This window comes from Nyctereutes procyonoides, unplaced genomic scaffold (genome assembly GCF_905146905.1).
Source record: "Nyctereutes procyonoides isolate TBG_1078 unplaced genomic scaffold, NYPRO_anot_genome, whole genome shotgun sequence".
Lineage (NCBI taxonomy): Eukaryota > Metazoa > Chordata > Mammalia > Carnivora > Canidae > Nyctereutes > Nyctereutes procyonoides.
The window spans coordinates 24,008,787-24,130,682 of NW_026575024.1; the positions used below are offsets into that span (position 1 = coordinate 24,008,787).

The window sequence follows — 121,896 nt, forward strand, 5'->3', positions numbered from 1 at the left end:
CCTTGTCCATTATTTTAAAAGCCAGGAGTAGATATAATCCAATGTAGACAGGTTTCCATCTTAATTGGTTATGTTTTGGTTCTTTAAAGGGATTTCTTAATTTATAAATCCCTCAATTATGATAGATAAAGGAAGCCTTTCTGCATTCGCTGATAGTAAGTCAGGGAAATGGGAGGGATGCCTTCTTGGGGAGAGCTTGTCCCTCCTCTGGGATACTTGGCCTGTGTCTTTCCCCTGTGCCAGCCCCCATCCCTGGCTTGGGGCTCTGCAGAGTTCAGCCCAGCCCCCCCCTTCCAGTGACCTGGTCTCCTCTCTCCCTCGCCTGCCCGCCTTGCCCAGCCTGGGCTCTTGGTGGGGGTCCCCGGAATGGTGAAGGGGCTACATGAAGCTCACCAGCTCTATGGCAGGTAAAGACCTTCCCCCTGGGGGCCAGGGGCCCCTGCCTGCATCTCTCCTTGGGTGGCCCTCTCCTACCTTCCTGGATTTTTTCCTTCCCAACTCCCCCACCTAATATCCCCTTCCCTTGCCAGGACTCACCTTCCCAGGACCCCCCTTTCCCCCAGGACCCCTCCTCCTCCCCCCAGGATCTCCTCCACCCCTGCTCTCCGGCCCCCCCAGGCTGCCATGGTCCCAAGTCCTGGCCTTCGCAGCAGCTGTGGCCCAAGATGGCTTCAACGTGACCCATGATCTAGGTCAGTGGGGCCTGGGGGTGGGGAAAAAGGCATGAAATTGATGGGAAGGGAAGAGGGAACTTCAGAGATTTGGGGCCCAAGCCAGAAAGTATCTCTCTTCTATTTGCTCCCTTAGCTCCCTCCCCACCCATCCTACCCTCATAGGGATTAAGCTTCAAATGAGGGGATCTGGGAAGGGCCCATATATACCCCCTACCTCCCCCATAACAGGCTTGGGGGGCCAGAGCTCTTAGGGCCAGCCACCCAGCCACCCACCTATTACGCATCTCAGCCTCCTGCCCAACCTCTTGTCCCTACTTGCAGCCCGTGCCCTGGCCGAACAGCCTCCGCCCAATGCATCTGAGCGTTTCCGTGAGACATTTCTGCCGTTGGGCCACCCGCCACTACCTGGCTCACTGCTGCGTCGGCCTGACCTGGCTGCAGTGCTGGATGTGCTGGGCACCTCCGGCCCTGCCGCCTTCTATGCAGGAGGTAATCTCACACTGGAGATGGTGGCCGAGGTGAGCACTTGGGGAGCCCTCTGCCCTGAAGGTTCCTGCAGGGACATCTTCTTCCCTTTCCTTCCTTTTCTGTCTTTCTTTCTACATAAATTTACTGGTGATTCCATTTACTTAGGATTCTATAATAGACAAAACTAACTTCTGGTGGTAGGAATTAGATCAGTGGTTGTTTGGGGTGGGAGCAGCTGATGGGATGCAGCACAAAGAACCCCCTGGGATGATGGAACTGTGAGAGATGCCCTTGGGCCCCCTAGGGCTAGTGCCAACCTGTACAGGGTCTTGACCTGTCCCTCCCAAGCCTGGCAGAGACCTAGGATCAGCCTCAGCTTTCCTGAGCCCGCAATCCCATCCTGCTCTTGGGTTTTGTAGGGACTAAGGGAAACCCCTCCTTCACTGGTGACTGTCAGGCCTGGGGATATTGACACAAGGGCTTACCAACCAACTGGAAAGACTTAGTCTGAGGTAGTAATGGGTTCTGAGAACTGTTGTCAGTAATTCAAAACCCCTAATAGAAAATTATGTTCAAGATAAGGATACATAGACCAACTCTGTGATTCTCTCATCAGTATCTTGGGGTGATTATACGTATCTCTACCATTCAGTTGTAGGAATTAAATTGGTCTGCCATTCATTCTACATTCACAGAGTCCCTGTTCGGTGTCAGACCCTGTGCTGGGCACTGGAGTTATGGCTATGAGATAGACACCAATCTCAAATGGACTTAACTGGGAAGTCCAGCAGAGTACTGGCTGTAGGTCTCCTGGATCCACAGCTCCATCCACTTTGCTAGGCAATGGTCTCTCTGTCTCTCTTTCTGCCATGACTCTACTTTCTTCTGTTTGAATTCACTGTCAGATCTCTTCCTCTCCTGCTCTGCACTGGCCATCTTTCTAGCAAATTATCCCAGAGAAAGAGCATGCCTCATTACAATAGTTACAGTAAAAGCCTCCAGGTTATATCTTATCAGCCTGTCAGAGGTCTTATGACTATCCCCAAACCAGTCCCTGGTTTGGAAAAGGAATGCTCTGATTAGCCACACCTGGATCTTCTGGAGAAGGAAATGGAGGAGACTCTGACAAAGACTATCTGAGCTTTAAAAGAAAAAAACCCAAAGTTAAATTTATAAACTTGACCAACAAAGGAACGCATACCATCCAAGAAATTCGGTGTGTAGTTCACTGAGGGTGGATTAGAAGTCAGAGGTTTCAAGTACTAAAAAACACAAAGAGAATGAGAGAGAGGATTCCTAGTATTTATGCTAATTTAGGAATGAAAATCAACCCTGCTGGAAAGGATGGAAAGAGCCCAAGGGTTTGTACAAAATTGGTTCATTGATAATAGAGTGTTTGGTTACATGCAATGAGAGTCATTCCTACCAGGATATCCAGAGTTCACAGTTTTGGAGTAGCTTCAGTTAATTGTAGTGAAATAAAGAATTTGATTTCGATATCTTATAGGCAAATTATGCTGTAAATTGAAATGTTCCTTTTTTTTTTTAAGTAATCTCTACACCTGTGGGGTTTGAACTCAGGACCCCAAAATGCTCAGAGTTGCATGCTCTATGGACTGAGCCAGCCAGGTGCCCCAGAAAACATTCCTTTACGTAGACAGAGAATGTAGTATGTTCAAGGCATGGAGTCATGAGTTCAGAAACTGTAGGTCACTCTTGGCGGCTGTATAGAGCTCACTGGGGAATAGTAAGACATGAGGTGGGAGAGGTGGGCAGGGGCCAGATCACAAAGGGTCTTGGATGCCAATCTAAGGAGATCATTCATAGAATGTCTGATACATAGCAGGTGCTCAGTGCTAGTGGTTTTTCCCCTTCCTTTTTTCTGGGGTACCCAGGGCTAATGGGGTCCCTAAAGGCCATGATGGAAATTTCGTAAGGCACAAAAGTTATGAACATCTAATCTGTCTTTGATTCAAACATATACCATAGGCCAAGCCCATATGCTCACTGTGTAGTGTATGGCTCACAGCTGTGGTGGGGTCATTCTCTCCCCTGCAGGCCCAGCATGCAGGGGGTGTCATAACTGAGGAGGACTTCAGCAACTACAGTGCCCTCGTGGAGAATCCTGTGTGTGGCGTGTACAGAGGTGACCTCTCTCCCAGCTCTCAGGGTCCCTGCTCAGGGGAAGCCTCCCAGTCCATGGCTACTTCCTTTTGGCCTAGAGACTCCCCCCCCATTTTTCAGGAGAGAAACTGAGGCAGTGAGCTGCCTGGGCAGCCAACTGTTGAAGCAAGCCCAGCCAGTCCACCTTCTGAAGTAGTCATGGAGTCAGTTACCCCAAGTATTTAGGATATGGGAAGGGAGGTCTGGTCAGAGGGCCAGGCCTAGAAGTTGGGGTTATGGCCATTGACTTTCTTGTTGGGCTCTATGTTGCCTCAGCCCCACTCCCACTGCCCTGTACTTCCTAAGAAGAATTTATAAGACCAGAGTCCATCTAGCTTTGTATTGAACAAACTTTTCAAAACAATTATAGACCTGTCCCCCCATTGTGTCAAAAGGAAACTGAGGCCCAGTGATGGAATGAAACTTAACCTACCAAATTCAAACTAGCAAGGAGCCTGGAAAACCAAGCTTATGACATGGGTGAAGTCCATGTTTGCTGAACCCAAAGTGGTGGGTTCCTAGGTCCCTCAGAAAGTTCTCGGGTTCTTTCCTCTCTAGGAGGTCTGGATCACCTCAAGCCCCAGGACAGGTCACCTCTGAGTTCAGGTTTCCAGGCCTCACCCTCTACCCTGATTCTTCTACTAGAGGTGATGGTATATAGAGCAGAGGAAGAGCATAGCTTTGGAACCAGGAAGACCTGGGTTTGAGTATTAGCTGTGCCATTCACCTTGAACAAATCACTTCCAACTCTGAACCATGGTTCCCTCCTGAAAATGGAGATAATAGTAGTGCTTACCTCTCAGAGTCCCCATGAAGATTTGAGATGATGCAGTCCTGATCAGAGTGGATACTGAATGCTTATTTGATTTTATATTTCTCCTCCCCAGCCTGGGTCCTCTTGGCAAAGCCAGTACCTTGAGTGCTCTGGGTTTCCCTTGTCTCCTGTAAACAGGACCAGCTGCCTCTCTGTGCCTCAGTTTGTTCACCTATAAAATGAGGATAATGACATTACCCATCGTGAGGATTAAATGAGTTAATCAGTTAATGTTAATGTTATGTGTCACATATTATCATTATTCCTTCAATGTCCAAGCATCTAATAACAGGGGCCTCAAATAGGATGAGGAGGTTGCTGCTCGCACAAAGTTTTGGGGGTGGCCCTGAATAGTATCCTGCCCTGTGGGAGGAGCTAAAAGGAGACACATGGTTGTTCAGGACTCTGGACATCTGGACACCTGCTCTGCACACCTCATGACTCTGGGCAGACTACAGACCTCTTAGACCTTAGTTTCCTTGTGAAGAGGAAACTGAAGACCAGTGTTCTGGGTTGAAGTCCTGGCCCTGCCCTTTACTTGCCATGTGAACTTATGTGGGTTCCTTTGCCTCTCAGTGCTTTGCCTCTCAATGCAGTTTCCCTGTCTGATGAGGGGTCAGTGCAGTAGTCTCAGCCTATGTGATGGTGGAATGTGGAGATGCTTTGACCCCTTCCCTGCCACCTGGTCATTTCTTTTTTCTTCTTTTTTTTCCAGGCCACCTGGTTCTCAGTCCCCCACCCCCACATACAGGTCCTGCCCTCATCAGTGCTCTCAACATCCTTGAAGGCTTCAATCTCACCACACTGGTGTCCCGGGAACAGGCTCTTCACTGGGTGGCAGAGGCAAGGCCAACCCCTCTACCCTGCCCTGGGTCTTGGTACACTGGGAGATGGGTCGGGGTGGGGGGTGCTGCCATGAGGCAGGACTAACCTTCAAGTTTTCTCACATGAGGATCGTTAGTGTGGGTACTGGGAGGAGCCTGGCAGCCTCTTCCACACCCCATTACATTTTCAGACCCTGAAGATCGCATTAGCCCTGGCCAGCAGACTGGGAGATCCTGTCTACGATTCTACCATCACTGAGAGCATGGATGACATGCTCAGGTGGGTCCCAGGGCAGGACCCTCAAGGCACAGAAGTGGTGGTGGGTGTGAGGAAAGGATCAGGTGAAAAGCAGCTAGTAAAGCAATAAGACCTGGAGTCCCAAGTCAGTTTCAGCTCAGCTCCTGCTCAAACTAGTTGCCTCTCCCAGAACCTACCTCAGTTTCCCCATTTGTATGATGAGTTAGCCTGTGTCATTTGGCTCTCAAAGCTTTCTGACCCTAGCAGGGCACATATCTGGGCCCACCTGTGCCCCCTTTTTAGTGGAAAAAGAAAGCCTACGAACAATAAAAAGTCTTCAAGCAAATACCTGAGGCAATGGGGATTTTGATTATACTGTATCTACACTCGCAGCGTAACATCCTATTAAGACTGTGGGCTCTGGTCAGACTGCCTCAGTTCAAATCCCAGCCTCACCACTCACTAGCTTTGTACATTGGGCAAGTCATTTAAATTCTGTCTCAGTTTCTACCAGGGTGTCTGACAATCATGGTGCCAAACTCATGAGATTGTGATAAGGACTATTTAAGGTCATATATGCTGAGTGCTTAGCACGTTGTCTGGCACAAAATAAATATCCAACAAATAGTAGTATTTATGGGCAATAGGGGTGAGTAAGAATGGTTGCTATTTAATTGCTACTCTGATGGACTGAAAGGCTAGCTTAAGGAAAAGTCAGAAACCAAAAATATAGTTAGCATAAATTTGTAGTATTACTCAAACAACTCTATGAACTAAGTTGAAAACAATGAGACAAGACAAATAGCTTATAATTAAAAAGCAAAAGGAACAGCAACCAAAAACAATAAGCAGCTCAAGGCCACAAGGATGGGGGCTAAAAACAAAGCCCCTGTCCACCCATGCAATCCACTTGAAACAAAGCCCTCTGTTCCTCTTTCTGTGTGGCCTCCAGCCTCTATGGTCGAAATGGGAATGAGAGTCTTCGGTAATCCCTGGTAACTTGTCATTCTCTAATCAACTAGAATCACCACACTGACAGTTATTCAGTAAGGAACTCTCAGCCAAACTTTAAAAAGTCTGGAGAACTGCATGTTGTTTTCAATTTAGCTCTAAAACACACACACACACACACACACACACACACACACACACCTATATTAAATTCATTCAAGTAATTCTTCCAATAAGTAGTTTTTAAGGACTTACTGTGTACCAAGTCTTCCTGTGCCTTGAAAAAAATTCTTTTTTTTAATAAAGATTTTATTTATTTATTCATGAGAGACACAAAAAGAGGCAGAGACATAGGCAGAGGGAGAAGCAAGCTCCCTGTGAAGAGCCTGATACGGGACTTGATCCCAGGATCCCGGGATCACAACTTGGGCCAAAGGCAACCACTGAGCCACTGAGGCATTCCAAAAAATTCTAATAGTAACCAAAGATCCCTGTATACAAAACTCTTCTCTAACTAAACTCTTTTTTTTTTTTTTTTAAGATTTACTTATTTATTCATGAGAAGGAGAGGCAGAGACACAGGCAGAGGGAGAAGCAGGCTTCTCGCAGGGAGCTGGATGCGGGACTTGATCCTGGGTCCTGGGATCACAACCTGAGCCGAAGGCAGGCGCCCAACTGCTGAGCCACCCAGGCGTCCCTCTGACTAAACTCTTAATAAAACTTCAGTTAACTACAAATATTAGGTTAAATGAATTGTTTGTTCATTCAAAATCAGTATTATCTGAACATCCACTATGCCCCAGGTATTTTCAAAAAGAAGATTGAGTAAATAAAGTTGCATAACTAAAAGACTCTTGATTCAAGCATGAAATAAAAGTTGGCTCTAAAAGGGAATCTGGGGGGATGCCTGGGTGGCTCAGAGTGGGGATGCTCAGCTGAGCATCTGCCTTTGGCTCAGGGCATCGTCCTAGAGTCCCGGGATTAAGCCCCACATCAGTCTCCCTGCATGGAGCCTGCTTCTCCCTCTGCCTATGTCTCTGCCTCCCTCTTTCTGTGTCTCTCATGAATAAATAAATAAAATCTTAAAAAAAAATAAAATAAAAGGGAATCTGGGGATACCTGGGTGGCTCAGTGGTTGAGCATCTGCCTTTGGCTCAGGGTATGATCCCAGAGTCCGGGGATTGAATCCCGCATTGGGCACCCTGTGGGGAGCTTGCTTCTCCATCTACCTATGTCTCTGCCTCTGTGTGTGTGTCTTTCATAAATAAATAAATAAATAAATAAATAAATAAATCTTTAAAAGGGAATCTGGATAACACCTAAATGAACTCAAGTCAGTTCAACAACGATTTCCTGGATATTTCCCATATGCTCAGAATGAGAGATTGCTCTTATAGACCTAATAGTCCAGTGGAAGAGAGAGACATTAATCAAATAATTGCACAAACAGGCACCACAGTGTGGTAGGTGGCGTGTAATGAGAGCCTGCTGTGTATTAATCTTCTACCCCTTGTCTTTTCAGCAAGGTAGAAGCCGCTTACCTCCGGGGCCACATCAATGACTCCCAGGCGGCCCCTGCCCCACTTCTGCCTGTCTATGAGCTGGATGGGGCCCCCACAGCTGCTCAGGTGCTGATCATGGGCCCTGATGACTTCATTGTGGCCATGGTCAGGTATGCCAGCTCAGACATAGAACCTGGCAGTGGGGATTATCTGGATCAGGAAGAGGTGGGGGCTAGATGGGAATGAGAGTAGCCTCAGGGCTCACCTGGCCCTAACCTCTATCTCCAGCTCCCTGAATCGGCCTTTTGGAAGTGGCCTCATCACTCCATCGGGGATTCTGCTCAACAGCCAGATGCTAGACTTCTCCTGGCCCAACAGGACTGCTAATCACTCTGCACCCAGCCTGGTAGGGCCTTGCTTCCCTCCTCTCATGGGGACCTTGAGGCTAGGTCTCAGCAATGTGGCTAGAGGTACAGCAATGTGGCTAGAGGTACAGCAATGTGGCTGCCCCTTCCTCTCTACTTCTTCTAGGAACTTCTAGTATAAAGAAAAGGAGCCTAAACAAGGTGTTCACTTCATCCCCAGCCCAAGTCTAGGGCTTGGAGCCTGGTGGGCCTGAAGAAACCTCATCCCACTCTGTCCCTGTCTCACTATGTGACCTGGGGAAAGTCTTGCCTCCTCTGTTGGCCTCAGTTCCTTCACCTGTACCATAAGGATATTAACCCCCATTTGATGCTTTGGCAGTTTTCAGCACAATGGTCTATGACTGTGTGATGCTGAGCTGATGGGGCTCAGCTTCTTGTTGGTCAAAGGAAGAAGGAGATAGAAATTATGGTCTAGTCGGAGGCCAGTAATCTTCTCCCCTGCATACTGGGTCCCTGGCAGGACAACAAGAGATAGAGATGACCAGGGTGGAGATTGTTTTGTTCTCCCCTTTAGCTATCTGTCTTGGCTTGGCCCCCTCCCCAACCACCCATGGTAGCCTCATAGCAAGTCAGTGGGCCCACTATCCACCCTGGTTATCCAGGGACCCTGCCCATTTCAGAGACAGCAAGCTATTACCTGAAAATTTCCCCTACCTGTTATCCCCTGTGGACTTGGTCCTCTGACAACAGGAGAATTCGGTGCAGCCAGGGAAGCGACCACTGTCTTTCTTGCTGCCCACTGTGGTCCGGCCAGCGGAGGGACTGTGTGGGACCTACCTCGCCCTAGGGGCCAATGGAGCTGCCCGGGGCCTCAGCGGCCTGACCCAGGTGAGGTTTTCTCCATGGTAGGCCCTTTGTGGCCAGCAGCCAGGGTGTGGCCTGAACTGTAATGTCTTTGTGTCTCTGGCTTGTTCTCATCCCTAGCTCAACCAACATAGGCTGAGGCTACCTTGTGACAGGCCCATCCTGGGCGCTGGGGACATAGGCTGTGCTGAGTTTCTTAGCCAAAATGGAGCCCTAAAGCTCCCTGTCCTCCAAGTTGCATGGAAAATCATGGGTCAGTGAAACTGAGAGGTAATATAGAATCTAGGTTGCCTAGGTCTGTCAAAGAAACCTCAAGTCCTATGATACCTCTACTCAGGATCTGAGTATACAAGCAGGCCTCTTTAGGGTCTGAGTTTGAAAGGAATTGCCTATTCTCCAGAATGTCTCACAACAGTTATACAAATGTTTTGAACATTTGATGTATGTGCCAGGCACTTAATTTAGCAGATGGTGAGTTAAGTAGCCTGAACTTTGGAATCAGACAGCCCTGGGACCCGGCCCAAGTGCTACCAACTTCCAACTGTGTGATTTTGGGGAATTCACTTAACCTCTCTGAACCTCAGTTTCCTCATCTGTAAAATGGAGACAGTAACAACAGCTAGCCTCTATGGAGTTCTACTAAACACCAGGCATGGTGTTACATGTGCTTGCTCTTTTAGTCTTCCCAACATTTGGAGGAATCCTTATTTCCACTTTGTATATGAGGAAACCAAAGCACAAAGAGGTTATGAAGTTAGGTCCAGTGGATAAGAATGGGAAGGCACTTTGGTTTGAGAGCCTACACATACTCCTAACCATTAAGCTAAAAATCCCCCACTTTGTGCCCTAGATGACCTGGGCTATTAACCCTGTCCTGGCCAGGGAAAAGGGAGGAGAGCTCCAGACCAGATTATAAGAGACTGCCAGTGGTACCTCTTCTTTGGCTCTCTCTAACTCTGGAGCGAATTACTTTCCCTTTCTGGACCTTGGATTCCACCTCTATGAAATGGGGACAGTCATTACAAGCCTACCTGGTCTTCTAAAACTATTCAGATAATACCCCGAGTGTAAGGGTTCCAAAGAGTAAGAAGTCTGGCCCAAGGGTGAGACCTGGGGAGTTCTGAATCCCCATTTCTGGGGCAGCCCTGACTTTTACCTCTTGCCCACGCACAGGTTTTACTGAATGTCCTGACCTTGAACCGAAACCTGAGTGACAGCCTGGCCCATGGCCGTCTGCATCCAGACCTGCAGTCCAACCTTCTGCAGGTGGACAGTGAGTGCAGAGCAGAGATCCCCATGGGGTGGACAAAAGGCCGGTGGAGAAAGGGGCTCCTCCCCAGGGTGTCCCTGCCTCCATCAGTACAACTCCTGCCAGTGAAAGTTTGGTTACTTTCAACTACTCCTTTGGAACAGTGAAAGATGTGGGGCTTGGAACCAGTTCTGTCATTTCCTGGCTGTGTGGCCTTGGGAAATTCATGTCTCCACTCTGAGCCTCAGTTTTCTAATTTGTAAAATAAGATATAGTTGCTCATTCTACAAACCATTCATTCAACAGTTTGTATTGAATACCTACTGTGTGCCAGGCATTATCCTAGGTGCTGGGGATACAGCATTTACAGGCAAACAGGAAAATAAGTAATCCAAGAAATATAAAAAAGTGAAATAGATGCTCTGCAGACTGACGTATAGGACTGACTTGATGACTAGGGAAGGCTTCTCTTTGGTGACATTTAAGCGGAGATCTGAAGAGTAAGAGGGAGCCCACCATACAAAGAACTGGGACAGATTTTGTAGACTAAGGGAATGTATGCAAAGAATTCAGGGCAGAAATGGGCTTGGCATGTTTTAAACGTAGAAAAAAGGCCAGGGTGAGAGTGAGATGAGGTCAGAGAGGCAGGCAGGGGCCAGATCATGGACCTTGTAGATTACAGTAAGAAAATGGACTTTCCTCTAAGAAGTATGGGTGCTTAATTTTAGACACAACTTAATTTTGTAAATGGGAAAGTATGTGCAGCTTTGAAGAATTTTTATTACAACAGATGTATCGATGTATTATTATGCAAGTCCAAAGGGGATAGAACATTGAATGAGACATAGTCTTTGCCTACTTGGTATTATCATCCCCATTTTATAGATTAAAGAAACTGATGCCCATGGAATAAGTGGTAGAATTGAGATTGGAACATACACCTAGCTGATACCAAAGACTCGGTTCTTTATAGCGTATCTCCTAGACTGAACCACTTTAAAAGTCACAGACCTAAGTCCTTAGCAGTCACACCCTGTGGTTTGGCTGGTAACACTCTGGATCCTGGATAATGATAATAACTTCTGGACTTTGCTGAATGTGAAGCTCTATGCTAAGTTACTTAGTGGGAGGGAGGGGGCTTTGATTCATCCTAGCCCACCTTAAGGAACTCACAGTCTGAGACAGGAGCATGAGGAGTAGAGGCTTGGCAAAGAGAAATTTCATCCACTGAGGGCTCTGGGAGGCTTTATGAAGGAGGTGACAACCGGCTGGGCCTTGAAGCCTGAGCAGGTATTTGGCATGTCCAGAACCTAGAACGTTCTGGAAAAATGGACAAAAATCAGAAAAAATAGCTCAGAGAGCAGCCAGGGGCCTGCTAGACTAAAGACATTATTTCCTAAACTTTAGAATTTATCCAACACCTTCATGAATTTTTCCCCATTTTTATACCATCTGAACCATTATTTACATATATGCATCTATAAATGGATTTCCTTTTCAAAATAAGTGTATTTTAAGGGTAAATATTATATCATAATCACAAATGGAAAAGTAGCATCATTTGCCACAAATAAAACTAAATCACTATAAAAAATCAACTATTTGTAGGTTTTAGGTGGATATTGTTTCCTCAGAAGGTTCTGGGGCCTGCTTTCTCTGTTGAAGAAGGAGGTTAGAAATGTTAGAGGCCAGACTAAAACTTAGTCCTTGCCATTATCCAAAGGATTGAAAGTGAAATACATTTCTGACTTGGTTATTCATTGCTATTCAGTGTTTTATCTTTACCTCAAGAACTACCCTAAATTATCTCACCTGAAGAAAGGAGAAGACCAGATCTTTATTGAGGAATAGTAGGAGGTGAGGTTACAGGGCTTATCATGGAGGTCCATGTTAAGAAGCACGGGCTTTATCCACTTGAGTGGAGGTGGAATAGACCTGAAAGGTTTTATGTAGGGGAAATGGATTAAACAGGATGGGGAGGTGGTTAAGTTGGGGAAACAGCAACTCTGTTGGGCCAGGCAAGAAATGGCAAGGACCTGAACTTACATAAGAAGGTAGGGATTTTTTCATTCATCCATGTAAAGGCACTGAGGATCAATAGTAAACAAGACATCCTTGCCTTTCAAAAGCTTATAATCTAATGGAGAGAGACATAGTAAATGAATAAATAAACAGGTAACATTAAGTACTTTGGAAGAAAATAAAGTGAGGTAAAGATGACAGGGCTGCCGTTTTAGATAGCGGTCAGGGAAGTTCTCCCTGAAGACTGGAATGAAGTAATGAAGCCGGTTTTGTGACTATCTAGGAGGAGAGCATTCCAGACAAATAGAACAGCAAGTGCAAAGCCCTGAGGCAGGAGCATATTTGGCCTACCTGAGGGACAGCAAGGAGGCTAACGCAGAGTTAATTAAGGGAGAGAGTGGAAGGAAGTGAGGAGTTTAGAGAGGTAGTAAGGTCCCAGGTAATATTGTTGTATGTTAGAGTCCTTGGTAAGGACTTTGGATTTTCTTCTAAGAGTCATCAAAGCTGTTGGAAAGTTTTGAGAAGGGGAAGTGAGTGGTCTGACTAATGGCTTAAAAGGATCCCTTTGGCTCTCTGTGAATTGGCTGTAAGGAAGCAGGACTGGAACCAGAAAGACCAGTCAGTGGGCTATGCCGTAATGACTGCGACCTGGCTATCCTGACAAGTAATGATGGTAGCTTGGCCTAGGCAGGTGGAGATGAAGAGCCCACAGCCCTTTTTTGCAATATTAGGAATGACCATATATTATTTATCATGCACTATATGCAAGGTTCTAAACTCAGTGCTTTCTATGTATTATCTCCTTTAATCCCTATCACAGCTACATGGGGTAGTTTCTCATATAATCCCCATTTTATGCATAAGGAGGCTGAGGCTCAGAGAGGTAAGGCAGTTTGCCCAAGGTCATGCAGTTCTTCAGTGGGCATCCAGGACCAGGACTCAGATCTGACCATAGGACTCCTAAGCCAGTGCTCTAAACACTGAATATGTACATGTTGGGGCATGGTTTTCAGGTGAGTTCACAGAGGAAGAGATTGAGTTCCTGGAAGCCAGGGGTCACCATGTGGAGAAGGTAGATGTCTTATCCTGGGTCCATGGCAGCCGAAGAACCAACAACTTCATCATTGGTGTGAAGGACCCTCGGAGCCCAGATGCAGCTGGAGCCACCATCCTGTAGAACAGCGGGGTGGGGCAGGGGTCTCTGCTCCCCCCCTTTGCATGTTCCTAGAGTCCCTCCTCCTCCCAGGTTTGGTCTCAGGGGGAACCCCAGGGATGCCCTAGATCATGGGCCAGAGAGGGGATGCTTAACAAACCCTATCCCAGAGTAACTGGAAAATTCTCTATCCAGAGGCCTGTGGTGGTGGTAATGATAGTGGTGATGGTGGTGGTGGTGGTGGTGGTAAGTGTCAGTGTTCACAACCAGGCAGGCAGGACCTTGTCAGGCTGTCTATCTCTTTCCCTCAGCCATGCTGGTCCTGAGCTTCAGGATGTGCTTGCAAACCCTTCTCAAGGGTCCTCACAAACCCATCTCCAGTCTGGCCTGACCTGGAACTTGTCTTCCAGCTCCCTTCTCCTGTCCCCAGCCTCATTTCTTAAATGACTAGGATTTTTTTAATGGACCATCCTGCGGAGAGGGTGCTCCTCTCTTCCTCCCACCAAGTTGAGGTGGCGTCTTGCATCTGGGGGACCCCACATTGTGGGTAGGGGTGGGGGTCGGGACCAGCTCAGGGGCTTCCATTTGCAAAGGGGAATTAAAGAAAGACTATTGCTTAACCATGGCTCCGGATTGATTTATGTTTGGCTCTGTTGGGAATGGGAGCAAGTAAGGTGGTGCAAAAGCAGCCACAGCCATTTGTTTCTTATATTAGATATTTTGGGTATTTCTTTTTCATATCTTGGTTAAAATATGAAGCTTCCTGATTTAAAAACTTACTGCAGGAGTGCCTGGCTGTCTCAGTCGGTACAGCATGTAACTCTATCTTGGGGTCATGAGTTCAAGCCACACATTGGGCCTAGAACCTACTTATGAATGAATGAATGAATGAATGAATGAATGAATAAATAAATAAATAAATAAATAAATAAATAAATAAATATTTTTTAAAAGGTGAAAAAATTTTAATATACTACAAAGTTACAGTAATCAAGACAGTTTGGCACTGGCATGAGGCTGAACATACTGATGGAATAGAATTGAGAGTCTAGAAATAAACCTATATATCTATGATCAATTGATTTTTGATAAGGGTGCCAAAGTCATTCAATGGAGAAAGAATAGTCTTTTCAACAGACAGTGCTGGTACAATTGAATATTCACATACAAAAGAATGAAGGCTGACCTTTATCCCGTATCACATGCAAATGCTAACAATGGATCAAAGACATAGGAAGGGGCACTTGACGGGATAAGCACTGGGTGTTATTCTGTATGTTGGCAAATTGAACATCAATAAAAAATAAATTTATTATTAAAAAAAAAGAAAGGAAACATAGGAGGAAATCCTCATGACTTGGATTTGGCATTGGCTCTTAGATGTGACACCAAAAGCACAAACAACAAAGTAAAAAATAAATTGAATTGCAACTAAACTAAAAACTTTTGAGCATTAAAGGACACTATCAAGAGGATGAAAAGACAACCCCCAAAATGAGAGAAATATTTGAAATCATATATCTGATAAGGTCTAGTACCCAGAACATATAAAGCACACTCAGTTCAACAACCCAGTTAAAATTTGGGCAAAGAACTTAATTACACATTTCTCTAAAGAAAATATTCAAATGACCAAAAAGTCCATGATAGGATGCTCAATATCATAAGTCACTAGGGAAATTCAGATCAAAACTACAATGAAATAAGTAACGCTTCACACTCACTAGGTTGGCTATAATATTTTTTAAATTATTTTTTAAAGGGAAGTATGTGTTGATGAGGATATGAAGAAATTGGAACCTTCACATATTGCTAGTGGAAATGTAGAGATGCTGCTGCTGTGGAAAACAGTCTGACATTTAATAAGAATTACCATATGACCCAGCAATTCCACTCCCAGCTATATATCCCTAAAGACTTGGAAAGAGGTGTTCAAACAAAAAACTTGTACATGAGTGGTTCCTAGCAGCACTATTCACAAGAGACAAAAGGTGAAAACAACCCAAATGTCCATCAGTGGAGAGTGGATAAGCAAAATGTGGTATGTTCATACTATGGGTTGTTATTCAACTATAAAAAGGAAAGAAGTACTGATACATGTTACGACATGAGTGAACAAACTGAAAACGTGATGCTAAGCGAAAGCAGCCAGACACAGTAGGTCACATATTGTATACCATTTACATGAAATATTCAAAATACACGATATTGTAGAGGCAGAAGGCAAATTAGTGGTTGTTTAGGGATAAGGGAATGGTAGTCAATATCTAAAGGGTGTACAGATTTTCTTTCTGAGGCGATAAAAATGTTCTAAAAAATGGACTGTGGTGATAGTTGCACCTGTGATTGTACTAAAAAAGTATTGAACTGTATACTTTAAATGAGTGAATTGTATGGTATGTGAATTCTATCTCAATAAAGCTGTTTTTAAAAGACAGGATTTGGGGACTCCCGGGTGGCTCAGTGAGTTGGCATCTGCCTTCAGCTCAGGTCGGGATTCCAGGGTCCTGGGATGGGCTGAGTCTGGCTCCCTGCTCAGCCTGCTTTTCCCTCTCCCTCTGCCTCTCCCTCTGCTTGTGTGTTCTCTCTATCTCTCAAATAAATAAATAATCTTAAAAAAAAAAAAGGCAAGGTTTGGCAATATCTACTAGAGCTGAACACATACAAATTCTATGACCCACCAATCCTAGTCCTACAATATATCCAGTAGAAAATTGTACAGATGTTCATCTAAAGACATACAAGAACACTCATTGTAGCACTTTAAAATATTGGTCTAAAGTGGAAATTCACCATCAGTAGAATGGATAAATTGCGATATATTCAAATAATAAAATGTTATGCAGCTATGAAAAGTACAAACTACGACTATTATGTAACAATATAGATGAATCTCAAAAACATAAAATTTAGCAAAATAAGCCAGACTCAAAAGAATACACTCTATGTGGGATCCCTGGGTGGTGCAGTGGTTTGGCGCCTGCCTTTGGCTCAGGGTGCGATCCTGGAGACCCGGGATCGAATCCCACGTCGGGCTCCTGGTACATGGAGCCTGCTTCTCCCACTGCCTATGTCTCTGCCTCTCTCTCTGTGTGTGTGTGTGACTATCATAAATAAATAAAAATTAAAAAAAAAGAATACACTCTATGTGGTTCCATTTATATAAAGTTTAACACCTGGCATGCCTAATCTATGGAGTAAGAAATCAGAATATTGTTTACCTTCAGGAGCATGAGTAATGACTTTTGAAAAAGGAACACTGGGGATCCCTGGGTGGCGCAGCGGTTTAGCGCCTGCCTTTGGCCCAGGGCGTGATCCTGGAGACCTGAGATCGAATCCCACGTCGGGCTCCCGGTGCATGGAGCCTGCTTCTCCCTCTGCCTGTGTCTCTGCCTCTCTCTCTCTCTCTCTCTCTCTCTGACTATCGTAAAGAAAAAAAAAATTTAAGAAAAAGGAACACTAAGGGACATTTGTGGAGCTGCCAATGTTCTTTCTATTTTTCGATTTAGTTGTTGGGTAGATAAGTGTTCACTTTTGAAAATTCATCAGGATTTTCACTTAGGACCTGTGAATTTTTATGTCTTTATGTTATACACTAATAAAATGGCTTAAAATTTCAGAATATTTTTGAAAGCAGGTTTTTAAATCCTAAGAATATTTCTTTCTCTCTCTCTTTTGTCACTTCTTAATACTCTTCGATTTTTTTCAATTGTGTATTTATTGCTCTATTTCTATTTCTCAATCTTTTTTTCCTAATACAAGATATTGCTTGCCCAGATAAAGCCTTTATACAAAGTAGAAGTGACTCCTCTTTAGGGCACCTTTGTTTCCTGTTGTCTGAAATTGAGCTGATTTTGTAATAACAGGGCATTTTACTGCCATCTACTGGTAAAATTATCACAATAAAGTGTTTACCAGTGAAGAGTGCCCGCTTAAATGTGATGTCCTCTTTCTTGCAAGACACAACTTGCCCAACTAAATGTGGTAAACTTGTTGTTTGGTACGGTTGTCATGAACCCCACAGAGAGTAGAACATTGAGACTTTTTAGATGGTTTTGTTCTTTCTTTTTATTCCTGTGATATTGTTCTTAAAGACATGGTTGAAGTATTCACTACAAGAGCTTAAGCTCATTTGAACTAACATGTGAAAGCAAAAGTTCAATAAATGCTAATCAATGGGTTTGTATCAAAGAACAATTGATTTGCTTTTTCTTTACCCAAGTCTGAATCCAGAACAACCCTGGTTATCTTAGAATTGCTTTTCTTGCTCAAAACATACTGTGAAACAGCCTTATACCCTTTTTGGAGGCCTCTGGGAACCTGGCATTGCTGAAGCTATCAAAAGTGCCAGGTACTCTTCTAAACATTTAATATCTATTAATTCATTAAACTTCTATTCTTTATCTGTAAGATGCCCTTATTACCCACATCTTACAGATGAAGCACAAAAAAGTTCATTTATATTACAAGTGATGATATTACAAAAATAGTTTCTTTGGGGGAGCTTACAGTCTATTAGGGACACAAAACAAAATAAAAACCATCTAAGAAAAAAAAACATCTAAGATTTAAGAAACAAAGGGGAAAATTCTTTGGACCCTGTTCGAAAAGTCATTTTTCTCCTTTTGGTCCCGGTTTCCTGACCTGTATAGCAAGAAGGTTGAATTTTCCCAAGCTCACTTAGCTAATAAATGGCAGAGCTAAAAACTGAATTTGAGTATTTTTATTTCAGAGCCCAAACTTGTGATCTATGCTATATTTAGTGCCAGTTCATGGCCTGTTTCTGTCCCTTTGCTGACTTCCTGTAGGCAACAAATATTTATGTTGCCTATGTTTCTGCTATTTTCACTTACAGGATGTGTAGGTGCCCAAGTGGGTCTCTGGATCCTACCTCCTTGCATCCTTGCTAATCCCAGAAAAACTTATGACCCTCAGCTTAAGGACATGGGTAACAAATTAAAGATGAAGATGGTGGCTCAGGTTCTGGCATGTTTGTGGTGTTTCTCTTTTTTCATTGTCATAAAACACATAACTAATTTCACCATTTTAACTATTTTTAAGTGTACAGCTTTGTAGCATTAGATACATTCATTGTTGTGCAACCATCACCATCTTCCAACTTTAGAACTCTTTCATCTTCCCCAATTGAAACTCTGTACCCTTTCCTGCTAGCCCTTGACAATTCTTTCTTTTCTGTTCTTTCAATTCTACATTATTCTTTCTGTCTCCATGAATTTGACCACCTAGAAACCTCCTAGAAGAGGAATCATATAACGTCTTTCTTTTTGTGACTAGTTTATTTCACCTAGCAAAAGTCTTCAAGGTTCATCTATTATGTAGCATACGTCAAAATTTCCTTCCTTTTTAAGGCTGAATGATATTCCATTGTATGTTGTATATACCACATTTTGTTTATCATTCATCTGATAGACATTTGGGTTGCTTCTACTTTTTGGCTCTGGTGAATAATGCTGCTATGAACATGAGTGTACAAAATCTGCTCAAGTCTCTGCTTCTACTTTTTTTGGGGGGGGGGGCGTGGGGGGTAAATATCCAGAAGTGGAATTGCTGAATCAATGGTAATTCTGTGTTTAACTTTTGAGGAACCTCCAAATTGTTTTCCACAGCTGCTGCATCATTTACATTCACACCAGCAATACATAAGTGTTCCAATTTTTCCATATCTTCACTTGAAATTTTCTGGTGTGTGTGTGTGTGTGTGTGTGTGTGTGTGTGTGTGTTTCTTTTATAATGGCAATTCTACTGGGTGTAAAATGGTCTTGTGGTTTTGATTTGCCCTAATGACTAGTGATATGGAATGTCTTCCCGTGCTTATAGACCATTTGTATGTCTTCTTTGGAGAAATGTCTATTCAACTCCTTTGCCCATTTTTAAATTGGATTTTTGCTGATGTTGTTGTTGAGTTCCTCAAATCTTTCAGAGTTTTCTTACCTCTAGAAATTGTTGTGAAACTTGGAGGTTTGTGGATGATGTCATTTGTCTTTAGGCTGGCTTTTGGCAGGAGCTTTATCTAACTTGTTTCTCATGAAGTCTTTTGGATTAATTCGTTAATCAAGTAACTAATTAATTTTATCATTATCCAAAGAGTCACTCTTTGGGTATGTCAGATTTCAAGGCTAACATAAAAGAATATTTGCATATATGTTTAAATGCAAGAATTGTCAAACTTGATCTAAGGTGCTAGAAATCAAAATAGTGATGCCTCTGGGAGAGCAGGTCTTGACTGAGAGGGGACATATAGGAGGAGATAAAAAGGAACTTTCTGGGTTGATAGTTCTTGATCTGGGTGGTGGCAATGCAACAACACAGGTAAAAATTTATTATACATATACTTAAGATGTTTGCATTTTGCTGTATGTAAATTATACCTCACTTTTTAAAAGTCAAAAGAAAAAGCTTAAAAAACTTTTTTCCAGGATTTTAAAAAAGATTTTATTTATTCATGGGAGATACAGAGAGAGAGAGAGAGAGAGAGAGAGACATAGGCAGAGGGAGAAGCAGACTCCAAGCAGGGAGCCACATGCAGGACTCAATCCTGGATTCCAGGATCACACCCTGAGCTGAAGGCAGACACTCAACCACTGAGCCACTCAGGCATCCCTTTTCCAGGATCTTGTAAGTCCTTTTGGTATTAATTTCCTAGGCTCAAGGGCCTAAGATGCCTTCTTGCGGCAATCTGTGCTTCTCTTTTTCTTTGTCCTCTTGGTTCCATCACCTAGCATAGTGTTCAGGATGCACAAATACAGCAAATATTTATTAGCACCTCCTGTGTCAGGCACTGTGCTATATGCTGAGGAAATGGTAGTAAACAAGATGGATAAAGTCTCCCTCCTTATGGAGTCCACAGTCTAATGGTGAAGACAAGGAATAAACAACCTAGTGTGTCTTACTGAGGACGAAAGAACCTGTCTGGGGAATGGTCAGGGAAGGAGACCTTGAGGTAGTGATGTTTGAGCTGGGATCTGAAGGCTGATGAGTTATCAAAGTAAGGAGAGTATTTCAGGCACAAGGATCGGCACGTTCAAGGGTCCTGAGAAGGAAGAAAGTATAATGTGTGAAGATCACTGTAATCACAGCCGAGAGAGAAAAGAAGAGCTCCCTAAGATAAGTCTGGAGATGTGGCAAGGGCAACAGTAAGACATCTATTTGGCCTTTATCTTAAGAGCAATATGGACCACCAAATAGTTTTAAATAGAGGGGAGACATGATAAAATTTCTGACTTAGAAACATTACTCTGACAGCAGGGTGGAGAAAAGATTAAAGGGGAGCCAGGGAAGATGTGAAAAGGCCTTGGATCACTATTGCACCAGTTCAAGCCCACAGTGTGTGCTCAATGGATGAAAGGACTCCAGTCTCCTTTTCTGAGATGAGATCAGTATGCCTGACCAGTTGTTTACAACCCACCGGCTCATCTTCTCTCTTCTGTGATGCTCATGACAGACTCTTAGCTCCCATTTCACAGATGAATAAGCCGAGATTCAGAGGCAAAGAAAGTCACATAGCTATCAAGAGTGAAAGCCAGTTCTGAATCCAGGCCTGTACGACAGACATCAATTCCAGTGCTGGACATTTGGGGAGAGGGAAGGAGCCACATTCTCTTGCACCTACTGAGCTTACCAGCATGATGGTGATGGGAAAAAGCAGAAAGGGACTTATAGGCAAATAATAAAGGCTAAAGGTTATCTTTATCACCATTAACGTTATTGGACACTATGCGTCAGGCATTGTGCCAAGTGCTTTCCTTGTCTTCATTTCCTCTTTGCAAGCACTAGTATTATCCCCTTATTTCAGATATGTAAACTGAGGCTTGGAGCGCTGACTTGCCCAAGCACACTCAGCCAGAGGGCTCCTATAAGGCTGTGCACTACTCTGAAATGGAGCCAAGAGCCACTGATGATATTAAGGCTCCAGGAGACAGAAACTCTCCCGACCCGGGCACTAAGCTCTGCACGCAAGTAAGCGGGCGCGCGCTCCGCCTCGCGCTCTCGGGGACGTTTGGCCACGTGACCAGGGCCCGCCCCCGCCCGCCCCGCCCCCTCCCGCGCTCCCACCCTCTCTCCCTCCCTCCCCCTCCCTCCCCAGCCCGGTCCGGCCCATCCCCCTCCCCGCCGGCTCCCTGAGGCCCTGCCGGGTCGGGCTGCGGGCGGCCGGGCGCCGACGGCCGGACAGACGGACGCACGCGAGGACGGACTGACGGACACACGGAGGGCGGCGGGCGCGCACGGCCCGGGCCGGTGCTCCGAGGCCCGCCCGGGAGGGCTGGGGCCGCGCTCAGGTGAGGTGACGGCGACGCGGGCCCGTAAGGGGTGGGCCCGCCGGGCGTCTGGGGTCCCGGTCCCGCTGGCTCCGCGGGAAAGGAGGCGCCGCCCGGGCCCGGCGCGGGAAAATGGCGCCGGCCGGCAGTGGAACACGGCTCCTGTGCGGGCCCGGCCCGGAGCCGCCCCGCCCGCCGCGCTCGTGTCCCCGTCGCCATGTTGGGGAGCGGGCCCCGGGCCTGCGGGCGGGGGTGCTGGGGGGAGCGGGGGCCGGCCGGGGTTGGGGAGGGTGCGCGACGCGGGGTCTAGGGCGCTGAGGAAGTGCAGGGCCGGCCGGGGTCTGCACGGGGTGGCGCTCCAGGCCAGAGGAACTGGCGGGAGCCGAACGTGGGGTCGTGGCTGGGGGTCGAGAAGGGACACTGAGTCCAAACGGAACTGGGGCCGGGGTCCTTGAGGCTGGAGGCCAGGACCGGAGTTTAGTCAGGCTATTCACGTTCGGGACCTCGGGGCCGGCAGGACCCAAAGGGGCGTGGGGTCCACGCTCAGGCTGTCAGAGCCGGGACAGTTCTTTGTGGAGGCGCGGAGGGTGGAGGGGGGAGGCTGTGATTAGAAATATTAGAAATGGGGGCCCTTTGGATACAGGCGCGAGTATGAGATTGGAGCGGTTCTCTGAGTCGCGGGGCCGAATTGCAAGTCGTCCAACTCGCGAGAGACTGAGGACATATGTTCCCCTAGCGTGTTCCACTCCCAAATAGGAAGAGCAATGGAAAATAGGAAGACTGATGAGAAGAGAGAAAAGGGAGACTGCGGTTCGGGTGCAGGAGCTGGCCAGCATAGGGTGGAACTGGTTGGCAAGAAGAAAGAACCTCCATCAACTTAGGGAGTTTGTGTGCGTCTTTAAAAGGAGGGACCGGGCTGTTTGTGGGCGGTGACCCAAGGTGTCTTCCCAGGAAGGGGACAGCCCACTGTTTTAAGAGCAGGGTCACCTGGGGAGGTCATCACAAAGGCTTTTTTTGAAGCCGGTAAGAATGGTTTAGAAAAACGAATGTGTGAATGAAAACTACAAGGGTCTTAGAGATCATAGAACAACTTCAGAACGTGTTAGGGATTTTAGCTGAGCAAGATAAAGTTGACTCCTCAAGATCTCACAAGTTCCTGGCTCGGGAGGTCCACCGCCTTAGTGGAATTTGTTAGCTCTGAGAAAATTGTTAAGGAGAGCTATAGCAGCAAAGAACGGTTACTCTGTTTTTGTTTTGGTAATTAGTTTGTCAGTAGAAAGACTGAAGAGGAATACAAAAAAAGTACTGGTAACCAGCTATTTGATCATTTCCAGCCTACCTGCATTTGTGCAAAGAAGTTATCTTCAGAACCCTTTGACTTCTAACTTTTTAGAGTTTTAAGAAATGCTCCTTCTGTTCTAGGGGTTTACAGCAAAGGGACACCGAAAAGTGAAAAAAGATAACAGTGAACAATGGTACACACCCAGGATTTCTATCTTGATCAAACTTTAATTGAAGTTTGATCAAGATAGAGAAGAGTTCAGAGTTCATATGGGTTATGGAAGAATTCTGAGGGAAACTATGAAATATTATGAAATAGTAGTTACAGGCTCCCATAAAATCAAAAAGGACTTTCAACAAAAAGGTTATGAAAATGTACATAGCAAGTAAGATTTTCAGTATATATCCAGTGCGTTTATACTATATATGTATATATATATATGCCCCCCACACACACACAGCATCAAGATTCATTTGTTCTGGATTATTTATTTATTTATTTATTTATTTATTTATTTATTTATTTATTTTGAGAGAGAGCGCGTGGGTGCTCATGAGAGTGGGGTGAGGGGCAGAAGGAGAAGCAGACTCCCCGCTGAGCAGGGAGCCCAATGTAGGGCTCCATGCTGGAATTGCGAGATCATGACCTGTGCTGCAGACAGAGGGTTAATCAACTGAGCCACTCAAGCATCCCTATCCTGGATCTTTCTAATGCAAGAAAGCCTGACTCTGTGCAGTAGACCCCTCTGCCATCTAGTAAAGCTGCTCAGAATGATAATAACCCCTCTCAGAATAATATTTTTAATTGAGTAAAACAAAATACACTGTATTATAGAGAAAACCATTATATTGAAATACCAAAATACACAAATTATAAAATAGTGATATAGATATACTTTATCAATACATTAAGAAATCAGATCTAGTGATGGGTGTGATAATTACAATTTTAACACATGGTGAACATAAATAATATTTTGAGATATCAGCAACAATTGTAAAGATATCTGTGGTAACTATGACACAGTTACTGTCACAGATACTGCTAATATTAGAGTGGTTTGTTGCCTACAATTTATATTTGAAGAAAATGGTAACTTTCAGTTAGAGGTTAGTGAAAATAAATAGGTGGGTTTTTTTTTTCCTATCCAAGTTCACAGACCCCTCTGAATTCTGTCTGTGGATTCCCATCTGTGAACCCCAGGTTAAGAAACCCTACTCCTACCACCAGGCATATCTTCTATTCAGCAGACATTTACTGTGCACTGAGATATTCTAAGCATTATGCCAGTCTCTAAGGATTCAAAGGTCTTTAAGGAGGGGTCTTTTCACTTTAGATATTCAATCTTATGAGAGAAATGAACATATAAACAATGATAGTTCAAGATGGTGAATGCCAAAGCAGTGTCAAAGGTTGTAAAAACATAGAGGTGGGCAATGTCTCAGCTCTAGGAGTCAGGGAAGGTTTTGTGAAGGGGTGATCCTAAAAGGTGAAAGAGTTTGCCAGATAGAGTTGGGAGAAAAGAGCTTCCCAGGTAAAGGCATGCATGTTCAGGGAATATAGTTGAATGTGGCTAGAGCATAATATATGTGTAGAAAAGTGGTCAGAGATGAGATGAACGTTTGTTTGGAACCTGGCTTCTTCTTAGCAAAAGGACTTTGCTAAGAAGTTTGGACTGAATCTTTAGCTGATAGGGAAGCATTCATGGATTCCAGGGAGTAGAGTATGTGATTTGGTTTAGTTTTAGGTGATAAATGGATGTTCTTTGTTTTTGTTTTTAATTTTTTTTTTATTATTCATTTATGATAGTCACACAGAGAGAGAGAGAGAGGCAGAGACACAGGCAGAGGGAGAAGCAGGCTCCATGCACCCGGAGCCCGGCGTGGGATTCGATCCCGGGTCTCCAGGATCACGCTCTGGGCCAAAGGCAGGCGCTAAACCGCTGTGCCACCCAGGGATCCCAATGGATGTTCTTTGAATGGAGAGTAGATTGGAGAGCACGGAAGAAATAACGAGGGCCTAGTCAAGGCAGAGGCTGTGAGCTTTGAACAAAGTTAGAATTTTCAGGTATTGATAATTGCCATTGCACATGGTAAAAGAAAAGGAATATTTTAGATTTTTGGTTTGGGATGATGGCTGTCAAAGAGGTTATAAAAAGGGTGAAAGGAAAAGGAAGCAACAATTTTCACAGATATTAAGGGAGAAGTTTTTTGGGGTAGAGTAATAGATTGGGAAACCATTGTGAAGCTATCAAGTGTGGTGTAGTTTTTGCTTAAGGAAATCAGAGGTAAGTGTCAGCAGACATAAAAGCAGGGAAAGTATTCCTAGAATGTAGGAAAATCACAACCATCTATATCAGGGTCAAGAAACTATGGGCCATGTCAGATTTGGCCCACCACCTATTCAGGTAAATAAAGTTTTATTGCAACACAAGCACAGTTATTTATGTATTGCCTTTAGCTCCTTTCACCCTACCAATGGCAGAGTTGAGTAGTTTCACGGGGAAGATACAGTTCACAAAGCTGAAAATATTTACTGTCTGGATTTTTACTAAAGATGCTTGCCAATCTGATCAGCATTTGAAGATTGGATGTTCAACTTCTGGTTTGCCATCTAGTTCCCATATAATGGAGAATAACCATCTTGGCTTTGTCCTTCTGGCTGGGTCCCCTATGTTCCTGTGTATCTGCAGTATGATGTAGATCCCTCGATATTTTATATTGGTCAGTGATGCCAAGGTCTGTTCTGGGGTCTGCTGTGTGGCAACTGTGGTTGTGACAGGTTTTCACAGCTTAGACCATGCTGAGGTTTGTTGTGCCATTTTTCTTTTGAGTTGTATTTTTCAAAAGATTTCCTTATATTTTCTGATTAGTAACCTTTGTTGGTTATGTGTATTACAGATACAGATAATTTCTGAGTTTGTTGCCAATTTTTAAAATCTCTTTTTCTTTTGTTAAAAGAAGTTGTTAATTTTCACAAATCTATCAATCTTTCCTCCCCCCAAGATTTCGGAATTGTTCTTTATGCTATCTTCTTGAATCTCCACTATTTTGTCTTTGATGTTTAGATCTCTAATCTATCTGGAATTGACTGTTGATGTGTGATGTGAGGTAGGGTCCAGTTTCATTTTTTCTCGAATGTATACCCAATTATCCCAGCACCATTTATTGAATGACATTTTGTTTGCAAATTGTGTGCTCTTTTGGTGGAGTCTAAGGTCCTAATTCTAGCTCTGTTGCTTGCTTATTGTGTGACCTTGGACAGGTTGGGTAACTTCTTTGTGCCTCAGTTTCTTTAGCTCTTATGTGTTGTATGTATATATGAATATATGTATATATGTATGTAGCTAGATAGTTAGCCAGTCAGCCCAACGTGGGACTTGAATTCACTACTGCAAGATCAAGAGTCTCATGTTCTACCTACTGAGCCAGCCAGATGTCCCAAGTTTCAACAGCTTTTAAAATAAGGATAATAAATAGTATTTATCTCATAGGGTGGTGAGGATTAAGTGAGTTAATTCAGGTAACATGTGGAATGGTGTGGCACCTAGGAAATGCTCAATAATGTTAGATGATATTTAGCACTGTTGTTCATTTCTGATTTCCAGCACCTGGCACAGAGTAGGGGCTCAATGTACTCAACACAATTGTCTGTTTAATTTGGTTTTGTCAAAACAGAATGGTTGAGAGGTAGGCTGAGTGTTATAGGAGATGCTTTTAGTTGCTGCAGTTTTAGCTGCTACCTCAGACTTTGCTGGGATGGAACTTCTCTCACCCCATCACTTCTTTTGCAGAGAACTTCTGTAACAGGATGCAAACCAGGAGTCTGTGATTGGATTTCACCTGCCAACATGTTCCATTTGGCTCAAATTTACACAGATTTCTGACTTACCTTGAAAATTTGAAATATCTGTCAATAAACTCATATTCTCTCATAGCAAACTCATATTCTCTCATAGCAACGGAGTAAAAGCTAAAGCTTTTAGATATGATGTGTGTTTGTTTTCTAGTCCCCTTCAGTCTTCATTTCTCCCTTATTTTGCTCATTTACTTTTACTGCCCTGTAGGCATTTGATTTTCTAGTTCGTACTTCACTGAGGTTTTAAATATTATGTTTCCTGAACCAGTAAATGATATGTTGGGGTAAGGGTCAGGATGGTCAGAAATTGACAGATGAGTTTGTGGGCAGGTAAAAACCAGTCTTTTTCTAAGGATGAGCCATTCTTAATCATAATGAATAAAATGATAATTGAAATTAAGAGATGAGATGAAATTAATTTCAAATCACTGAATAGGCATCTACTGTGTGCTGGGTACATTAGAAATTACCACATTGATGGTAGAAAAGAAAACTAGCTGGCTAGCTTTTATGAAACAAGAGATCCTTTTTTTTTTTTTTTTTACATTTTATTTATTTATTCATGAGAGACACACAGAGAGAGGGGCAGAGACACAGGCAGAGGGAGAAGCAGGCTCCATGCAGGGAGCCTGATGTGGGATTCGATCCCGGGACTTCAGGATCACGCCCTGGGCTGAAGGCGGGCGCTAAACCGTTGAACCACCCAGGGATCCCAGAAGAGATCTTTTTAATTGTTATGTGGAGCTGTTTTCCAATAGCTTGGTTGGGTGAGACAAAGAAAAAACAGGAATTCATTCATTTGCCAAACAGTATTTATTTATTTATTTATTCATTCATTCATTCATTCATTCATTTATTTATGATAGACATAGAGAGACAGAGGCAGAGACACAGGCAGAGGGAGAAGCAGGCTCCATGCGGGGAGCCCGATGCGGGACTCGATCCCGGGACTCCAGGATCACGCCCCCGGCCAAAGGCAGGCGTGAAACCGCTGAGCCACCCAGGGATCCCCGCCAAACATTTATTGAGCCCTACCTGGTAGCCCTTCTACCAGGCTAGAAGTCTGCAGGATACAAAGGTGATTCTAGTCAGGTTTTTTGTTTTTTGTTTTTTGTTTTTAATTCTAGTCAGTTTAAGTGTCATGTATGATATAGGTAATGTGTTATGAAGCTAGAATATCAGAGAATGGTACCTGAAAGAGGTAGCCTTTGAGTGGAGCTACCAAGATGGTGTAGCAATATGTATTTAGGAGATAGTAAAGAGTACAGTTTGGCTGGAGAACAGGATTGTTATAGGGCTATGGTTGGAGTTCAGGCTGGAAATGGAGATTGAACAACAATAGCAGTAATAATAGTAGTGGCTCATATTTTTTTGCATGTGTACTATTTACCAGATAACTTACCAAGCATTTATTAAGTAGTATTTCTTTTAATCCTCACAACAACTCAGTGAGATAGGGCACTAATTTTTATACCTTTTTACAGATAAACTGAAGAAAAGAGCTAACAGTTATTAGGGAGAGAATCTGAGTCCAGGCAGTCTAATTACAAGGCCTATGTTAGTCTCTGTATACTATAAAAGTAAATCAGGGAAGCCTTTTATACTTTTCAGTTCCAGACTGGGAAATTCGGACTTGATTGACTAAGTAATGAGGAATCATCAAAAGTTTTTATCCATATGGTAACATAATGAAATCTGTACCTTAGGAAAGTAAGCCTGTTAGTGAAGTGTAGGAACAACATGAGGAGAAAGAAATATGGAGCTTGTTTACTCTCTTTCTCATCACTAGATCAGTGCTCCTTCAGAGCTGACCCAGTGTCTATTTGTCCCTTCCTTCAGCTCTACTGTCTACCTATTGTGTTGTCTGGTACGTGTATTTTTTAAAAATCTAATCTTTTTTCTACATTACTTTATTCTAAAAAGGACCTGAGGTTGTTGCCTAGGAGCTCAATAATCATTTGCTGAGTTAATTAATAAATGACTAGAGGTAGAGGTAGATGTATACATAAAGGGAGTAGTATGGCTTTGTTGGAGTAATGCAGCCCTAGAATTTGGTGATATGCTATATTTTATATATAAGCCTTATAAAGCAAAAGCCTGGAACCACATCTTTAAAACATTTTTTAAAATTTTTATTTATTTATCATAGTCACAGAGAGAGAGAGAGAGAGAGAGGCAGAGACATAGGCAGAGGGAGAAGCAGGCTCCATGCACCGGGAGCCTGATGTGGGATTCGATCCCGGGTCTCCAGGATCGCGCCCTGGGCCAAAGGCAGGAGCTAAACCGCTGCACCACCCAGGGTTCCCGGAACCACATCTTTAACTTGTGAAGAATTGTAGTCTATTAATGATGAGTTAATATTAACTATGTCAGTTAAAAGGCTAAGCTCATAGAAACAGGATGGTGGTTGCCAGGGCCCGTGGGTAGGGGAAATGGAAATATGTTGGTCAAGGTATATAAACTTCCAGTTTTAAGATGAGTAAATTCTGAGGATCTAGGGTACAGCATGGTGGGTATAGTTAACAATAATGTATTATATACTTGAAAGTTGTGAGAGAGTAGATCTTAAATGTTCTTGCCACACTGGAAAAAAAAAGGTAATTATGTGAAGTGATGGATGTGTTAACTAACTTTATTGTGGTAATTTTGCAGTGTATATGTGTATCAATCTCATTGACATTTGAACACAATGCTATAAGTTGATTATATCTCAATAAAGCTGGGGTGAAAAATCTTTGTTAATATTATCACCAAATTCAGAGGGTATTCATACCTTATTTTTTTTTAAAGATTTTATTTGGGATCCCTGGGTGGCGCAGCGGTTTAGCTCCTGCCTTTGGCCCAGGGCACGATCCTGGAGACCCGGGATCGAATCCCACATCAGGCTCCCGGTACATGGAGCCTGCTTCTCCCTCTGTCTATGTCTCTGCCTCTCTCTCTCTCTCTCTGACTATCATAAATAAATAAAATAAAAAAAAATAAAGATTTTATTTATTTATTCATGAGAGACACAGAGAGGCAGAGACACAGGCAGAGGGAGAAGCAGGCTCGCGGCAGGGAGCCCAGTGCAGGACTTGATCCTGGATAGGACCAGGATCACGCCGGGTCTAAGGCAGATGCTCAACCACGGAGCCACCCAGGCGTCCTGCATTCATACTTTAAATAGATATTTAGGGGGCCGCCTGGGTGGCTCAGCGGTTTAGCACCTGCCTTCGGCCCAGGGTGTGATCCTGGGGTCCCAGGATCAAATCCTGCATCGGGCTCCTTGCTTGGAGCCTGCTTCTCCCTCGGCCTTTGTCTTTGCCTCTCTGTGTATCCCTCATGAATATATAAACAAAATCTTTAAAAGATAATAAAAATTTAAAAATAAAGATAAATATTTAGGTTTGTATTTAACATTAACCAGCTACAACCACCACCACCCCTCCCCCCCAATCCAATGCACACAAAAAAGCAACAAAAGCTCCCATTAACTGGCACCTTTACCAATATTGAACCTGTTGGGGCAGCCCCAGTGGCTTAGTGGTTTAGCCCCAGCCCGGGGTGTGATCGTGGAGTCCCGGGATCGAGTCCCACGTCAGGCTCCCTGCATGGAGCTTGCTTCTCCCTCTGCCTGTGTCTCTGCCGCTCTCTCTCTCTGTGTGTCTCTCATGAATAAATAAAATCTTTAAAAAAAAATTGAACCTGTTGGATATTAGTTCTATAGTACCATTTGTGTATATTTTCTAAAGACCAGAAAACAGCAGTTTATCACAGGAAAAAATAGTTGCAAATTTGTGAATCAGATTCCTATTTTGGATTTTACATAGGAGTATTGTTCATTAGGTTAAGTCCCTGGTCATAATTTTAAATAGTATATGAAAGTAAGACTGTGTCCCTTCTATAAAATACAGACTTAAAAAGTTCAAACACTTAGAGAAATCAAAGACATTGTGATTTACCATCAAATGCTAATATAAGTAAGAAGATTTTAGGTAAACCAGCATCTGACTAGACTTAATAAGAGACCGATCAATAAACCCAAATAATGGACTTGTTAAATATTCTTTCCCATTGTGAATATTAATAGCAGTATTTGCATATACATATATGCACATATCCATGTAAAATATATTGATATAATTGATATAAATCTGAATCTGGCACTTTCCTAAAAAAGATGAGCCTTCAGCTGAGTTCTTTTAGATTATGTTCAACTCTTTAGTGTGTGTGGAAATGACTCAGAAGCATTGTAATCAGAATAATTGTGGAGGAAAATGTGATTGTGATAGTATATATTGACTGCCTACCAGTGTTAAGAGGTATATCCAGTTGGTGAATAATCAGTTTCTGCCTTCCAGGAAACTAATTCATCTGGGAAAGTGATGTGAACATATAAAAGGAGGGGGAGCATAAATGTTTTAAATGAGACTATAAGTGCTATGGAAATTCTATGGAAATTCAGGAGAGGGAGAGAGTACTACTACCAATTGGAAGATCAGAGAAGACTTTATAGAAAAGGTGGTATATTTCCTAGGGCTGCTGTAACAAACTACCATAAGCTGGGTGGCTTAAAACAACAAAGATTTATTCTCTTTTGGTTCTTGACACTAGAACCTGAAGTTAAGGTGTCATTAGAGCCATCTTTTCTCTGGGACTTAGGGTGGAATCCTTCCTTGCCTCTTCCTGGCTTCCATCAGTTCTTGATGTTTGGTTTTTTTGTTTGTTTGTTTGTTTTCTTTTTTTTTTTTTAAGATTTTCATTTATTTGAGAGAGAGAGAGAGAGAGAGAGAACGAGTTGGGGGAGGGGCAGAGGGACAAGTGATGGGGCTCAGTCCCAGGACCCCAGGAGATCATGACCTGAGCCAAAGTCAGTTGCCTAACTGACTGAGCCACCCAGGTTCCCCAGTTGTTGGTGTTTCTTGATTTGCAGCTATATCATCACAATACTCTCCGTATCTCTGTGTCCAAATTTACCCCTTATAAAGAACCAGTCAGGGGCATCTGGATGGCTCAGTTGGTTAAGCATCTGCCTTCAGCTCAGGTCATGATTCCAGGGTCCTGGGATCGGCTCCATGTTGGCTCTCTGCTCAGCAGGGAGCCTACTTCTCCCTCTCCCTCTGCCTGCTGCTCCCCCTGCTTGTGCTCTCTCTGTCAAATAAATAAATAAATAAAATCTTAAAAAAAAAGACACTAGTCATTGGATTAAGGGCCTACTCTACTCTACTCTGACCTCATATTAACGAATTATATCTGCAGTGATCCTATTTCCAAATCAGGTTATATTCTGTGATCCTAGAGGTTAGGACTTTAATAAATCTTTTTGTGGGATACAGTTTAACTCGTAGCAGTTGGCATGATACAGAGGTGCTACAGAGGCATTAAATTAAAATTTATTAAATAAGTAGAAGGGTAAGATTGCAATGAGTTAAGGAGAGAGGAACCAAGGGTATGAGGGACATAGGAAAGCAAACATGAAATGGTGAGAAGTCTGTTTTGTTGGTGTGTTGAAGAGTTGTGGGGAGATGAAACCAGAGTAGTTTGTTAGGGCCCTAGATGGCAGATCTAGGACATTCAAATGTTGCTGAGTGGGTACTATATGGGAACAGGATGGCACTGCAGAATTTTGCAATATGGTGGGTAACTGATTCAAGCTTTGGATAGCTAATTCAAGCTTTAGGGAGATTCTCTGATAAGGTGATCATGAATAAGTAGACACCCCAAATCAAAACAGATGGTTGATGATTTAACACACCCAGCCTCCCTCATTTGCCTATGCCAGTAACTTTACCAGAACAGTCAGGAAATTCCTCTTATGTAAAAAACAGCACTAGCCAAAACACCACAACAGCACTCTTTGAGGATTTTATTCGCCTCTTGGTCAGTCATTCGTCGACATTGAGATACATTAGCTCTTTAATCTTTAAGATCTCTATTCAGAGGCCTCTCCGTGGATTTCAGATTAGTAATTATGTCACTCTTCATTTTCTTTCAAACTTTTCTTCAAAATCACCTCTTTTCCATGATTTTTCTCAGAACTCTCTTCAGTCTTTCCATATCTTTCTTAAACATCTGACTAATGGAAAGAATGAAGGAAGATTGTGTACTGTCCAAGCCAACAGACAGATGTGATCAGGTAAAATTCAAAATAGTCTGTAGGCTGAAAGACACCACTTATGGCATCTAACAATATGGGGAAAATCTCTTTGAGCCTCTGACTTATTTTGTTGGTTTATATTGTGCTCAGTTAAATTAACTATATTTGTGTTAGGAAGAGTAGTTCTAGGAATCTGAAATTTCCTATTTCACGGATTTATCTTTTGTTTCTTATACTAAAATGTCAGAATTGAAGTTTAAAAAATAATGTTAATATTCCCTAATCCCTTAAATGTCCAGTATTCCTACCAGGAACAAACCAGTGGTCATTACTGTATTGAAATGTCAGTGTTGGGCAGCCCACGTGGCTCAGTGATTTAGTGCCGCCTTCTGCCCAGGGTGTGATCATGGAGTCCCTGAATCCGGCCCCGCGTTGGGCTCCCTGCATGGAGCCAGCTTCTGCCTGTGTCTGTGCCTCTCTCTCTCTCTTTCTCTGTCTCTCATGAATAAATAAAATCCTTAAAAAAAAAAAAACAGTTGTCAATACAGTAATGACAATGTATTTGACAGGCGTTTTGTGGATTCTTTCAGGGTACTAAGTTTCTGTGATTTGATTGGAAGTTTGCGTAAATTTTCCCTTGAGAGCCCTGAATTTGGAAACAAGAAGCATGTAGTAGTTTTATAAGAAATTCATTAAAAAAAAAAAAAGAAAGAAAGAAATTCATGAGATGTAGGAAGGATGAGATTGGATCTTTAGTTGTGCTATGGCAAATCATTTTGGCAGTTCACGTTTAACTGTTTATTCAGACACTTTATGAATGCCTTATACATTATCCTGAAACATTTAAGGCTATGTGGTTAACAGGCCGCTTATTGTAAGTACTACAAGTGTAATATCCAGATTTAGGCATTCATATAAATGTTATTTAAAATTTCTCATTCTACAAAATTTTGTTTCTTATATAGTAACTTCAGAAACAGGAAGGTACCTACCTATCCTGCCTGATATATAATAAGTAGTCAAGGGTAGTTGAACAAATGCATCCATTGAAAGTATTCAAATTCTGGATTAGAAATTATGAAGGACTTCTCTGCACATATTTTCTATTTAAAAAATAACTCATGGGGGTGGCTGGCTGGCTCAGTTGGTGGACCATGTGACTCTGGATCTCAGGGTTGTGAGTTCAAATCCCACATGTTGGGTATAGAGATTACTTAAAAATAAAATCTTTCAAAAAATAATAACTCATGGTCTGTAAGTTTGAAATTATTTCACTTGATCTTAGCCAAAAAGCCCAGAGTGATTGAAATGATTTCAAAATATAAAGTTAAAAATAAAAATCCATGCAAAACAGTCTCTTTGGAAAAAAAAAAAGTCTCTGGTAATAGTGAGAATATTATTCCTAGCTGTCCTTTTTAAGATTTTTTTTAAAGATTTTATTTATTTATTTGAGTGAGAGCAAGAGAGATCACAGAGGGAGAAGAAGCCAACTCGTCAGTGAGCAGAGATCCCACTGTGGGGCTCGATCCCAGGACCTAGAGATCATGACCCGAGCTGAAGGCAGATGCTTAGCTGACTGAGCCATCCAGGCACCCTTAAGGTTTTATTTTTAAGTAATCTCTACACCCAACATGGGGTTTGTACTTAAAACCCCAAGATCAAGAGTCACATGCTCTACTGACTGAGCCAGCCAGGCACCTCTATTACTAACCTTCTGTCAGAAGGAAAGGTTTGCACCCAGACAACAAATCACTTCGCACAAGCTGAAGATATGCTTGTGTTTATGAGACAGAATCCAGAAGAATTCTGGGATTCTTATTTTACAAAGCTGTTTATTTATTTAAAGTATAGTTGACATACAATGTGACATTAGTTTCAGGTGTCTACTATAGTGATTTGATAACTCTATAAGTTGTGCTATGTTCACCGCAAGTGTACCTGTTATCTGTCACTATAAAACTCTATTGTAATACCACTGATTATATTCCTTATGCTGTACCTTTCATCCCCATGACTTATTCATTCCATAACTGGAAGCCTGTGCCTACCTCCCACTCCCCTTCACCTATTTTGCCCACCCCCCAACTCCCATTACAAATCTATTTCAAACATTTGAATGGAGATATTCATTGTTTAAAGGGAAAGCAGATAGAATAACTAAATTTCTTGGTAAATAGTCCTTGAGTTTTCTTAAACAGAAGGAACTCAAGATCCTGTTTAGCTCTAGCTTAGTGATCCATCCTCTCATTTTATAATTTAGAAATCTTAGGTCCAAAGAGACATTATCCTTTGTACCAACTGTATGGGAAGATTACAACTAGAACTTGAGGCACATGTACTCTGCTATGCTTAGCCTCGCTTTCTTTCCATTCTGTTACCCTGTGTTTCATTTTAATAAAATAACGCTAGTCTGTTCTCAAGATATACTCAGTTAATTTTACTAGTAATCATTTGACATTTGTATTGAAAACATTATTAAAAACAGATTCTGCAGTTAGGAAATCATTGCATGGGCATTAGGCTTTATTTAACTTCTTTTGTGGATGGTGCAGCAGCTGTGATAGTGCATGGCTGCGAACCAGGACATCTATATTTTCTATTTGCTTGCTTGGTTTTTGCATTGTCATTTGTGATGAAAATTTTTTCAGAGTGTAAGTAGAAGAGTAAATGCTAAATTAAAAAGTATATTACCATTGGCACATTTATAGTTTTACAACAAAAGAATAGGAAAATGACAAGAAAGACTTAGTCTGTAGCTAACATACATAATCTAGGGCAAATCATGTAACCTCTGTGGGACTGTTTCTGCTACATACTTCATTTATTAGAATCATTTAGGGGTACTGCCCAAGACAGATTTATTTGTTTTTTAATATTAACTAAAGTATAACACATACAATGCAAAGTGCACAAATCATAAGGATAATGAACACACTTGTATAACCACTATTGATGTATTTTTAAAAAGCTTTCTTAATGATTATGAAAGTTTTCTTTTTTAAAAACCACTGGATTAAGACTATGAATAATCTCTTTTAACAACTCTTTTTAGAGTGAAATTAGCAGAAACAATGGTAGAAAATAGGAATTTGGGCAGTTACAAAAATATATTTTAAACAAGTTCATTGGGCTTACGTATTTAGTCTTTTCTTCTGATGTTTCTCTTCTTCCTCTTTGCCCTTTTCCCTTTCTGTCTAGGTCCTGGATGGAATGGAGAGGGGTCCTACTGAACGTCTATTATCTTTTCTGAGAGTGGTCAGAGAGTTCTTAAACAGGTCTGTTGTTTATATAGAACACAAATGCAATCTTGTTTTATTAAAGAAATAGATTTCAATATATAAGAAAAGTATTGAAAAAAAAAAGAAAAGGATTGAATTAGCTAGAAATAGAATTTACTTTTTAAAAAAGAAGGCATTTTAATCTCTGATCTTTAATCATTTTAATGTCCATGGGGCATTTTAGTTTGGTAAGCTACATTTGACATGTGAATTGGACTGAGGACAATGGAATTAAATAAGATCCTCTTATTAGAAAACCAGTTTCTTAATAAAAAAGCAAGTGAGCTTTGTCTTTTTAAGTTATGTTGAATATATGTAATATGGTAAAATTCTTTATTGGTTTCATGAGAAGCACTGAGAAAAGATTAAAAGTGAATATCTTAGTTGTGTATGATTCTGGAGGGGAATGGAGGCATGAATAAACCCAAGAAGAAAAATAATTATCTGGCCCTCTTATGTTTTCAGAATTCTTAACATTGGAGGTAGGGGGAATGGTACCTTGCAATCTCACTCAGAGAAAGGCAAATGCGTAGAGTTTGGGTTTTGTTTTGTTTTCCCTTTTGTCTGTCTCTGTTACCAAGAATGAATTTTAACATTATTCAGTCAGATAAAAACTCTAGCTTAGTGATTTTCCAAACTTCTCTTCACATTGGACTCACCTGTGGAACTTGGCAAATTATCAATGCCTTTGTCTCCCTTCCTTCCCTACTCTTCACTCTATTGTGATTTAATTGGCCTGGGGCTATGACTTGGGTTTTTGAATTTTTAATTTTTTAAAAATGTTTTATTTATTCATGAGAGAGACAGAGAGAGAGGCAGAGACACAGGCCGAGGGAGAAGCAGGCTCGATGCATGGAGCCCGAGGTGGGACTCGATCCTGAGACTCCAGGATCAGGCCAAAGGCAGGCGCTAAACTGCTGAGCCACCTAGGCATCCCAGTTTTGGAATTTTTTAAAGATCCATAGGTGATTCTAAAGTACAGACAAGTTGGGGAATCACAGCTTTAGCTAATTAAAGCAGATCTGGCCACTGTTGCAACTTGTGACCTTTTTTTGCCTAAATATTTGTATAAATACATAAAAAGGGGGATAAATATTTTGATTTAAAAATCCAGTACCTTGGGACACCTGGATGGCTCAGTGGTTTAGCGCCTGCCTTCTGCCCAGGGCATGATCCTGGAGTCCCGGGATCGAGTCCCACCTCGGGCTCCCTGCATAGAGCCTGCTTCTCCCTCTGCCTGTGTCTCTGCCTCTCTCTCTCTCTCTCTCTCTGTCTCTCATGAATAAATAAATAAAATCTAAAAAAAAAAAAATTGTGTCGAACTACAAAAGACCTTGAATAGGCAAAGCAGTCTTGAAAAAGAAGAACAAAACCTGAGATACCACAATCCCAGATTTCAAGATACTATGAAACTATAGTAATCAAAACGGTGTGATACTGGCATAAAAATAGACACAGAGCAATAGAACAGAGAGCCCAGAAATAAGCCCGCAATTAAATGGTCAATTATTCTGACAAAGGGGGCAGCAGGAATATGCAATGGGAAAAAGTTTCTTCAAGCAGTGGTAGGGAAACTTGATAGTGATATGCAAAAGATTGAAACTGGACCACTTTCTTTCACCATATACAAAAATAAGCTCAAAATGGAGTAAAGAACCTAAATGTGAGACCTGAAGCCATAAAAATCCTGGAAGAGAACACAGGCAGTAATTTCTCTGGTATCAGCTCTGGCAGTGTTTTTCTAGATATGTCTCCTAAGGCAAGGGAAACAAAAGCAAAAATAAACTATTTAGACCACATCAAAATAAAAAGCTATTGCACAGCAAAGGAAACAATCAACAAAACAAAAAGCCGCTGAATGGAAGAAGATATTGCAAACAACTTATCTGATTAAGAGGTTAGTATCCAAAATATATAATGAATTTACACAGCTCAACACAAAAAAACCCCAAATAATCCAGTTTAAAAATGGACATAAATAGACATTTCTCCAAAGAAGACATCCAGATGACCAACAGTCACGTGAAAAGATGCTCAACGTTGTTCATCATCAGAGAAATGCAAATCAAAAAACCACGATGAAATATCACCTCTCACCGGTCAGAATGGCTAAAATAAAAAAAAACAAGAAACAACAAGTATCAGAAAGGATCTGGAGAAAAAGGAACCGTCATGCACTGTTGGCAGAAATGCAAATTGGTGCAGCCACCTCAAAATATTAAAAACAATTAGCAAAAACAAAACAAAACAAAAAAACAATTAGCATATGATCCAGTAATTCCACTACTGGATATTTACCTAAAAAAATGTGAAAACACTAATTCTAAAGGATATGTGCACATCTATGTTTATTGTAGCATTATTTACAATAGCAAGATTATGGAAGCAGCCCAACTGTCCACCAATAGATGAGTGGGTAGGAGCACTGAGTGGCACAGTCAGTTAAAACCTCTGACTCTTGGGACACCTGGGTGGATGGCTCAGTGGTTGATCATCTGCCTTTGGTTCAGGGCGTGATCCTGGAGTCCCGGGATTGAGTACCACATCAGGCTCCCTGCATGGAGCCTGCTTCTCCCTCTGCCTGTCTCTGCCTCTCTCTGTGTGTCTCTCATGAATAAATAAAACCTTAAAAAAAAAAAAAAAAAAGAAAACCTCTGACTCTTGGTTTTGGCTCAGGTCATGATCTCAGGGTCATGAGATGGAGCCCTGCCTCAGCCTCCATGCTCAGCATGGAGTCTGCTTAAGGTTTTCTCTCCCTCTCCCTGTGCCCTTCCTCCCACCTCTTCTCTCTCTCAAATAAATAAATCTTTTTTTTTTAAATAGATGAGTGGATAAAGAAGATGTGATATATATATACACAACAGGATATTACTCAGCCATAAAAAAAAAAAAAGAATGAAATCTTGCCTTTTGCAACAACATGGATGGACCTAGAGGGTATAGTGCTAAGTGAAATAAGTCAATCAGAGAAAAACAATACCATATGATTTCACTCATATGTGGAATTTAAGAGACAAAACAAATGAGCAAAGGAAAAAAGAGACAAAAAACCGGACTCTTAAATAAAGAAAACAAACTGCTGGTTACGGGGGAGGGGGATGAAATAGATGAAGAGGATTACGCTTATTTTGATGAGCACTGAGTAATGTATAGAATTATTGAATCACTGTATTGTACACCTGAAACTAATATCACATTGTATGTTAACTACATAATATAAAAAATATATATCAAGCACTCTTATAACTCAATAGTCAAATATTCCAATTTCAGAAATTAGCAAAGGATTTGAATAGATATTTGCAAATTATGCCAGTGTCAAATAAAAACGAAAAGATGCTCAACACCATTTGGCACCAGGGAAATGCAAATCAAAATCACAGTGAGATACCACTCATACCCACCAGGATGGCTATAATCAGAAAGGTAATAACAAGTCTTGGTGAGGATGCAGAGAAATTGGAACCCTTGTACACTGCTGGTGGGAGTATAAAATGGTGTAACTGCTTTGTAAAACAGTTTGGCAATTCCTCAAAAAGTTAAACATAGAATGTATGACCTAGCACTTTTATAGCTGTAATATATAGCTGTAAATATATAGCCATATACATATATATATATTCAAGAGAAATGAAAACATATCCATGTAAAAGCTCATATTACGAATATTCATAGCAACATTATTCATAATAATGAAAAGTGGAAGCAACTGAAAAGTGAATGGATAAATAAATAGGGTATTTTTTGGTAAGGGATATTGTTTGGTGATTTTAAAAATGTTACTTGCAGGATCCCTGGGTGGCTCAGTGGTTTAAGTGCCTGCCTTCGGCCTAGGGTGTGATCCTGGAGTTCCAGGATCCAGTCCCACATCGGGCTCCCTGAATGGAGCCTGCTTCTCCCTCTGCCTGTGTCTTTACCTCTCTCTCTCTGTCTCTCATGAATAAATGAATAAAATCTTTTAAAAAAATGTTATTTGCTCCAACACCTTCAAAACATGCGAAGTGAAAGAAGCTGGTCACAAAAGATCAGTTATTATATGGTTTCTGTTATATGAGGTATCTGGAATACACAAATGCTCTTTGATCTAGTCTATAACTCTTTATTATTTATTATTTATTTATAAATATTTTATTTATTTATTCATGGGGGGGGGGGCAGTTACACAGGCAGAAGGAGAAGCAGGCTCCATGCAGGGAGCCTGACATGGGACTTAATCCCGGGTCTCCAGGATCAGGCCCTGGGCTGAAGGCGGCGCTAAACTGCTGAGCCACCTGGGCTGCCCCTCTTTACCCTTTAAAAGGAGAACTTAACCCATTAAATTAACAACAGAATTTTTGAACGTATTAGCAGAATTGTTCATAGTACTCAGATGAAGATAATGGTGACTAGTAATAGTTCATCTTTATTTCATATCTTATAGATCTTCCTTTTTAATGATTTTTTTAAAAATAGCTTTTATTCAGTGCTCTTTATTCAATAAATAAGCAGCATTGAATAAATAGAAAAATAATATAGAAAGGAAAAAAATCCCAATCCCAAGTAATAGATACAGTTAAATGTCAAGGATAAGGAGCATAGTATTCCATTCCTTACTTAGAGGATTTAGGGTAGTGTTAGAGTTATGAGTTAGAAATAGGGTTAGGGTTAGCAATCATTCAAAATGGCTGTAAAGGAGTAGAGACGATGGTAAGTGGCCAATTTCTGATGACTGTGTAACTGTAGTACGGCTGGCTAGTCTTGCACCTTTGTAGACACTTCTGGATGTTGCGTATTAAAGGCCCAGAATTCACACTCTTCATTTGTGCTTAGAATTTGTCTTCCCATGAAGGCTATAAAGCTGAATAGGAAAAACCCATTTAACCCATGGTTATTAGAAAGGAACTGAAGGCTATTAAGTACCTGAACATTTGAAAGATGTTTGAAAAAGAATGGAGGACAATAAGAGGTAGAATTTTGTCTGAACAATTAGAAGTTGATGATTTAAAAAATAGCATTGATGCTAATCATATTTATAACAATTTTTTAGACTTCATGTTTAGCTGATTTCATCCCGTCTCAAGGTCTTTGTTTTTGGTTAATTATTATTAGATAATATTTTTATGAAAAGTATCTGGGATCCCTGGGTGGCGCAGCGGTTTAGCGCCTGCCTTTGGCCCAGGGCGCCATCCTGGAGACCCTGGATCGAATCCCACGTCGGGCTCCCGGTGCATGGAGCCTGCTTCTCCCTCTGCCTGTGTCTCTGCCTCTCTCTCTCTCTCTCTCTCTCTGTGACTATCATAAATAAATAAAAAAGATTTAAAAAAAAAAAGTTTTAAAAAAAAAAAGAAAAGTATCTGATAAAAGTATCTTTATGTTAGTTTCAGACTGAATGACTGCTTGGTCAGGGAGAGGACAGAATTATTAGGTCACATTATTTTCCACTCCTAATTCTTTACTATTTTGCCATTGATTTCTGATCTTACGAAGCAGAAATCCAAGGTCAGCCTGATTTCTGGTCATCTGTGTATGACTTCTTTATTGCTTTGTGGGTTGATTGTGGGGCATTTTCTTTATCCTTAAAATCTAAAAGTTTGACTAGAAAAAAATCTAGCTGTCACTATCTTTTCAGTAATTTTGCCTGGTATTTTATGAGCTCTTTTGAGCTAGAGATGCAGAACATTTTTTGACTCAGAAAAGTATTCATTTCCCTTTTAAAAAACCTTTGATTATTGGGGCCCCTGGCTGGCTCAGTGGTCTGGATCTCAGGATTGTGAGTTCAGGCCCCATGTTGGGCATGGAGCCTACTTAAAAAAAAAAAAACAAAAAAGCAAAAAACAAACAAACAAAAAAAGCTTTGATTATTGTTTCTGTTCATTTGTTCTCTCTTTATCGATCTTCTTTCATAATTTCCATTACTTTGTCCTTTCCATCTCTATTATGGAAGTTTCTCAAATATGTCATCCCCATACATCTAATTAAATATTCTGCTCTTTATAACTTTTAGTAAAGATCTGAAATCTGAGGTGACATATTTACTTTTTTACATTATTTTTCCTTTGCTTTTTCTCCTCTATTATTTCCACTTTTGTATCTCAACTACTTCTTTTCATTCCTGTCTAGGGACTTTGATCTCTCATTTTAATGTTTTATCAAATCTATTGAGAATAATGTAGTTTTTTTTATTTATTTATGATAGTCACACAGAGAGAGAGAGAGAGAGAGAGAGAGAGAGAGGCAGAGACACAGGCAGAGGGAGAAGCAGGCTCCATGCACCGGGAGCCCGATGTGGGATTCGATCCCGGGTCTCCAGGATCGCGCCCTGGGCCAAAGGCAGGCGCTAAACCACTGCGCCACCCAGGGATCCCCCCGAGAATAATGTAGTTGATATCTAAAATTTAACCTGTTCCTCCTTACATATTCACTTTCTGAATTACAGGTGCAGTTTCTCTTATGTGTTGGAATGTTCCTTTCCCTCGGTTATTCTTCCTTGAAAAAGGATAGGGGTGTATAGGTCTGGTACTTACCAAATAAACAAGATAGATAGGTACCTCACTGGCTGCTTGCTGGCTCTATAAGTTGTCCTTTCCTTTCAGGTGTTAAGCTAAAGAACTAATCGGTGATAGTTTTGGAATACTTTTTGTGTCTAGCAGTCATTTATGTGCCTCCTATTTGATTGAGGGGACAGGAGCGGGGGGGGGGGATCCCTTTCTGTAGCCTGGGTAATTTGACTTCAGAAAGGAGAATTTGTTTTTGATAATTTGAAGCCTAAGCTACAAATACCTGTGGTTCCTGAATATAATGCTCCTAAGGCTTTTGGTTGGTCAAGTCTTCCTGTGTCTGTCTTCAAATTCCAAGATGTGTATGTACTACTTTGTATGTTATAGAACCTGAAATAGAGAGGGGAAGCCATGGGCATGTAATAGTGCTAATAACTATTCTAAATGGGTCTGTCATGCTAGAGTGTAGGTATCACCTCTGCCATTGCTTACTCTGGAGAGCTGTTTTATTTTTTAATTTTTTTGAGAGATTTATTTATTTGAGTGGGGATGGGGTGGGTACCATGCATGTGCACAGGGAGTAGGGAGGGGCAGAGGGAGAGGGATGGAGAGAATCATAGCAGACTGGACTGAGTGTGGAGCAGATACAGGGTTGTTCGATTTCACGACCTTGAGATCAGTACCGGAACTGAAACCAAGAGTGGAATGCCCAACTGACTGAGCCACCCAGATGCTCCTGGAGAAAGATGTTTTACAGCAGGTAGCTGGAGGGATGGAGCCACGCATATAGGGGTCAGTTAAAAATCTGTTACCTTCCTGCCTGGCTTTTCTGTTGGATTTCAAGCCCCATTCCTGCCTTGGGCATTAAAGTAATTTTTGGGTCCAACAATTCTTTGAGCTGCGCAGTCCTAATTTCCAGTGTTGTTAATAACTTTGACGCTTATTGCTTCCTTAAGTATAACAATGAAAATACCATTGAAAAATTAGGGTGGAGGCAATGATAGAGATGAACCAGGTATTCTTAGGTAGCCTCCATTTTAACTTCCAGCTTAGATTAACTTTTTGAAAGGAGGGAGATGAGAATAGTGTGGACAACAGCCACTAGTGGAAGAAGAAAGAGTTAGAGACCTTGCACCAAATGATTTCCAGTTCCTCAGGGAAGTATGATTAACATTGAAGTCAAATAGCCAAGGATTAAAATAGTTATAGTGTCCTTAGATCTGGAAAATGTTAGCTCATCACTTTCTAAATGATAATAACATAGAAGCTAAGAAGGGTTTAAGGGACTCCAAGATCATAGAAAGGACATAGAAAAGGGACTCCGAGGACATAAAAAAAAACCAAGATGGAATACAGGGTGGTATAGTTCACTTTTAGATTCTATATAGTTATGTTTTGTTTGATTTTCTCACAATAATATGGTTTGTATTACATAACAAATTTAAAGAAACAATCAAATTTTCTAATAAGCAACAGAAGAAAAAGCTCTCATTTCTCCGTCACTTTTTCGAGCAAATTCTTTTTTTTTAAAAGTCTTTTCTTTTTTAAAAGATTTTATTTATTCATGAGAAACACAGAGAGAGAGAGAGAGAGAGGCAGAGACACAGGCAGAGGGAGAAGCAGGCTCCATGCAGGGAGCCTGACATGGGACTCGATCCTGGGTCTCGATCCTGGGTCTCCAGGATCAGGCTCTGGGTTGAAGGCAGCGCTAAACTGCTGAGCCACCTGGGCTGCCCTCTTTGAGCAAATTCTTAAGCCACATTCCCCACCTGACTCAGTTTCCTCATATACGGTAAATTAAATAATGTATGAAAAGTGTGGTTTTTAAACTTTGGTTGCATATTAAAGTCAGCTGGCCACTGTTTCAATGCCCAAAACTTAGGCCACAGTACATAGTATATGACTCAGGGATTATTTTTTAAATTTTCCCAAATATTTTTTTAAATTTCCCAAATAGGGGATCCCTGGGTGGCTCAGCGGTTTAGCGCCTGCCTTCGGCCCAGGGTGTGATCCTGGAGTCCCGGGATCGAGTCCCACATCTGGCTCCCTACATGGAGCCTGCTTCTCCCTCTGCCTGTGTCTCTGCTTCTCTCTCTCTCTCTCTCTCTCTGTCTCTCATGAATAAATAAAAAAAATCTTTAAAAAAATTTTCCCAAATGTATAGCCAAAATTGAGAGTTACTGCAGTTCTTTCAAGGCATATACTCATTTGATCTCAGATATTCTGACTTTAGTCATTTTGGAGTATTTGGCGTGAGAATTGACCTGAAATAAACTATATTACTTGGTTTTGGTATTTCTGCTAATTGTTCATTGTCTGGGAATCACCCTGGTAAAAAGAGAATTTAGTATATGGTGGAAGAGGCGCTGAACTTGAGGTTAAAAGACCAGACCACATGGGACTGGATCCCGGGACCCTTAGATCATGACCTAAGACCTGAGCTGAAGGCAGACGCTTAATCAACTAAGCCACCCAGGATTTATTTATACCCTCCCAGGATTTATTTATACCCTCCTCCCCAGCTTTTTAATATGAAAAATTTCAAACACATAGAAAAAACACAGTGATAATAATTTGCTATATCTGCATCATGTCTGTCTAGCTACCTGTCTTTGCTGAATACTTTGAAAATAAGTTGCAGACATTATGACACTTTATCCCTAAATACTTTCCCATGAATCTCCTAAGAATAAGGACATTTTCTACACAATCACAAATAATATTACCACACTCAAGAACTTCTGTTTTAAGATTTTATTTATTTATTTGATAGAGAGAGTGAGCATGAGGGTGGGATGGGCAGAGGGAGGGAGGGAGGGAGAGAGAGAGAGAAGCTCCCTGCTGAGCTCAGAGCCTGAGGTGGGGCTCAGTCTCAGGACCTTGAGATCATGACCTGAATGGAAGTCAGATGCTTAACCACCTGAGCCACACAAACACTGCTGTTTGTTTTTGAAATTTATTTATTAGTGAGTGCACACAAGCACATATGCATGTGAGGGGAGGGGCAGAGGGAAAGAATCTCAAGCTGACTCCTCGCCAAGGAGGGAGCCCAACAAGGGGAGTTTGACAGGGGTCTTAGTCTTAAGACCCTGAGATCATGATCTGAGCCAAAACCCGAGAGTTGGAGGCTCAACTGACTAAGCCACCTAGGCACTCACACCCAAGAACATTTTTCAGAATGCCCTAAAATCTTCTGTAACTTCACATCCAGTTTTCCCCACTGTCTAAAAAACATTTTCTGGCTGTTTTCTTCAAGGTGTGTGTAGGTAACATTCATGCATTGGATTTGGTGGTTATATTTCTGAAGTCTTTTGATTGAGAATTGTTTCTCCCTATTTTTGGGTTTTGAAGAGACCAGATCACTTTTGTTGTAGCAAATCCCACATTCTACATCTGATTATTTCTTCATGCATGTAATAGAATACTTCGTCATGTAATTGTACTCATTGCTCTATCTCCTGAGTTTCCTATAAAGGAGAAATTAAGTTTAAAGATATGTTTAGATCTAGGTTAGGCATTTTGAGTGATAATACATTGTAGATGATGACTGGTACTTAAGGTTACATCACATCAGGAGGCATAAATAAAAGGTCTTACTCTCCAGGGTGCTTGGGTGATGCAGTCAGTTAAGTACCTGCCTTTGGCTCAGGTCATGATCCTGGGGTCTTGGGCTCCCTGCTCAGTGGAGAGCCTGCTTCTTCCTCTCTGTCTCCCTCTGCCTGCTGTTCCCCCTGCTTGTGCTCTCTCTCTTTGAAATAAATAAATAAAATCTTAAAAAATATATATTACTCTGTTACTGAGTTTGATCACCAGGTTAAGCTGGTGACTGTCATATCTTTCCATTGTAAAGATAACTTGTTTTCTCTTTGCAATTAGGAAGTAATCTGTGAAATAATCCTTTAGTACCGTGGGAATCTTGTCTTCCAGCAATTTTCACCACATGATTTTTAGCACCCCTTGATCATCCTTGCCTGAATCACTTATTTCATTGGAGGTTGCACAATGGTGATTTTAAAATTCATTCCTTCTGCACTTATTAGCTAGCATTCTAATTACCCTCTTTACCAAAGATGAACCCTTAAAAGAAGTAAATTGCTTGCTTCATTCTTTTTCTTTATCAGTCTTCAGAGTAAGGAGTTGATGTCATAGTTACCCCTAATGGTGAATTCCTGAGCAATATTTTTACTCTCTGAACTAGTATTATGTATTTATGGATTCTTATTTATTCATGATATTATAATGAATTTTAGCCATTGTTCATTTCAATACTAAAATTGTCTCAAATTTGCTAGTAGAGGGATCCCTGGGTGGCTCAGCGGTTTAGCGCCTGCCTTTGGCCCAGGGCGCGATCCTGGAGACCCAGGATCGAATCCCACGTCGGGCTCCTGGTGCATGGATCCTGCTTCTCCCTCTGCCTGTGTCTCTGCCTCTCTCTCTCTCTCTCTCTCTCTCTCTCTCTGTGACTATCATAAATAAATAAAAATTAAAAAAAAAACAAATTTGCTAGTAGAAACCCCTTAAAACTGGCACCTAGGTCCTTGTGACATCTCCCTATTGGTCTGAGTGCTTCCTTGCCTTCTGGTACAACATGATTTCTAAAATTTTACCTTGAAGATAATAATTTTTATTTTTTTGTATTTCCTTCTAGAGTATTTTATTTTAATACTAACATATATAAAACACTTTTTCCTTTTCTACAAAAAGTAGCATACTGTAGTGAATGTTTTACTCCTTGTTTTTTCTCTCAACAATGTATCTTGGGGAGTATCTCATATCAGTGCATAGAGAGCATCCTTATTCTTGCTGCATTTCCTTTTTATTAGATGTTCTATAATGTAATCATTCTCTGTTGATGGACATTTGGATCATTTCCTATCTTGCTGTTGCAAACAATGCTTTAGGGAATAACCTTGTATATATGTCATCTAGTGTGGGAACAGGTGTATCTGTAGGATTGGATCACTAAACTGAAGTGAGATTGTTGTGTTAATGTAATTTTGATAGATAATACCTAATTGCTGTTGTTAGACTATTACTTGCAATGAATGAGAATGTCTGGTTTCCCATAAACTTGCCAAGAGAGTGCATTATTAAATTTTTGAATTTTTTGCTAATCTGATGAATGAAGAAAATTTTTTCTTCTTATATGTAAGGATGAATATTTTTTCATATGTTTAAAGTTCATTTGTATTTCCTTTTCAGTGATTTTATGATCATACTCTGTGTCCATTTTTGGACATAATACTTTGTCCAAATTGCTCTTCTCTTTATATATCTATATATGTGCACATACATATATACAGAAACGTATGTTTTTTTCTTTCTTTTTTTTTTGCCTATGTTTTTTCTATAGTATGTTTATATATTGGAGATTTGCTCTTTCATCAGTGATATGATTGCCAGTATTTTTTCTTACTTTGTCATTTTGTTGTTTGTTAGGGGTTTGTTTTGCTTTACTTATGGTGTTTTTTGCTTTGCAGAATTCTTTGATTTTTTTATGTATTCAAATCCACCAGTTTTATTTTAATGGCGTTGTATTTAGAGTCATGGTTAGAAAATCCCTATCCACTCCAAAGTTATAAATATTTCTTCTGTACTTCTAATACTTGTAGGGTTTCATTTGTTACATTGAAGTTTTGGGTCCATTTGGAGTTCTCTTGATATGAGTTATAGCTCTAATTTCTTTTTTTCCCTACATGGCTACTTACACCCATTTAGTGAAAAATTAATTTTTCCCACCTTCATGAGATTCTAAAATTCCATATCCATTTTGATCAGTTTGTCCCTGAGTTTTGAATCCATAGTCTTTGAAATGCTTGTTGAATAGTGGTTTAATTTCAGAAAAAAAGATATATTTTGTAGACTTAATGAAAATTATGTTTTAACATCATCTGAAGATGTCTAAGTTGACTTGGCAACTTGTGATACTTGCATTGACTTCTGTTACAAAGATGTCACCTCTGTAATTTTTAATTTCTGTGTAATACTGAAACTTTATTTTCTCTCTCTCTCTTTTTTAGAATTTTTATTTGGCTGCTGCCTTGAAATACTGGCCCTAAAAATGCCAGCTTGTTTGGACTTAGAAGATGACCTGGATAAATGATAAAAATTAAAGACATTTTGGTAAGTGAAATATTATGTAAAAGAGTAGTTAAGGCTCAACTTAATTCCTTGCAACAGAATTACTCTACCAAAGTCACATAGCAAATAAAAAAACTGTTTCCTTCATCATCTGGCATATTGTCAAAGGAGAAGGTGGTCTTTGGGATGCCTGGGTGGCTCAGCGGTTAAGCGTCTGCCTTCGGCTCAGGGCATGATCCTGGAGTCCCGAGATTGAGTCCCACATCAGGCTCCCTGCATGGAGCCTGCTTCTCCCTCTGCCTGTCTCTGCCTCTCTCTGTGTGTCTCTCATGAATAAATAAATAAAATCTTAAAAAAAAAAAAAAGAGAAGATGGTCCTTCAGCCAGTTATGGGAGGCATCAGCATGTTTAATGAAACCCAAAATTCACTAAGTTGAGTGCTTTCTGTTCCTCTGGGGTTGAAACCTTGATTTCTTTTTCTTTATCTTAGAGAGTCTACAGGCCTCTCAGGAAGCACATCATAACATTTTTTTTTTAAGATTTATTTATTTATGAGAGACAGCATAAGTGGGAAAGGCAGAGAGAGAGAGAGAGAATCTCAAGCAGACTCCACACTGAGTGAGGAGCCCAAAGTAGAGCTCAGTCTCATGACCCTGAGATCATGACCTGAAGTGAAATCAGGAGTTGGACACTGAACTGACTGAGCCACCCAGGTGCCCTGGCACATCATAATGATTAAATGCATTTTAAATATCTGGTCTCTGCCAGCACTATACCAAACCCTGCATAATTCACCCAGACCTAATGTTGGACTAGTCAATCATATAAGTCATAGAAATTGAAAACTGAAAAAAAAGAAAGAAAGCAAGAAAGAAAGACAGCAAGAAAGAAAGAAATTGAAAACTGATGGTTGAGTCTTATGCAACTACAGCATGTTTCATTTAGCCTGCAGTATTTTCCAAAAATGTAAAACTATTTTAAAATCTGGAGATATTCACTGAATATATGGATTTTAGTCTTTTCTTAAAATTTAGAACATCTACTAGTGCTGGGCCTGTACAACCCCTCCCATCTTTCCAAAAAGAAAGTAATAGGCTAGAGCAGAGTAGTGACTGCTTAACATGGATGGGTTTGTGAGTTTCCTGTTGCCCAGATCATTTATACAGTATGTGCAAATGCATTTAATATCCAGTGTACTTCTCTTATTTTATTTGCCCGACCCCTGTGAGTATGGGAATTTGTGATTTCAACATAGGGCCTTGTCTTTTGTTTAAATGGCAGCCAAGTTGATAATCTGAATAACCTGTGACAGTCTTTTACTCATTATTCAGCTACCTACACCAATCCTTTATCTTCAGATCTAAATGTAAATCTGGTGCATATTAGCAGTTATATGTATAATATATCTGATATATAAATTCATGTACTTAAACATAACAAGTTATAAATAATATAAATTTATATATTTACAAATACACATGTTTACGTATATTTATTTTTAATCCTATGATTTGGAAGGTGTTCATAAGTAAGCTTCTAAGCCATCCTGATGTCTGGTGGAGTTTTACCTCGGAGCAGTAGTTTGTTGCTGGTATGCTTGCTTTTTTCTTTTCTTTTAAAAACATTTTTATTATGAACAATTTCAAACATTTTAAAAAATTATACTATAAACAATAGTATAATGAACACCTATATACCCATCACCTATATTTAACCTTTATTAACATTTTGCCATTGTCGGTTAAATGTCTGAGTCTAGATTTCAGCTCAAGTCATGATCTCAGGGTTATGATATCCAGCCCCTACGTCAGGCTCTGTGCTCAGCAGGGCATCTGCTTGAGATTCTCTCTCTTTCTCCCTTTGCCCTTCCCCCTACTCTCTCTCTCTCTAAGTCAATCAATCTTTTTAAAAAATTAGCAGTGATTCCCGCCTGGGTGGCTCATTGGTTAAGCATCTGCCTTCAGCTCAGGACCCTGGGATCAAGTTCTGAATCAGGCTCTCCACAGGGAGCCTACTTCTTCATCTGCATCAGGCCCCCACAGGGAGCCTACTTCTCTGCCTCTCTCTCTTTGTGTCTCTCTTGAATAAATAAATTAAAAAATAAAAATTAGCCTTCATGGCATGATTGATGTCACCTTTTTGGAAGACTATGAAAATCCAAGGTTTTTAGTTGGCCTCCTTCTTTCCAGTTAAACATTCTTTTAGAAAACATATCTTAAATTTAAAATCCTTCTTGCAGTCATCCCAACTATGGAATAGCTCCAGTATTTTAGGCAGTCTCAGCAGTTATCAGCATTTTCCTAATGAACAGCAGCTTTTAAGCCCTAAAAGCTTTCTTAGTCTTGTTTATTTACCTCTAAAGTTCTTTAAATCTGTGAAGTACAGATGTTAGTTGACTAAAGGCAACAGTATTTATGAGGGATTTCTTGAACGCTATTGTTTTTTAACCACCCAAATCACACTATTCCTTTGTAATAATCACAGTACTAGAAAATGATATACTTGCCAAACTGTAAGGTACTCTGTTCGAAGGATTGGGTTTTGTTTTTCATACTTAAAACAGAGGAATGTTTTTTCCCCCTAAGATTTTAGCTTAAATTGGTTTTGGGAAAGTCTTTATTCTTTTTTTTTTTTTAAATTTATTATTTTTTTTTATTTTATTTATTTATGATAGGCACACAGTGAGAGAGAGAGAGAGGCAGAGACATAGGCAGATGGAGAAGCAGGCTCCATGCACTGGGAGCCTGACGTGGGATTCGATCCTGGGTCTCCAGGATCGTGCCCTGGGCCAAAGGCAGGCGCCAAACCGCTGTGCCACCCAGGGATCCCGAAAGTCTTTATTCTTAAGAAGTTTAAGTGACTTTTAAAATAGAAAAAGAAAAAAAGTTAAACAGTTTTTAAAAGTTGATACATTTTTTCCGTTTGTGCTGGTAATATAACCATGTTACAGCATATTTAGCTTTGCATATCTGCAGTGACTTCTAGTGTATTTGGAAAATAGGAAAAGAAAATTTACCAGTGATCTTACCAACCTAGAACAATCACTGCATTTTTGTGAATTTCTTTTCGGCTCTTTTTCCTTATCCATCTTTTAAAAAACACAAAGTTGTAATTATAGTTTATGTAAGGAATGTTTTTAAGTTAGAAGAGTTGTATGAGGTTCTTATGTTTCTTTTTTTTTTTTTAAGATTTATTTATTTATTCATTCAGAAAGAGAGCAAGAGAGAGGCAGAGGGAGAAGCAGGCCCCATGCTGGAAGCCCGATGTGGGACTCGATCCCGGGTCTCCAGGATTACACCCCAGGCTGCAGGATGCAGGAGGCGCTAAACTGCTGCGCCACTGGGGCTGCCCGGTTCTTATGTTTCCATGTTATTCTTAATATTCACTCACTTTTGGGTTAAGAATGTGATCTTCAGTCCCAAAGCTAATGAAGAAAATGGCCACATAATGTGATCTCTAGTACATGTACTCTTTGGTAGACGACGTAACTGAAAATAGCAGATAATGTGATTTTTCTAGATCTAAAAATTTATTTATTCATGAGAGACACTTTGGGGGGGGGGGCAGAGACACAGGCAGAGTGAGAAGCAGGCTGCATGCAGGGAGCCTGACAGGGGACTCGATCCTGGGTCTCCAGGATCAGGCCCTGGACTGAAGGCGGCACCAAACTGCTGAGCCACCGGGGCTGCCCAGATCTAAAAGTTTAAAAGTAATTTAGTTATGTCCTGGACAAAGTTCTTTCCCTCCAGAAACATGTGTTAACCATTTCTTTTCCTTTCCTAAAAGTATTTAAAAACATTTTTTGTTTGTTTTTTTCCTGAATTATTATTTTTAGCCATATAACTACTAATAACCCTTTAAACGTTGTTTTTTTTTTTTTTTTAAGATTTTATCTATTTATTCACGATAGAGAGAAATAGAGAGGCAGAGACACAGGCAGAGGGAGAAGCAGGCTCCACATCAGGAGCCTGATGCGGGACTCGATCCCAGGACCCCAGGATCGCACCCTGGGCCAAAGGCAGGCGCCAAACCGCTGAGCCACCCAGGGATCCCCTAAACATTGTTTTAAAGGGTCCTCAAGACTTTAGGATTTTAAGTAGTCCTCTGGATTTTTTTTTTTAATTGGGTCAAGTTGTGCTTTTCAGATTAGAGAAAGAGAAAGGCTCTAAAAACATTGGCTCCTCTGAAACTTTTGTCGGGATAGAGTAACAAAGAGTCTCAGGGAGCCCCTTGCTCAGTGGGCCAAAGACTTATATAAATTATTCTCCAAATATAACTTGTTTTATTTTCTTGTGATCTCTGTTCCCTCCTCCCCATATTATAGGCTTACCCAAAAGTAGCCTATGACATAATAGACATAGAAATTATAATAAAAGGAACTTTACTTAAAACTGGCAAAGTTTTATTTCAAGTATTTTTCAAAAATTATTTATTTGAGAGAAAGAGAGAGAGAGAGAGAGTGAGAAGGAGGGGAAGAGGGAGAGGGAGAAAAGCAGATTCCACCCTGACTAGAGTCTAATGTGGGACTTGATCCCATGACCCCGAGATCATGACCTGAGTTGAAATCAGGAGTCCGACGCTCAACCAACTGAGCCACCCAGGTGCTGCCCCTATTTTAAATATTTTTAAGAACTAGTTATTAGGGGCACCTGGGTGACTCAGTTGGTTAATAAGCATCTGCCTTTGACTCCGGTCATGATCCCAGAGTCCTGGCATCAAGCCCCACATTGGGCTCCCTGCTCAGCGGAGACTCTGCTTCTGCCTCTCCTGCCTGCCATTCCCCCTGCTTGTACTCTCTTTCTCTCTCTCTCTCAAATAAAGTCTTTTTAAAAAAACTAATTATTACAGAATATCTTAATTAGTTTATCCTCTTTGTAATTTCTCAATTTTTATTATCTGGCAAATAAATTATAGTTTTCACAGAACAGTGGGTTATACATTGTTGATTTTATAATTATGCACTTATAATACCTTTTTAATTTTCTTTTTTCAAAGGTTTTCTTATTCTCCATTTGGCATATGCTACTGGAATAATATTCACCATGGTTTTGGATGACCTTCCAAACTTAGAAGACATCTATACTTCCTTGTGTTCATCAACAATGGAAGACTCAGAGATGGATTTTGATTCTGGACTAGAAGATGATGACGCAAAAAGTGAGAATATTTTGGAGGTTTCCACAATCTTTGTGGCCTTCAAAGGAAATATAGATGATAAAGACTTCAAATGGAAATTGGACGCAATATTGGAGAATGTGCCCAATTTGTTACACATGGGTAATTTGCTTTAATTATTTTCTTCTTGTTACTCTTTTTTTTAAAGTGTTTGCTCTTCTGTAATTTTCTTGAGTTTTACAAAGTAAAACTATACTGGATTGAAAGGCTGATTTTAAGTGCAGGATTAGAATTTTAGAATTTTTTTAATGAGGTATAGTTGACATAATATACATTATATTAGCTTCAGATATACAACATACCATTCCATATTTTTATATATTGTGAATGATCATCACAATAAGTCTAGTTAACATCTGTCACCATATATACTTATAATTTTGTTTTCTTGATTTTTTCAAAATTTTTTACTTAATTCAATTTGCCAATATATAGTATAATGCCCACAGTTTTCTTGTAATGAGAATTTTTGAGATAGACTCTCTTAGCAACTTGAAAATATGCAATAAAGTATTACTAATCATAGTCACTATGCTGTACATTACATCCCTATGACAATAACTGGAACTCTGTACCTTTTGACCCCCTTTACCCATTTCACCCACTCCCCACCCCTCATTTTAACCTCTGTCAACTACCATTATGTTCCCTATATCTATGAACTTGGTGTTTTTGGTTTTGTTTCGTTTTGTATTTCAAGATTCCACATGTCAGTGAGATCTTACTGTATTTGTCTGCTTATTTCACTTACCATAATGCCCTGAGGGTTCATCCATATTTGTTGTAAATGGCAAAATTCTTATTTATAGCTGAATAATACTCCATTAGATACATAGATATATATGTGAGATTGATATATATATATATCATATATACGTATGTGAGATTTATATATATATCAATATATATATAATATATATATAATGGGTATATATATTTTCTCACATTTTCTTACATTTTCTTTGTTCATTCATCTATCCACAGACATTTAGGTTGTTTCTGTATCTGCTTTTATAAATAATGCTGCAGTGAACATGAAGGGTCTAGATATCTTTTTGAGTTATTGGTTTTGTTTTCTTCAAGTAAATACTCAAAAGTAGAATTGCTGGATCATATGTTTTATTTTTAATTTTTTTGAGGAAACTCCATACTGTTTTCCACAAACTGGCCGCACCAGTTTACATTCTTACTAACACTATGCGAAGGTTCCTCTTTTCTCTGCATCCTTGCCAACACTTTTTTTTTTTTGGTCGTTAATAACCATTCTAACAGATATGAGATGATACCTCATTGTGGTTTTGATTTGCATTTCCATAATGATTAGTGACGTTGATCACCTTTCATGTACCTGTTGGTCATATACATGTAGTCTTTGGAAAAAAGTCTATTCAGATCTTCTGCCCAATTTTTAATTGGATTGTTTGGATTTTTGCTAGCAAGTTGTCTCATTTCTTTATATATTTTGGATATTAATTCCTTTTTTTTTTTAATTTTTATTTATTTATGATAGTCACACACAGAGAGAGAGGCAGAGACACAGGCAGAGGGAGAAGCAGGCTCCATGCACCGGGAGCCCAACGTGGGATTCGATCCCGGATCTCCAGGATCGCGCCCTGGGCCAAAGGCAGGCGCTAAATCGCTGTGCCACCCAGGGATCCCTGGATATTAATTCCTTATCAGATGCATGATTTGCAAATATTTTCTCCCATTTAGTAGATTGCCTTTTCATTTTCTTGATGGTTTCCTTTGCTCTGCAGAAGCTTTTTAGTTTGATGTGGTTCCACTTGTTAGATTCTGTTTCTTTTGCTTTTAGTGTCACATTTTAAAAAAATTGCCAAGACCAATGTTAAGGAGCTTACCACCTATGTTTTCTTCTAGTTTTATGGTTTCAGGTCTTACATCAAGTCTTTAATCTATTTTGAGTTAACTTTTGTGTATGGTATAAGATAGTGATCCAGTTTCATTCCTTTGCATGTGGCTGTCTAGTTTCCCCAGCATCATTTATTGAAGAGACTGTCCTTTGCATATTCTTGGCTTCTTTGTCATAAATTAATCAACCGTATATGTGTGGGTTTATTTCTGGGCTTTCTATTTTGTTTCATTAATCTGTGTGGTTTTTTTTTATGCCAATACCGTACTGTTATTATTACTATAGCTATGTAATATAGCTTGAAATCAGAGAGGTAGAATTTGTTTTTAAATAAAAATGCTGTTGTATTTCTTTTAACTACATGGAGAAACTGAACATGATAAGGTATTGCTTAACATAGTAATCCTTAAATTATCTGCTCTAATGTATACGAGTTAATTCTTAAGACCCATGTTTATTTATTGTTTTTAACACTCCAAACTTCAGTTTCCATTCCTTTCTTCAATACTGGAGCTTGAAGGCCCCTTAAAGCTTAAAAAAACTTTTATTTCATGGTTCTACTTAAACGTACATGAAATATGTTTTCTTAAGTTTTATTTATTTATTTTTAAGATTCTCTTTTATTTATTCATGAGAGACACAGGCAGAGGGAGAAGCAGACTCCCTGTGGGGAGCCTGATGCAGGATTTGATCCCGGGACCCCAGGATCATGACCTGAGCCAAAGGCAGACACTCAACCACTGAACCACCCAGGTGCCCCATTTTCTTAAATTTTAGATGAAAGGTTACCCAGCTGGCAGCTTGTTGTGTTATGGCTCTACTTTCGTTTTTTTATTTTTTTAATGTCTGAATTTCATTGCCGATGCTTTTAAAATTGAAATATTTTACATACAAATCCAGACTTTGGATTTAGCACTAAAAATGAAAGATCTATAAACATTGAACTTTCTTTTCCTGATGGTGCTCAGGAGCAGCTTCTATTTAGGGCAGGCCCTCATCTCACATTGCTCCTCTCTGGCTTCTTCATACATTTAGACTACATGTCTGGGTCTTGTGGGCATTTGTGTTTTTGAACCTTGGTTTAGATGTTCTGAATCATTTCTGGTTAGTACAGTTATCTACTCTCATCGACAAAAAAGCCTAGATTTTATTATTTTCTTTTTTAAAAAAAGATTTACTTATTTAATTTGTGAGAGAGGGAGCACGAAGGGTGAGGAGAGAGAGAATCTCAAGCCGACTTCACACCGAGCATGGAGCCCAAAGTGGGGCTCAATCTCAGCACCCTGAGAGCATGACCTGAGCTGAAACCAAGAGTTGGATGCTTAACTGACTGTGCCACCCAGGCACCGCTAGATTTTATTCTTCTATCACAAATCCTGATGTGATCAAGTAGTGATTAGATTTTTAGGCTTAGTGTTGTTTTTCTTTTCCTTTGAGATTTGATGTTAGGAGGGAAGCTGTCATTTTCTCAAGGGCTTTGTATGTGTGTTTTTTCTGTGTAAAGCATAGTATTAGGGAATGTTATGTGTTAAAGTTGCAGTTACTGCCATCATTGTCACCATAATTATGGTCAGAATATAAGAGCCTTTCCAGCTTAGAACAGCATACATGAAATTAAATATATATTATAGTTGTAATTTATCATATTACACAGGGAAAAGAGTGTCAGTGAGCATGAAATTGTTCATTGCTCTTAATTACTCACATTTTTTCTTGGTTTAAATTGCTGAATCAGGGGCTCTTGGCTGGCTCAGCTGGTAGAATTTGTGACCTTGACCTCCAGGTTGTGAGTTCAAGCACCACAGTGGGGCTTTAATTTTGCATTAAAAAATAAAATAAAAGATAGATAGCTGAATCAGTTTATTTGTGGCTTTCAAATAAATTACCAAACCCAGATTTATGATGTTATCACCATATATAAGATTGTATTCTTGGTCCAAAAGTATATTAAGTCAAATCTTCTCAGGTATGATAGAAGTTAAAATTTTTGATAAAATATAACCATTTTATAGACAAGGATTTTTTAATAACCATATCACAAATAGATAATACCATAAACAAATTTGATGTTTGTTTAAACTTTGTATAAAATTCTAGTACTCTTTAGATTGAGAAGAAGCCCTATAGCACCTAACACTCCATGGAATCAGGATCTCTAGCTTTCCTACTTTTTGCTATTCAGAGGCATAAGTGTCATGGAAAGTAAATTGACCTGAGAATCAGAGCTGGATGTTAATGCCATCTCTGATGCTGGTAGGTGACCACAAGATTCTAGGCAGATCACAGCCTCTCTTGACCTCAGTTTCCTCATCTGTAAAATAGACTTGAACTAATTATTGCCTAATCCCTTCTAAATTTCTGTGGTTGTATTACCTCACTGCTCTTAGCAAGTAGTTTCTTTTTTCCACATTAGAACAAGTGAACTCCATGTTTGGATAAGTTAACTTTCAAGGTATAGTGGTTTTGGAGCTAGAAGGGGCTTTAGGCAACATGTAGGTACTTTCCTCGGTCTGTAGGTAGATCTGATTTTGACAACACATATACCTGTATGACCCATTTCCTTTATATCGAAATGCGAACTGAATAGAGGATACCAAAGATTTAATTTAGCCAAGTTCATAACAAAAGGGAAAATTATGTTGTCTGGGTTGTTGAAAAAAATTTTTTTATCAGCTAACTGGGACTGGGATTTACTTTTCTATCTGTAAAACACAATTACAAACAACACTTAACCTCCTCTATTAACTTTTGTATATTCTTTCAAAAACATGTCCTGCACCTGGGTGGCTCAGTGGTTGAGGGTCGTCGACCTTTGGCTCACGTCATGACCCCAGGGTCCAGGGATCAAGTCCTGCATCAGGCTCCCGGGAGGGAGCCTGCTTCTTCCTCTGTCTATATCTCTGCCTCTCTCTCTGTGTGTGTTTCTCATGAATAAATAAATGAAATCTTAAAAAAAAAAAAAAAGTCCTAAAGTTTGCATTGACTTTTCATACTTGTTGAAATGTAATGTTTTCATATCCTCACTGAAGCTTTGTTATCAAATTACATTGTTTTTTTCCTTCAGTGTGCTTCAGTGAAAATTATACTCTTAAAGCAGGGAAAAAAAATTTAGATCAAAAAAGACTTAAACCCTTCTTAAATTGAAACATTTATAGGACATTGGAAGAAATGTTTTCTCCCTCTCTGTGACTGTCTTGCACAGAGATACTCATTAATATTTAAATATGAATATGAACTGGCATAATCTGCATCCCATTTTTTACAGAATTTCACTGAAATTTGAGACTACATGGTCTCATGATGCCAGTTCACATACATTTAACTGAGTCCAGAACTAGACCCTAGTCTATTCATTTAAACTTACCTCTCTTGCATTCCCTTCTCCATCTTACTGCTTTCCATGTATTCAGTGTGTGTGTCAGATCCTATTCTAGGGTTTGGACATATATTTTCTCATTTATTACTCAAAATCTCATGAAGTAGTTTTTACATGAAGAGGAAGGTAAGTTTCAGAAAACTTAAATAATTTGTTCATGGTCACCCAGGTGCTAAGTGGTAGAGCTGGGATTTGATTTGAAATCTACCTAATGCCAAAGACACCTCTCAAAGCTACTGCAAGCCAATGCTCTGCTTTGTTCTTTTGCTTTTGGTTTGTTTGTTTCATGTTTTCTGGTGGCTAAAAAATTACTAATATTTATTAATTCGCTTTCTTTCATGACCAAGAATCCAGCAAGCTAAAGGTACAGAAGGTGGAGCCCTGGAACAGTGTGCGTGTGACATTCAACATCCCCCGGGAAGCAGCGGAGCGGTTACGGATCCTGGCTCAGAGCAACAACCAGCAGCTTCGGGATCTGGGGATCCTCTCCGTTCAAATTGAAGGTGCCCATCTGGACCCAAATCATAACAAGAGTAGGATGTAGAATTTTCTGTGCTGCTTGTCTGTTCCTCTCGTGTTTCAGAATGCCAGGTAACTCATGTAACCTGTGCTTCACATTGCAGCACCATAGGATAAAGAGGAATTGAGGCTTTGTCTGGATTCTGATGCTTTAGCATCCACAGTCTCAGACTCCATTCCCTTGCCTGATTTTGTCTGTCAGTGTGTCAGATTTGGAATTTATTGGCACACTGACCAGGAACTGATTTGTCTTTTAAAGAATACCTAATTTCATTTGTTTCCTTCAACCAAATAAGCATTAGTATTTCTTTTCTTTATCTAACAGAGATTAGGAGGCCCTGAATAGTCCTTTTTGTAGCAGTATTCATTTTTCAAATATTTTGCCATAGTGGTCTTTTCAAAATGAAAATATGCTACACACACACACATACACGCAGCTTAAAATCCCTGCTATGGCTTGCTATTGTTCACAGAATAAGGACCAAACTTTATACCAAGACATCATGGCTTTGCGTGGTCTGATCTCCACCTTTCTCATCCATTCGTAACTCCTACAACTCTCTTCTCCTCTTTGCTGTCTGTTCAAGCCTCTTTAGCTGCAGCCGTTTGCATTTATGTTTTCTCTATGTCCCTTACCATGCCCCCTCCTCTTATTTAACACTTACTCAGCCTTCAAGTTTATCAGCTTAAATCATCTTGAAAATACATTTTCTGAACTCCTTGATGAAGTCAGTGTTCTCTATGTGCTCTCACAAAAGTCTGGTTTTTTTCCTTAGATCATTTATGTCACACTTTCATCAGAGCAATTATTTGATTATTGTTTTATTCTCCCCTAGATTGCAAGATCCAGTAGGGCAGAGGCTATGTCTGGTTTTGCTCACTATTGTAGCTCTGCTTGCCTGGAACATGTTAGGTTCCTTGGTAGACATATGTTGAATGAAAACAAGGGAAGTACACACATAATATAGCACCACTTTGCTTTAGCACTTGGCATACAATGATAAGAATAATATGGTCCTTGCTGTTACGAACTCAAAAGAAACTCCTGACCTTAGTTAGGGAGACAAACCTGTGAGAGATGTATAAGTACCAAGTATGGAGGAGCACAGAGGAGGTTAGAAATGATTATATATGTATTTTGAGAAATGGGGTAAACCCCATCATTTGATAAACAAGGAAATAGTGGTTTAAATAACAATCCATCTATTATGAAAAATATTGGATTATCTAAAAGGATCCAGAAAAGTAAAATTTATTCATAGCAATCTGTAGGATATTGGATGAACTTTGGGGAAGAGTGGGAGTAAGACAACTATTGCCTGCAATAAAACTAGATAGGCTGCTTATGTTTTATAGAACATATAAGTGGTTTCTTAAAAACTAAATGTTTTATAGTCTCTGTTACCTATTTATGTGAGTTAAAAGGGCTTTGAACCTTATGTGGTAGTGTTTCCTACTGGAGAAAGGAAACACCAGTTTCTTCTTTTAATCAGACCTACCTCCTATAAGTTCTTTTTAAAAGGATAAAATGCTGGCTCCTCTTTATTGTTAAAGCCGTAAATTAAAGCATAAGTACCATCAGGGATGTAAAATAGATAACATATATTTCAAGAAGTTATGAAATTCACAAATGGCAATGATTATCACATTACAGAAAAGAGTTCTTTAACTTTTTAGGAAGTACATTTGTGTTCCAGGTGATCTCCTTTTCTCCACACTCCCTCAGAATTCAGACAGGATCTAAAGTGGTGGCAGAAGCTTTGCTTTTTTAAAACTGGTAACAAGCTGATGCCTTTGTACGTTGTAAGAAGAGATGTTGCCACGCCATGGTGTCTGCTGCAGGGGTTCAGGGAGAGGTTATTCTCCCAACAGCCTATTTTCCATTGAAGAACACTCTCTGTACCCTTCCTTTTCTGAGTTTTAGCCAGGGAGTTGGGAAGACATCTTTTTTGAGGACATTTCGTGACCCCTTCATTCATGGTGATTTAAAGCAGAAGTCTGCAAACTTTTTCTGTAAAGGCCAGAGAATATTTTTGGCTTTGTGGAACCTAAGACCGCTGTCACACAATTCCAGTCTGGTTGTAGTACAAGACAGCCATAAGTAATATGTAAGTGAATGAACATGGATGTATTCCCAGCAACACTTTAATTATTACAGGCAGCAGGCTAGATTGAGCCCATAGGTTGTGGTTTGCTGACCCCTAATCAGCAAGTTTGGGAGCCTCATGTGTGTTTCTTTGATACCAGTTAGCTTATATGCAGTTGGCAATTAGGGGAATGATAGTAATATAATGTGGAAATTGTGTGTATTCATATAAACAAGACAAGGGAAGCTGGAATAGTGGAAATAGAAAGATGATTATCTAAAAGAAAAAAAAAACTCAGCTGCTGCATAGGTGGGAAGTCCTTTCAGCTCTATTTTAAGATAATTAATCTGAACTTACATTCAGATACCTTTCCCCAGAAGTGCATCCCCAGACTTAGCTAGTGACGTTTTACTTCCTCCTGGGCTTGCAGCCTCATTGGTTCAGGAGCTCTACTGCATCTGCATTATCTCAGCACCTGATTACGGCATCGACACTGTAAATGTTTCTGGATATGTTGCTTCCATCAGTTACTGTTTTTATTAGAGCTCTGGTTACAAAACCAATAGCGTTTTGAGGTTCCAGCAACACTTTTTCACCTAAGTTATTTTCAGCATGAGATTTGACAGAATGTGGGATTTTCCAGGAATGTATTTATCGTATAGAAAATGCCTGTAATTCTTTGCAAGGTTATAAGATGACAATTCATAATATATTTAATAAATAGCCAATGAGTGCTATTATGTATCAGACACTGTTCTGTGTCTTAAGGATATAATTAGGGTGGCCATATAATTTATCAAACAAAATGACACTTTTGAGAGTAAAAAGGGTGCTATTAATAATTGTCCCTGAACAATAGATAAAAGGGAACTAGGGCAGATTTATGGTTACCCTTGTACAGTGATGGTGGAGGCAGACAAGAAATCAAGTGAATGAGTAAGTCATTACTCATTCGGGGATATGGACTGAAGATATAACAAGATGTTCTGATAAGGGTGATCTATCCTTGGATAAGGCAGTTGGAGGTCTTTTGGGGCCTGTGATACTTAAGAGTACATGAAAATTGAGAAGTTGGCTTATGTGAAGAGAGCAGGAGAACTGTTAGAGACTGAGGGAACAACATGTGCAAAGACCTTAAAGTGAGAAGCAGCTTTGTGTGCCTAAGAAACTATAAAAATATGCCACTAAGGCTGAATCCTTATTTAAGTAGAAAATAGTGAGTTGAGGTTAGAGAGGCAAGGTCTACATCTGGACTGTTAATTGTGGTAGCCACCAGCCATCTATGGATTTTGAAGACTTAGCACTCCAAAAAAAAGAACATAAAATATATCATTAACTATTTGTATTAGTTATATGTTGAAATAATAATACATTGAATATACTGGGTAAATATATTACAGTTAATTTCACCTTTTTTTAACCTTTTTACTATGGTTTCTAGAAAATTTAAAATCATATGTGTGGCTCATATGTCCATTTCAAAAATAATACTCTTTCTGCTTAGAATGTTTTAGCAGTTTTGGTATATTAATAGTTCCTTCTCTTTATTGGAAACCCTCAAGATCTGTAGTCTCTTTTTTTCCTTTCATTCCTGACTCCCATAGGCAATTTAGAGTATCTTATAGTTCCTGGTGATTGGTCCCTTATTAGTAGAATGTTTGTGCCCTGTGACCAGTCTACCTGCCTGGTTGAAATACTTAATACATAAAGGTGACTTTATCAGTGACAAGACAGAGGAAACTATTGTGCTGTCATTAGCTTTCTGCTTTGTTATCTGTTTCTATAAACCAGGACCCCACGGTATGGAATAATGCCAGAAGGATGCGGATCAATACAAGGTTTCCATTCACTTCCTTAACCGCCAGCTAGCTATACTCTATCTGTCCGCTAGGTGGTGATGTCATCCAGAGTAACAATAGTCAAAATTTTGGATTAAGTGCAGGAAGTTTCCTGAAATTTGTTTCTTTTTATAATTAAACCAAGTGAAATTTAAGTTATCTCTAAGTTTAGAGTTACCTCAAATTAATTGTAATACTTATAATTATGTTACCTACCAGGATATTGTGAGGTTCAAATGAGATAAAATCTTGTAAGCATTAACAACTGTACAAATGTTGGTTTGATCATTAGATGCTGTAAAAGTAGATTAGTAGCAATCTACCTACTCTTTATTGCATGAATATCTCTATGGATACCTGTTTATGTTGCAGTTGTTGAAAGGGAAATGGTGTTTTGCTCACAAATATACCATCATGTGTTCTTTCTCCATTAAACCTATTCATGTTTCTACCTTCTGATTGTAAATTCCCAAAAGGTAATCTAGGATTTTGAGAATTTGAGAGCATTTTCTTCCTTCTCACACTCATAGACACACATGCATACACCATGAGCTACTTGAACATAGATACTCAGAGTTACAAGCCATCTCCTGACACTATCATTCACAATTGCCTATCTGCTAGATTGTGAGGATTGTTATGTTCTCCTTGTTCTTCATGTAAGTAAACCTACTCAAATGAAGTTGAAGGAAGACCTATATAGTATTGAACTTAACCTTTTGTGGTGGTAAGCTTACCATAATTCTTCAAAAACAAAAAGAACTAAAGTTCTTGTGTATCTGTTTTTAAGTAACATTTGCATCTTATTCTGATGGTTTCCTTTTTATAACCTATCATTTTCAGGGGAAGGTGCTATCAACCTGGCTTTGGCTCAGAACCGAAGCCAAGATGTGAGAATGAATGGACCCATGGGAGCCGGAAATTCAGTTAGGATGGAGGCAGCATTTCCCATGGCCGGTGGTCCAGGTGAGGTCTCCCGCTCAATTGTAGGACATTTTACTGGTTTGCTTGTTTCTCTTTATTTGCTAATGTATAATCATTTGGGTCCTGCAAAATAGATGGGGGTTTCTGGCACATCTCTGTTTTCTGGTTTAGGAAAGCAAGATTTAAATCTTTCTTAGGAGGGCAGAGTCACAGAGCATGGGTTCATGTTTAAAGGTAAATACATGAGCACTGAGCTATGCAGGAAACATTTATTTAGTTCTTTTTAGACAACAGGACCTCTGCTAAGTGTTGGAGATAGAAATGAATAAAATATTTTCTACCCTCAGAATGTTTATAACATAGTAGAGAATGTAGTTTTCCAACTCCCACTTTCTCTGAGGCTGAGAATCTGTGACCTGAGAGTTCTTGTGTGCTTACATGGAATCTGAAGAAGCATGTGAAAGAATATGTGTTTTTGGTACTTAGAAATTGAGTTATAAATTATTTGCTAAATTTTCCAGTAAAACAAATTTCTTCTTTAAAGATTGAACTCAATATTCTGAGTCACAGAATACTAGAATTGAGGAGTGCCTGGGTGGCTCAGTTGATTAAGTGTCTGCCTTTGGCTCAAGTCATGATCTCAGGGTCCTGGAATCAAGCCCTACTTCAGGCTCCTTGCTCGGTGGCATGTCTGCTTTTCTCTCTCCCTCTGCCTGCTGCTCTCCCTTCTTGTTCTCTCTCTCTGTCAAATAAATAAATGAATAAAATATTTTAAAAATATATATTAGAGGAACGCCTGGTTGACTCAGTGGTTTAGCATCTGGCTTCAGCTCAGGGCGTGATCCCGCAGTCCCGGGATTGAGTCCCGCATTGGACTCCCTGGAGTGAGCCTGCTTTTCTCTCTATGTCTCTGTCTCACTCTCTGTGTCTCTCGTGAATAAACAAATAAGATCTTTTTAAAAAATATATATTAGAATTGAGTTGGCTTTCAGGGTGTGTGGTGGGTCAGTCAGTTAAGCATCTGACTCTTGATTCCAGCTCTGGTCATGATCTCAGGATTGTGAGATCAATCACCCTGCATCAAGCTCTGCACTGGGCATGGACCTGTTTGGGATTCTCTCTCTCCCTCTGCTCCTATCCCCCTAAAAAAGGGGAGAAATTGAGTTGGCTTTCATTTAAAGCTGAGGAAACTCCAGGGGCACCTGGATGTCTCAATCGGTTAGGTATCTGCCTTGGGCTCAGGTCATGATCCAAGGGTCCTGGAATGGAGCCCCAAGTAAGGTTCCCTGCTCAGTGGAGAGCCTGCTTCTCCCTCTCCCTCTGCCCCTTCCCCCGTGCATGTACACACTCTCTCTCTCTCTCAAATAAATAAAATCTAAAAAAAAAAAAAAAAGAAGCTGAGGAAACTCTGAAGCTCACAGAAAGGAAGCAGTTTACCCTGGGTCAAATCGCAATAGGCTAATATCACAGATCTAACTCCCAGTCTAGTGCTCTTTGCACTACACTAGTGGCTTTCAGACTTTTTCTGCTGCAAGACCTTTTATTCAGATAAACAGAAAAGCACAGCTGCTGCGGTTGAAGCAGAGTAAGTAACCACCTGAAACTATACCCAGTCATTCGCCTCCCTACCTACCACAGTAGCTCATGAAGAAATACATTAGAATGGAGAGGCTCAATTTATAAACCATTACTGAACTTGGCCATATAAAATTGAAACTAGATTTTTATCCTGGCAGTGCCATTTCCTGGTTACCCCACACTAGTCCCTACACCTCTCTAAGCAGCAGTTTCTTCACCTAAAAAATGAGGTAATATTGCTTACAGTCTTTTGAGCTCGTGCTTAAAGTTGGATGAGCCCTGAGCCATGAAGCTGATGTTTACAGAGTTCCTGTGATATATCTGGACCTGTGCTATTAGACTATTATGAAATATCATATAGTAGATGTACCTATTGTAGGGGGTCAGTAGTTATAGTTCTCCACTAAAGTCTGAGCATTTGGTATTGTGGTAGCTTGATGAGAGATAATGAGTGATGCTCTTGCCAGTACTAAAGAACCAGAGTAGAAAGAGTCTAGCCGGGGATCCCTGGGTGGCGCAGCGCTTTGGCGCCTGCCTTTGGCCCAGGGCGCGATCCTGGAGACCCGGGATCGAATCCCACGTCGGGCTCCCGGTGCATGGAGCCTGCTTCTCCCTCTGCCTATGTCTCTGCCTCTCTCTCTCTCTCTCTATCATAAATAAAAAAAAAAAATTAAAATGGTATCTTTTAAAAAAAAAAAAAAAAGAAAGAGTCTAGCCAAGTTGCATATAGTTAGTGAAAGAATAGATATAGGATGAGGAGGACCAATAGTCAGAATAGTTGAAATTTTTCCCGAATTGGTGAAAGATATGAATCCTCAGAAATCCTGACCAATGTAAATAAAAATAAATCCACATTTGACACAAATTGTAAAACTGTAGAACATGAAAAACAAAGAGAATGTTAAAAACAACTCAAAAGATCAGTTATTTACAAACAAAAAGCTGTCAGATCACAGCTGATTTCTTAGCAGCAACCCTGAAAACCAGGAAACACTGGAACAATATTTTCAAAGTGATGAGAGAGTAATTGACAGACTAGAATTTTAAACCTACTTATAACTATAAAGAGTAGTATAAAATAGATATTTTCAAAGACACTAAGAGAAGGTACCATTAACAGACTCTTGCTAATTTGAACTGTTCAAGAATCTACTTCAGAAAGAAGAAATTGAACCTAAAATGGAAGAAATAAGATCTAGGAAGGAATGCTGAGCTAAATAATTGGTCAACATGGGTTAAATCTAAATAAATATTGGCTCATTTAGCAATCATGATTGTCACATGTTTAGACTTTAAGTCAAGTGTGTCTTGACAAAAGATATCATTAAAATAATAGAGGGGCACCTGGGTGGCCTCAGTCAGTTAAGCATATGCCTTCGGTTCAGGTCTTGATCCTGGGGTCCTGGGGTCCAACCCCACATCAAGCCCCACATCAGGCTCCCTGCGGGGAGTCTGCTTCTCCCTCTGCTCCTCCCCCTGCTGCTGTATGCACACACTCTCTCACTTTCAAATAAATAAATAAAAATAAAATAATAGAAATAAAATGTATAACTTCTAAACTAGTAATGGAGGGGTAAAAAGGGAGGACATGTTGGAAAAAATCCAAGAAAATTAGGAAAATAGCACAGAAACAAATAAGAAAACACCATAGAAAAAGAAGGGGTAAAGAGCTGGGTGGGGGGAATCCCTGGGTGGCTCAGTGATTTAGCGCCTGCCTTCAGCCCAGGGCGTGATCCTAGAGTCCCGGGATCGAGTCCCACATTGGGCTCCCTGCATGGAGCCTGCTTTTCCCTCTGCCTGTGTCTCTGCCTCTCCCTCTCTCTCTCTCTCTCTCTCTCTGTGTCTCTCATGAATAAATAAATAATAAAATCTTAAAAAAAAAAAAGAAAGAGCCAGGGGTATCATTAAAAAAAAAGAAAAAAGAGTATCATAAAATGATAAAATGAATCAAAATATACTAGCAATTAATAGTAAATGTATTGTGAACACTGATAGAGATAGTGATTAATCAAGTTGAATAATAACCTCAGATTTAGTTATGTGCTCTTACAGGAAGCACATAAAACATAAGGATTTGGTTTATAGTTAAAAGGATGGAAAAAAGATAATCCAGGTGAATATTAACCAAGAAAAGAGATATAACAATATTTTTATAAGATAAAACACACTTAAGATAAAAAAGCATTACTGAGGATAAATAGGGCTGCTGTAAGATATAAAATGAAGTAGTCATCAGAAAGACAGCTAAACTTTTATGTACTTAATAACCTAGCCTCAAGATATGTGAGGCAAAAGTAGACAGGATTACATGGAGGTATCCTCTTAGGGAAGATATTAACACACCTGTGTTAGTAATTGATGTATAGAGCTTATTTTGAAAATTAGTAAGGATAACACTTATTCAAGTGTTACAAGCATAAATGGAACATTATACAAATTGATCATGTATTTTTCTAAAATCAACTTTTAGTAAATACCAAATATTGGGGAGCACCTAGGTGGCTCAGTGGTTGAGCATCTGCCTTCGGGTGAGGTCATAATCCTAGGGTCCTGGGATCGAGTCCCACATCAGGCTCCCTGCTGGCAGCCTGCTTCTCCCTCTGCCTATGTTTGTGCCCCGTCTCTGTGTCAAACAAACGAATATTGGTATCGACAGATCATATTCTTTGACCACAATACAGTTTAAGTCAGTGGCGAACAATCAAAAACAGCTAACCGAAATATCCTGTATTTCTAGAAAATTTAAAATACATTCTGAATATGCACGATTTTTTTTTTTTTAATTCCTGATAGTCATAGAGAGAGGAGAGAGAGGCAGAGACACAGGCAGATGGAGAAGCAGGCTCCATGCCGGGAGCCCGATGCAGGACTCGATCCCAGGACTCCGGGATCACGCTCTGGGCCAAAGGCAAGCACTAAACCACTGAGCCACCAAGGGATCCCCTATGCACGATTTTTTAAAAAGCAGTCATGATGGATAGCAAAAAAATAATTAAAATGGAATAATGAGTGGTACCCCTGGGTGGCTCAGCGATTGAATGCCTTCAGCCCAGGGCATGGTCCTGGAGTCCCAGGGTCAAGTCTCACATCGGGCTCCCCGCAGGGAGCCTGCTTCTCCCTCTGCCTGTGTCTCTTTGCCTCTTCTCTGTGTCTCTCATGAGTAAATAAATAATCTTTTTAAAAAATGGAATAATGAAAATAGTATGTCTCAAAATTTGTAAGATGTAGCCAATATTGCATGTGGAAAAAAATTTAAGCACTCCAATAACTGTGTCAGAGCAGAGCATGAATTGAAAATTAAGAAGCTAAGTGTCTGATCTAAGAATTGAGAAGAATAGCAGAGTAGTAATAATTTAGGAGGAAAGAAATAAATATAAGAGCAGAGATAAGTGAAGTATTAAAAAAACAAAACAGGGCAGCCCAGGTGGCTCAGCGGTTTAGTGCCACCTTCAGCCCAGGGCCTAATCTTGGAGTCCCAGGATCAAGTCCAGAGTTGGGCTCCCTGCATGGAACCTGCTTCTCCCTCTGCCTGTGTCTCTGCCTCTCTCCCTCTCTCTGTGTCTCTCATGAATAAAGTCTTTAAAAAAATAAAAGAACAAAACCAAAGATGTTTCTTTGAAAAAAAACAATTAAAACTGATGAACATGGTTAAACAAATTTTAAAAAGAGAAGGCATAAGCAATGTAAAGAAGGGGGGAGAAAGTGTATACTTCAAAAGGGCAAATTTTATAATATATGAATTATATCTCAAAATGGAAAAAAGTTGTGAATAACTTCATGCTAATAAATTTTAAAGTGTCAGAAAATTAACAATTTTCTTTTTTATTTTATTTATTTATTCATGAGAGGCAGAGACATAGGCGGAAGGAGGAGCAGGCTCCCTGCAGGGAGCTTGATGTGGGGACTCCATCCTGGGACCCCGGGATCATGACCTGAGCCAAAGGCAGATGCTCAACCACTGAGCCACCCAGGTGCCCGGACAATTTTCTTGAAAATATAATTTAACCAAAACTGATTGTAAGAAAACTTGAAAAATCTGTAACTATTTAAGAAATTGAAATAATTAAGAATCTGTCTCCCTATGAATCAGTTATATAACCCAGGCCCCAATAGTTTTCCATGTGAGTTTACTAAACATTTAAAGAACAGATATAGGGGGCACCTGAGTGGCTCAGTTGGGTAAGCAGCTGCCTTTGACCCACATCATGATCCTGGGATTCTGGGCTTGAGCCCCCTGTCAGGCTTTCTGCTCAGTGTTGACACTCAACACTGAGCAGAGCCTGCTTCTCCCTCTGCCCCTCCTCCTGCTCATGTGCTCTCTCGCTCTCATTCTCTCTCTTCAAATAAATAAATATAAGCTTAAAAAAAAGATTCAAATATTCTTCCAGAGCATAGGCAAAGGAAGGATGCTTTCCAGCTCTTTTTTTGAAGTTATTTTAATCTTGATGCCTAAAATCAAAGAGACATGAAGAGAGGATAATTTAAAAAAAAAAAAGATTTTATTTATTTATTCATGAGAGACACACAGAGAGAGAAGCAGAGATGCAGGCAGAGGGAGAAGCAGGCCCCATACAGAAAGCCCGATGTGGGACTTGATCCGGGGACTCCAGGATCATGCCCCGGGCCAAAGGCAGGCGCTAAACTGCTGAGCCACCCAGGGATCCCCTATTTTTTTTAAGATTTTTTAAAAATTCAGAGACAGAGCACACATGGCAAGAGAGAGGATGAGTAGGGTTAAGGGGCAGAGGGAGAGGGAGAAGCAGACCCTTTGCCCAGCAGGAAGCCTGATGCAGAACTCAATCCTAGAACCCTGGGATCATGACCTGAGCTGAAGACAGATGCTTATCCGACTGAGCCACACAGGAACCCAAGAGGATAATATATTTTCACTTGTTAACATAGATGCTAAAATCCTAAAAAGTCTAATAGTATCAGAAATTAGAAAGATACGGAATAAGAGTAGTTGTCAACTGCTAATTGGAATATAAATTGGCATAACTACTTTTTTAAAGTTTATCTATTTAAGAAATCTACACCCACCGTGTGGGGCTTGAATTCACAACCCCGATCTCTAGAGTCTCATGTTTCTCCCACTGAGCCAGCCAACCACCCTGGTATAACCAGTTTTTTGAGAGCAGTTTGCCAATATTTAGTAAAATGGAAGATGCTTATACTTAAAACCTAGGAATTCTAAGTATATAATCTAAAGACACATGTCCACAAGAACACATAACATTGTAGAGTTGTAAGAATGAAAATTTGGGGCAAGGAGAGGGAGAACCTGAGAACTCTGCCTATTCATCAGCAGGAGAATGTATGGGTTCTGTTTTTGTTTTTTTGTTTTGTTTTGTTTTTGTTTTTTATTTATGATAGTCACACAGAGAGAAAGAGAGGCAGAGACACAGGCAGAGGGAGAAGCAGGCTCCATGCACCGGGAGCTCGACGTTGGGATTCGATCCTGGGTCTCCAGGACCCCTGGGCCAAAGGCAGGCGCTAAACCACTGCACCACCCAGGGATCCCTGGGTTCTGTAAAATAGATCACCATTATAGCAGTCCAGATGGATGGATCTCAAAAAGTAATATTAAGTGAAAAAGGAAACTGAAGAAGACAGAGTGTGGTACCACTTACACAAAGATTAAAAGCATACTAAACATGCTATAGTTTACCTACATATGTAGAAAAGATAAACATGTATGGAACTATTAATTCCAGTTATAAGAAAGGGAATGGAATGAGATTGGGAAGGAAGGGGGGCTTCTGTGTCTATATATGTATCTGAAAGGAATGGGGCAAAATGTTACTTAACAAGGTAGATGATGGGTACAGAAATTTTCCATACCTTTTCATATCCTTGAAATATTTAATTTAAAAATAAATGTGCCAACTCCAGTACTCTATTCTAGGGATTTTCTTTTTCCTTTAGGACTAATAAGGATGACCAGCCCTGCCACTGTTATGATACCCCAGAGTGTAAATGTGTCATCTTCCATGATGGCACCAGGCCCCAATTCAGAGCTGCAACCCAGGACTCCTCGCCCTGCTTCTCAGTCAGGTAATGACCTCTAATCTTTGTGGATTGAAGAAGCTGGACCTAGTTGCAGAGATTATTAGAAAATTCAGCTGTCCCTGATATCAAATTCGTGTGCCACCAATTCTTTACAAAATCTTCCCTGTTTTTTCAAGCTAAAGGTCATCATTTCCTTCTCAGAATTTCTCATTCTGTTATCAGTTATAACCCAACACTCCTAAAAATGGATACCTTGGGCTATGTAGTCCTGCACGATACTTCATGGCAGAGAATTCTGTAGTAAGTTTGGTAAGGGCATCATGGTTCACCCTCCCTCCTAGAGATTCAGAATTAACCTGTTGGAGGCACTGAAAGTCCTGCAGCAAAGAAACCTGCCTAAGATGGTTAGGTTCAATTGTTACCAAAACTAATTGACTATATTTTGTTTTGTTTTCTTACAACACTAATAAACATAGTTCCCCAGAATATGCTTTAGAAAACACTCCTCTGCATTTTATGCTGTTATATCCACTTTTGAACCATAAACTCTTTCTAGGCAGTAGTCTCTTTCTGTCATCTTGGTATGTTGCTTTGCATATAGAAGGTGCTCACAAACATTTCATGAAGGTACCAGGGGACCTTGCTCTCTATATGCAGAATTGCTAAGACTACTACTGTAAGATCTAGGTTGTAGTAATATAATTATTGCTTTGTTGACTGTCTTTAAACAGATGCAATGGATCCACTCCTCTCTGGGCTCCATTTACAGCCACAGAATCATCCCTCAGGATCTTTAGCTCCCCCGCACCACCCAATGCAGCCTGTCCCTGTGAACAGACAAATGAACCCAGCCGGTTTTCCCCAGCTGCAGCAGCAGCAACAGCAGCAGCAGCAGCAACAACAACAGCAGCAGCAGCAGCAGCTACAGGCAAGACCCCCACAGCAACATCAGCAACAACAGTCACAGGGAATTCGACCCCAGTTTACTGCCCCAACTCAGGTGCCTGTTCCTCCAGGCTGGAACCAGCTGCCTTCTGGAGCCCTTCAGCCTCCTCCAGCCCAGGGTTCTCTGGGCACAATGACTGCAAACCAAGGGTGGAAGAAGGCTCCCTTGCCTGGCCCAATGCAACAGCAACTCCAGGCAAGACCATCCTTAGCCACGGTACAGACACCTTCCCACCCTCCCCCTCCATATCCCTTTGGCAGCCAGCAAGCCTCACAAGCCCATACAAACTTTCCTCAGATGAGCAACCCAGGCCAGTTCACAGCTCCTCAGATGAAGAGCTTGCAGGGAGGGCCCTCCAGGGTCCCAACCCCCCTGCAGCAGCCCCACCTCACCAACAAGTCTCCTGCCTCCTCACCTTCCTCCTTCCAGCAGGGATCCCCTGCATCCTCCCCAACGGTTAACCAAACTCAGCAGCAGATGGGACCAAGGCCACCTCAAAATAACCCACTTCCCCAGGGATTTCAGCAGCCCGTCAGCTCTCCCGGTCGGAATCCTATGGTTCAACAGGGAAATGTGCCACCTAACTTCATGGTGATGCAGCAGCAACCACCAAACCAGGGGCCACAGAGTTTACATCCAGGCCTAGGAGGTGAGGAACACTGAAGCTATTTGTGTTGGTAAATTTACTGGAGATAGATCTTAATAGAACTTCAATATTTAGAGTTAATGGAGGGAGGATTAATTATTTGGCTTTGTGGATATAGTGGTGACACTTAATATAAATTAGTTAACTTGATGTATTATGCAGCATCTTACTGGTTACATTTAAGCTAGCCCTCTGGATAAAAATGCAGGTAAAATTCAATATAGAGATTTCCATTTTGTTTTTCAAATTATTTTTACTTGATCTTGGACTAGTAAATTAAGATGTCCAGAAGAAACATGCATTTTATTAGCTTAAACTGCTCAGCTGTTGAAAAAAATTAAGATTATGCAATAGAGCAAAAATGAAAAGATAAATACAGGGTCTTTGGGGAAAAGTCCCTTCAAGTTTCCGAATTTGATAATCTTAGTAAAGTAGTAAGCATGGTATTTGTTATATTTGATTAAAGTGTTAAAGGGGAGTAAGTTCAGAAATCATTAACTTTTATAGTTTTATAATGCCAATGCCTGCTCCTTAGAGAGGGAATTCCACCAGTTATACCTAAAGGAGATTTATTTATTTATTTTGTAAGGTGCCTCTTGTATGAAGAAAAAGCAATGGAGCTTAATGTGTGAGAGGTAAAACGATTACAGTAAAACTTATCCATCTCCATGTTTATTATTTATTCTTATTAATCATTGATCTAGTGCACATGAATGTGCTTGGAGCTTTTCAGTAAGGTATAGAGAGTGTCAGTAATACTGTCATCTGATAAACATGTCCCCACCAAAAGACACCCATTGCCTACCCAGAAAAAAACCCTTGCATCTTCAGTGCAACATAGCAAAGGCATGTTCTCATGGTTTCTGGTGAAATTAAGTTGCTCATCAGTCTTTTCACTCTCTTGTAATTAATTTTGCTGACGTGCAGGCTATAATATTTGAATCCTAAGAAGTTTTTAGAAAATCCAAGAATGTTTTAGTTCCAAACTTCACTGTTCTGGGCATCTAGCCCTGGATCAGTGGAAGCTGGGTAGTCCCTCCTGCAAATGTGATTACTGATTTAATTATAGTGGAAGCATGCAAATGGGGACTTGTCACTGCTAAAGAAAGGACAAATGCATATTTGTCTACAAAGTGTTTTTCAGGACATTGAAAATTTGGTCCTTAAAAATAAATGGACTAATACAAAAATTTTTAAGTGAGCTTTAGGTCTTGATGCTTTCATAGAGCAGATGATGTGCTCACCTAGGTGATCTGGCCACATCAAGGCCTCCATTATAAACAATGAGTGGGTTCTGAGATCCTCCTTCTTACAGATCTATTTTCTGAAATTAAACTTTCATATAAAAGGAAGTAATACGTTTGTAAGATTCCATTAGAGCATGGCTTTTGGTACCATAGCTGTTGGAATTACAACAAATCTTAAAAGGGGAAGGCATGATGATGATAGCTTCACTTTGAAGCTCCTATAGATTGTTTCTAATCTCCTATCTCTTCCCAAGAGACAAGCACAATATTAGAAGAAAATTTCCACAAAGGAGATTGTCATCCATTTCCCTTAATGGAAAAAAATCACCTATTATTAATATCAGGACCCAGCTCTTTGTTTTATAGTACTTTTGATCAATTTGTTTGAATATAAGAGAATTTAGCATATTCCTTTGGTGCCTGTGTGAAAGTATGTAAAGTTTTGGGGTCTGTTGTATTATAGCGAAAAGTGAGCCCTAAACCTTGCTGTGACGTGGCCTCAGATCACATTTAGGGAGCAGATTGCCATCTCTTCCTTGGCATGTTCTAAGTGTAAATTTTTAGTATTTATTTTTCATCTTGACAATGCTCATGTAAGAGATTGTGTTGATTTTTTTAACCATCTTTCCCAACCTTATTATTAAAGATCCTACCAGTGTGACAGAGAGCTAAGCCAGTGGAGACTTCATGCAGCTCATCCTTCCTTATTCATTCCACATCTAAGCAAGAGTATAAATTTGCTAGGTAACTGCCTTACTCATTGTTTTCTATTAAGGAATGCCTAAACGCCTCCCACCTGGCTTCTCAGCAGGACAGGCCAATCCGAACTTTATGCAAGGTCAGGTGCCTTCGACCACAGCAACCACCCCTGGGAATTCAGGAGCCCCTCAGCTGCAAGCAAATCAAAATGTCCAGCATGCAGGTTTGTTTTCTGTGCTTTATTTAGCCAGCATTTATTGAACATTGTATGTTAGATACCATGATAGACAATAAGAATATGCAGATAAATATAAGTTCTGATCCTTCTCCTTAATCTCAAACCCAGTTATTCTTTCAGGGCAGTAACTAATATAGCAAACATAGGTACAGTGTCTTGGGAACCTAAAGATACCTAAGGGAAGAAAATGAAACTTGAGTTCGAGCAGGGGTCAGCAATTTTTTTTTTCATAAAGGGCCCCAGTTAGTAAACATTTTAGGCTTTGCAGATTATATGGTCTCTGTCGCAACTACTTAACTCTGCTGTTATAACACAAAAGCAATATAAGCAACAAAAGCAACATAAGCAATATGATAAATGAGCATGGCAGTGTTCCAAACACTGTTTATTTAGAAACTGGCAGTTGGGGATCCCCGGGTGGCGCAGTGGTTTAGCGCCTGCCTTTGGCCCAGGGCACGATCCTGGAGATCCGGGATCGAATCCCATGTCGGGCTCCCGGTGCATGGAGCCTGCTTCTCCCTCTGCCTATGTCTCTGCCTCTCTCTCTCTCTCTGTGTGTGACTATCATAAATAAATAAAAAAAAAATAAAAAAAAAGAAAAAAAAAAAGAAACTGGCAGTTGATTTGGCCCATGGGCTATAGTTTACCAGCTCCTGAGTTAATAGAAGAGCAAAAGGCATTTCTGGCAAAGGAAACTACAGGTAGAGAAGCACATGGCATTTTGGGGAACTGCAACTTTTACAAACCTCTCTATGGTACATGTTAGCTATGTTTATGCAGAATGTTTATATTCTGGTTTATCATGTGGTGTTTGAAAACCAGACTCAATCAATATAGATTTAATGCCAATAGTGTATATAAGAAGAAATTTTGGAGAAGAAATACGATGGAGCAGAATGGCTAAAACGAATTTATAAAGCAGTATGTATGTGCCCAGACCTCAAGTTTCTGGTTGCTTAGGTCACATGACTAATCTTCTTGTCCTTTCTCATTTAGGCAGTTTGGACTGAAGTAGTACAAAAATTTTCTGTGGAGAACTCCCCATCCCTACTTGAAGTTAATTTAGTTATATGGTTCCAACTCTAATTGTAAATCACTGAGGAGCAAGAAAAATTCTAACTTAATTTTTTAAAAAGTTCAGACTATTTCTTGAAGGGTAAGAGTAGGGTAGCTTTTACTTCTTAGCTTTTACTTCTTCCTGAAAAAATGCTTTTCTGCCTGTTACTGTCTCTTGCTAACTCCAAAGAATCAGGGATTTAGTCTATCTTGTTTATTGATATTACCTTAGCACCAAAAATGTCTTGTACATATTAGGTACTCAAATAATTATTGATTGAATGACTATACACTTGCATACAGTGTGTGTAGTATATATCAATGGCCATGGAGTTCAAGTTAAGAGTTTCTAAGGCTGGGGGCATCTGGGTAGCTCAGTCACTGGAGCATCTGACTCTTGATTTTGCTTGAGTCGTGGAATCAAGCCCAGGCTCCCATGGAGCCTGCTAGGAATTCTCTATTTCCCTCTGCCCCTTACCCGATTCACTTTCTCAAAAAAATTAAAATAATTTTTTAAAAAGAATTTATAAGGCTAGTTTAGAAAATCTTCTTTGGGGTTCAGAAAAACTCTGGGTAATGTGAACAAAGGATAGTTTGTCACCTGCCTCCCTGGCTGGAGCCTGGACTGATCTCATAACTTCATTATGGCTGCCACTTTCTAGTTCTCACTCTAAAGTGACAAATAAAAAGAGAAATAAAATAATCTAGAGGGTTATTCATTAAAACCAGGGAGATAATGCAAGCAACTATAGGAATATCCCAAAGACCCAACAATAAGAAAAAACTGCAGCAAGCCAGTGTCTAAATTAGTGTCTAAATTAGAAATAAAGAAAAATAAATAAAATAAATTAGAAATAAAGAGAAGAGTAGGACATGTCCCATGTGATCGACCAAGGACTGCCACAGGGGAGTGTCAGTAAAGTTTTAACATCCCTTATTAACTGTTCTCTGCCTGCATCTTCTGGGTTGTCTGTCAGTTGAGTCCCACCAGCGGCTCAGTTTCCAAATTAGGATTAATTTTTACCATATCAGGACAGAGAAGACCTGTCCTCAGGACATACTAGGTCTTCTCTTCTTTCACATGCAACATCCAGATACCACACATATAATCTTTCAGAGTCATTCACTTTCCAGGAAGCATTTTTAATGTCTTTTCAACATTGTCAAGGTTTTCCTAAGAGAATGCATCACATCGTTGTTTCCTAGACTAATCTAAAGCAGAGCTTATCTCACTAGCCTACAGTGCTTTTCATTAATTTTTTTCACCTTAAAGTAGCTACATGTCAGTTTTAAACAATGAGATGTTGCCTTTCTCTATTTAATCTGAAAGAAAGTAAGCTATTCATCTTCAAAATGTTATCTTTAAGTACCAAATAGGAGTAAAGAAACATTGAGGATGTGAACAATCATTCCACAGTCATATCTCCATACTTAGAAAAGCCACAGAAAATATGTCAAGTACAGCATATATGTTTTTGTTGGTCAGTGGACATATGGGTATAATGGATGTTTTTCCAATTAATAATTTGAATATCTTAATATCAATGACTATTTCTTTCTGAAAGTGTCCTCTCTTTTTCTTTTTTTTAGGTGGTCAAGGAGCTGGTCCTCCTCAAAACCAGATGCAGGTGTCCCATGGGCCACCAAATATGATGCAGCCCAGCCTCATGGGAATTCATGGCAACATAAATAGCCAGCAGGCTGGTAGTTCTGGGGTTCCTCAGGTGAACCTGAGCAACATGCAAGGCCAGCCTCAGCAGGGCCCACCGTCTCAGCTGATGAGCATGCACCAGCAGATTGTGCCCTCCCAGGGCCAGATGGTCCAGCAACAAGGAACCTTGAACCCTCAGAACCCTATGATCCTTTCAAGGGCCCAGCTTATGCCTCAGGGCCAGATGATGGTGAACCCTCAAAGCCAAAATCTTGGGCCCTCGCCCCAAAGGATGACCCCACCCAAACAGATTCTTCCCCAGCAGGGCCCACAAATGATGGCACCCCATAACCAGATGATGGGGCCTCAGGGGCAAGTTTTACTCCAACAGAACCCAATGATAGAACAGATAATGACCAATCAGATGCAGGGGAATAAGCAACAGTTTAACACTCAGAACCAATCCAGTGTCATGCCGGGACCAGCACAGATAATGAGGGGACCAACTCCAAACATGCAAGGAAACATGGTGCAGTTTACGGGACAGATATCAGGACAGATGCTGCCACAGCAAGGGCCCGTGAACAACAGTCCATCTCAGGTTATGGGGATTCAGGGGCAGGTCTTGCGACCACCAGGGCCCAGCCCACACATGGCGCAGCAGCATGGTGATCCTGCTACTACAGCAAACAGTGATGTCAGTTTGTCTCAGATGATGCCTGATGTTAGCATGCAACAAAGCAACATGGTTCCCCCCCACGTGCAGGCCATGCAGGGAAACAGTGCCTCGGGAAACCACTTCTCAGGCCATGGGATGCCTTTCAATGCACCTTTCAGTGGAGCACCCAATGGAAATCAGATGTCCTGTGGTCAGAATCCAGGCTTCCCGGTCAATAAGGATGTCACACTAACAAGCCCATTGTTGGTCAACTTATTGCAAAGTGACATCTCTGCAGGCCATTTTGGGGTAAACAATAAGCAAAATAATACCAACGCAAATAAACCGAAGAAGAAGAAACCCCCTCGGAAGAAGAAAAATAGTCAGCAAGATCTAAAGTAGGTTGTGATAGTTTCACCTCAAATCTTATTTATTTCTTTGTGGACAACTTTTTTTGATGAAAAATTTTAAACATATAAAATGAGAACAATATGAAATCCCTGTGCTTCAACAATTATCAGCTCATAGTCTATCTTGCCTTTATCTCCCCATTACCTTTTTGATTATTTTAAAGCAAATACAATTGTAACTATTTCAGTACCTATGTATCTCTGAAAGATAACGATGGTTGTTGGTTGTGTTTTTTTTTTTTAATGAATACCACTAACACATAGAAAAACTAATACTACCTTCATATTCTCACATATTCAGTGTTCAGATTTCTCAAATTATCTTAATTCTTTTTTTATAGTTTGTTCAAATAAGGATTCAGACAAGGTTCATACACTGCAATTGACTGTTATGTGGAGTTTCAGGGGGATTGTGGCACACAGAAATTGAAAAGTAGCCAGTGCTACCACATTGCACCTCCACAAAGCACTTCAGGCTTGTAATGGCTGTTGGGGAGCAAGAAAGGCCAAGTATGTTTTAGAGATGAAAGCAATTTATGGAGACCCCCTGCTGTCTCAAATAGAAATAGTTCTTTGAGGATGCTTGGAAAAGCTCAGCCAGTAGAACATGCAACTCTTTATCTCAGGGTGATGAGTTCAAGCCCCAGGTTGGGTGTAGAGATTACTTAAAAATAAAATCTTTAGGGGCGTGGGGAAAAAATAAATAAAATCTTTAAAAATGAAAAATAGATGGGTCACCTGAGTGGCTCAGCCGGTTAAGCATCTGGTCTTAATCTCAGCTCAGGTCTTAATCTCAGGGTCATGAAGTCAAGTCCTGTGTTGGGCTCCATGCCCAAGGACATGGAGTTAACAAAGAATTAACTTGGACAGCTTGGGCCCAGCATGGAGTCCACTGTAAAATAAATAAATAAATAAATTAATTAATAAAATAAAATAAAATAAAATAAATAGTTTTTTATACAGATACCTTTCCTTTTAAGGATCTCCATTTTGTTTAAAAAAGGGGGGGGGGGCAATCATCCCTAGAAGCTTAAAACCTCTTTTTAGGTTGATTGGACCTTTTAAATCAGTTCCCATTTAAGTAAAGGTTCTCCAGGTGAGTTCTTTTGCAAGATCACAGCAGGAGGGAAATTAATTTATGTGTCATGTCTATAAGCTAGTTGTTAGTTATGTTTTTGGCTTTGATAAAATGTTTCCAGAAGGAGAATTGATTAAACTGGATTTTCTGCCTTTAATCATAAAATTGGAATTCAGAGGCTCTTGTTAATAGGGAATAGTGACTAATGAATATAAAAGGGTTGATTGAAACAAATTGCTAGAACTTTGGGAGAGTTTAAACAACCATAAATGTTCAATATAAAACCAACTGTCTCCAAGCCTTCCCACAATATTTCTCTGATTGTACTCTAATATTATACCATACTCTCTGGTTCTTGAATCTTACAAAAGTCCATAACTATATTAACAAACTATATTTTCCTGAATTCAGACTTAAGAAGACCTGTAATTATCTAATTTTTCTAGTAGCTCTTTCTAAGTTGAATTCTTTAACTGCTATAACCTGCTATCCTAGGAGGCTATTTATTCCTTTCAGTATCTAGGAGTAAAATTGCAAGGTTATTCAGTTGTTGTTAGATCAGCCTTGAGGGAGATTGCTTACTTCTTGGGGCTAGAAATTGTGAAAAGGGCCTTATATAGCATCAGGGCTACTAGGAAAGGGAGACAGTAGTTATAATAAGAATACCTGCTCCTAACTCTACCAGTAGCTCACTGTAGTACCATGGGCTTCTTAAACCTCTCTGGGCCTTTGTTTTCTAATCCATAACATGAAGTAGCTGGACCAGATATCTGAGGGGTTTTTTTAGCAGTATAGTTCCATGAAAGTAGAGACCTACAGTATCCTTATAATTTGAAATGGTAGAGAAGTCATAGGAGGAACAAATTGATGTAGGCATCTTGATGTGCTAAAGGACCCCCTTCAAGTTCTAAATTGCCTTGTACTAGGACTTTTTAAAATGGATTTAAGGTAAGGCTTAGAAACTATACAGAATATAATGAGATCAAATGCCATCTAAAAGTGGGTGATCAACATCAGGGCAAAGGGAAACTAATGATAAGGAAGAAAGGTGCAGCTAGGAATAAGATTGCAAACCAAATGGTATTGAGCATGCTGGTTCTTTGAGAATTTAGGTGTTAGTAATAACATTTTTTTCATTTCTTTTCCCCCCACTAAACCAGGTAAAAATGAAAGCATCCCAAAGCCAAGGGGATGTCTGCAAATATTCAGCAGAGTTACTTAGCTTTGTTCTAGCATTCTCCATCTTTATTCTCTGAATACCACTTTTATCAGCTAACCTACAACTTCTTGCAAGGTGTGATGAATTATCTACAAAAAAATAATCTGGACTTCCTGGTTCACATTGATAACTACACCAAAGATAAGGGTGGTTTCACAGAAACAGTACTTTATAATGTTGATAACCCAAACTATGATGAGGTCTTAAAACATCTAAGGAATGGATGATGACATGAAAATTATTATGTCAGAAATTTGTAGAAAGCACTTTGAGTAAATAGCCATACTATTAAATTAAGTAGATTTTATTTAATGAAATTGCTGGATTATTTTTATGCCAAATATTAATATCAGACTAGAGAGATGTAAGTGATGGTGAGGTTGATAATGCAAACAGATTTTAGTTCTTCAGAAATAGCCAAGAGGTTAAGCTACTTGCATGTATAAACTATGCAACTTACTCTCAAATGTGTAATTTATTTTTTAGTACCCCAGATACTCGCCCAGCTGGGCTGGAAGAGGCCGATCAGCAGTCATTGCCAGGAGAACAAGGAATAAACTTGGACAACTCGGGCCCTAAACTGCCAGAATTTTCAAACCGACCACCAGGTGATAAAATGTTAGCTAAAGATTATATACTTTTCATCATTTATACAGCAATACAAAGTTTCTTTTCAAGGAAACATTGTATTTTGTCTTCTAACTAGACTTCTTTAGAGATAAGATATATCTAATATTTGGAAACTTTGCCTTGATATTAAATAAAAATTTCAAATATAACTTTTGAAGGCTTGTATATATATGTAGTATATACAGTTGACCCTTAAACAACACATGTTTATATTGCATGGGTTTACTTACATGAAATTTTTTTTCAGTAAATACAGTCCTGTAAATATATTCTCATGATTTTCTTACGTTTTCTTTTCTCTAGCTTACTTTACTTAAAAGAATACAGTATATAATACATGTAACTTAAATATGTGTTACTCAACTGTTTATGTTATCAGTAAGGCTTCCAGTCATCTGGTAGGCTGTTAGTAGTTAAGTTTTGGAGAGTCAAAAGTTATACACAGATTTTCAACTGCATTTTCAACATTGTTCAAGGGTCAACTGTACATACACTGCTTACTTCATTATTTTAAGTCCTCATAAAATCAGACTGAAATGTGAAATGCCTCCTTATTCTTGTCAGTATCAAGGTTCTAGTTGGCATCAAAATAGAGTAAGACTAAATGGGAAGATATTTTCACTCTAATCCTGCTTGCCTGCCTTTCCTGCAGCCTTTCTTTCATACTAGGGTTTTCTCGAAGCAGAGAACAGGATTTACAATAAGATTTTTTTATAGCAGTTTTATTATGAATCGTTAAGCATAAAAACTATAAGTACTAAAAAAGACATTCATGGACCTACCACCCAGCTGAATAATAAATAGGAGGATCAGTATTGTTGAAGTCCCCTGTGTTGTACCCTTTTCGGACTATAAAATATCTTGTAAATGTTGAAAAGGAAAAAGCTCCTAAAATTCACTTATTCCAACCTAGGTGTTATAGAAGAACTAAGACCAGCTGCCACACTATCTCTATACTTGTTACTCTTGGCCTGAGCAGTGATGTGTAACCTTATTCCCCTATGACCCAGTTGAAGACACACAAGCCTGTCACACTTAGGTCACTCTCCCCTATGTTTTTTTTTTTTTCCTCACTAGTTAGCCCACTTCCTTTATGGCATAGAAGTGAAAATGACATTATTTTGGGGGATAAACTTTATTTGTTTTTAAGATTTTATTTTTTAAAAAATAAATATTTTATTTATTTATTCATGAGAGACACAGAGAGAGGCAGAGACATAGGCAGAGGGAGAAGCAGGTTCCATGCAGGGAGCCCGATGTGGGGCTCGATCCCTGGACACCAGGACCACGCCTTGAGCTGAAGGCATCTGCTTAACCGCTGAGCCACCAAGGTGTCCCAGGGATCAACTTTAATCTTCCATTAATTTATGTATTTTAAAAATGAGTCACAAAAGAAGTAAATACATCATGATGTCAGTACTTTGTGTTACTTATTACAAATTGTTTGGGCACACCACACTTCCAGTCAGTGAGTTGCAGCAGCACAGTTGAGGTGGGGAGGTCACCAATCTTGGCAGGTATATCCAGAAGGTACATTCTTCCCTCAGACACATCTGACTTCTTATACGAATCCCAGGGGTCCTCACACATATCATTGCTTCCTTTCCATACTTTGTAAAGTAGGAACCTATAGGCTGAATTTGACCTTTTATGTGTTTGAATTGTCCTGCAGTGTCTTAAACCAAACAAAAACCTGAATTTAAATGCCTTTAAACAACACAAAAAATAAAAAATAAATAAACAGAACATCCATTCTGTTCAGTTTGGCTCTGTCCACAGAACTACTACGTATGTCTTGTACCAGACTACTTCTCTTCTTCACTACTGGCCTAGTGCCTAAAGGCATATGAATTTGCATCCTTTGATTAATAAACACCATGTTTGGTTATGTTATAGATACCATGTGTGCTCTGGCTTTCCTTCTCCACCATTCTGTCATGGCAACCCCAATCTGTTGTCTTACCATTAGTGAGTGCCCTTTGGACTGCTGCCTCCGGCTTCTGGAACCTTTATAGCAGCCATGCCATCAGCCATTACTTTTGAGAGGCTGCTGTATTATCTATTATGCTCTCTTTGGTATTTACTGTGCTGCCTGGTGGGCTGATTTAAAGATAAAAGACATTTGTGTCATAGCCCAACAAAAATGGGCTTCTACAGAAATGACTATTTTAATATGGGAACCCAAGTTAAACCTGTAGAAATGCCATATATTATTGGCTCTATAAATGTAAAGAGGTAACTTGGGCCTAAAATAGAAAAGGATTTTTTAAAAATCTTCAAAACTGAATTCTTCACATTATACTCATTGGTGCCATGGACATATTTGGCCAGAAGACCTTAATTAGCTATTGACTATAGGGTCTGTGACCCTGTGGATCAGCAGCATTTGATAGCTGCTCGGTGGAAATCTTGAATCATCATTTCTGCTGACTGCCAGAGCCAACTGTTCTTATTCCTGCACCTTAAAACTTTCCTTACATATTTTTGATGCAACAATGGAATAATCTAGTTTGTGAAACCATATCCCAGCTATATCCCCACTTTTTCCCATGGAACCACCTTTATTCCTGGTTAATGATTTTTCCTTTCTGCGGATTGTATAAGGTTTTAGTTCTAAAATGCCAAGTAAAATCTTCACAAGAGAAAGAATCATTTGAGCTCTTGCCTTCTGAAAATCTATAAGGCATTGTCCCTCAGAGTTCTTTTCCCGAAATTATTTTTTATTCCTGAGGGCAATGCTTCTGGCTTGCTTATTCTCCCATTGTGGATTCATAGAAAATATTTATCCAAATAGAGTTTTAACATGTAAGAAAGTAAATGGAAACTAATATCCATTAAAAAGAAATCTTCAGTGCCTTCAGTTGATTTTCAGTGTGTATATCACCTTCTGTGAGCTCCTACATTAAACTGATTTACATCAGAGGGTCAGTTTAATTCAGTTGGGTTCCCCGAAGAATTGAGCCTGAAGGATGCAGCATGGTGTATGGAGCCAATGGACTGGAGTAATTTTAAATCCTTTTTAAGGAATTGAATCCTAGCATTTTATATTTTACTTCTATTGAAAGAATAAAAAGGCTATCTTCAGTGCTGGCATTTTCACAAAATCACACTGTAAAAATTTAATCAGTGATAACAAAAAGTGAATCCTAAATGCCTTAATTCATTTACAAGGACAGTGGGATATTTATTATGCCCATATGAGAACCCAAGGCTGGGTGCTCAGCTCCTTGCTGTCAATGGGAGTCGTTTTCATTTCCTCTGAATGAATGGCTGGGACTGACTCAGCCACTGTGAGTGCACAGCACCCCATGCCTGTCTATTAGAACAGTCTTAGTGCAGAAGGGCCTCACTGATACCCTGAAGACTGAGGATTTCTGGGTTCTTGATGCTTTGCTTTTTGCTTCCTTAAGCAGTGTGCCCCTTCGCTTATGTTGGATAACAAAGAGGCTGCCCCTACCCCCCTGGGAGTGGGCATGCTTAAGCTGTTTTGCGCAATGTCTGTCCTGCCTAAGATGAGTATTGCTTGGCTATACTCTAAAGGTAGCAAAGCTTTTCTTGCCAAAAATCTAACTTCCCTGGTTTGGGGGGGCTTGTTTTAGGTTATCCTTCTCAACCAGTTGAACAGAGGCCACTTCAGCAGATGCCTCCTCAGCTCATGCAGCATGTGGCAGCCCCACCACAGCCACCACAGCAGCAGCCACAGCCTCAACTGCCACCGCCACCACAGCAGCCACCACCTCCCAGTCAGCCACAGTCCCAACAGCAGCAGCAGCAGCAGCAGCAGCAGCAGCAACAACAACAGATGATGATGATGCTCATGATGCAGCAAGACCCCAAATCAGTTAGGCTTCCAGTCTCCCAAAACGTCCACCCCCCACGAGGCCCCCTGAACCCAGACTCCCAGAGAATGCCCATGCAGCAGAGTGGCAATGTGCCTGTCATGGTCAGTTTACAAGGACCTGCTTCCGTGCCACCATCACCTGATAAACAAAGAATGCCAATGCCTTTGAATACTCCTTTGGGAAGCAATTCAAGGAAAATGGTATACCAGGATAACCCCCAGAATCCTTCTAGCTCACCACTGGGAGAGATGTCCTCACTCCCTGAAGCAAGTGGCAGTGAAGTACCATCTGTCTCAGGAGGCCCAAACAACATGCCTTCACATTTAGTAGTTTCCCAGAATCAGTTAATGATGACAGGGCCAAAACCCGGACCATCGCCCCTTTCAGCAACTCAAGGTGCAACTCCCCAGCAACCCCCTGTAAATTCCTTGCCCAGCTCCCATGGCCACCATTTTCCAAATGTGGCTGCTCCAACCCAAACATCTAGGCCTAAAACACCAAACAGAGCCAGCCCCAGACCCTACTATCCTCAGACACCCAACAATCGCCCTCCCAGCACAGAACCTTCAGAGATCAGTCTATCACCAGAAAGACTCAATGCCTCTATAGCAGGACTCTTTCCCCCACAGATTAATATTCCTTTACCTCCTAGGCCAAATTTAAACAGGGGCTTTGATCAGCAGGGCCTGAACCCAACAACTTTAAAGGCCATTGGGCAAGCACCTTCAAATCTTACCATGAATAATCCTTCCAATTTTGCTGCCCCACAAACTCACAAATTAGATTCTGTGGTGGTGAATTCTGGAAAGCAGTCTAATTCTGGAGCAACAAAACGGGCTAGTCCAAGCAACAGTCGCAGGTCTAGTCCTGGGTCCAGTAGGAAAACCACCCCAAGTCCTGGGAGACAGAATTCAAAAACCCCTAAACTTACTCTGGCCTCTCAGACAAACACAACCCTGTTGCAAAACGTGGAGTTGCCAAGAAATGTATTGGTCAGTCCCACTCCTTTGGCCAATCCCTCTGTACCTGGGAGCTTTCCTAACAACAGTGGGCTGAATCCTCAGAATCCTACCATGCCTGTGGCTGCAGTGGGGGGTGTTCTCGAGGATAACAAGGAGAGCTTGAATGTGCCTCAGGACAGCGATTGCCAGAATTCCCAGGGTAGGAAGGAGCAGGTAAACATTGAGCTCAAAACAGTCCCTACCCAAGAAGTTAAAATGGTTGTCCCTGAAGATCAGTCTAAAAAGGATGGGCAACCTATGGATCCTAACAAACTTCCCAGTGTTGAAGAGAACAAAAATTTGGTGTCTCCTGCTATGATGGAAGCACCGACATCATTAAGTCAACTTCTTGACAACTCTGGAGCTCCTAACGTGACCATTAAACCCCCTGGGCTTACAGATCTGGAAGTAACACCCCCAGTAGTTTCTGGGGAGGACCTGAAAAAAACATCTGTCATTCCCACACTGCAGGATCCGTCTTCTAAAGAACCCTCTAATTCCCTAAATTTACCTCACACTAATGAGCCGTGTTCAACCCTTGTGCATCCAGAATTGAGTGAGGTCAGTTCTAATGTTGCACCAAGCATCCCTCCAGTAATGTCAAGACCTGTCAGCTCTTCCTCCATCTCCACCCCCTTACCCCCAAATCAGATAACTGTTTTTGTAACTTCCAATCCTATCACAACTTCAGCTAACACATCAGCAGCTCTGCCAACTCACCTGCAGTCTGCACTGATGTCAACAGTTGTCACAATGCCCAATGTGGGTAGCAAGGTTATGGTTTCTGAGGGACAGTCAGCTGCTCAGTCTAATGCCCGGCCTCAGTTCATTACACCTGTCTTTATCAATTCATCCTCAATAATTCAGGTTATGAAAGGATCACAGCCAAGTACAATTCCTGCAGCCCCACTGACAACCAACTCTGGCTTGATGCCTCCCTCTGTTGCAGTTGTTGGCCCTTTACACATACCTCAGAACATAAAATTTTCTTCTGCTCCTGTACCGCCTAATGTCCCCTCCAGTAGTACTGCTCCAAATATACAGACTGGTCGACCCTTAGTCCTTAACTCACGAGCCACCCCTGTTCAGCTTCCTTCCCCTCCTTGTACAACTTCTCCAGTTGTCCCTCCTCATCCCCCTGTCCAGCAAGTGAAAGAATTGAATCCAGATGAGGCTAGTCCTCAGGTGAGCACCTCAGCAGATCAGAGCACTCTCCCCTCTTCACAGTCAACCACAATGGTTTCTCCCCTTTTGACCAATAGTCCAGGCTCCTCTGTCAACCGGCGAAGCCCAGTCTCATCTAGTAAGGGCAAAGGAAAAGTGGACAAAATTGGCCAGATTTTGCTGACCAAGGCATGTAAGAAAGTTACAGGCTCTCTTGAGAAAGGGGAAGAGCAATATGGTGCAGATGGAGAGACCGAAGGCCAAGGGCTAGAGACTACAACTCCAGGGCTCATGGGAACAGAGCAGTTACCCACAGAGTTGGACAGTAAAACCCCAACACCCCCAGCACCCACTCTGCTAAAAATGACCTCTAGCCCTGTGGGCCCAGGCTCCACCTCAACAGGACCCAGCTTACCTGGTGGTACTCTCTCCACCAGTGTACGCTCGATAGTAACCACTCTGGTACCCTCTGAGCTCATCTCCGCGGCGCCGGCCACAAAAAACAATCATGTTGGCATAGCACCTGAGCCACTTGTGGGTGGCCTAGTGGAGGAGAAGGTGGGATCCCATCCAGAGCTTCTGCCCAGCATAGGTATGTACTTGGGGCCTGGCATCATCTCCTCGTGTCAGTTTTTTGATGACCTCTTCCACAAAAGAAAGCCTTTTTTTTTTTCTTTTCTACTTGGAGGAGGAAAAGTGGGCTAAATAGCAATAGTGGTAGTTTAATTTATTGGAAGTACATTGGGAAATACAACTTTAAAGCCTATGTTAAGTTTACATTCATTAATACGGTTCTCTCTCAGCTCCTAAAGTGATAGGCCTTTCATTTATATAAAGTTTTTCATTTTACAAAAAAGCATCTTTACATATGTTATCTCACGTCATCTTCATACCAACTACATCAGGTAGCCCTAACCCCATTCTGTGGGTGAGAAGACTGCAGCTCAGAGTTCAGTATTTTCAGTCTATACTGTGAACCTCCAGTTTAACATTGTCCCTTAAAGGTGAATAGCTATTTTTGCAAGTTCTCCTTACTGCAATATTGACTTGTTCTCCACAGTTTCAGAGCAGGGTTCTCATGGCCCCTTCTCATTGCACTCTGTCAGAAGGGACTATTCCCTTCTGACTGGCTACTCCAGAGGAAAGCTTTTCAAAAACCCAGGTCTCATGGTAATAGACACAAGACAAACAAAGTGGTTGAGAGACAGGCAGGCTTGAGTTAATATCACAGCACCAGCATTTACCAGCTCTGGGTTTAGGAAAGTTACTTGACTATTTAAACTTGAGTTTCCTCCTTACAACGGTAGTTGTAAGAATTCAGTGAGATAATGCATCTAATGTGCTTAGCACAGAATACAGTAATAAATGTAAATAATTGTTATTGATTTCTCTTTCAGTCTCTTTGTAAATTAGGCCATTCCAATTTGTGTGTATCTAGATTATTTCTCATGTACAGTTAAGGTGGGCAAATGACAGGAGCTTCGGTATCCTTAAACCTCCCCTCCCCCCTTCACATCCTGCCTCTCAAACACATGTTCCTTTTTCTGTGAGGCCTAAATGGTAGAGAAGCTCAGTTTCCACAGAGTGGAGCAAATCACACTGCCAAAGCTGAGAAGCACCTTTGCTGTATCCTAAGCTAGCTAATAGTGCCTGTCTTGTTTAATGCATCTAAAAATTTTTGAATGGTAGCACCTAGGTGGAGGGGCAGAAGGAACTCAAGCTTCAGGGTACAGAGTTCAATTTCTAGTTCCACTGGTTACCAATCACAGTTGGATAAATTCCTTAACCTCTTATAAGCCATATACTTCACATGTAAAATGGAGGCTATAATTCCTACCTCCCAAAATGTATACAAAGATACAGGGAGAGTACTTAGCATAAAGTGGCCAGTGCACCACCTCACTCAGAGCTTTGGAAAAGGTAATTCCCCTTTTCTCTGCCTCTTTAGTGGGGGCAATACAGGGAGGGATAAAGTCCCTTAAGGAGTTCACTGTCCTTGCAGAAGACAGACTTCATAGGTATGGGTGCTCTAGGTTTCTGGTTCTAGTTCTATGGAAGTAGGTGACCCCTAAGAATGAAGAAACCTGGTGTGACTTAAATATGTTCTCTTTACTAAATGTTTCTATTGTACTTCCTTTCAGGGAACTTTCCCCCTATATACAAGAGAATAGTGGTGAAGTGATTAAAAAAATATTTTATATGAATCATATATAATCCTAGAGAAATAGATGAGCTTTAGGGAGATGAACCTGCAAGTTGGGGAGAAAAATTTGATTTTAGTAAGAATTTTTCCATTGTTTTTTAAGGGGCTTCTGGGTTTTTATCTTGAAAATGTGAGAAACCAATATTGGAGGTAAAAGTAGAAGTTAAAGTGTAGTTTTCAGCTTTTATCAGGTAAACATCCAAAATAAATTCTTAGCACAAATGCATTATTGACTAAGGGAGAGAAATCTACAAAATTCACAATATCCGCAAGCAGGTAAAACTTACTATTACAGAGTTTATCTAGGATGTTAGATTGAAATGTCAAGATGGGAAGACATAATCCTTGAGTGACTGTGGCATATCTGTGCCGTTGATCTTTACTGTATGATCCAGTAAGCTCCCATTCTAGAGCACATTGTCCTGTTCCATTCCTCTTCAAGGACCTAAGTACTCTTTGTCATCTGAAGCATAATTCTGATGTTTTTCTGTCTAATGTACCATCAGTTTTCTCAATCTAGAATCGATCTCTTTTGCTTTTGGTTCCCATAGCACTTTATACTTTATGAGTCTTCTTCATATAACATTCCATTGCACTCCAGTGTACCACATATGTGTATTTTATCTTTGTTTGATACTGGGCTGTGTTCTGATGGGCAAAAAGAATAATTGGTCTCCAAAGGTGCCTGGCACAGTGCCTTGCCTCTAGTAAGTTCTTGGTAGCTGTTTATTAGATAAGTAAATAACATATCAAATGATTTATTCATCAAGTATGAATTAAATATGTGCTTTATGACCGTCACTCTTTGCCAGCTGCTGTAGAAAAGTGTAAAAAATTGTGTGATTCATTTCAGGTTTCAAGGGGTGTAATCTTTAGAGGGGTGAGAATTTTTAAATACTAACACAGATGATATAATTGTTCCTCTGGAAGTGGTTGGAGTTGCCCACTAAGGTATGCTTTGGAGTTTTTCAGAGTACTGGATAGAACATGACCCTAAAAAGGAAAAATCATGGGTGCTTTTAGAAAGGCCACCACCTTGGAAAGGTGCTCAAGAAAAGGCCACCTCCTTTCCTTGATCTTTGTACACACAATAGGGAAAAACAAATACCCCTGCTGGTGGTCTATGTTACTGTGTGGTATAGTAGCTAATTTTAGATAAGTTTTGAAATCTCCTTTCAAGGCAATTGCAAGTACTGCTCTCCAAGAGGACGTGTATTTGAGCAGTTACTTAGCTCTTGATTTAGTCAGTGCTTTATGTTTTGTTGAGAAAAGAAAGTAAAGGCCTCTTTTTTTTTCTTGCCTTAGCCCCATCACCGAGTTTAGTCTCAAAGGAAACTACAGCCACAACACTGCAGGGGTCTGTTGCCAGACCAGGTAAGGGGTGCTTTGCAAAAACTCTGAGTGGAATGAATTACATGTGAAGGAACTGCTTCTCTCCTCAAGGTGCCAGGACTCTCTTACCTACTTGCTTCAGAGCAGACTTCAGTTGAGTGGCAGAAATTGTGCAGTACTATTTGAGGTTATTTTCCCTGGACCACCTTCTGTCTTATGCATTCCTGGTGTCAGCCAGGGAACTCAAGAAGGGCATTGCAGTGCCCATTGTCTGTCTGCCATCCAGCTATGGGGTGGTTTCCATTGCACAGTTTGCCCTGTTCCATGACCCTAGCACCCATAGCTGGCAGCTGACTGGCATATGGCAGTTCTCTGGCATGGTAAGCATTACTGCACTAAGCTAGGAATTGCATTTTCATGACAGGAGCGGAGGCTTGTTCTGGAAAACTCTGCTACAGTGAAGCAGCCATTCCCCAGGGAGTCAGTCATTCCAGTCATCTCTGGGTGGTATTATATTTCTTCCCCATGACCAAGAAATTGCAAATAGCACTAGGGATGGTGTTTCTGGAAGGTGGAGTCCATTGTAATCTGAAAATAATCATGGAAATGCTGAGTCAGTTCTGAATGCATGAGGATCTTGATGGCAATAACAGCACTGCCTTTATAAGCAAATAAATAGGCCAAAACAGATCAACATCATAAATATGTTACAGTTTAGTCTTGCCTGGCCCTTTGTCACTGTAGGTATGGAGGGGTACCATAAAAGCCAACAAAAAAATGAAGTACGACACTTTCCACAAGGAGGTTAGAATCTCATTTACAGTACAGTTCATACTTGACAAAATCTGTAAGCAAAAAACGATACTACCATGTTTAGTTTTCTAGGCCTAAGCCAGTGAAATTAGGGTATAACTTGTGATTTTTTAAAGGATTTTTTTAAAGGCATCTCTGTACCCAGTGTCGGGCTTGAACCCACAACCCTGAGATCAAGAGTCACATGCTCCACCCACTGAGCCAGCCAGGCACCCTAACTTATTATTTTAAAACGGGCTTCATATGGTATGTGCTATGTTATGTTCTATTGCACACTCTTTAGTAAAATCCTCTGAAAAGAATGGATGAGCTAAAAACATTTCAGCCCCCAGATTTTTCCTTTGCTACCAACTGCCCACATGATACCTGACATTGTGCTAGGTACCTGAGAAGGATAGGAGTGGAGCAAATTATTCACAGAAAGGTTTAGATAGTAAAGTTCATTTTTGGAAAAAAAATTTAATTTTTTAAAATTAATTTTTGGTGAGAAAAGGAGCAACTAGAAAGAGGAAGGGAATCCCATTTCCCACCCCAATTCTTTACTCCACAAAATTGTTTTATCATATCCTCTACATCTCCTCAGAATAATTGGCCAAAGAATCCTGTTCCTTTTAAAAAGTTTCACTTAAATGAATCTCCTTTAAATGCCCCCAGAGACACTAATTGCCTTCACCAAATTCCTTTGATCTGTGCTTATGTGAATTTGCTGTGACCGTGCTAAAGTTTTCAGAAGCGTTTCATATGAGCAGACTAGTCACAATTTTTATGTAATCAGTCTCCTTCGAGCTGTTTTCATTTTTGAGCACATATTACCTGAGTTTGTATGCTCCAGCAAGGCAGCAGAGACTCAGTGAGGTGGTGTCTCTTTCATGTGGAGGGGTTCCCAGGTTTTATGGGTTAGATATGGGGAGCTAAATAGCAAATGAGAAGCAGAGATTCCCTCATCTTGCATTGAAAGCAAATATTTCAGCCTGGTCACATTAAGGCTGTATCAACATGAGCATCATAGCAATAATAATGATAGCTAATACTAAGTTATTACTAAAAGCCAGGTGCTGTACTGAATTTTTGTATGTATTATTTCACTTAATCCTCTTAATTTTGAGATGGGTAAAGTAGTTGTCCCCTTTTTTCAGATGAGGCATTAAGCACAGAGAAATCAAGTAATTTGCTCAAGGTTACTTGGCTAATAAAGCAATGGGGTCAGAATTTTAACCCATGCACTCTGATTTCACTGCCTTCAGGGAGGTTAACATGTAATCAGTGGGATAGATTAGACATGTACTGTGAGTCTGTGGTGCTGAATTCGCCAAAAGAGGGGACCAGGATAGAGCTGTGGAAGCTCAGAAGTGGGAGAGATCACTGCTATCCTGTGCATCAAAGTCTTTTAGAAAGATGCTACTACTTAAAGGCATATAGTGAAAGAAGATGTTTTCAGCTGATGCTGAGAAAGAAGTGCCTGATAAACCCATAGAATGCTTATTTAAACAAAACCCTGCTAGACAAATTACTGAGATTTTTCCTTTCTTGGAGGGCATTGCTGGGAGGTTGAGGAAGAGAGGAACATAATGGAGTCTGTAGGTGTTATCTCAAAGCAAAGCAGTCTGCTCTCTAAAACTCAGGAAGTCCTTTAGAAGAGAATGCATCCTGAGTAAATATTTAAGACATATTTGAAGATTACTGTCTTTAAAAACAAGGGTCAAGAGGGTGGAAATATTTTAAGAATGAAAAAAATCTCTTCTGCATGAGAGGAAGCAGCTTATTTTACTAACCTAGTTATAGTTGGGTGAAATATGAACCAGTGTGAATTTAGTTCTGTTGATCTAAACAGGATTATTTCAATGTAGAGTAGAAGTAAAAGTAGACCAAGTTAAATGTCTTATGCCCCAGACAATGGAGTTGTGTCCCTGCCAACTCTGTCGCTGTACCATGTAGAGTGAGAATCCTGCTGGGCACAGAGACATGTTAGCATAAATAGGGCATTCCGAATTCTCATAGACACCTCTCTTCTCCCAGTGGACATAGACCACAGGAGCTCCCACATCTCATTTCTGTCCTTTGTATTTTTCACAGAACTCGAGGCAAATGCTGCCATAGTCGCTGGACAAAGGTAAGACCAATCATTCTGCAGGCTTAGCATGAAAACAGCCCAAGCCTCTTCAAAGGGTGTTGGCTTTTATTTTTTTTTAAAGATTTTATTTATTTATTCAAGAGAATACACAGAGAGGAGAGAGAGAGAGGCAGAAACACAGGCAGAGAGAGAAGCAGGCTCCATGCAGGGAGCCCCACGTGGGACTCAATCCCAGGTCCCCAGGATCACGCCCTGAGCTGCAGGCGGCGCTAAACTGCTGAGCCACTGGGGCTGCCCGGGTGTTGGCTTTCAAACCTCTCTTCACCTTGGCCTTTTCCTTCACTCTTTGTACCAGTCTGTTTTCCCTACTAAAGTGGGAGAGTTATCATGAGTCCTAACCCCTCAGAGGTATCATTTCTCTTAATAAAACTTGGTGGCTAAGTTTTTCCTTTTGTATTTTTTTGAAAACTGAATGAGAGAACATGTTCAGCACTCTCCATAGTAAATAGTAAATGTTCAGTTTGTAGGAGCTGTTGCTATATTGTCATTAATAATAGTCCTTGCAACACCTTCTGAAGTATAGCTGTTTGATCCTCCAGGCATAAGAGAGAGAAAGCTAGTTTTAGAGTCTGACCTAAAACTTTTTTTGTTAATCTGCAAGCCGCACAACCTGACAACATGAAATAACACCTGTGGCTTCAACCTCATTAATAACTCCTTGCAGAGAACTATTATTTTTCAAAAGTCATTCCTTTTTTAGTGTACTAGTATGTTGGATGACATTTTAGAGAATTTATCATATTTGTACTACTTTTTTATGAAACAGTCTTCACAATCATATTCTCATGTAATCCTGTCAATCCTGTGAAGTGGTCATAGTAGCCAACATTTATATGAATGCATTCCATGCCGTGTACTGGGCTGCAAGTTCCTGAAGTGTATCATCTCATTTAATTTTCACAATATCTATTAGGGAAGCAAATTCTGTCTTAGAGATAAGGAACCTAAAGCTCAGAGAAGTTAACTAAATTGCTCAAGGCCACACATTTAGTAAGTGGTGCAGCTGAAATTCAAACTCAGGCACTCTGACTCCAGAGCCCTCAGACTTATGTGTTGCAGCAGACAAAATGGGGATTTATAAATCAAGAATCTGAAGCATAGAGAAAGTTCAATATCATGGCCAGTAAACATATGTGTAACACTTGATCCTTGTTCTTCTGCCTCCAAACTTACTGATATTCCTACTGCATCATCCTGCCTGCATTTTTATTTGGATTGCGCTAATATTTGACGCATACACCAACTGTATGGCTACAGAAAGAAGATAATCAGACCAAAAATATCTTGTGGATGTTTGTTTCCAGCGCTGGAGACAGCTATGGCTTTTGTTTTGCCAAGGAGAAAGAGGCACTTGCTTTAGGAATCTTTCTTCCTCAGAGGCTTTGACTATTTTCTGGGCTCTTAGCCAGAAAGCCATCCTTAACATCTCTAAAAGGATGTATAGATACCTCTTGATTCCTAATTCCACCCCAGCTCTAGCCCTGCTGCCTCTTTACTTACCTTGGCTAATGGGTCAGTTGTTAGATATAAAGCAAGGTAGCGAACAGTATGGCCAGATTCCCAGCCATAGTGCCACTAGTAAAGGATCCTCAGACAGGAGTGAACAATGGAGGGGTAGGGATTGTTCATAGGCCACAGATCATGTCTCTAAGGAGTTCCTGATCTAGTGGAAGGCAGAAGATGTTAAAATAAAATATGCTGTATAATCTGATGGATACTCTAGAATGCCAGCTACAGACTGAACCAAAAAGAAAACTTCACATGGGGAGCGAGGTCATGGAAGACTTTCCAGAAGAGGCATCCCTTTCACCAGCTTCTTTTGTTTTCTTGGTTGTACTGCTTTTGTTTCAGTTCCATGCCTTACGAGCAAATTTAATCAGCTTTCTTCCCTAATGATTTGACGTGCTTTTTTTTGAACCATGAAAGTAGTAAAAAGTTTATTAAAGAAAATTTGGGGATCCCTGGGTGGCGCAGCGGTTTGGCGCCTGCCTTTGGCCCAGGGCGTGATCCTGGAGACCCGGGATCGAATCCCACGTCGGGCTCCCGGTGCATGGAGCCTGCTTCTCCCTCTGCCTGTGTCTCTGCCTCTCTCTCTCTCTCTCTGTGACTATCATAAATAAATTTAAAAAAAAAAAAATTAAAGAAAATTTGAAATTCAGATCAGAAAATTAAAAAGAAGAAAACTACCAGTAAACCAGTATTGCTGTGATTAAAACAATATTGTACGTATTTTAGTTCATCTTCTACTTCTCTTCAGAGTATGTATACAGATAGTATATTATATATAAGTACTATATCTGATATTTATATATCTAACATATAGTATTTATATATAAGCACTATACATTATGCACACACACATGTATCTCACACATTTATTTTATGGGGTTATGGATATATACTCAACATGTATTGTGATGAAAATGGGATTATACTATTCATAACATTGGTAACTTTTTCCCCACAATAATGTATCATGAATAGTTTTTATCATTAAATAAACCTACAACATGATTTTTCATGACTGAATATGGATGTGCCATCTTTTTGTTTTTTAATCTATTGTAAAGCATTTACATCTTCTGTCTTCATTAGTATAAATAAAATACTTTGGCATCTTTGTGTGTGATTAGAGCTCTGGAAAAAGATTTGTTTCCTTAGGCACCTAGAGATAGAATTGCTGAGCCAGAGGATTACACCAGGGTTTCTCAGTCTCGGCGTTATTGATAGTTTGGATCAGATAATTCTTTTTTGGGTGGGGTGGGAAGAGCTGTCCTGTGCATTATAGAATGTTCAGTGGCATGCCTGACCTCTACGCAAAAGATACCAGTAGCATCCCCACATTAGTCATGGTAATCAGAAATGTCTCTAGACATTGCTAAATGTCTCCTGGGAAGCAAAAAAAAAATACCTCCTACTGAGAACTATTGGGTTATGTAATTTATACTCTATCAGGAGTTTCTGTCCCCATACCCTTTTTTTTTCCCATACCCTTAATAGTACTGCATATTACCAATTTTAAATCTCTGCATACTAAAAAAGGGGGATTGAAGTGGGGGCAATCAGTATAGCCAGCAATATACTGTGAATATATCCTGATATATATTCTATAATGTGACTTATACCATGCCATTATCTGAGTATACCAGGCTCATAGGAAATGCCAATATATATTAGTAATTTCCTAGATTTTAGATACTGTTACTTTTTGAAAGAGAATATTGTTGTTTTAGAAAAATGGATGAGGAAGTTTGGGAATTTTTGTTCCAAATTCTTAATTTCTATTACCTGTTTTTCCACAGTTGCACCAGCAATATGCTTTAGTATTTTATTTTTACTAGTGTAACAAGCCAAAAACTTAAATTGTCAGTAATATAGAAGGTTTTTGTGTTTACTGTCCCAGGATGGAATATTTTCTCTTCAGAATGACTGTATGTTTCATAAACTCCTGCCTTGTGAATGAAACTCTATTAGAAGAACCCTTTTTTGTGTGTGACTTGATTCCCTCACCTCTTTGGAAACTTTGTGCTTTCCCCTGTCAGCAGTGAGCCCAAAGAGATCATTGAAAAGTCCAAAACCCCAAGCCGAAGAAACTCCCGAACCGAAGAGCCAACTGTGGCTTCTGAAAGTGTAGAAAATGGACATCGCAAGCGATCCTCTCGGCCTGCTTCAGCCTCCAGTTCTACTAAAGGTTAGCAGGGAGGTGTGGGTGCTACTGTGGGTCAAATAGAAGAATGGGGTCTTTATTACCACAGCAGAGGACTTTGTCTTTCATCATTGCTTCTATTACTTTAACTTTTACTGTTTGTCCTTCCTTAGTTCATTTACCTGTGTTTTCTGTGTGTATACACAGCAGCAAGCATTGTTGAGGGGAAAAAGAAAGAACATAACAAGGCAGATTGACTCATGATCACCACTTCAGATAGGTTCTCAATGTGGCCCACCCATCTTTCAGTGGTCAATTCTCTTTTCCACTCCTCTGGCCTCTACATTCCTCTCTTTCAGCAGAGACTCTCACCTCTCCACAGAGAAAATAGAACTGCTTCAGCTCTTGCTGTCAGGACATAAATATACCAGGATCCTCCTTTGTTCCTACTATAGTAGAACAGCTGTCCCTCCTCAAGTCTAAGGCCAGTTACTCCACTTGTGCCTCTTTGATCCCATCTTCTCTAACCTTGTCAAGAACCTTACACTACCAGTTTCTCTCCTCTGTTGACTGATGTCTCCTTTTTGAATTCAGGCTGTCCTTGGCTTCTGTGACCTAGAGCTCTCAATTGTTTTCTCTACTTCTCTGGCTTTTCCTTCTCAATCTCTGTACCCAGATATTAGATGTTGGTCTTCCTCACACTTCGATCCTGAGTCACCCTGTCTCTTCAACTCTTCTCTCCCTAACTAATCTCACTCATGCCCCTTCTTAGTTACAGCTTTTCACAGATGACTCATGAATTTGTATTTCTAGTACAAACCTCTAGAAATCTCAGCTGGATGTACAACCTTAACAGGACTTCAAATTCAAATGTCTGATTTCACCCACAGTGTCAGGTCATTTGTCAGTGTTCCCCACCTCAGGGAATGGCACCACCATCTGTCCATTGGGCACATTCTTCTTGGCACTTCTCTCCCTTATCCTCACAGAAAGCTGCTGATTTTATTTCAGGTGACCCAGATTCATCCATTTTACTCCATCTTCATTGCTACTCCAGCTTAAAACCCTTCAGTGATTCACACTGTAATTAAAATTCAAGTCTAAAAGCATCAGCATGGGCCACAAGATTCTATGTAGTCTGGCCCCTGTCAGCCTCTCCCAGCCTCATCTGACTTCCCTCAGCAATTCAGATAAGCCGCTCATCCCTCATCACAAGCCTGTGTGTGTGTGTTATACCCTTTGCAGGGAATGTTCTTTCTTCCTTCTTCTCTTCTCATTAACTTCCTACTCTTTCTATTTAGCTCCCTTGTCACTGCTATGAGGAATCATAGTACCATGTTCTCCTCCGTAACATCACAGTTGTAACTTTATGTTTATTGTGTGATAAGTAATGAATGTTACTCTGTTAGGGCAAGAGGTATCTAGTTTTGCTCACCATTATATCCTTGGTACCTGGTATGCTGCCTAATACAAAGAGGCATATAATCAGTAATTATTAATAACCACCTATCAGATATATATCAAGTACTTATCCCCAGGCCCTGGAGATATAATGGTGAAAAGACAGAGACTCTTCTTCATCATATCAATTATGTGCCAGCCAGAAAGATGAATACAATGCATTAAATGCTAAATGCTGTGATAGCAAAATTACATGATACTGTAGGAACCTATAACTGGGATACTCCTCTGCCAAATCAGAGGCTTGCTGGAGAAAATGTTTAAGCTGAGACCTGAAGAATGAAGAGGCATTATGTAGGCCATGGGAGTTGAATGAAATATTCTAGGCAAAAGGTACAGCATGTACAAAGGCCCAAATCTGAGGAAGGGTATGATACTTCATCCCCTCAGGAAATGTGCTGAGCTTGACTAGCTCATATTAGGCAAGAGCTGGGATCCTGGAGAAATGCCTCATATCAGCAGAGTTGCTGAGAAACAGTCAAGTACTGTTGGGATGCCAGCCTAAAGATGAGGGCAGGTTCTGGTGCACCAACACCAGACACTGACCTGAGACTTCAGCTGTCATTGGCAGGTTGTATTTCTGGGCAAGAAGTTCACGGTTCCGGGATCCCTGGGTGGCACAGCTGTTTGGCGCCTGCCTTTGGCCCAGGGCGCGATCCTGGAGACCCAGGATTGAATCCCATGTCGGGCTTCCTGCATGGAGCCTGCTTCTCCCTCTGTCTATGTCTCTGCCTCTCTCTCTCTCTCTCTCTCTGTGATGACTATCATAAATAATAAATAAAATTTAAAAAAAATTCACACACACACACAAAAAAAGAAGTTCACGGTTCCTCACAGAGCCCGTGGGAGTAGGCCATAGGTTTACAGATCACATACAGGTAAAGTAGAGATGTAAAAGTTACCTTATCTCAGCCCATCAGAGAGGGAGGGGTCTTCTTTCCTTTCCAGACATCCTGTCTGTACCACTGGCAGGGTCCTCTTAGGTATCCCCACTCTGATACAGAAAGGGAACCAGCAACTTTTCTTCATTCTCTCCAGGCAGAGATTTGTTTGGAGGGAAGCATTCCTTTCAGTATATTGAATACTAAACTTAGACCACTAAAGGGAAGTTTCTTAGAGTCCTGTGGGAAAATCTGCTTCCTCCCAATTCTTTGTATTCTTTTGGCCCCTCACTCTCCCAAAGGTTCGAGGTCTTCTGGGCTATAGAATATGGTATATAAGTACCTTTAAAGCAGGAAACAAGGGCAGCCCGGGTGGCTCAGCCATTTAGCACTGCCTTCAGCCCAGAGCATGATCCTGGAGACCTGGTATCGAGACCCACGTCCGGCTCCCTGCATGGAGCCTGCTTTTCCCTCTCTGTGTCTCTCATGAATAAGTAAATAAAATCTTTAAAAAAAATGTTTAAAAATAATAAAGCAGTAACAAGTATTGACCTTTAAAGATGTCACATACCAGGTTTTTGGAAACTTCACCTGAGCCCAGATCTTCAAGAGAGTAAGGGTGTCATTTACAGTGCACCAGAAAGAATTAATCAAAGGAGCAGCTGGGACAGTTAAGAAGAGCTGCCCAAATTAAAACCAGTCTGTAGAGAACTGCCAGCCAACCAAAGATGGAAAGCTGGAACCTATTTTAGAAGGGGGTGGAGAATAGGCTTGTATACTTAAACTGGACATTGTCCCAAGGTGGTAGTAGTCATGTTGGAATGCCTGCCCCATCCCTGCTCTGAGACTTAAGTGGCTTAGGAAAGGCCATAATGACTTGAAAGCTTTGTGCTTTTGCATGGAGGGGTGCTGGGTAAATAAATGTCTCCTGAGATCTCTGAGATCTGGCCAAACCCCAGAAACCACAGTCATGTACAAATCTTTACAGCATCCTCAAAGCCCTCAGGCTTTCAGTTCTGAACTCCTAAGGTAGGTAAGTTACCTTTTAAATCCAAAGTCAGTACTGTAGCTGTTCTGATTTTTAGGTGTTAGAGCGCTTGGATCTGGATTAAAGAATAAATATGCATATTATTTGCTATGTAATATGCTGTGTTGTACCCAAAACCCTGAACTGAAGTCATAAAATAACTTCTTGTGATTATATTTGAGCCCATACCCAGGGAATGATCATAAAATATCAGGGTGGTTTCCAAAAATCTATGCAACTCAAATTTGGAGACACATGTAGTGCTGGGTACCTGAAACCTCTTTCCGCAGCATCAATACTTCTTAAAGTTTTGAAGGAAGAAAAAGGTTTGCCTTTTTGCATTCATACAATTTGGGTCATATATGTACAAACAATATCAGAAACAGTCTGTTTTTCATGAGAATCTTGAAAGCTGAGAAATATGAGTTTATAATGAGAAGTACTGGTATATTTGTATTGTCAGAGCACCAGTGACATTAACCATGCTCCTGCTGTGAGAACAGAGTTTGCTTACGTCATGTTGGCCAAGGCCTATATACTATACTGCCAGATTGGAGCAGGTGGGACAGATTATTTCTGGGAAAGTCCAGAGAGGCCTACGTGGTTGATAGGTCACTCTCTAACCTGTTGTTTTGGTTTTGGTTGTTGGGCCTTCCACCCCCACTTTTAATTACAGACATAGAAATTGACTCTCACAAATCAGTAAGCTTCTTTTTAAAATTGCACTTGATCAGGTGGGGTGTTAGAAAAATGCACATGAATAGTTCTGCTTCCTGACATGATGTATTCCCTATTAACACAGAAATGATTTTTCTCGTTTTCCTTCCTTGGCATTCGTTATTTACTCTTCTGTTCATAATAGTGTTCATGTTATATTTTCAACTGGGAAAAAAGATCAGTAGTTAAAAATGAAGTTCAATGCATAAGTCTGAAACCAGGGAAGATATGCTAACATGAAGGAAGTTCAGAACAACCTATAATCAGCAGCAGTGGTGAGTGTCCCTGGAGTGCCTTAAGATCCCTCTGACAAAAAAAAAAAAAAAGATCCCTCTGACAGCAAAGTAGGGTGACAGCCCTACCCTACCCACAACCAACTTGAGAAGCAACAATCTAAAAAAAATCCTTAAAATGGAAATTTTATTGTGGAAATATAAATGAGCACAATATGGGAGAAAACTCTGAACAATAATGCCTGAAACTACTCTTGTAGCATCATTCAGAAACCAGCCATGAAAATTTTGAAATTCCCAGAATTTTTTACAAAAATAGAAATCTTAGCTAGAAGTGGTACAGTAAAAGACATAATGAAGTGAGCAAGATCAAGGTCATTTTCTAAAATTCCTTGAAAGGTAAAGGTAAACTCCACATAACAGAAGACATAATAGATCTTGCACTATAGGTCTGTCCAAATTTGCTTACCGTTAAAATGAGGCAACCAGGGGGAGAAAGTGGCCATATCAAATTATAAATGTAAATGCCTTCCAAGAGTATATATGGACAACCATCTGAAAGACTTATTGACCCACCTCTTTACCATATAGTTGGTTCAAAATATTAATATAAATGGTGTTACTGTGTTAGTCTTTGGACTACTTTTATATTTGTGAAGACATTTATTTGTAAAATCATTGGTGGTTTAAAAAACAGGGTTTTTCAACAATATTTGTAAATTTTATTTTGCTAGTATGGTATTGGTTTAGGGGTTCTTGGTAGTGGGATTATGCACAGTTAGATAAGGTAGGCAGCCTGATGTACACCCCGCATGTACCATCAGCTACTTCATTACTTCCCTAGAATTCCTTACCTTAAAGAGTTTACTTCTAAATTCTCTTATTGTGTTCAGTGGAATAGTAAAAGTGGGAGTAGAATATTGAACTACAAAAACAAAAAACTCATCTTTTCAGACAGATTTATAAAGACATCAAAAGTGACATTGCCCTTTTGCTTAGATTGCCTAGATTTATCCAGGGAAGGTGATAAGAGACTTCAATACCAGGTTAATAGAGTTTTTTTCCTTCATGGAAGTGTAAAAGTACATCCTACACCATTTTTCTCACCCACCCCTAACCCTGGTATCTAAAAGATTATTTTTTGTGGTTTCTAACACAAACCACTTGTTTATTCATGGCCCCACTCATTGATTCATCTGCAGAAGCAGAGTCAGTCTGCCAGATCATTGGGTGCTTTGAAGCAGTGACAGATGGGAAAAAGCAAAGAAAGCGGGAGCGGGGGGGTCTGAGATTGCTTTTCTACCTTCCCCCTTCTCACCTGTTTTCCCAGCCACATAGGTGTTTTTCAGACACATCACTTGATCCTTCATATCACAACAAAGGAGAAGCTCCCAAAGTTGCCCTAATTAACATATCTAATGATGAATACTCCATCAAGATATAACTTTGGGGGCACCTGGGTGGCTCAGTGGTTGAGCGTCTGCCTTTGGCTCAGGACCTGATCCTGGGGTCCTGGGATCGAGTCCTGAATCAGGCTCCCTGTGGGAAGCCTGCTTTTCCCTCTGCCTATATATGTTTCTGTCTCTCTCTGTCTCTCATGAATAAATAAATAAAATCTTAAAAAAAAAAAGACATAACTCTGTAGGGGCACCTGGGTGGCTCAGTCAGTTGAGTGTCCAACTGTTGGTCTCAGCTCAGGTCTTGATCTCAGGGTTCTGAGTTTAAGCCCTGCATTGGGCTTTGTACTGGGTGTGGAGCCTACTTTAAAAAAAAAAAAAACAACAACAAAGAAACTCTGTATTTTTACTCAAATGATAAATTTACTACAGTGAAAATGAAGCCTGATAGTTGGGCTAGAGAGTTGATTATAGGGAACTTTGGGGTGTGTGAGACTCTTACTTACATGAAATTGAAGAACACCATTATCCACATCCTGTCAGAATGACTCCTCTGATGAGCAAAAGACTAAGGAGTAAATCAGAGAGACTGACTCCTCTACCACATGGCAGAAGCAGCATGACCTTCCAACAAGCAGATGCACATACTGAAATTTCCACCAACAGAAGCCCCAAAATATTGCATAGGTCACTTCTTGGAAAGTCATTGAGACCCTCTTAGCAATTACTATAGCTAACAGTAACATTTTTGCTTTTTGCATCTGCATCTTAAGTTTGGGCTCTCAAAATATACAAAAGAGAAAAGAAAAATTGCTTATAACACTGAACCTGGGCAGCCTGGGTGGCTCAGTGGTTTAGCGCTGCCTTCAGCCCAGGGTCTGATTCTGGAGACCCGGGATCGAGTACCACCTCGGGCTCCCTGCATGGGGCTGATTCTCCTTCTGCCTGTGTCTCTGCCTCTTTCTCTGTCTCTCTCATGAATAAATAAAAATCTTAAAAAAACAAAAAACCACTGAACCTAACTAACATGCAGCATCAGAAAATTTAGGCTAGGGGTGCCTTGGTGGTTCACTCAGTTAAGCGTCTGCCTTTGGCTCAGGTCGTAATCCCTGGTGCCGGGATCAAGTCCTGCATCAGACTCCCTGCTTCTCCTGGAGCCTGCTTTTTCCCTCTGCTTCTCTCTCTCTCTCCCCACTGTCTCTCATGAATAAATAAAATATTTAAAAAATAAAGGAATAAAATTTATCCTAGTTTCCAGAAATCAATAAAACTGATTCATCTGACATATTATTGTGTTAGAAAATATTTTATCCTTGATGGGAGAAATGTTTTAAAACATTGATTTCATATTAAAGCCAAAAGATGGAGCCACCTAGGTGGCTCAGTGGTTGAGTGTCTGCCTTTAGCTCAGGTCATGATCCCAAGGTCCTGGGATCCAGTCCCACATCAGGTTTCCACAGGGAGCCTGCTTCTCTCTCTGCCTATGTCTCTACCTTTCTCTCTGTGTCTCTCATGAATAAATAAAATCTTTTTTAAAAAAAGACCCCCCCAAAAAAATCTGTGGAGCAGCATGAAGAATGAGGGTGAATTTTTAAGAGCTATATAAGATTTTAAAGACATGTTTACATTTGGAGAGCTTCGAGCTATTTCTTGTACTCTGCTGTAGAAGACTTTTGTGAGGAAAAGGTTTTTTTAAGGTTCATTCATTTATTTTAGTGCAGAGGGGCAGAAGGGCAGAGGAAGAAGGGAAAAGAAACTCAGACCCTGTGCCAAGCGTGGAGCCTGATGCAGGGCTCTATCTCAAGACCCTGAGACTATGACCTAAGCCAGAACCAAGAGTCAGCCACTCAACTGACTGCACCACTCAGCACCCTATGTGTAGAAAAGTTTTTGAGAAATATGGTTTAAATATGGAGTAAGATTGAGTTGATTGAAGACACTGTGATAAGAGGAAATAAAGGAATTAAAACATACTTGTTCCCTTTATGCCACTATCATTCAGTATCCCACCTCTTCCATGAAGCCTGCAGGCTCTCCTGGGCTCAGAGCAGGCTATGGCTTGCTCTGAATTACTTCTCTGCCTGTATGTATCCACAGCCTTGATATTCCTGGCTAGGCCACAATAGACACTTAATGACCACAGGTTGTGGTCGTGTTAATTAGAAACTTTGACTATAATAAGGCAAAAAGAATCACTTACTGCAAAACAGTGGTTTGACTCCAAAAGGGATTCAGTCCAGTAGGGCCCCACTTAGGCCAGCCCTACTTTGTGTGGACTGCCTAAACATCACTGCCATAAAGAATTGCCTCAGCTGAGTGTGTCCTTCCTTTTCCCCCACAGACATAACCAGTGCAGTGCAATCCAAGAGAAGAAAATCCAAGTAAACAAGCTGGATGGCGACTTGATCCTTGTAAATGTGTGTGAATTTTACAAAAAGCAATTTTGAGCTGTGACTTTTTAAAATCCACTTCTGTACAGTTAGTCATTTTAATAATGTGGCCCTTTTCCTAGTCCTTGCAACCTGTTTCGTAAAGTGCAATGGGGAAAGCAAAGTTGTTGAACCCTTTTGGTGTTGCAAGATGAAGTTCAAGGTTTCTAAAATGTTGCCATGTATTGAGAGGAGCTAATGCAATTATGTTATTAGTTTTCATATTTCCTAAGCAGCCTTAGTACAGGGTGAGCATTTTTAGATCTTCTAATGATGTATTGTGCTGTGGAAGTTATGTGTGTGAATAGCAGTAGTGGGAGCAAAAAAATCTTTTCCTTTGGAAATGTTGTAAATAATTTTATTATATAGTGTTTTGGATGTATTTGTTGTAGAAATGGACCAGTGAATAAAGAGAATCTAAGGGTTTGTACAATGTGAAATACTGAATGTGTTAAATAAATGTCATTGTCCTAGAACATAAGTGTATGTTATTGGTAAGGGATTACTGGGTGAGCACGCTCTTTCTTTGGACCATAAATGAATAGTAACAGCCTTCTTTGTAAAGTAGAATCCAACCTTGTCCTTACTATACCTGCTTTGAAGAAACTAGCCCTTTCAGCACTGTACCAGGCACTTTGATAAATGTTGGTCAAATTTGTTTTGGTTGCAAATAACAGAATCAACTTAGGATCAAAGACCACCCAGGATTTTTTAGGGACAGGAAGCCACCCATAACCCGGATACACTTTTTCTCCACCTCGTAGTGTTTCTCCAAGCACAGAATGTTAACAACTATTAACATTCTCCTCCATTCAAGAGATAAGCCCAGACTGATCAGCAGGATTCTTTGTAACAGTATCAAGAATCCAGCCCATTTTAGATCAGCTTTCCACCTTCAGTCCAGTTCCGTGGTTAGATCAGGGCAGCTCCCACATCAAAGTGGTCATTTTGTGTTATATACTTTATATACTTCAAAGATGCCCACTACTTTCTACCCTTTGGGTGCCCTATTTCTCATCTCTTTCAGGCTTAGGGCTGATTTCTCATCAACATGCCCAGGTTTTTCCCTTTCCTGTCTCAATTCCTACCCAAAAAGTATAGTCTCCAAACCTGCTGCTTCTACCCCCACCCTACTCCCAACCCTCAGGAGAGACTGATGCTTGGGGTTGGGCTCTGTCCTTGTGTTGGTCTGGGCCTCAGCCTTCTGCTGCATCTTCTGGAACTAGACATGGAGTCCATCCCTGCCCCTGCAGTGTCTCCTTGCCCCTGCCAGAACCTAATGTCTGAGACCAAAAGGATGTCAGTGATTCTGTCATGCTCTCATTCTCATCCGTGTTTCAACTGTCTATATATGCCTTGGCTTATAAGGATCCTCCAAAAGTAGTTATTTATGAGTCAGACCCCACAATTGTCTGGCTCCATTCCCAACAAGCTCATCTTCCCTCTTCCTCTGGTGTATATATGACACACAACCAGAACTAAAGCCAGCCTAATAATAATCCCTGTGCTTGTACTGTGCTTGAGATCGCAGAGTGCTTCTACTTTAGCTCTACTCAGACAGAAAGCATAATGTGCTTTAAATAGATTTTTATTTGTTTTTCTTTATATTAATTTTTTTTCTCCCATAGAGGAATAACATTAAAATCTAACAATCAGAATCCTGTTATACACATACACAGGCATGCCACGTGACTGGATCGAGGTGGTTGTGTCCTTGAGTCTGTCAACATGTCACAACATGGTCAACCACAGTCTTCTCATTTCAGCCAGTCTAACACAAAACAACTAAGAGGGATACGCTCAACTTGTTGGTTTCATGTGGAACTAGTGGCAGGGGAAGAGGGAGGATTCAAGGGGCTATGGTGTGTCTGCATTCAGTCCCCTCACATAAAGCCACATGGATCTGAGGAGGCATCCAAGAGCTCTAGTGGGGTCCTTGTTGCACCTAAGACATTACAAGTCAGAACAAATTGATCAGGGCTCCAGGTGGGGGCTGGGAAGCAGGCATACCCCAAAAGAGCAGCAAACTGCATTCATACACACACGGTTCCCTCCTGGGGCCAAACTGGCAAAAGCTGGAAGGTGACAACTAGCTTGAAGGGAGCACTCAGGCATATTGGGGAATAACTGGACGTCGCCCTTTGATGTCTTAGGTCTCTAGAAACAGGGGTCCCTCTGACATACTCAGTTTTGGCAAAGTGCTGGTAGTATTGACATTAATTAATACAAACTTCTCCAGGGTCTCTGAAAACATCAGTCAAGACAGACTCTCACCCCCTCCTGTCTAAGGTTGCATAGGACTTTGTGAATTCTAGTTCCCTCACATATTCAAGTTCTGTGGTTTAAAAAAAATCCTGAAGCATGCTCAAGGTGAAAGGCACATACACAGTCAATACAGTATGACGAGGTCTGATGCTTCAGGAGTCAGACTAGCAGGAGACTGAGTAGTGTTGGTTCTTAGAAATCTATACACAATTAAAATATTGCCACTCAAATGCTACAGAGTCTATAGGAAAGTACAAAAACATGTGAGCCTTACCACCAGCCAGGTGATGGGATTGCAGGGTTCTAGAACTACAGGAGCCTCCAGAAATATGTGTGAGGGAGGGGCCTTTTGAAATTTGAACCAAATGCCCTATAACCCACTCTTCCCAACCCCTCCCCCTCAAAGGCTCAGGGGAACTGCCCAGGCTGAGCCAGTGTCCCAGCTGGCAGCAAAGGAGTAGGCAGGAAGATAATGAGTTTCAGCTCTCAGAAGTGTTGAAGACCCTAAGCTGGCTGTGAAGTGACTGACCACTGGGTAGCTGGAAGAATAAACACAACTAGGTTGTAACTGCAGGAGAACCTTGGTGAGAAGAGCAAGGTTGTCAACCACTGGGGCCCTAATGGGACTTTGATCTGTCTTGACTGTAGATTTGGTTTACTCCCTTGGATAGGAAGCCCCAAGAGGAACTTCCTCTGCCTCCATCCCAGCAACCATGGGGCTACCCCCTCCCTTATCCATATACTCAATTTGAGGTTTGGGGCTAGAGGATCAGGGAGGGTAGATGCCTTTACCCTCATGGGATTGCAGTTTTCTAACCAAGCCTCAGCTTGGCTTTGAGGCCAAGAAACCTGGAATTGGAGTGAGGGGGAAGACCTATGTTAGTATGTAACAGGACATCTTAAAAGTTTCAAGGAAGAAAGAGCACACACTAAAAAAGGACAGAGGAAAAGGGAAGCAACTCGGGGTATCCCAAGAAGCTGTTGCTGGTGTCTGAGCCCAAAATTCACTCCCACCACAAGAAGGGCAACACTGTCTGCCTGTGTCCCCTCTTGTCTCACCCAGGGACTCAGGTTCTTTCCTCCAGTTACTTACTGGAGGAGAGGACAAGGGGAACCATAGGGCACCCATTTCTCCCCATCAGACTAGAAAGGAAGAGCCCTGGGGGAGGAAATGAGAGGCCCCCTGGAGGCCCTGAACCTGGAATCAAACTATTTGGGGTTTGGGCCAGTGGAGCTCCTGGCTTCCTACCCAGGAGTGTTTATTAGCCATCCTGGGCAGAGTGTGAAATGAAATACACGGCCAGAGGCAATATGAAGGCTGAGCTGTCAGTCTTGGGATGGCTTCACCCCACAGCTTGTCCTCCCCAGTGTCATTCCCTTGTATTCTTACTCTGGGGGATGCACTTTCCCTGCCTAGACAGAAGCCCTCTGGCCTGCATCTCTCCTAAACTAGTTCTAGCACCTTAGGCATGTGAACAGATGGCCAGGATGGCAGGGCCTTGCCCAGCCAGCCTCTACTCCTGGGGTGACATGTTGCGGGTAGGGCAACAAAATACTAAGCCCTTCAGACTTGGGGGCATGCAGAGGGGTGGATTTCTGGAAAAGATTTGGGAAGTGGGATGATCAGAAAGGGAGGTGGGGGCAGACTTCAGGCTCAAGCCCAAGAGGAGGGCTTAGCCTCTCAGAGCAAGCACAGTGCCAGTTCCCATGGTGCCCTGCTCCCTACAGCTTCTTAATCTGTGTGTCTTGTCTACATTTCCAGTAGGCTGCCTCTTCCTTCGATTCCCTCCACCTTCTCCCTCTAACACATCTCACAGCCCTGTTCCACATACTTTACCTTTCCGGGCCTAAACAACTCCACGGGGAGAGGGAAGGGGGAGACTCAAGGCAGAACCCTTTGGTCTCGGTGCCCATTCCCCCAACCACCTGGGAGGGAATTACTGGGAATGAATAAGGGAGGAGTGAGCATAGTGCCAAAGGTGAGATGGGTGAGGCTTGTAAAGTGGGAGTGGAAGGCGGGGAGTGAGCTAGATGTGGGAGGAGAAAAGAGCGGGAGGAGGAGCGGGCCAGAGGGCAAGGGTGTAGGGGAATGTCAGGGCAGAGACGGGGACAGGAGCCAGAGAAGGAATGAAGAATGGAGTGTCCAGGGCGAAGGAAATGGAGGAAATGTGGAAATGGGGCCGGAGGGGGGTTGTTCTGAGGCGGATTAGAGGATCAGACGTGGGAAAATCGAGGGTGGGGGAGGCTGGCACCCCACCTCGCTTGAGGGAGGTTGTAGTGTCCAACCCAGGTGAGCTGCGGGCGCTCCTCGAGCAACACACTGGCTGCGGCAGAGGGGCCCCACAGGGGTCGGGAGTCGGTGAGGGGTCTGTGGTTCGGCGAGGATCCTCAGTAGTTGAACTGGCGCTGGCACGGCTGGTAGACGAAGCTGCCCTGGTGCCTAGGCCGGCGCGAACGGCTCTCGCGGGCGCGGTTCTGCCGCTGCACCACCTTGGCGCTCAGCGCGTGGCGCTCGGCCCGCTGCCGGGCCCGCTGCAGCCGCCGCGCCTGGCCTGCCTTCTCCAGCAGCGCGGCCCGCGCCGGCAGGGGGGCGGCGGCGTGGCGCAGGGCCCGGGGCTCGCGGCGGGCGGGCGCCAACTCCCTGCGGGGACACAGCAGGGCGGGGTCAGGGCCCGACCCGGCGCAGCGCGGTCTCTCCTGTCAGCGGGGTGCCCAGTGCCCCTCTTCCGAGCCAGCCTGGAGACGCCGCCTCAGCGCCGACCCCGGGGAAGGCGGGGCTCCCGCTGTTTGGGCGCTTACCTGAGGAGCCAGCCTCAGGAAGCCCCCAGCCCTTCGGCGCAGCGGCCCCAGCCCCTCCACCAGCCCCGCCCCAAGCCTCGGGGCCCCGCCTCCCCGGGCCCCGCCCCGGGCCCCGCCCCGGGCCCCCCCTCCCTGCTAGAGCTCCGCCCCCTCGCCCGCAGCCCCGCTCCTAGCCTCGGCCCCGCCTCCGGCCACGAGGCCACGCCCCTCAGGGCCCCGCCCCTGCGGCGCCGGGCGGGCTCGCTCCCGGGCGAGCTCGCTCCCCAGGCTCCGGTCCCGGACCTCCCCAACACGCCTCTCCGGGTCTCCAGGCCACGTCCCCGGCCCGCTCACCCTTCGCTAAGGTCGCCGTCAGGCAGGGCAGCGTCGGGGTGCGGGGAAGGGGGCCCAGGCTCCAGCACTATGGTGCTGCCGGTGACGTAAACGGACATGCTGGGGTGCTCGATGAGGAGATCCTCCAGGGGGCTGCTCTGGAGGCGGGCGGGCCCGATTCCGGGCCCCTCTGCAGTAAAACAGGCGGGAGGGGTAACAAACCAGCTCTCGTCCATCAAGGAGGGCGCGGGCGGGGGCCGGCCTGCGGGGGCGGGGGCGGCCTCGGGGCTGGGTGGGGCCGCGTAGCTGTCTACGGGGCGCGGGAGGAGGAGCCATGCAGAGCGGGGGCGCAGCGGGGAGGGACACACACACACCGGACACAGTGGGGCGGGGAGAGAAAGGGCATCGTTAGTCAGACCCGCAGTCCCGCCCGCCGCGCCCACGGGGCACCCACGGGCCGGGAGTCTCGACCGGCTGCCCTCGGACACGTGAGGTGTGGGCCCCAACGCTGCGCTGCCAGGAGGCGGCCTGGGCTTTGCAGGGGACGGGGCCCTGTTACCCGCCTTCGGCGTCGCTACCTTAGTAGGCCGGGGACTCCCCTTCCCCTCCGCTGCTCGTCCGTCTGCCCTTTCACCGGCCCGGGAATCAGAGCCCTGGCCCCGACCCAGGCCTCACCCGGCAGGTCGATGATGAGCCAGCCGTCCACTTCATCCTCCTGGGACACGAAGGCTCGGGGGCATTCGGGGTCCTCGGGGGGCGGGGGAGCACTGAAGAAGAGGCTGGTGAGGCGCTGGAACATGGCGGGGAAGTGAGGCGGCCTCAGGGGGGCGCCCTACGGCAGTGTAGAAACCTGGGAGGTGCAGAGAGGGAGTCAGAGCCGCCAGGCTTTAGTCTAAGACCACCTCGACTCCTGGCTGGGGACCCACCCCCAGCCCCCAGAGCGTCGTATGAGTACAGCGGGGGAGTGTGCACGTGCTGGTAAGTCCGTCTGCTTTCAGGTTTTTCTATTTTCTGTGTGACCTTAGAAGTTACTTAACTTCTCTGTGCTTTAGTTTTCCCTTCTGTCCAATGCCAATGATAAAACACCTCCTTCTGGGCCCTTATAAGAGTTACATGAGCTAACCATAGTATCCTTCTCTGGGCTCTAATAAGAATTAAATGAGCCAAACACAAAGTGCTTAGAGCCATATTAGGCCACAGAGTGAGCATTCAATAAACTAATCAACTAGTTATCATTATTATTATTGCATGCTCTTAGGGATATGGGAGGGGTGATACATATGACCAAATTCTATCAGAAAAGGTCTCCAAGCTGGACCTTGGAGTTCTCCAAGCAAGGAAGAAACAGTCCAGTATTGATTACTTATGATCATCATCATAATATAGCTAACATTCATGTGCTAGGTACTGTACTAAGCACTTTACATCACATTAACAGGTACTTCTCCTCACAACTCTAGGAAAAGGGTCTAATTATTATCCTTCTACAGATAAAGAAACTGAGGCTCAGAGAGGTAAGGTAACTTGTACAAAGTCTCCAGCTAATAAGACACAGAGGTTGGATTCAAACCCATCCAGTCAAATTCCAGAGGCAGCACCATAATTACATACTCCATTGCCTTTGCTGGATTAGACATTAGATTAGGCATTTTTAACTTGATGGCCAAGGCATTTTTCTGGGAAGAAGTTTTCATCATGATTTCTAACATCACTCCTTGACCCCAAAGATTAAGAACTACTGGAGCCTCTGAGGCTTGAATAGTGTTGGCTGGCAGAAATCCCACAGAACCACTACCATGTGATTGCACAGCTCTCATTTGTGCCTGTCAGACAAGGTTCTAAGATCCTACTCCCCTGGGTCCTCCCCCCTCTGACCCTCTATACCTAAACTCCTGCTCAAGGGCAGCATTCATGGCTAGGAGGAAGATCAGGTTCCTGGCCCCAGAGAGGCAGCAGGTCAGTGGGAGGTGATGATGAAGGGAGGGCCTGTCAGCCCCCAGCAGCCCTTAAGGATGAGCACTGAGGGTTGAACCAGGACCCAACCCCTCAATCAGCCCCTCCCTGGATGAAAATGAGGGAGGAGACTCCTTGCTCCAGGAATGGAGACACCAAGGAGGTAGCTATAGATCTGCCCTTCTCCCCACTTAAGCCTACCTTAGGACTAGGCCTGGCTAAGAGTCCCCTGGATGTCCCAAAGCTTGAGCCTCCACATCTGTCCCCTGAAGATGGTTGACCATTTTGCTACTGAGACACTTGTCACTTTCCTGTAGGGATGTTTCCACACTTCCTGTAAAACTCCCTGGGGGCATGTCCACTTTTCCATTCTGTGAAGGCATTCTACACTTACTGCTAACCCACCTGAAGTATTTCTATGCTTGTTGCTACCTCGACCATTCCCTGGGTATGTTTTCACACTTGCCCCCAGAATCATCCAACCTCTATAAACTGAGAGTATTTCCACATTTGCAGACCCATGGTGGCCAGGCTCCAGAAGGAAGTGTTCCTAGGTTCTGGCTTTTCCGGTAGGAGATCTACAGAGATTATAAAAGCCAAGGCGCCCCCAACTAGTGTCTGCCCAGCAGAAGTCACATATCTCAACCCATCTCTTAACCACAGAGAGTTAGTGACTCAGTTACCAAAAATCCAGAAAGTTTGGCCCCTCCTGAAGGAAGGGAAGATTGGAGCCTTGATGAGTCACACCTTCCTTGCAAAGACCGACTAGTTCAGTAAGAAGATGAAAGGGAAGTTCAGAGCTGGTGCAGGCTCATCATATTCACCTGGCCCATTTTACAACCTGAGAATCATAGGAAATAAAGTCTATCCAAAGACACACAGCTAGATGGTGGCCAGGTACGTCTAGCCCCAGGTCACTAAATTCCATCCAGAGTATATATACAATCAGGAAAGCCTCAGCAAACAAGACCCAAAAAGATAATGATGCAGAGGAAATAGGGAAGTCAGAGAGGAGTCAGAACTTATCAAGTCATTCCTCACCTCAGAACCACTCTGTCCAGCTGTAAAAGAATTTGGAGTTCCTGACATCAAGATTCATCATGCAGTTACAACAACGCCCACTGTATAGCAGAACCTGCTCTGGGTCTCCTCAAATTATACACAGATTAAGGTAAAGAAGGCTCAATGAGGGGAAGCTCCCTGCCTGAAGTCACAGCAATTAAGTGGCAGACCCAAGAGTGACAGCAGCACCAGCCAGCCAGTGCCCGCCCCCTCTGATGACCACTTGGGGAGCCTCCCGGATTTTCTTTCCCATCTTTGCCAGCTTCCTGGTTCTCACATTCCCAGCCCTGCTCCAGGGAGAACCATTCCCTTTAATAACTACAGCAGCTGTGCCCAGAATAGCACTTGAGTTCCACCATGTCTACCCCACCCCATCCTTTAGCAAAGCCCAGGCTGGGATGGGGCTCCTGGCCCAGTCTTTGGGCCCATCCACTTGGAAAGCCAGCTCTCCTTCTCCTACTCCTTTGTCCTGCCCCTCTCTGTAATCACCAGTTCTATGTCAGGTCATGTCCTTCTTAGCTGACAATACTGGGAGTTGGGGAGGTAATAAAAGGCCAAACAGAGGGAATTCTCACACTCCACCCACCCCAACATCAGTCCTGGAGACACCCTGATGCAGCTAATGACTCACCCTTCTGTGGTCAAAACAGCTGGGAGGCAGCGATTTTATTGGGCTCTGGGACTCCAGGGTACACAGTGAGGGTCAGGGCCACAAAAGGGGATCAGTCTCCAGAGACCTCCAGGAAAATGATCCAGGAATAAAGGGACCTAACAGCCCCATCGAATTTGGATGGTACTGAGCCTAAGCTAGAGTCCCCAGTGTTAGGAGGATGTGTAACTCAGTACTTGTTTTGAGTTCCTACTAGGCATGTGCTATGGCTAATGCATCTGTCATTCACTAAGTAGGCTTGCCTCTAAGTGTCTTCACGACCTCAAGTAAGCAACTTCCCCTCTCTGGGCCTCAGTTTTCCTTCCGTGAAATGGAGTCTGAGACCCCTTGTTTGGGGGGCAGGGAGTGACATCAGCTAAGGCACAGCACACAACAGCGATTAGGAAGATGTTGTGGTAGTCCCCGGGGATGCAGAGCTTGGAGCTGGAGAGACGATATTCCACCATCTGGCGCCGCCCCCGACGACCTAGAACTGGAGCTCTGGGCTGCCCCTGAACTCTGAGGACCCTCCCCCGCCCAACCTAGACCCAGCAGCGCCGCCCGAACCCAAGGAGAAAGTAGGGGATCAGAGGCCTGACCCCAACACCTGGGTTAGCCTAGGAAATTGCCGAGGCCCCTCCAGTCCTGCTGCCTTTCAGCGTCCCTCACCCGTGGGCCCAGCCCCGACCCAGCGCCTACTGGGTCAAGGGAGGACAGGCGACCCGAGCCGGGGGGCGGTGCCGGCCTTGGTGACGCCTCAATGTCATATGCAAATAGAGAGACGTCATGGTGTACCGGCGTGCGGCAGCCAATCGGGAGATGGGAGTGCAGCCCGGCGGCCGCCGGCGGAAACAAAGACCCGGGAGCCGGGAGACCGCGGGGCGTGTCTCGGGACGCGGGACCCCCTGGGCCGAGGCCGGCCGGGACTCACCTGGGGGAGGGGGCGGCGCGGCGGGCGGAGGGGCTCTGAGGTAGTTGTGCGGCGGGGCGTCCTGGCGTCGGCGCTGATCACAGGCAGGGCTGCATCGCGGGGGCTGGACGGGGAGGCGGCGGGGCTCCGGCTCGGAAGCTCGCAGTTGCTGCGCTCGCCCGCGGGGCTTTGAGACTGTGCGGCCGCTGCAGAGCTCACCGCACAAATTAGAACGTTCAAACAGCTGATTGTGACGTCACAAAGGGGCCCGCCCGCCTCGCGTCACCGGCCGGCCGAGCAGTGGCCAATCCCAGGCTGCGGACACCCCCGCTCCCTCCCCCTCCACGATTCGCTGGCTAGTGGCTCCTGCCCCGGAGCCCGACTCAAAGCCTCGGGGGGGCCTCCCGGGGAGGCCACTACTGGGACCTTCGACTCCTTGCTGCAGGACTACCCACAGACCTCTTCATGAGGAGGATCCCCATCTTCCGGCATTCTCTCCAGCCATCCCAGCGCCCTCCCACTGTCCCCCGTATCCTTTCGGTGGCATCCTCCTCTATCCTTGTCCCCCATATGTACCCTTTTGTCAGCTCCACCATCACGTCCGTGCACCTCCATTCTCCCCACCAACCTTCTCCCTGCTCTCCCTCCTCTTCTGTCTCATCTCCTCACCCTACACGTTATCTGCTTTTCTACTCTATTTTTCCTCAGCTGGGCAGGCTTGAGAGGTGGGGACGTCCCCCTTCCCTGGTTCCGGGGGAGCACCCAGGGGTGCAGAGGAATTGGCTAGGCTGACGGGAGATTTTGCAGAGTGGGACTCGGAGAGACATTGCCCTGGATTGAATAGTTCATCTAGAGACGGCTCTGTACCGGAGCGTTTACACTTTATTTAACCACGACTGGACAGAAAAGTGACAGGACAAGGAAATTTAGGCTCACAAATCTCACTGTCAGTATGTGGATTTACTTTCTTTAAAAAATTTTTATTTATTCATGAGAGACACACAGAGAGGCAGAGACACAGTCGAGGGAGAAGCAGGCTCCATGCAGGGAGCCCAATGTGGGACTCGATCCTGGGACTCCAGGATCACACCCTAGGCTAAAGGCGGTGCTAAACTGCTGAGCCACCCGGGCTGCCCTTTATTATCAATAATTCATTCAACAAACATTGAGTATGTGCTATTGCTTCCACCAGACCACTAGCTGACATTAAATATTGAGTGCCAGGCACTGTGCTATAGCACTTTATATGTTTTGATCTTCACAACAACCCCAGAAGTGAGTATTATCCCCGTTTTGCAGTTGAGGACACAGACTCAGAGAGCCTAACTGACTTCCTACAGGTTGCAAAGCTATAATAAATACCAGAATCAGGATCTGAATCCATAGTTCTGGCCCCAACCCTCTTCACTCTCTGCATACATCAGATTGTCTAAACCCCAGAGTGCTTCAGCCTCCTCAGGGAAATCTGGGCCCAGTCCTGACTGCCCCAAACTTGCCTGTGGCTTCAAACAGGTCGTTACTTCTGTGGGCCTCAATTTCCTTTTCCATTAAATTTAACATATCTGAGCTTCTAGAGAGTCTTTGCAAAACTCAACCCTCAGGCTTCTGCCAATCCCAGATTCTAGACCTCCAACTTTCCCAATGCCCTGGGAAATTCTTGAAGAGAGACCACAAATGTGCATCCTCTGAATCTCCAGGGCCAGAGGTTCTACGTTCTCTCTCAGTAGAGTAAGACTGGCGGGGGTGGGTCTGAGAGCTGCCCATCAGGCCCAAAAGGAGGCAGGGAGTAAGCTAGGCGGGAGCTTCATGTTCTGGTGATAAAATCCTGTCCCAGCCTAGTCTGAAACTCCACAGGGACTCCTAGAAGGAGCCAGGAAATAATACCCAGAGGTTTCTGAGGGGGGAGGAGAGAGAGCAGAGTTTTGACCTTTGAAGTGATGTCCCCAAAGTGTCATTCTGTGCAACCCTAAGCCTCTGCTCTTTACAACCATTTCCTGCTAACCTTATATCCTCTCTTGACCTCCTTACTGACTTAAACAAAATAAGCCCTAACACGCCTCTCCCATCACACCTTTTCCCTGTTCTAAAAACTGCTGTGGTTCCCAAAGTATCACACTCAACACAGCATTTGTGAACTTTCCTAAACCAGCTCCAGCTCTCTCCAGCTTCCTCCCCACTTCTACCAGCAGCTTGTGCTAATGTCAAATTCCTGTTTCTTCAACACTCTCCCAAAGCCCCCAGAGCCCAGAATGCCCTCTTCAGAATTTATATATTTTCTGTCTTCGGGACTCTACTCCCCCTTTCTTCCTCTTGACAGCCTTCTCCACCCATATGTCCAGAGCTACCTTGATAGACACTGATTTATTTGTTCAATAAATAAGCAGTGGTGATGACTGTGTGTGTGTGTGTGTGTGTAGTGTATCTTCCCAAATAGATGATTGGCATCCAAAGGGCGTACGTAATCTCTGTCCATATACTATCCCCACCCAGCCTATGCTGGGACTGACAGAGTAGACTCTAAACAAAAGCTTAGCAATTACAGCTCAAGACAGTTGGCTGGTAGGGATCCCTGGGTGGCGCAGCGGTTTAGCGCCTGCCTTTGGCCCAGGGCGCGATCCTGGAGACCTGGGATCGAATCCCACGTCGGGCTCCTGGTGCATGGAGCCTGCTTCTCCCTCTGCCTATGTCTCTGCCTCTGTGTGTGTGTGTGTGTGTGTGTGTGTGTGTGTGTGTGTGACTATCATAAATAAATAAAAATTAGGAAAAAAAAGACAGTTGGCTGGTACAGGAGTCTTCACCTGGACCCTCTACCCTGGTATAAGAAGCATTCTGTTGGGACACCTGGGTGGCTCAGTGGTTGAGCATCTGCCTTCAGCTCAGGTCGTGATCCCGAGGACTCTGGGATTGAGTCCTGCATCGGGCCCCTTAAGGGGAGCCTGCTTCTCCCTCTGCCTGTGTCTCTGCTTCTCTCTGTGTCTCTCATGAACAAATAAATCAAAACTTAAAAAAAAAAAAAGAAGCATTCTATTGGGCACAGGATTTTGGTCCTCCAAGTCCAGAGAAGGGGCTCCTAGCTTGTGCTCTGATAATCCTAAATGACCTGGATTCTGCTCCTAACCTTAGCTGAACCACATGTATAGGCTGTTAGGGCAGATCCCAGTCTTCCATTTCTCTGTGGAGTCAGAAGGACCTATGGAAGTAGGGGGTTTCAGCCCAGTGGAGTCCTCTCCTGGAACCCCTGGACACATCACTCTCCACTGCAGATTTACTATCAGAGCTGAAGGACACCTCAGATCTTAATTCATCCAAACTCCTTATCTTATAGTGGAGAAACTGAGGCATACTGAGGCATAAAGAAGTCAAGGCTGAGCAGCAGAGACATCTACTGATCCTGGTTGGCAGGCAGTGGGGAGCTTAGTATGCTGGGATCCTGGTCTAGGCCTGAGGGCTGTAAAAAGAGGCAGTGGGCACCATGCTAGGGGTAATCCTGGAGTCTCATTTCTAATTAGATAGGAAGTACCATTGCTGGATAGACATGGAATCTACACATACACATGAAGGCATCCATGTACAAACATACACACATGTGCACATGGGCTCACACCCATGGAGTTAACAGATGCCCAAACCCTTCCAATTCCTGCTCAGATATAAGCACCTGCCCAATTTTATGGGCTCCAGGATTGGAGGTCAAGAGGCCACTCTTCTATTCCTGTCTGGGCCTGGGTTTGCCCTCACCAAGCCCTGGGGGCTCCCCAATGGCTTGGTGCCCCCTAGTTCAAAGGGCAGAGATGTGTCAGCCTGGGTGTGTCCTTCACGAGACCTTGCGTGTACTTGAAGGTGTGAGTCTGCTGGAGAACCACCTCACCTTTAGTCTCTCCCCGCCTTTCCCCTCTCAGGTTGAGGGCAAGGCTGAGGCAAAGACCAGTGGGTAGCTTGGAATCTGAGTCAAAACCCGGAGCCCTGATCACTCTAGAAACAGAGCTTTCCCTTGCCCTTCATGAGCCCCAGAACTACAGTTAAATGAAAATATTAATTATGATACTATTGGGATTTCTGTGTGCCAGGTACTATTCTAAGTCCTTACCTGTGTTTTAATTAACTTAACCCTCACAACAACCTACTCATGTAGATAATATTATTCTTTCCATTTTACTGGTGAAGAAACTGAGATAAATGGGGAAAAATTTAATTGGTAAAGCCGGTTAGGGCAGACATAATTCCCCAATTCTCCCCACAACAAATTGACCTATACCTTAATCATATCCCCAGAATTTTTATTCAAAAAGGGTTGTTGTTTAAAAAAAAGGGGGGGGGTTGTTGTTCAACTCAGAGGTGGTTAAACTGAGGGTGGTGTGTGTGTGTGTGTGTGTGTGTGTGTGTGTGTGTGTGGTGTGTGTAAGACAGAGAGACAGAGAGAGAGAGAGAGAATACCATGAAAAAGACCTTGGCCAGATTGTCAGTAAATCCGTTTCAGTTCTGGTCCTTTCCTGGGCTCACTGCCTGGTGCCCTGGCCAAGTCAGTTTCCCCATCTGCAAAGTGGCTGGCCCTGCACTTCCTAAATATTACCTCCAGTTCCAACCTTCAGGCAGCCAGTTGTGTTTGTTTGTCCTCCCTGGAGGAGGGGATAGTCAGGACAGAATCCATTTCAGGAAGAGGAGTCAGGTGACAGGAAGTGAAATATCCAGCTTAGTTTTTGTCTACTTAACCAAGGTGTGAGGATGGGGTGGTGACTTTGGGGTTCAAGTGTGGACAAGTACCCAAGTGAGCTGCTCTGGTGAAAATGCCCTGCATGAATTCCCACATTTAGAACTTTTGAAGGGAAATGGTTGCATCCCTCCAGCTTTGAGGCTGGGAAGGAGAAAGGAGACAGTGGGGTTCTCTCCTGCTGAGGCAGCCACTCTTCTAGGAGCAGATGGGCTCCCAGCAGCTCAGGCCACTGCCCTTTCCTGCTCACAATTCCTCCTTGGCTCCCTCCCATGTCTAGGCTGAGGCATGCTCTCACAGTACCTGGTACACAGTAAACATTCAGTAAGTACTGACTGAACGGGTGAGTGCAGCTGCCCTCACCCACTCATTTAGCCTTCTCTGTCAACACACACACACTCTTAACACCCTCTGTAAATGACCACACTCCAAACCACCACCAGCTTTCTTGCTTGCAGGATCTGCTCTTGCAGTTTCCTTGGCCTAGGGAGCC

The 121,896-nt window shown here is 41.9% G+C and overlaps 3 protein-coding genes across 11 annotated transcripts in view; 2 read left to right on the forward strand and 1 right to left on the reverse strand.

Moving 5' to 3' along the window:
- GGT7 (gamma-glutamyltransferase 7) overlaps nt 1-14,111 on the forward strand; it is a 24,241-nt gene extending 10,130 nt beyond the window's left edge. Inside the window, exons 5-15 of one of the 3 annotated variants that reach the window (XM_055307257.1) lie at nt 340-407; nt 619-692; nt 996-1,192; nt 3,201-3,288; nt 4,835-4,962; nt 5,135-5,223; nt 7,655-7,804; nt 7,923-8,040; nt 8,750-8,887; nt 10,037-10,136; nt 13,148-14,111. In XM_055307257.1, the coding sequence (XP_055163232.1) occupies nt 340-407; nt 619-692; nt 996-1,192; nt 3,201-3,288; nt 4,835-4,962; nt 5,135-5,223; nt 7,655-7,804; nt 7,923-8,040; nt 8,750-8,887; nt 10,037-10,136; nt 13,148-13,311 (1,314 nt within the window). In that variant the 3' untranslated portion in view covers nt 13,312-14,111. The remainder of the gene's footprint in view (nt 1-339; nt 408-618; nt 693-995; nt 1,193-3,200; nt 3,289-4,834; nt 4,963-5,134; nt 5,224-7,654; nt 7,805-7,922; nt 8,041-8,749; nt 8,888-10,036; nt 10,137-13,147) is intronic. The other 2 variants (XM_055307268.1, XM_055307278.1) reach the window with 2 other exon arrangements.
- A 7,280-nt stretch (nt 14,112-21,391) lies between these two features.
- On the forward strand, nt 21,392-107,220 carry NCOA6 (nuclear receptor coactivator 6). Of its 6 annotated transcripts, none has more exons than XM_055345719.1 (17): nt 21,392-21,584; nt 35,978-36,054; nt 48,554-48,656; nt 50,133-50,205; nt 53,610-53,891; nt 59,383-59,538; nt 64,323-64,445; nt 71,907-72,035; nt 72,722-73,585; nt 75,605-75,751; nt 78,413-79,529; nt 82,325-82,446; nt 86,068-89,067; nt 91,984-92,052; nt 94,897-94,933; nt 98,497-98,645; nt 106,658-107,220. In XM_055345719.1, the coding sequence occupies exons 5-17, from the start codon at nt 53,657-53,659 to the stop codon at nt 106,699-106,701; spliced, it is 6,192 nt and encodes a 2,063-aa protein (XP_055201694.1). In that variant the 5' UTR covers nt 21,392-21,584; nt 35,978-36,054; nt 48,554-48,656; nt 50,133-50,205; nt 53,610-53,656; the 3' UTR covers nt 106,702-107,220. The 6 variants fall into 6 exon arrangements, with proteins under 6 accessions (XP_055201694.1, XP_055201719.1, XP_055201726.1 ...); XM_055345744.1 differs by having other exon boundaries at nt 98,500-98,645; XM_055345751.1 differs by having other exon boundaries at nt 75,638-75,751.
- A 1,095-nt stretch (nt 107,221-108,315) lies between these two features.
- Nucleotides 108,316-116,920, reverse strand: TP53INP2 (tumor protein p53 inducible nuclear protein 2). Of its 2 annotated transcripts, none has more exons than XM_055305885.1 (4): nt 116,717-116,920; nt 112,797-112,971; nt 112,143-112,311; nt 108,316-111,651 (listed from the first exon to the last, which is right to left on the reverse strand). In XM_055305885.1, exons 2-4 carry the CDS (start codon nt 112,918-112,920, stop codon nt 111,399-111,401), a joined length of 546 nt encoding a protein of 181 aa, XP_055161860.1. In that variant the 5' UTR covers nt 112,921-112,971; nt 116,717-116,920; the 3' UTR covers nt 108,316-111,398. The 2 variants fall into 2 exon arrangements, with proteins under 2 accessions (XP_055161860.1, XP_055161851.1); XM_055305876.1 differs by having other exon boundaries at nt 112,143-112,431.
- Between the last annotated feature and the right edge of the window lie 4,976 nt (nt 116,921-121,896).

What these genes read in the sequence shown, in the direction of transcription:
- NCOA6 (XM_055345719.1), top strand. Translation starts at nt 53,657, where the DNA reads ATGGTTTTGGATGACCTTCCAAACTTAGAAGACATCTATACTTCCTTG. An exon ending in TCGCCCTGCTTCTCAGTCAG is followed by an intron (nt 72,036 to 72,721) that starts GTAATGACCTCT and finishes GTCTTTAAACAG; the next exon opens with ATGCAATGGATCCACTCCTC. An exon ending in GCCATAGTCGCTGGACAAAG is followed by an intron (nt 94,934 to 98,496) that starts GTAAGACCAATC and finishes TTCCCCTGTCAG; the next exon opens with CAGTGAGCCCAAAGAGATCA.
- TP53INP2 (XM_055305876.1), bottom strand. Translation starts at nt 112,920, where the DNA reads ATGTTCCAGCGCCTCACCAGCCTCTTCTTCAGTGCTCCCCCGCCCCCC. An exon ending in GCTCATCATCGACCTGCCGG is followed by an intron (nt 112,432 to 112,796) that starts GTGAGGCCTGGG and finishes CGCGCCCCGTAG; the next exon opens with ACAGCTACGCGGCCCCACCC. An exon ending in GACGGCGACCTTAGCGAAGG is followed by an intron (nt 111,652 to 112,142) that starts GTGAGCGGGCCG and finishes GTGTCCCCGCAG; the next exon opens with GGAGTTGGCGCCCGCCCGCC.